Source organism: Panthera uncia, chromosome E1 (genome assembly GCF_023721935.1).
Source record: "Panthera uncia isolate 11264 chromosome E1, Puncia_PCG_1.0, whole genome shotgun sequence".
Classification (NCBI taxonomy): domain Eukaryota; kingdom Metazoa; phylum Chordata; class Mammalia; order Carnivora; family Felidae; genus Panthera; species Panthera uncia.
This window is the reverse complement of record NC_064814.1, coordinates 31,302,198-31,441,308: the sequence shown is the minus strand read 5'-3', so window position 1 is coordinate 31,441,308 and position 139,111 is coordinate 31,302,198. Positions and strand designations below refer to the sequence as shown.

Sequence of the window (139,111 nt, the reverse complement as noted above, 5' to 3'; positions counted from 1 at the left end):
AACCTTATTGGGCCACCACCATAAAATGGGACTTTTATTTTCTACCCCAGTGGTCGTTGTGAGGATGAAAATGATGTCTGTCAGCTACCAAATAGTGCCTGAGCTAAAATGCACAAAGGAACAAAAAGCCATTAGGGGTTTAGAAGAGGCACTTAAGCTGCTGCCCTAGGACCTGTTTTTCTTCCACAGCCTTTGTGGTCACTGCTCATGCTTCCTCCTCCTTCACTAGCTGCTCAGCTTCTCCATACCTGGCTTCTCCCCCACCTCGGTGGGACAGGATGGCTCTAGCCCCACATTCTCCAACTGGTCAGGTCAAGGCTTCCCTTGGGTTTCATCCTTTGACCTGACCAAGCAGCTCCTACCTGAGATCTGCTGGCTCAAAGGAGGTCTGTGAGGGTAGTAATGGAGGTCTTTGAGCTACTTCCAATGTTTCATAAGTCCCACAAGCTTAACTAAAATATTTGTTTGTTGCTTTTGGTTACAAGTTATCTCATAGGAAAATGAATTGTACATAATGAATTCAGTTAGTTTGGTAAAATGTTAAAAAAACATATGGTTCCCAGAAGCCAGAGGGGAAAGGTGGGTTTTAGTGATAAAAGTTTGAAAAATTCTAACCTCAATCAGCTCTGGAATATCCATCAGTAGTAGTGATGTCATCACCATCAACAGAGCTGGGGCTCTTGAGACCCAGACAGCCCTGGGTCTGAAGCCTGCCATCTCCACTGCTCCTCAGTGTGACCTAGACATTTTAGCTCACCTCTCTGGGCCCCTGTTTCCTCATCTGTAAAAGGGGAATAATAATGGGATTATATCATAAAGCAGTTATGAGGATTTAATGAGACAGTACAGATGGAAGCTCTTATGGAAGCTCCATAAGACAGTACAGATGGAAGCTCCCATGCTAAGCACATAGTAATCACTGAATAAATGATTACAATTACCACTGTTGTCGTCACTGGCATCATCATCCTATGCTTTTAACAAGATTGGGGTTTTTCTTTCATTCTTGCCTCTCTTGATCTTCTCTGAAACCCTCACCATAATTTTTCTGGACTCATCCATTCTTGTCACCACCACCGACTCCCTCCCCCGATCCAGTCATCCAACTTGGTTTCTGTTTCTCTATTAGCAACTCCACAGCCATCCTCGTGATTACCCAGGCCCTTATCACCTCATGCCTGGACTAGATCAGTGGTCTGATCAGCTGTGTGACCCTGGGGAAGTTGTCCAGTCTCTCTGAGCCTCAGTTTCCTCAACTCAAAACTGGATAATTGTCTTATAGAGTTTTTGTGAAGAGTGAATGAAATCACATACCCAAAGCATATAGTAACAGCTGATATAACAATAACTAATACTTAGGGGACACTTACTATGTGCTGGGTACTAGCATAAAGCTTTGCATGGATTAACTTATACAGCCCACAAAACAACCCTGTGAAGTAGGGCCTATTATAATCCCCAGTTTACAGAAAGGAAAACGGAGGCACACAGCAGTTAAGTACCATACCCAAAGTCTAACAGCTAATAGTTGGTGGCATATTCAGGACTCAAACCTGAGCAGTCTGGGCAGAGTGGGTCTCGGTAAAGGTTAGTATCCCTTCTACTTCCTCCTACCCTTGCTTTCAAGCCCAGATGAATTCCACATCTTCTAGTGAATCTTTCCTGACTGGCTCAGCCCAGCTAGCCTATTATGGAGGGATGCCTCTTTTCTGGCACACTGCCAGGGTCTCTGTCCATGCCAGGTTTCAGGGAGGTGCTTTGTGGGGAGGGGGAAACCAAGGCTCTTTCTTAACTCCACCCCCATCCTCAAACTCAGCTGAGTCTTATCTGTTTTGTGTATTGAAGATTTGCGTCAGATTGTGTGTGTGTGTGTGTGTGTGTGTGTGGTGGGGGATGGGCTTTCTGCAGTGAAAAAAGGTTTGAAAACTACTGGTCTATTTCATTCATTTGTACTCTGGAATGTTATCAGCATTATATTATGGATATGTCTTTGGATATATTATGGATATGTACATATGGATATGTACAACTAGATAATGAGCTGTTCTAGAGGGCTTGGCCTTCCCTGGCTTGGTGCCCTGGCCACAGTAGGTACTTAGCCAATCTTTGATGAGGAGATTACAGAGACTGTCACTGTGTCTGGAGAGGAAAACCTACAGCCCAGAGAGGTACAGAGGGTAGTGTATGAGTCCTAGAGTGTACTAGTCCTGGTTGCTAGAGGCCGTGGGCAGCTTTGCTTGCTGCCCCTAGAGAGATGGCTGACTCTTTGCAGCCCCAAAAGAGATCTCTGGGTAATTTTTCTAAAGCTGAGTCTTCCCATGCAGAGGGCCTTCCTATTGTCTCTGCCTTCCAGATTCCGGTCTCCCAAGAAGTGCTTTCTTTTCTCCCTCTCTCCCACTTTCTTGGGGGCAGGTGGACCAGAGGGAAGCATGGATAGCCCCAGTGTGGGCTGCCATCTGGCCCCAAATCGTGCTTTTTGGTTCCTAGAACTCTGAACACAGGTACCCACTGCCTGAAAGTCCTGTTTGTTTCCCCTGTTGGCCAGTACTCTCTCTTTGATCCCTTTTTACAACTTTGTAATTATGGGCTGTAATGGGCTGGGGTGTTTGAACATCAGGGTAATTACTTTCCACTGTTCCTACCCCAGTCCTTCAAAGAGAGAGGGGTTGGTAAGTAAGAAAATCTCTGGAGAAGGAAGTCTGTGCCCTTCTCTCATGCTCTTTCAGGCCAGGCTGGGTCTAGGGTCTCAATCTGGGCATGAGACACATGAGGCCCTGTCAGCATGTTGGATCCAGGAGTCTCAATTCATTGACTACTGAGGTGACCTCCCCATGCCTTGGCCAAGTTCTAGACTATGACATTAGCAGTGGGAGCCCCTCTCCTTTTCCTCTGGTGTGGCTCCCATACCCTGGCTTGGAGGGTTCAGAAGTTTCTCTTTGCCTGGGGTCACCTAGTTGGGCTGGACTTCTTGGGAGTAAATGAGCAGGAGGACAATGAAGGCTGTGACCTGTCAATTTCTTCAGCAATACCATTCTGGAGTCCTGTGAATTTCCAGTCAATTAGGCTGGTGAGCCTGGGCCTGGGCTGGGCCTGGGTGCTGGTAGAGGGCCCAGCCCAGCTCCTCAGCAGCTCAAGGAGGGAGGGAGAGAGGGAGGAAGGGGGAAAGTTACTCTTCTGACCAAAACAGGGCCCCACTCGAGTGTCTCCACCACCTTCTTCCTGGGCTCCCCTGCCTGTGGGCTGCCAGTTCTGAGGGGGCCCTCTGGCCCCTGCTGCCTCCTGGGGAGTAGGGAGCAGGGAGCTGGAGCAAGCTGCTCCCCTGGCCTGCCTGGCAGGAGACCTGCCCGGACAGGCTCTCTCCGGGAAGGAAAGCAGAGATCAAAGCCCTAAGAGTGTGAGTAAGCCCCAACCCTGGCTCCCCTTCCTGCCACCACTACTGGCAGAGGGATTAACTCCTTCAGTGCCTGCAGGAAGGCCACAAAGACTCAGCAGGGCCCTGGGGGCACGAGGTCCCAGCCTGATACCAAGGCAAGATGAGCCTGTGCTGTGGGGAGAAAGGCTGGAGAGTGGCTGTGCTGGGCAGGGAGGCTGTCACAAAGGCAAGGCAGGATCTGTCTGTGGCTCCTTTGCCCTTGCACCTCCACCCCACTCCTGGCTCTTATCTCAGTTCTCTTACCCCACACCCAGCTTCTAGATTCCTGCTTTTTTTTCTCTCTCTTTCTTTTTGGCTCTGCTCTGCTCTGCCTGGTTGGCTAGACCCTGCTCTTGGAGCCCTGGCAAGCGTGCATGTGCGTACCTGCACAGTTGTGTCCTTGTGGTAATAGCCCCTCAGTCCCTCCCCACCCAGCCTCCAGTGCCACCTTCAGGGAAGGGATGAGGGATAAAGCACTGGACAGAGACTCCATTAAGTCCTTGAATTGTAGCCAGGAAAAGTGTGGCGGGGAGAAAGAGATCAAGAGATGGGCTGAGGCTGGGCTCTGCCATAGAGACCTTGGGTGACGGCAGGGTCCCAGGCCCTTGAAACTCTGCCTGAGCTGAGGGGATGCCCTGTAGGCTCCTCTTGTCAGGCAGGGCTGGATCTTGGAAAGCCCAGTTCTATTCTGAAGGAGTTCTCCACCTGTCTTTTCTCCCTCCCTTTCCAGGGACTGGTCACCCTCCCCCCACTCCCTGGGGTGGGGGTTTGTGGTGGTTCTGGCCACTCCCTTCTGTTCTCACACTTCTTAGTGAAGGCAGACTTGTGGTACTTTGAGGGCCAGGCAATGTCTTATTTGTCCTTAGCTCTAGAGCCAGGTCCACTACCTGACTCCTACTAAACCCTTGTTATGGGTTTATTCCATGACAGAATGAAGGATTGAATGTCGTCCTTGAAGGCAGTGGGACCTGGGTGAGCTGAGGGCAGGACACGGATCGCACATGTTATATTTGAGTGTGCAAAGATGCAGTGTGTGCAACGTCCCAGGAAGGGACAGGCGTGTGAGGGGTGAGGCCGGGGCATGGATGGACAGATGGGCCGTGTCCTTCTCTGACCTCAGCTGGACCTCTGCTGTGTGTCCCTGCAGGCCCGGATGGCAGGGGAGCGAGGAGCTAGCGCGGTCCTCTTTGACATCACTGAGGATCGAGCTGCTGCTGAGCAGGTACCCAGGGACATTGGGGTGTCTGAGGGAGCTGGGTGGAGGGAGATAAAGTCACCTGGGAAAAGACAAGTCAGGACATAACAGCCCTCGTGGGCACTTTCCCTCCCACAGCTACAGCAACCCCTGGGGCTGACTTGGCCAGTGGTGTTAATCTGGGGTAAAGATGCCGAGAAGCTGATGGAGTTTGTGTACAAGAACCGAAAGGCTCATGTTAGGATTGAGCTGAAGGAGCCCCCAACCTGGGTAAGCACGCCAGATCTCCAGGCCTTGCCCTAGCGCCCGTTCTCACTGCCACTTTGTTCTGTGGCAACTCCCATCGAGAGCCCTTAGACTCCTGGAGCTAAAGAGAGTTTAGAAACCCTATAGTTCAACTTTATCCACCAGCTGTGTGCCTCAGGACAGGTTTCTTCCCCCTCTGGGATTCATCTGCAGAATGCATCAATTTGGCCAGCTGAGTTCTAAAGTTGTTTTCAGCTCTGTGGTTTCATGGCACAGAGGAGCAGAGCCAGAATGAAACCCTGACCCCCTAGCCCCTGACACCCTGGCTGGTGTTTCTCCACTAGCTAGAAACCTCACCCAGCTGTGCACTGGGTGGCTTCCACTTTGCAGAGGGTCCTTTTCCTCTTTTTCCCAAGCACACAGGTCTTCAGATAGTACCTCTCACAGCTGACACCTGGAGGACCCTCTCCTATGATTGACCTTGGGCAGACAGGGACCACCTAACCCCACCTGCAGGTTCCTCCTCACCTCATCCCCTCTGCTGGAAGACTCATGGGGATCTCTAGCCTTCACTCTCCTGAGCACCTGAATTTCTCCCAAATTGGCCCAACTCCTTCCAGAAATATGACTCTTTCCATCTCTGCTCACTCCTCCAGCCAGATTATGATGTGTGGATCCTCCTGACGGTGGTGGGCACCATCTTTGTGGTCATCCTGGCTTCAGTGCTGCGCATCCGATGCCGCCCCCACCACAACAGGCCGGTGAGCAGGGTGGGCTCCCTGATGGAGGTGGCACATTTATGCATATGGGAGGGTAAAGAGCAGGAAGGGAGAAGTGAGGAAAGAAGATGCCCTTATGCTCTTGAAATAGTTTACATCTAAACACCCTGGCATCTGACTTGTTGATCTCCAGCAGCCTCTCCACATCAGCTTGCCCATTCATTTATTTATTCAGCAAACATAGAGACCTCCTCGTATGGACCAGGCACTGTTTCAGGTATTGGGGATTGTGCAGTGAACAAAAAGATCCCTCAGGGAGGTTTCATTCTCATGGGAAGAGACAGACAATAAACAAAATAAGTAAGTAAAATATGTAGTATTTTAGATGGTGACATGTTCCCAGGAGAAAAATAAAATGGAAGAGGAAAAAGGGAATGTAAAAGGACAGAGTTAATTTTTATTAAAAAAATTTTTTTCAATGTTTATTTATTTATTTTTTTTTTAAATTTTTTTTTTCAACGTTTTTTATTTTTATTTTTGGGACAGAGAGAGACAGAGCATGAACGGGGGAGGGGCAGAGAGAGAGGGAGACACAGAATCGGAAACAGGCTCCAGGCTCCGAGCCATCAGCCCAGAGCCTGACGCGGGGCTCGAACTCACGGACCGGACCGCGAGATCGTGACCTGGCTGAAGTCGGACGCTTAACCGACTGCGCCACCCAGGCGCCCCTTCAATGTTTATTTTTGAGAGATAGAGAGAGACAGTGCGCGCAGGGGTGGAGGAGGGGCAGAGAGAGAGGGAGAGACACAGAACTCGAAGTGGTCTCCAGGCTCCATGCTGTCAGCACAGAGCCTGACGCGGGGCTTGAACTCACAAACTGTGAGACCATGACCTGAGCCAAAGTCGGATGCTTATTCAACTGAGCCACCCAGGCTCCCCGGACAGAGTTAATTTTTAAAAGCAAAGCCAGAGAAGGCCTTATTGAGAGGACGACATTTACAGGAAAGACCCTAAATGGGTGAGGGGGTGATATGTGCAGATATCTGGGGAGAGTATGATCGAGACAGAGAAAACAGTAAGGGCAAAGGCCTTGAGGCAAAAGCGTGTCCAGTATGTCTGAGCCACAGCAAGGGGGCCATGTGGCTGGAGTGCAGTGAGTGAGAGGACAGAGCAGGAGGCGAGGACAGAGGGTCCATGGGGGCCCCTTTTACTGGACTGTGTAGGCCATTGGCAGGACAGTGTTTTTTTACTCTGGGTGAAATGGGAGCTATTGGAGAGTTTTGAGCAGAAGTAGTACCATGATCTGACTTACATTTTAAGGCGGTAGGATGGATATGTGGTTCGGTGGTTAATGGGATTAGGAATTCAGTTTGATGGGCCTATTTGATATCCAAGCAAAGATGTCAAGCAGGCAGTTGGATGAAAATTTTCTCCCATGGGTCATCAAGGAAAAGAAAGCTTGATGGTATGAATGGGGGAGTGGGGTGGGCGGGGCTTAGCCTGCTTGGCAGAGCCACGTATGAGCTTGAAGACGACAAACTCCTAGGAGTAGTCAATCGGCCATATGATCTAACTGGGTGACTGGGAGCCAAGCACAAACTTGAGGTCCAGGGGTGAGGGAAGAGGAGCCCTTGCCCTATTCTGAGCCTCACCCCTCTTCTCAGGATCCCCTTCAACAGCGAACAGCCTGGGCCATCAGCCAGCTGGCCACCAGGAGGTACCAGGCCAGCTGCAGGAGGGCCCGGGCTGAGTGGCCGGACTCAAGTAGCAGCTGTAGCTCAGCCCCTGTGTGTGCCATTTGCCTGGAGGAGTTCTCTGAGGGCCAGGTAAGGCAGGGCTTGCGGGCGACCTCCATGACCAGGCTGGGGAGGGCAGCTGGACTTTGGGAGGCTGGAGGAGGCACTCGGGCAGGTGTGGGTGCCCTGGTTGCATCTGTGTCCCGTGTATCTTGCAATGAGGCAGAGGTAGGGGACAGCACTGAGGTCTGGTTATTTTCCTGGTCTTCCAGGGAAAGACAACTACTGTTCGTTGAGTGTGTACCACGTGCTAGGATCTGTAGTGGGTGCTTTAGATGTATTATCTCATTTTAGCCTCATGACAGTGCAGGGTGGGGGTTGGTTAGTTTTTCATACTCATTTTAGAGCGGAAAACTAGAGCATTTCTGTTAAGAAACTTGCCCAAGGTCATGCAGCTAAAGTGGCAAGATCCAGGTTTACCGGACACCAAAGCCCTTACTCTTTCTATTCTACCATGGGGTATTTTACAAGAAGCTGAGGGCAAAAAGGAGAGGCCAGAGGGAGTCAGGGAAATCCTGGTTACTCCTGAACCTACAGATAACTTCGGTTTGGACCCCCTTGTTTTCTCTAGGAGCTACGGGTCATTTCTTGCCTCCATGAGTTCCATCGTGTGTGTGTGGACCCCTGGCTACATCAGCATCGGACTTGCCCTCTCTGCATGTTCAACATCGTAGGTAGGAGGTGGGCCAAGTCCTCCCCTATGTGCAGGCAGATGGGTCTAGAACAAGGTTGCTCTCTGAGGGACGGTTTTTTCTTGAAGCTGAGGAGAAAGCAGGTCTGCCATAATAGTTCTTTAAGCTGTGTACTGCTCAAGAGTGCTTCCTGTGAAGGGCAGGGAGGGCCATTCATACATAATGAAGATGTAGACATCTTCATTACTTTAAACATTGTATCTTTATGACAACTTTGTTGATTCTAAATCTGGGTGGTTTGTATATTTATTATTCTGATTTTCTGGCAACAAAGTATCTTATTCTAACAAAACCAGGATATTATGAAAATTTTCTAAAAGATGAAAGTGAAGTATCTTGAGGAAGGAGAGCCTTTTTCCAATCTGCCCAAAGGTGCACTATGGACTGGTGGTGGCCCTGGGTCAAAGAGCCCCAGGTGGGCTGATGGGAGAAGCAGGGATGGACATACACAGTGGAACTTCCAGGGAGATAGATGGACTGGAAGGAGCCAGGGCGTCCCAGGGCACAGGCAGATTAGGAATGTCCTTGGTCCCTCAACTCTGACCGAACACACAGGCTATGTGGGCTCAAATAGGTGCTACAGCCACACTTTTCTGAATGCACGCTCCATAGGTTTGTGGGGTCAAACACCTACGCTCTTGGTTCTTTCTTCCAGAGGGTGATTCGTTTTCCCAGTCTCTGGGACACTCTCGATCTTATCAGGAACCAGGCCGGAGACTCCACCTCATTCGCCAGCATCCCGGCCATGCCCACTACCACCTACCTGCTGCATACCTGTTGGGCCCTTCCCGGAGTGCAGTGGCTCGGCCCCCGCAATCTGGTCCCTTCCCAACCTCGCAGGAGCCAGGCACAGGCCCCCGGCACCACCGTCTCCCCAGAGCCGCACATCCTCGGGCTCCGGGTGAGCAGCAGCGCCTGGCGGTGGCCCAGCATCCCTACGCGCAGGGCTGGGGGATAGGCCGTCTCCGATGCACCTCGCAGCACCTCTCCGCTTGCCCAGCACCCCCACGCCGGGCCAGGCCTCACGACAGCAGCGGTTCTGGAGAAAGCTACCGCACGGAACGCAGTGGCTACATGGCAGATGGGCCAGCCAGTGACTCCAGTTCGGGGCCCTGTCACGGCTCTTCAAGTGACTCAGTGGTCAACTGCACAGACATCAGTCTGCAGGGCATCCATGGCAGCAGTTCTACCTTCCGCAGCTCCCTGAGCAGTGACTTTGACCCCTTGGTGTACTGCAGCCCTGAAGGGGAGCCCCGGGGGGAGGAGACCCAGCCTAGTGTGACCTCTCGGCCCCGTTCTTTGGACTCAGTGGTACCCACAGGAGAAACCCAGGTTTCCAGCCACGTCCACTACCACCGGCACCGGCACCACCACTACAAAAAACGCTTCCAGTGGCATGGCCGGAAGCCTGGCCCAGAAACTGGGTTGCCCCAGTCCAGGCCTGCCATTCCTCGGACACAGCCCCAACCAGAGCCGCCTTCCCCTGATCAGCAAGCTGCCAGATCCAACCCAGCTGCCCCTTCAGGACAGCTCCCCAATCCACAACGGCCCAAGGCCCTCATCGAAGCAGCCCCAGGCCCAGCTGATGCCTCCAGCCCCAGTCCCAGCAGCCTCTTCCACTTGCAGAAATCCAGCCTCCCTGTTCGACATCCACAGAGGAAAAGGCGAGGGTGCCTCTCAGAGCCCACCTCAGCCTCTCGGCCCCAGGACTTGACTGCACACCCAACTTGCCAGGTTTTCCCCCATTATGCTACCAGCTTGGCATACCCTTGGTCCCCAGAGGCCCATCCATTGATCTTTGGACCTCCAGGCCTGGAGAGGAGGCTGCTACCAGAAACCCCAGGCCCTTGTTACCCAAGTTCACAGCCAGTGTGGTTGTGTCTGACTCCACGCCAGTCCCTGGAACCACACCCACCTGGGGAAGGGCCTTGTGAATGGAGGTGTGGCACCCTGGAGGGCAGGTCATGCCCTTACCCACACTGCCAGGTGCCGCCAGCCCAGCCTGGTGAGTTTTCAGGGGGAGAGGGGGTAGTGGGGAGAGGATACTAGGGGTTATTGCAGGATGGGTAAAGTCAGCCAACAAAGGATTGACAGAAGCTGAGAAGGGTGCAGTGGGGCGACATTCAAAATATTGAACAACAGGCATAGCATAGGATGCTGGCTGAAGCACTCTGACTCGGCCAGGTATTACTCCTTTAGTTGCCAGATCATAGGGCGGTCTCAGGGGAAATACAGTGTGGATGAAACATCAGAAATCTGGCACTTGTGGTTGTTTGGGACAACAGCTCCAATATAATTGTTTCAATACTTTAATAATTAGTAAAGCTGTACCAATGCACACAGTTCAATTACTAGCTTTAAATACAAAGAAGGCCAAAAAGGGTTCCTTGCTCTTGAGGAGAGCATGGAAAATTACTGATAGCCATAATCCTAGGCAATATGAGGTGTTATAGGAGAAATAATTGCAGATCCATAATCCTAGGCCATATGAGAAGAGCTATGTAAATGAGAAAAGGAAGGAAAGAAGGAAGGAAGGGAGGGAGGAAGGAAAGGAGGAGGGAAGGAAAGAAGGAAGGAAGGAAAAGGAAAGAAAAAGAAAAAAAGATCACAGATGGTTCTCAGCAACCCTGTGGGTCCTTAGGTTTTCTCCTCTCCCCCTGAGGGTAAAAGAACAACTAAGGCTTCCCTTCTAAGCACCCTTGTTAATAAGACTGACCTCATTTTCCTGGGGCCTCAGTACATCCCTGATACTGTATTACAACCAACGGTGATAATATAAATCCTCAACTTTAACTTGGTGTTTTTTTGCTCAAATCCTCCTCTTCTTCCTTCAGAGCCCCCTACCTCCCCATTTTCCCCATCTTCTCCCATAGTGTGGATGACACAGCTCTTTGCCTACAGCTATCACCAGCCACCCCAAAAGGGGACCCAAAGGTCCTGAAACGTAAGACCTCACAGTCCAGGAACCCAATAGTTAAGATCTAGAGCTGTTACCATTCATTCATTCACTTCTTCCCTCCTTTTTCCTTCCTGCACTGTATGTTTGCTCTATGCTAGGTTCCAGGCTAGGCTCTGAACACATGGAACTTGTCAACCAGGAGATCCAGGTCTGTGGGGTCATAGGCATGTAAACAGTTACAGTAGAGAAAATAATTGCTTCCATAGAACCAGGTAAAGTAAGCTTTGGCTATGTGTTTGATGATTCCCTTTGGACCCTGTCATGTGCTGCTGGTCCCAGACCACCACTTCCCCTCTCTCCCATACTCAGAACCTGTTTCAATGTCTCCCTCTTTCCTGCTCCTCGAATCCAATCAATGCCAGATTCTGTTAAATGTATCCTTGATGCATTTTTTACCTTCTTCAAAACGGATGGCCCCTGCCTGTGTCTTAGATGCAGCCTAAAGATGGAAGCAGGAGCCTCCTACCCTTCCTCCCCCTCTTACAGGTCCATGAAGGCTGGGCACTGTATATACAGTGTTGTGTCCTACAGAGTCATGCAGCACAGCTACCCTGCTCACGTACTGCTGCCAGGCTCATCACCCTCAAATAAACTGTCCAGAAATTTCCAAATGTTCTCTTTTGTCCACAGTGAAGAAAAACCCATCCTGGTTTGGCCTTCAAGGCTCTAGCACCAGCTAGCCCCCATCTTCCTTCCCAACCTTTTTTTTCCCTCTTCCCCTTCCTGTTCTTCCTGTTCTTCCCTGTTCCATCCTTTTGTCAAACCAAGTAAATACTTGTTCAGTTCCTATAGCCCAGAATATTCTCCTGCCTTCCTATTCCCATAAACTGAGTTCTTACGTATTTCTGCAGGACCAGCTCATTTATCTTCACCTTCAGGAGGCCCTTCCTGATTGTTCCACTGGAACATGATCTGTCCCCTTCCCAGGAAAGGTCTTAGGACCCAGTCCTGTCTGACTGGCAGAATTTCCCTTTGCATGCACACCTTCTCTTCTACAAGACTGTCAGGTTCCTGCTTTTTTTTTTTTTTTTTTTCTGGCCTTCTATTTGCTGTGTGGTAACAGGCCAGATTCATGAGTGCTTAATAAATATTAATTGGGTTAATGAATGAATAGGAAGTATTTGTAACACACTGGTTGCTATATATGTTTCTCTTTCTCTAGCTTTTCTTCCCCCCCTCTTCCCTGTGTCCCAACTGGGACCCCTCCCAGCTTTCGATCTAACTGCCCCTTCTGGACACATTCCCTGCTCCCCACCCTGTGTGGTTCCCTGCCAGCCATACTGTCTTGCAGGTGGAACAAGCAAGAGGCTGGCCTGACACTCAGTGACCAATTTCCTCTCCCTCTGTAAACGCAGGCTCGGAGGAGGAGGAGCTTGAGGAGCTGTGCGAACAGGCTGTGTGAGATGCGCAGACTTCGCTTCAACCAAGTGTGCTCCGGCTGACCTGGGGGCCCTGTCTGGCACAGAGTCATGCTCCTGAGAGAAGAAAGGACCTCGGAAAACACCCCTCTTTTTTGCTATACTTCCTGGAACCTCTGGAAGAGGGGTGGTGATGGGGGGGGGCAGGAAGTGTTCCCTGCTCCCAGCTCTGGACCCTGCGTGCAGAACGCATTTGCAGGGCAGCAAGTCTGTGTCCAGCCTGGCAACTAGCTACTGCCTATGTGGGCTGGCTCCTTAAGGGAGAGCAGGAAGCTAGGTGTGGGTAGTTAGGTGTTGAAAAGGTGCTGCTCCTTTCCCCAGACCCTGCAGGTCTTCCTCATCCCAAGTCTCATGTGCATACCTGCCAATGGGTCCTTCTTACCTCCTTTCTTGGGTGAGTCCTGCACACCAGCTTTGACTCCTCGGTAAAGCTGCTGCATCAGCAGCAACCTGGCTCTTATTTTCCTTCTTTGCAAAAGGATCAAGAACATAGGTGAGGCCTGAGCCCTAAAAAGGGAAGCTCTGCAGCTTCTCCAGGCGGTGCCTACCCTGGTGCATAAGGGAGAATGTTTTTCCCTTCTTGTTCTTAATTATCAGATCCACTCTATTAAGTCAGAGGGGAGACTGTGGGAAGCCAGGGTGTGGAGTCGTGTCCCAGCACCATGTTCTGGCACCATGAAGAACCTGGGATGGACCCTCTGACTTTCAAACTCCCTTCTCTCTCCAGCAACTCCCAGTTCCTCTGGGTATTGGGGGGGGGGTGGCAGTGGGGAGGGAATAATTCTTTTCTAGAGATTGCCTATCTCAAAGTCCCAAAGTAGATGGAAAGAAAAGGATTTCTGATGAACTTCGTCTAGAAAAGGGAGGATGGAATGAAGGTAGAAAAGGCAGAATTACAGCTGAACAAGGACAACGATGAATCTGGGGGTCTTCTCTCAGAGCAGGGATGGGAAACGGGAGAACAAAGGAAAAGCAAGGTGGGACATTTGGGTTTAGATGGCCCCAAGGCCCAGCTTCCCATTATAAGCCATATAGGCCAGGGATGCCCAGGAAGGTGTGCATGCAGGATATCTGGCCTGGGTAGCTGGTACTGAGTGGCAAGGGCTGAGGGGCCTCCTGACGGTGACATTCACCCCAGGGCAGCTTGACCATTGCTGGCTCCTCAGGCATTATCCCATTTGGAATGTGAATGTGGGAGCAAAGTGGGCACAGGACCCTACCTGGGAATCTTCTTCCCTCAAAGTCAGTGGGGAACTAGCACCTACCGAAGCACCCACATGGGTATTTATATCTGAACCAGACAGAAAGACGCTTGAATCAGGCACTATGTTGAGAAATGTATTTATTTGCTAATATATTTATCCATAAATGCGGTCTGGTCTTGTGGTTTTTGTTCTCTCATGACTGTCATTCAGGGTAACAAATTCATCTTCTCCATTGACAGAAATAAATTATTTCTGGTATCAGAGGCTAGGCTCTGATTTATGAAAGGACAGGACAGAGTGGTAGACTAGGTAACAAGAATTGATTTGTAAGCCCCTAAAAACGATTTGGTGAGATAAGGGAAGGGGGAAGCATGACAAGATTCTCACTGTGGTCCAGTCATTATCAGACTTACTGTACTTTTCACTTCACACATTCTTATGATGCTTCAGTGACTTTGTGACCTTGGGCAAATATTCTGTGCCTCACTTTTTTCCACCCATAAAATAGGCCTACTTCACAGAGTGGTTGCAGAGCTCCCATGAGATAAGCGTGAAAGTATGTTTGGAAAGTATCCAGTGACAGGGAACATTCTAACCCCAGTCACAGAACCCATCTGAACACACGCCCCCCCCCCCCCCCTTGAAAAAGCTGTTTCAGTTGGGACGCCTGGTTGGGAGGATAGAACAGTAGGGCCTGAAACTACTGAAACTATCCCAGAGCTCCAATTCTGATAAACACAAATGACTGTGCTCTGCCTCCCCAGGGGACTACGGTTGAGGATCAAGAGCTGGTGCTATGTTGGTATGAATTCCACAGAGCCTGGGGGCAGCCTCTGCTCTCATCCTCACAAAGCACATTTTCCCCTCTGCTTCTCCAGGACAGGTTTCCTAGGGGGTGGTCATTGTCTGTTGCCCAGTTTTGAACAGGAGAGCAAAGAAACATCCAGCTTGCTATAGGGTGAAATCAAATCAAAACAAAACAAAACACAATCTCCAATCCCCTACAGATATTCTGAAGTAAAGGACCTGTGTCTAAATGCTGCACGAAACAAATTATCAGCTGGAACAAGGAAAGTACGTAAAGAGTTTTAAAAAATAATGGGCCTGGTATCCGCCATGGGCTCACAAGCCAGCATTCCCGTGGACGGCGAATGGAAACCCTTCACTACTCTCAGGAAAGAAAGGGGCTGTCCCTGATTTTCCTCTCTGCAGAGATAATCCAGATGGAGACAGTGGACTCTGGCCCTGCGCTTTTAAAACGGGAAAACAAAAAAGAATCTCGGTTGACACCTGGGATCCTCCTAAGGGGACCGGCGGCCGGCTGCCAGCGGCCTAGATCAAACGGCCCGCCCCGCCGGGAGTTCTGGCCGGAGCCGCGGCGCGCTCCCGCGCAGGCGCCAGCCGCGCCACCCCTCCCCCACGGGCCCTACCCACAGGCGCAACCGCCTTCCCGGCCTCGCCCTCGCGCCAGCCCAGGTGGCGGGTGCGCGCGCCGGCCCAGGTGACTCCCGGCCGGCCCCGCCTCCAGGCGGGAGAAACCATCTCCTTGACCGGGGGGGGGGGGCGGGGGGGAGAGAGAGAGAGAGAGAGAGAGGCGTGAGTCCGCGGCTCCCCACACCGGAACAGGAAGTGCGGAAAACCGGAAGTGGGAGGCATTCTGGGTAAATCGCTGTTTACTTCCTGCGGCTGAGGAGGCCGTGGCCCAAATCTTTGCTGTTCATTTGTCGGAGAGGATGGCCCTGGAGACGGTGCCGAAGGACCTACGGCATCTACGGGCTTGTTTGCTGTGTTCTCTGGTCAAGGTGTCCTTCGGGGAGGCGGTTGTAGGGGCGATGGGGTATCAAGGTGGGGGAAAAGGTGGAACGGAGCTGGGGGATAGCGAAGAGAAAAGTAAGGTCCAGGACCCCGGGGGTTGGCAGGGGATGTGGGAAGCTGCTGGAGGCCGTTGTTTAAGTCGGGAGGAACGCAGGCAGTCTTACATGATTTTGAATCCTCAGCACACAGGTCTGATCCTTAACGACATTCAGTGAACTTCTGTTGAAGCCGAAGGCCGCTGGGATTCAGAGGAGGGTGGGGATCTGCAGCTGAGGGAGTAGTCGGAGAGGATGCCTGACCCTGAGGAGACTAGGGAAAGGAGTAGGTAAAACATAGCTGGTAATAAGAGAGGGAGGACTGTGAGGGTGGAACTTTAGCAATGGGGCTGTGGGAGTGGTGGGTGGGGAATCTGATGAGACAGAGCCAACATAGGGAGGCTTCTACTTGACCAGGTAGAAGTATGGAGGAAGCTACTTCCTTTTTTGGCCTTGTTTATGCTCACTCCTTCTCCCTCTTTTCCCTCTCCTAGACTATAGACCAGTTTGAATATGACGGATGTGACAATTGTGATGCATACCTTCAGATGAAGGGTAACCGGGAGATGGTATATGACTGCACCAGTTCTTCCTTTGATGGGTAAGCCCCTTTTGAGTCCTTTGTTACACCCACCCCCTCCCCACCCCACCCCACCAAGTAAATGTGAGGCAGACTTTTGAGACCATAATCCTAGTTGTTCTCCAAGTTATTTTGAGACATAGTAGTCCTGTGCTGTCCAGTACAGTGGCTACTAGCTATGTGTGGCATTGAGCACTTGAAATGTGGCTAGTCCAAACTGAGGTTTGCTCATACTGCAAAATATGCACTAGATTGACAAGACTTAGAACGAGAAAAAAGAATATAAAATATTTTAATTTTTCAAATATTAATTACATGCCAAAGTGATAATTCTTTGGATATACTGGGTTAAATGAGATATGGTATTGAAGTTCATTTCATCTTTTTGTCTTTACTCATAAACATGGCTACTAGAAAATTCAAAATGACTTGTGTGGTTTTCATTATATTTCTGCCGTACAGTTCTTCATTAAAGACGGTCAGCTCATTGTTGGTAGGGACTATGTTTATCTTGTGCACCATGATTTGGCACAGGGCCTGGAAGGTGGCAAATGGCTAATAAATGTTTGTTGAATGCATGAAGATCCTTTCTGAAGATGAAGGTCAGGTAGAGTAATGGTAAATTATTGCCCAAAAGCTGTTCCCTTTAGATATGTCTAAGAGAACCTGTAAGAAAAATTTTCCCTTAGTGAGATTGTCCAATGGGGAGAAAGGGAAGTGAGAGTAACATAAGTAGCCAGGTCTCCATTTTTCCCCCAAGGTAGGAGCCAAAGGGCAGTATTTTTGGGGGGTTCAGGAGATACTTTAAAGTGTCTCTTGGTCTCCAGGCCAGTTGAAGATTTACACACCGACTAGGCTCAAACCCAGTACTTGCTGAACCTTCAAGATGGGGCCAACTCCATCCCTTCTTTGATTTCCTTTAAGGAAGCATGAAGAATTGGTCAAAAAAGATGTTGTCATGGAATCTTACTTCCTACACATGCATGTGCATAGTCAGAATCTTCAGTCCCTTCGATTATTTGTTTGCACTGTAACAAAATTGCTAACAAATGAATAAAAGAACTCCCATTTACAGGTAACGTACTGTGTTGGCTGCTGTGAAGAATGTCAAGAGTCACACAGTGATGTATTAATAGTAAGAGACGCAGTGTAAAGTTTTGCATGTTAGAATTTTTTTTTTTAAGTTGTAAGATATGTGTGACAGAAAATTTACCATTTTTAAGTGTAGAATTCAGTGGCATTAAGTATATTCACACTGTTGTGCAGCCATCACTACCATCCATCTATAGAACTTTTTTCATCTCCTCATTTCCCCTCCGCACAGCCCCAGGCAACTACCATTCTACTTTCTGTATGAATTTGCACTTGATCTTAGCCAAAAGGCCGAGAAGCGATTGAATTTGAAGTATACTGTAGGTGCTTCATATAAGTGGAATCATACAATATTTGTCCTTTTGTAACTGGCTCATTTCACTTAGTGTAATGTCTTCAAGGTTTATCTATATTGTAGCATGTCAGAAGCATTTTTTAAGCTGAATAATACCATTTTTGTAATACCACATTTTATGTGTCGATAGACACTTGGGTTGCTTCTGTTTTTTGGCTGTTATGAATAATGCTGCTGTGAGCATGGCTTTACGAATATCTGATCAGGTCCCTGCCTTCACTTCTTTGGGGTATATATATCCAGAAGTGGAATTGCTGAGTTCTGTGTTTAGTATTTCGAGGAACCGTCAGACTGTTTTTCGTAGTGGCAGCACCATTTTACATTCCCACTACCAGTTTCTCTACACCCTACCCAACACTTGTTATTTTTTGTTTTATGTTTTGTTTTGGTTTTGATAGAAGCTACCCTGTTGGGTGTGGAGTGATATCTCTTTGTGGTTTTGATTGTCTTTCCCTAATCATTGGTGATGTCTTTCGCTAATCAGTTGTGATGTACTTATTGGCCATTTGTGTAGCTTCTTCAGAAAAAATGTCTGTTCAGGTCCTTTGCCCACTTTTGAATCAGGTTATTTGGCTTTTTATTGTTGAGTTGTTGGAGTTATTTGTGTATTCCCTGTGCATATTAGGTTTTGGAGAATGGGTATATCAAAGGCTAATGGAGATCAGAGGGAGGCCAGATGAACTCAGCCAGAAGCAGAGGAGATAGCATATGAATCAGGCTCTTAAAGAAGTGCAGGTTTTTTGAGGAGGTTGAGGTGAGACAGCATTTTAGAAAAAGCATTCTAAACAAGGGAATGACTTGAGCAAAATCAGGGGTGGGACAACTAGGGTATGTTTGGAGAATGGTGGGAATTCTGTTTAGATTGAATCATAAGGTTGGGTAACAGACACTCTAAGGCTAGAAAGATTGGTTGTGAAGGACAGAGGAGAATATAGTTTTGGTCAGGAGAATGGCCTGCATATGTGTCTGCTGCACATCAGTCTGCCAGGCCAGGGCAAGTATTACCCTACGTAACCACCCTGGAGAATGGGATCAGTTCCACTCAGTGAATGACTGAGAATGTAGGATTTGGATGGGGAGGAAGGCCCCCCCAAATAAGAATCCAAGATTCTTGCCAAGAGAAGAGGGAATGGTTATTGAGGAGGTAATCAACAAATGTCAGGTCTAGAACAGACCTGTCACAATAGGCAATCACTAAGCATTTGATTGAACCAACGAATGACAGAAATGACCTCTGTAAGCTTCTGAAAGTACCTGATATTTACATGTCAAGCCCAAAAGGCAGGCTTCTAGCTCTTCAGTAGCCTTTCTGTTGCCTGTGCTCTAGAATCAGAGGTATCCTAGGAAAAACTATTAGGATAATAAGGAGAGTCAATGTTTATTCAGCACCTATTCTGTGCTAGGTGCTTTTCATGTATTAGCTTGGTCTTTGAGTTTCATATGTGTGTTAGGCTGCACAGCTCATTAGAGGCAGATCTTGGCCCAGTCTAACTTACTTCTGGTAGGAGGACCCATTGTTTTCATTCACCCTCTGCCTTTGCATTAAGGCCAGCCCCCTAGTGGTCATGTTGGTTGTAATCAGAAGAGCTGGTTTCCCAGGGAGTCTGGGCTAAAGATGTTTTTGAGCCTGGTGAAGCTAGTCCTTTGGGGATGATGACTGACTTGTGATTGGCGGGCAAAGAAACTTTTTCAGTACTAACTTTGGGTCAGCTCCTTCGCAGCATTAGAAGTCACTTTCCCCTGCTTTCTAGCAGAGACTCAATACTTGGCTTTTTCCTGTGTTTCCTCTCCCAGAACTATTTTGCTGGCCTGTAGCAGAGTAACGTGGGCAGTCTCCTCCATCGCTCTTCTCTAGTGGGCAAGGCTCATCCTGACTTCTGTTTCTTTCCCTTTCCCAGAATCATTGCGATGATGAGTCCAGAGGACAGCTGGGTGTCTAAGTGGCAGCGAGTCAGTAAGTGTCTCCCTTCTCCTTTTCCTTCTCCTAGTTGTGTTGTTTCTGTCCCTTGGGTTCAGTGGGGGAGTCTTAAATCATTGGGTATGTGTCCTCAGAGTGAGAAAGACGAGAGTGTCCTGTCCCCTGTCATTTAACACTGTAGCCAAAAGAGGTGATTGCTCTTCTCGCGGCGCTGCAGCATTTCTTTCGTTTTGAGCTTAAACCTCCATTTGGTCTTTAGACTTAACTTACTCTCACTGCCATCTCTTTTCTTCTCTCTTAGGTAACTTTAAGCCGGGTGTGTATGCAGTGTCAGTCACTGGTCGCCTACCCCAAGGTAATAATAATCATAATAGCAGCTGATACTCATTTACTGTGCCAAGTTCTGAGGAAGTCCTTGTTGTGCTTGCACGCTAGTCCTCACACCTCTGTGAGGGAACTGAGACACAGAGAGGTTAAATAACTTGTCCAAGGTCACCTGCTAGTTAAGTAAGGAGGTAGAATTTGAACCCAGGCATTTCGGCTCCAGAACCCTTGGTTTCAATGACTACAATGTGTCTTCTGTTTTTCTCTCATTTTTACCAAGTCATTGCCAGACACTTGCCTGAATCTTCAGTGGTAACAAGCCAACCTGGCAGGATCATTGATGAGCTGTCTAGGAACTCCACTTTGCTTAGGAACACGTTTCTTCCCACAAAGTGGTAGTAGAGGGACTTTTCTTATCCTCTGGAATCTTCCTCCCTCACAGAGCTGTTTGTTTTCCTGCCACAGGAATCGTGCGAGAGCTGAAAAGTCGAGGAGTGGCCTACAAATCCAGAGACACAGCTATAAAGACCTAGCAAGATGCATGGCTGCCAGCGTCTTGCCTCTGCCCCACCTCCTGCCTCTGTTTATTTTTTGTTGTGGAACTAAGGGGGCGGAACTTCAGATACTCCCCACCATCCAGTTCTGAGACTCAGCAGACTGTTGAGAGCACAGCGTGTCCCTGGGCCATTTTACCTTTGGACTACTGGTGGGGGTGGTTTGGGTTGGTGGATTAACAGAGACTGAATTGAATGGGAGGTAGGATACTGGTCTTCCTACTCAGAGCCCAGGTCTATGCCCTTACCCATGGGCAAGACTCTGGGTCAAATGCCAATAAACACGAATCTCTAGGAAAGTTCTTAAGCCCATGACAGATGCCTTACCTCCTCCTTCCTTCCTTTTACTTGGGTGCAGTAAAACCCCCTTAACCCTGTAAGCACCTTCCCAGAGCAGCAGAAGCCCTCCTGCTCTCCATTACCCATCTTTCAGGCTCCAGAGTTGCAGCCTTTCTAGTGTGCTTCCTTGGGTCCTGTTGGAAGGTCTGCTGTCCTGAGTCTAGGGAACCCCATCGTGCAGACTTTTGCTCTCTAGACCTGACACAGCAGGTGTCCCCTGAAAGAAATCCTGAGACTTCATAAGTATTCTTTGCCCATTGATCATGTTTAATACACCCCTCCCCCCCCACACACACTTTTTGTTTTCTTTTTGCTGCTCTTCCTATACCTTAGGCCAGTCAGTGGTAACCCTGGCCCTCTCTCCCCCACCTACTCACGTTTGCTGCTTCCTGTAACTGGAGACTGGTGGCTGCTGGGTCTTGGTCTGGTTAGTTTATGCCTCTGTAGGAGTTGGGCCCGTCCCTCTCTCCTTTGGCCTAGTAGGGGGTTTTGTTATTGGTCAAGACAAGTTACTTGTTTTGGAATGAAAATTTACCATAAATTCTTATTTACTTAAATTTCCACAAAGAATCCTATCAATATCCCCATTTTGATACCCTAAGTTTCTTGTTCTCCATCTGTAAAACCATGATAACACTCTGCCTGTTTACCTCAGTATTGTGGTGATTATAAAAATGAAGCAATGTGAAAATTCTAGAACTTAGGTTTTATAAAAGGTAAAATTCACCTACTCTCTTTTTATTAGTTATTTTTTAATGTATACAGTGTGCACACAGTCAACCAAAATAGTGGGAGAAATGCCCAGAATCACCACTGCAGAATGAGCTCTTGACTCATAAGCAGAGGTGCCTACACTAGGGCTTTGTGTATCTTAGCCACCTGGTGTTTCTAGTGAGTCAGTGTCTCCTGTTACCTGTGGCCTGGAATGTGTGGGAAGGAGGGAGAGTTGCTGACTTGGTACCACTGTCCTTGTCCTCTCATGGGCCCATGGGAAGGAGGCTGGTTGTGGCCCTCGTGCCTCATGTCGCTCACAGATCCTCAAACCAGAACCATTTTTGCTGAGGCCTTCAAGCTCTGAAGGAATGGTCTGTCAACTCCAATTTCAACTGAGTTTTTAGAGGATTTTTCCAGCCCAGCAAACTGAAGGAGCTCAAGGGGTGGCGGTTTCTGTTCAGTTTCAATCTGAAAGGATCCTTGGGAAGTAGCCCCACGAGGCCAGCCTTACGTTCTGGAGGGAAGAAGTGGGTTTCAGCAAGAGTGCCTAAGCTGTGCAGCCAACACCCAACTTTCACTGGCTTTTCTCAAAAAGTCCCTTGGAAATCCCCGGCTGCTGTCCTGCGTGTCTGACCCGGACGTGGCTGCTTGGTGAGAATGGAAACAGTTGTGGGGAGGGGAGACAGGAGGAGCCATGCACAAATAACCACACTCAGGCTGCCTCAGCCCCACTCTGAGCTGAGGCCCTAACTGTTAGCCTCGCAGGAAGCGAAAGACACAGGCCCTGATGGTTGTGGGGGAGGGGTGGCCAGTTGCTGGAACCGGATCTCACAGACTCGGTGCCAAGTGGGCCCTGCCTGGGAGCTGCTTCTGAATTGGCTTTCTTGTTTTCTCTGGTCCTCGAACCTGCTGATGGTGCCACTTGGCAGCTCAGACAGGCACTAAGGTGTGAGAGTCCAATCCCCTGCAGGGAGCCCAAAGAAACTGAAAGAGACATCTCTGATCCTTCAAGGCTCCCTGGGAGAGAGCAGTGCTATGTGGGAGAGGTTCCAGGTGCTGGTGCCACTGCCCCTGTTGCACGTACCTGAGGGCTGGCTATGCCTGCTCGTTGTTCCTGTCAGAGGTTCACCCCATTCTGACTCCTGAGGTCTACTTATGGTCTTGGCCTCTCGCTCAGTAATTTGGCTTCTCTTTTCAGAAAGCAAGGCTCCTCCCCCCTAGTTCAACAAAGACAGATGCAGGTCAGACAAGAGTAGTGGCCAGGCTGCCTTCCTCCTTGTCTGCTCATTCCTCATTCTCTACTTCCTACCCACTATTGCCTGTGGGGTTAGGCTGGCTAAGTGGCAATGCATTGCTGAATGCAGCCTCTGGCCCTAGGCAGTGATTGGTGGCTGATAGAACAAGTCAGAAAATTCCGGTCAGAAGCCGTTTCCCCAAAAGTAATGGGGATGAGCTGGGGAGGGTTAAGCTCAGTCTGGGCTCTTTTGGTTTGGCCTCATTTTCTCTGGGTATGGCCACTACCTTCTTACTCCAAGCCTGTCCATAACTTGCCATTCACTTTTTAAAAAATGTTTTATATTTGAGAGAGAGTGAGAGACAGATCATAAGTGGTGGAGGGGCAGAGAGAGGGAGACAGAATCCAAAGCAGGCTCCAGGCTCTGAGCTGTCAGTACAGAGTCCAGATGCGGGGCTCAAACCCACAAGCAGTGATACCATGACCTGAGCTGAAGTTGGACGCTCAACTGAATGAGCCACCCAGGCACCCCTATAACCTGCCATTCAATCTTCATGCCCCCTCCCTGATACCTGATCCTGCGAGTACATATAAAAGAGACAGGTAAGGTTGAAGAACAGACTGATGTCTTACTTTGGAAGTCTGGTTCATGTTGATCAGTAAAGCCTTTCATTTAAATAACTTTTTACAGTTGACAAAAGGGATTTCATGTCCATTATCTGATCCTCACAAAACCTCTATGTCATAGTTAACATCCTTACCTAGTGATGAACAGACTGACAGTCAAAGTTAAAGTGACTTGGCCATGATCAAGAAGTAGGGCCTTAGCTCAAGAAATACATTGCCCACACCCAAGGTAGGGCTTCTAACTCCTTCCAGCATAGTTATACCCAGACTCCTAGGGCTTGCTCCCTTCATGAGTATTCCACAGAACCACCTATGAGGCATTAGCTTATTGTTGAGTGAAAGTTACATGTCCCTACACATTGATCCCCCAAACACCCTATGCCCACTACTTATATCTCTAGTCCCCAAATCTAAAATTACCCCCAGAGGGGCATCTGACTTGGTCAGTCGAGAGAGCATGTGACTCTTGATCTCGGGGTTGTGAGTTTGAGCCCCACATCAGGTGTAGCGATTACTTAAGTAAACTTAAAACAAAACAAAACAACAAAAATTAACCAAAGAGGCAGTCTGGGGAAATGGCCCAGGGAGGTGATCCTTGGGATTTACTCAAGGATCCCTACGTGGGACATTGGGAAACTGGTCCAGCCCTTCTCCAATTCCCTCCTGACTGCATCTTCTTTTCTACTCCAGCAGGTCTTAGGTATCTGTTGACCTGTGCCTCATAATCCCCAACCTCTTCTGCTTTTTTCCTACCAACCACCTTCATCTGCAGCCCAGTTATGGCACCTTCACCCTCCACTGGACACTGAAACTCGTGATGAAAACCTACATATATATCCAATTGGGGGTGTTGCTCCTGCCTCCCAGTCACTTCACTGCCTTAAGACAAAGTTTCCTCTCTATAAAATGCAGCTGACAAAACTCTGGTTTAGGTGGCAGGATAGTGATTACCTGTGAAAAGTGGGGGTGGAAGAAGGCACACCAGGGGGTCCTACGGTGTAGGTTATAGTGTCTCTTGATCTGGATGCTAGTTACATAGGTTTGTTCACTTTCTGAAAATTTATTGAGTTATATACTCATGGTTTGTTCACTTTTCTGTTTGTATGCTAACTTCAAGTAAAAAGTTCACTTAAAGACAACAGTCCTATCCTGGGATAGTTGTGAGAAATACATTAATTTATGTAAAAGCAATTTGAGAGCTGTAAACTATAAAATGATTCTAGGGAATCATCTTTATCCAAAGTTGTCCACCTCTAGATTAGTTCTAGGTAAGTGTGGCAAGAATGTTATCCCTGTAATATTGTTGGACAATGCGTGTTTCAATACATCTATCATACACAGACATATCACAACTGAAACATTTTCCTTTAAGCACCATGGCTTTTTATTTTAAAATAAAAAAAATGTGTGTGTGTGTGTGTGTGTGTGTGTTAAATATATACTTTCTTGCTATTTGGATACAGGATTCTGGATGTGATTTAAGCTCTACTTGGCACAAAGTCATTGTTATAAACCTCCATTTCTGTATCATGTGGTGAAATGGTTCTGGGACTGATTATTTTTCTACCTCTTGGATTCATGTCAGCCTGTCAGCTGTCACTTCTGCTGCCCATGTGTAGCTGTCCCTCTTCCAGTCTTGTTTGAACTAAGAGAACAGACAGCCACACTTGGTAAAAATTGCTATCGGTGAGCCAGTAGGCTTAGACTGAGGAAGAAAGCACATGGCTGCCTGCCTGGGCCTTTGGGGCTCAGAGGCCTTCCCCAGAGTGTTGGGGCTGTAGAGTTTCAGCAGATCAAACAGAGAAGGTGAAGGCTGGGAGAGTCCTGACTTAGGCCAGCTCCCCTCTCCCCAACACGCACTTTATGGGTGAGAAGACTGAGCACCAGAGACAGTGGTCAGTCTGACCCCAAAGGGGTCACTGCCACTTTATATGTCCTACACTGCCTGGCTTGGTGCCTTCTGCCTACAGATGTTTCTGTTTCTCTTTACTTTAAGATCCCAGAAAGCAGGAACTGAGTGCAGAGAAAACTGCCCTGTGCTGCTGGCACCAAGATGCCAGATCCTCTGAGAAATGTGACAGAAAACCTCTTTCCTCCAGACTTCTGGCACCCGTATTCCCTATACTCCTCCCGGAGTGGAGGGCAGGTGTCATGGGGTCATGGACAGAGGACATAAAGCCCAAGCTTTCCTTGGGGGGTCCATCCCACAGATGGAGGCCTGGGCCTGTAAGAAGTCAGGGGCCTGGCAGGCCCATTTTGAGAACTCCTATGTGCTGCTTCCTGCCTATGCACTCTTTCCTCCACACTGAGCTCTTGTGCTACAGAGAGAGCTTGCTTAACACCAGGGTGGAGGGACCCCAGCTTCTCTCCAAAATGGATTCCTCATTCTTCCCCAAACCTGACAACTGCCACTCTTTCAACCCTTCCCCCCATCCCGGAAAATACCTGGAAGGAAGTGAGTGCTCTGGGGCCACTAGCAGAGGAAGGGGTTTAACGGTCACCCTCTCCCTGGGGGCTTGAGTAGCAGAGGGCAGAGGGGGAAATGCAAATCCGTGCTTGGGAGAAAGAAGGACTCTACAGAGAGGAAGAGGGTGGTGGCCATCACCCAGCTTTCCTCCTGGGTGGTGGTCCCAACTGGGGCTGCAGAGGCCTGGGGCAAGGAGTGATCACAGGTCCTGGTAGAAGCCAGCAGCTGCCCCCACCCTGTGCCGACAGCTGAGACACTGGCACTTTCTCTAGGCAGCTGAATAGTCTCACTTCCTCAGCCCTGCATCCCAGGGGAGTAGGGAGATGGGGGCAGGGTGTGGAGCTCAGTGGGGCCAGGCAGGGAAGTTGGGGTGCAGGAGGTCAAGGTGGGCACATCACATTCCTGGTGAATGAGCCTGAGGAAAGAGTGTCTGTTCTCCTTCTGCAGCAGGAGGGACTAGGCTTAGATTAGAAGGACACCTCTGACCTCCACACCTCTCCTCCCCTGCTAGAGACATCAGAGGCCCAAACTGAGAACCACATGGTGTCCTTGCAAAGGGATCTTTCACAGCAATTGGGAGGTAAGAATCTGAGTGAGAAGCAGTTTTTGGGCTTCTAATAATCTACTGTATCAGCATGGCAATTACCAGGTTCAAAAGTGGCCACTTTCATTATTGCCTCTGATCCTCAGTACCACCTGTGAGGCATTATTCCCCTTTCACAGATGAGAAAACTGAGTTTCAGTTCTATCACTTGCCCAAGGTCAGTAGCCGGATAAGGCTACACTGGTGTGTCAGCCCAGCTGTCCTACGGCCTCTCTCGATTTCTGCTATGGCAGATGGGGACCTAGGGCCCATAACTGGGGCAGAGGTGAGGGGGTCCTCTTTGTCTTCCTTTTGCCCCCTTGAGCCCCAGCCTGCAGGTGGGGCTTTCAGTGGGCGGGGGTCTACTGACGTCAGTAGGGGATGGGGATGAGGGCCTCTCAACACCTTCTCAGGCTCACTCACCCTTGGACCCTTCCTGGTGAGCCTGGGCCCCCTGCCCCAGTCCCCAGCTCCCATTTTGCCCCAGGCCTCTCACCCCGCCCCTCCAGCCACAGCCCCATGACGTGGTTGCACGCGCCCCATTGGTCAGCCTGGGAGCATTTGCCCTTATTTGGCCAGGCCAGCTCCAGGCCGGGCCTCCACCCCCAGCCTGGCCCCCACAGGCTCTTCTCTCTCACTTCGTCTTTTTGAGGTTTGGCTCTGGGGCCCTGGCAGGCGTCGCTTCAAACGCACTTTCTGGTTGAGTCATTTTTTAACGGCTCCAGGGCTGTGAGCTGCTTGCTGTGGCTGCTGGGGGCCCCAGCCTTCGTGGCCAATTCTCCCTCATCTGACTGCCTAACAGGCTCCCAGGGAAGGGGCTGGGGGTGCCATTTGCTGTTGGAGAGATTCTGTAGACCACTCGGTCACCCATTTAGAGCCCTCTGCCTCCCCTCCCCCCCCCCCCCCCCACCGCAAGCCTGGGGAGCAGGGACGTCTGCCCGAGTTCCTCCCACCGCTTTTTCCAATCCCCTTTTCTGGCTGGGTAGGTGAGCAGATGTAGGCCACATCTCCCCTCTCTGTTGGGTAACCCTCTGGGGTCTGGTTCTTCTCAGAGGCACTTTGAATTGAAATCCTTTAGGGGAGAGAAACGGGATGCAGACTGTTGGTTGGTTTTCAGGAAGGTGAAACTTAACCTCGCTGAGTTTCCGGTTCTTCATCTCTAAGTTGGGGATACCATCATTTACATCACTGGCTCAGTGTGAGGATCAAATGAGATTCAGACTGAATGTGTTTTATAAAGTTCTTTAGAGGCCTTGGCTGCTGCCCTCCCCCTCAGCTCTGTGTGTGCAACGTGGGAGTGAAAGAAGAAAGTGAGCCCAGAGCAGTGCACAGTGCTGACCTCACCTTCTACCTTTCCAGCTGTCCCTGGGATATGAGGAATGCTGTGGGGGGGTGGGGGGCAGAATGCTGGCGGGAGGAGATAGATGGACTAAGGAACATCCCCCCCACCCACCCCCACCCCCCGCCCCAGCCCATTGTCCCTTGTTCCCAGCCAAGATAAGGGGAGGATTCTGCTCTAGATCCTTTCCCAGCCACCTGCCTTCTCTGAGTAATGGGAGCTCTTGCTCTTGAGCCAGCTGGGGAAATCCATCAGCTACCCAGTAGCTGGGCAGGTCTTGGAACACAGACCTTGCTGCTTCCTCCTCCAAGGTCCCTAGGGCCCCTTGCTTTTAAGAACTTTCCAGAGTACAAATAGGTCCTTGGTCAACCTCCTCCTCAGTTTTATAGGTGGATAAACAAAGTACTAGGGGTTGGGGGTCAGATTCTGTGACTGGTCCAAAGTTCTACTGTAAATAGCCACAGGGTGGGGCCTGGGCCCCTGGTAGGGGCCCCTGCCTCCTGGTTTTGCCTTCTGTTTAGTGGTCCTGGTGTTGGGGTAGGGAGTTAGGCTGATGAGAGATCATAGTGGGTTCCGGGCACTGACACCCTACCTGGTCCCAGCTCTTGGGACACACACACAAAACGAACACAGAGTTTATTGGTAGAGGTTAAATCTGGACCAGATGCAGCAAGTTAAACCAAGCACCTGTGTTGGAGAGAGCCAGGAGGGTGCTTTCTCTGCATGTGTCCCTGGGAGATCCCAGTGGCCATCTGGTTTCATGTCTCCTCCCACAGCAGTTGTCGGGGTGATTTTCTTCCTCACACCCACCCCCCATTTCCTACCCAGCCCATCCTGCCTCTTCCCAGATGCTGTGGAAGAAACCCAGAACTTGGCCTCAACTTGCTTTGTGACCTCAGGCTGCCGTCTGCCTCTCTCTGGGCTTGCAGATCAGTTTTCTGACTCAGGCTAGGTTACTACTCCCTGACCTTGCTGCTTAAAAGGCCTTGAATACTATGGTCTGGAGAGCTGAGCCAGAACCCTGTCCTAGAGCAGAGCTGGCCTCCCAGGGTGCAGTGCAGCTGCCTCTCACCCCAGTAGAGCAAGAGAGCATGAAGTTGACCCTGCAGGATGTCTGGGCAGTGCAGACAGGGCTGAGGGGGAAACGTGCCTACTCTCCTCGTCTGGAGGCCTCTCCGCACTACTGGTACTCCCCAAGGCTTTGAGATGAGTCAGGGGACCTTCTTAGGTGCTGAGTTGACCTCTGCAAGGGACAGGAGCTGTCTTAGGTTCTTGAGGCACTTCCTTTTCTCAGAATCTGCTTCCTTTAGCATCCCTTCCAGGGAGGGTGGTGAAAGGCCCCCACATTTGGGACTGCTGACTCCAATTTTCTTTAGTCCCATTTTGTAATGCTAGGGGCTCAGTTTCCATCCTTTGTAGCCAGGCGTGTCCCCCCATCCCCCCTGCCTGTGCTCCCTTGAGGGCGGGCCTGCTCTGCCTTCTGACTTCCTGTTTGTGAGTGGTTAGGTCCTGTGGCTTCTGTCTTGTTGTCTCCTCACAAGGCAGGTTATCTGGGCTGCCATCTCGGCCTGCCTGTCTTGCCAAGGCCCCAGACCTGAGCAGCTGCAGGGAAGACTTGGTTTTCCTCTCTGCCTTCGTGTGCAGACAATGCCCTCGTCATTTCTCCAGCTGCTGGGCCTGCTCTCCTCTGCAAGTGTTAGGCCTTCAAAAGACTAATTTCCCCCTGTTTCTCCCCCTTGGCCAGTCAGCTTCTGCCCTATCCCCTCTCTTTCCAAAGCTCTTTCATCTGTGCGTGCCTTCTCCAGGAAGCCTTATCTGATGGGCCCCCTGTGACTCTGAGGTCGCCACTGTGGCATCGGTCAGGGCAGCCCTGTGGACCCCTCAACCCTCCCCCCTCCAGGACGAATTTGCCCCCGTTGCCATAATTTTGAAAGATGTAGGTACGTGTGGAGGTGTGGAGGTGTGTTCTCCTTCACCTCTCAAATTCAGTGCTTGCTCAGGTAGGAGCTCTGAAGCTCTGTGCCTGCTTTGGTACAAACTGCTCTCACACCGACACATAAAACTCACATATCCTTCATATGTATCTGTGTCTTGTCTCAGACTGAGAGTCCCTGAAAACAGGTCCCATCCCCTTTTCTCCTCAGGCCCACGTTTACCTACTCGCAGCCTCAGCTTGGCACACAAAGATGGCTGCACCCTAGGTCAGCGAGGTTGGTGTAGGAGTGAGGGGTCGAGAGCCTGGAGTCCTCCAGGATCCCAGACCGCGGTGGCCTCAGCCCCGTCACCCGGTGAAAGGCTGTCCGCTTTCTTTTTTTCTGCCCCACCTCTACACCTTTTATCCTGGTCCCTACTTCCTCCTCCCCTGTTGTTACCTCTGAGCAGGAACATGATCCCTGGTCTAAGAGTGTCAGGACTGGGGAGGACTGTGGAGGACACTTCCTAGCAGAGTCCAAACGCGAGGCTGCCCAGTGAGTGTCTGGAGGAGCCCTGACTACTGCCACGGGGCGGAGTTTGAAGACTCAGCTTCAGCCCCTCTCCTCCACAAAGAGAGGCATCCTTTCTCAACCACCTCTTCTCTCAGCCTCTGGCCGTCGTCTCTCATCCCAGTGGACTGAGGCGACAGGCAGCCTTGGGGGCAGGAGCGGGAGTCCCACCTCGCACACAGAGGTGCCTGTGTTCTGAAGCCATCCCCAGGTCCCTCCAGTCACCCTGCCAAGTGCTGGCCTCAGATTCCCAAGTGAACCTTCCTGAGTGTTTCCGGGGAGGAGACAGGTGTCCCGGATGTGCCGCAGGGCTTCCTCCAGGTGTGTGTGTAGGCCTGAGCTGGGCTGTTACCCACAGCATGTCTGTGCGGCTCTGGGCCCGCTGTGTTTCTCTGGAAAGGAGACTGTGAATCTTTTGGGCCCTTTGGGCCCTGTGTGTCCGTGTCCGTGTGTGTGTGTGTGTGTGTGTGTGTGTCTGCGCAGGCACCCACTGTTCTTCCCTCAGGTGCCTGTTGCTCAGTCATGCAGGACAAACATGGGTTGTACCAGCCTGGAGCACACTTCCAGTCCAGTGCTCCTGTTCCAGTCACCTGGGTGGTTCCTGTGGTCTGTGTGTCCTTATTTCAGACCCGGCCCCTTCTGGTCCTTGATTTTGTCTTGGGCCCTGTCCTGTTTCTCCTGGTTTGGGGCCCATCAGTGCTGGAAGCCATTGCTGGGCTGGGAGAGAAGTTCAGTGTGCAGCGACACTGAGCCCCACCTCTGTTCCACCTCTCTTCAACCCCAGCCTCAGGATCAAGATGGGAACCAGCAAAAGCCCAGCCCTCCAGAAACCTCCTGACTCCAGAAGCTCTGGGGTAGACAGGCTGGGTCTCAGTCTCTCTCCTACAAAAAAAAAAAACAAAAAACAAAAAAACAAATCAGTGGTGGTCTTTGGCCTTGAGCAGTGAGGACATATAAAAGAAAAGCAGCCTCTGTTGTCACAGGGAGCAGGCATCAGGGACACCTTCACCCTGCTCAGGACAGGAAAGGGGCTGGACTGGGAGACTGTTGAGGGACGTGTGGGTCCCTGGGAGGGAACCTCAGGTCTGACTTGCTGCAGGTCACATGTGGAAGGAGTCTATGGCAGGTCTGAGCCCTGAAGCCATGCCCCTGGATTCCAGTCTGTGACTCTGGTCTGCTGGGACAACATGCCTCTGAGGTGATAGCTCCAGGGGCACTCTAGGCACAGGGTGGTGGTGGGAGGGCAAGATGCTCCAGGAGGAGGGGCCCTGACGGGTGGGGGTCCAGGAACTCAGGTTACTGCACAACTTTGATATTCTTATCCTCTTATCGTCAAGGGCAGCCACTTCCCCTCCACCCAGGGTCTGAAGCAGTGGTGGTCTGTTAAAGGAGCACTGTCCCATTTCTGGCCAGCTTGCCCTTCTCACCACTGTCTCTTCAGATCCCAGTGGATGCAGGGCCCTGTTCTCCTTTTCTCCATCCCATTTAGGGGCCTGGGATGGATAATAATTCTCCAGGTTGAGGATCGCCTTTCCTGAAGGAAAGAATGAGAGGCCATCTATCTCCCCACTGGTCCCTACTCCATGTCAATCCTCTTTTGGCCCTTGAATCTAAGAGTTCCCTGAAGTTTGTGTGGGCCTGACCTTGAATGGGGGTCCCAGAGAAGAGGCCCATGGCCTTCTGAGAAGGAGTCACTGGGTGATTCTTGTCCACACCTACCACCCTCCCATTCCCCTAATCTATTCCTCCTGATTCCAGAAACAAGCCCACTGAGAGGCTTGGAGAACCTTGGGGAAAATGCGTGCTCCAGCCCCCCACCCTGCTCCCCACCCCCAGCCAGGGGCCCTGGGATGGGCAGTTTCCTGCCTTCCCCATGGGGAAAGCGGGGGTGGCACGCAGGTGGGCGGGCCCCGTGCCCACATCCGGTGGCTGCCAGAACCTCCCCTCGGAGTCTCTTTCCCTTCACTCCTCCAAGCCCAATGACACCTATGCCCTGTCCTAGACCCTGGTCCTCACCACTGCTCTGCCCTGCCCTCCTATCCCTGTAGGCCTTCCAGGACCCCAAGGAAGCATAAACATCCAGTTTAGTGCCAACAGGTCCACCTGACCCGAGTGTGACCTCTGTGTCGTGCCGAGGGCACAGGCCTGGTCTTCCAGAGGCTGGGTCTGGGGGAGGGGTCACTTTGTGGGGTGCTGAAGCCTCTGACTATGTGAAGGATATTGTGATGTGCTGGCCTGGACCTCCCTTCATGCATCTATACCTTTGTGGCCTCTCTAGACAATACATACAGAGGAGCCGTGGCTTGGTCTGAATGTCACTGCTGTCCCAAAGGGAAGGGAGTTTTCTGGGCTAGGGTCATGGGGGTGGAGCTCAAAAAAAAGGTCCTTTTTTCTTATGCTGCATTCAGGACCCTGTGTTTTTGGCACTCACCAAAGGCTCTGACAGGGAGTCCTTATCTCCTAGGGTCGCCCCCAGTACCCTGAGTCAGTCCCAGGCTCTTGAACCATCCCCTGGACTCGGTGCCATGGGGGAAGGGCAGGCCCGGGGTCCCGGAAGCCACCTGTCCAGGGTGTGTGAGATGGTCTCTTCAGCCCCCCTCCCGCCAATACCCAGGCTTGTCTCTGGTTTCCTGTCAGTCTGTCCTCCCCAGGGAGGGGAGGGGCACGCTAATCTCCGCTGCGGTGTGGGGGCGGGCTCCAAGACCGTTGGGCGCCCTGAGATCTGGCCCACGTGGCCTCGGGGTTATAAGCCCTGCCCGCCCTGAAGGGAACCCCACTTGAGAGCCTGGAGCACAGGGCTTGCTCCGCTGGGCCTTGCAGCATCAGGTAAGGATCTGAACCTTCACTTCAGCCCCAACCAGGGGCTCCTCAACTCTTGGCTTCAAGGGGTGATGAGGGTTTTGGGTTGCAGGCTCTGGGTGGAGACACTTAGGGGAAGGACTTTGAGAAATTGGGTGCCAGGGTTTACTAGGGAAGCTCTAGGCAAAGAGGTGCAATAACCCTCAGGTCTGTTGGCCTTCGTGGTGGGACAGCTGCTCAAAATCCTGGGTCTTGACTTCCCTCTAGACAAGGAAGGTAAAATGGCTCCTGGCCCCAGATGACGAAAGGAAGTGTCCAGGGCTTCAACGGATAAGGGCCGGAGAGTAGGGTGGGGATAGCAGGGGGTGTCTGGAGGCTGAAAAGTGGGACTCGGTGTCATTGAGAGGCACTCAGTGTCTCCCTCCCCCCAACATGGCCACCACCTCTGCTGTGATCGCCTTGGGCTTCTGCCTAGGGAGCTGTTGGATGATGAGGGAGTCAGGGCCTTGGGCTGGTGAGGAGGCTGGGGACAGAGGCCTTGGTGGGAGGAAGCTGTGGCTGCCTCAGTTGGACTCTGGAGGGTGGGTAGTGTGGCTGGAAGGGGTCACCCAGGGCGTCAGAACCGGGGGTCAGAACCAGAGTAGCTATGGCCTCTACCTGAGTGTTTCCAAAAGTGGGGGGATGGGGTGGAGCTCTAGGGGGAAGGGAAGAGGGAGCCAAAGAGGAAGTGGGGGGAGGGAGGTGGAGGAGGCAAGGTCTGGCGCCATGCTGAGTCACCGCCCACAAGGCCCAGAGAAGGCCCTCTGGGGGCCATAGGGCAGGGTGGCAGGGTCTTAGGAAGACACAGGGAGGGCTGGGGGCTCTCGAAGCAGGAGTCAGGAGGAGGAGCGGGCGGCCTGAAGAGTACTCGCAGACGGACAGACAGACAGTGCAGTCACCCATAAAGTAGAAAGCACTACTAACAGCACTGGAGGGTGTAGTGTTTCCTACTTTATGGATGAGTGTACTGTGGGCTTCGGAGACCACGCCGCCGCCGCCCGCCGCCGACTTTCTCCACGCTCAGGATCGTGTGTGTGACAGGTGAGCCCCTCAGGCACCTTCCCGACCCAGCCCAGATCTCTGAAAGGCCTCCACTGCCCCCCACGGCATTGTCCCTCCTGGTTCTGGCCAACCAGGAAAATTCCACATCAGCTCCTCTGCCGCCCAGAGGTCTGGGCGGGCTGCACATTTGGACTTGTCGCAGCTATGGAGAGGCCCCCCGCGCAGGGGTCCAGCCACAAGTGGACAGAATGCCAGGACGAGGAAGAGGCTGAAAAGGAGAGTAGATGGAGGGGAATGAGGGGGGTGCCGGGGATCCCAACACTAATAAAGAATGGACTCTTCTTCTGTTTTGTCTGAGACTCTATTGCTGGGTGGCACGGGGCCGGGAAAGGGGGGGGGGAGGAGGTTGCTGAGTGGGCTTAGCAGGCACATGGATGGGGTGGGGACACAGAGGGGTTGGGAAGGAGAATCACCCACTCCCTTGAGAGAAATGGTCTTGGCCCTGCCTGTGAGACCAGAAGAGACCTCTGGCCTGGCCTGGCCTGGCCAGCCTGGGGGGGGAAGGAAGGGTCAGGGGTGGGGTGGGGTGGGGTGGGGTGGTGAGACCTCCCTGCAAACCCAGGAAAGGGGGCAGGACATGGAGGGGAGGGGTTATGAGGGGCCCTCCTACTTTTTTCCTTTGCTCTGGCCCTGCCCTGACCTCTACTTGCTTTCTACACCCCTAAACTGAAGGCGGCCAACCTCCAGTTCCAATCCAGGGAAGTCCAGTGGGTCCTTGGTGGTGTAAGAATTGGGTATAAACACACTGCGGCACACACACAAAGCATCTTGTAGATAAGCAAGGGCACAGATACTCATATACAAAGCATACACAATCATGCATGTGCATTTCCACATAAGGACCCCACACACAGTGGCATAACACACGTGACATGGCTGGCATGTCAAATAATGACCCACAGATATAGTCACACTCAGGACACATACATATTCAATAGTATACACACATGCAATGATATAAACACGTACGATGTGTGCTACGCATAGAAGAGCAGACAAACACATAGTGATATTCGTGTAACAAACACATTTGCTCCATACACACTCACTTATACTGACACATTCATACGTGATTATAAATATACAATAGATACATGGTGGCCCGTATATCTAGATACACAGATCTAAATAAAGCCATGTCATTGTCGTTACATATACTTACATGACTATATGAGAGTGTGTCATTATGTGTTGTGTAATGTCATGTAACGGCACGCATATACATGTATTGTGACATACGTGTTGTAATTTCTACACTCGAAGTCCTCCCTCAAATACACAGAATAGCACGCCCTGTGGCGAGCAGACATGTATGCAATGGGACACACGTAGAAACATGCACGCATGTATACCCAATGAGACCCACAGAAACATAAGAGCACGCATACACACATACATGCTTCTGTGTACACACATAAACTAATACAACGGCCCCCTCCCACACACACTGACATAAATATATGCCTATTCTATACGCATACCTGCAAATAATGGCATGCATATGTCCCCTGACATAAACACCAGCGACATGCGTGTAGTGGTGCACATGCTGATCTACACACTACTTTAGGGAAGTGAGGATGTCACCTCATCCCCATGAACTCCTCGGCTGTTCCGTCAGCCTGGGTGGAGCCCACACGCAGGGGCCCTGTGGTTCAGTGCTGCTGCCGCTATTCCCCAAGGGTGCCACAAGAGGGCCCCCAACCTCGGCAGAGACTGGCTTGTGTGCGGTTGGACTGAGTCCCACGTTCAGAGGGGAAAGGGGCTGCCTCTCTGAGGCCCCTCCCAACACCCCTGTCTCTGGGGACCCCATCTAGGCCCCCGCCCCCACATACAAGTTGACTTGTGGGTAGGAGAGTTCCCATGTCCTTGTCCCCCAAAGCCATTTTCCCATAGCACAAAGGCCTAAGGTTAGACGGAAGATGAACTTCCTTGCCGTTTGGGGCAAAGCCAGCCCAACAGCCTGTGTTGTCCCCCCTGTTGGTGCAAGAAGGCCAGATTGCCCCCGAAATGAAGTCTGCCAGGAGGAAGCTGAAGCAATTCTCTCAGTCAGTTTCTATCACTGTCTCTGCTTCTATCTTCCTGTTTTCATTCTTTTGATTTCTCTGTCTCTCTCTCTCTCTCTCTCTTTGTTTCATCTCAAATCCCATTTTTTCTCTACCTGCCCCTCTTCATGGCTGGCTCTGTCTATCTGTCATACCGCCTCCTGTCTCTGTCTCTACTGGTCTTGGGCTGGGGCCGATGTGGGGAGCACCATCTGCAGCCCCCTCGCCTCAGTACAAGGAAGGCGTAGGGGCGTGTGGGGAAGAGGGGCGGGAGGCCACATGTAGCGGGTACTGGGCTGGGATCCCGTGAGGAACCTGCTCTTCCCTCTGTCCCGACCCTGCCTGCTGGTCCAGCCCACCAGTCCAGCGCCATCACCATGGAAACCAGCAGCCGACTTCCTATTGGTGGGCGGGAGAAGACAGGGAGGGGGAGGGGAGGGCTGGCTCTCCCCTGCTCATCACCCCCATTCTGAGGCTCAGCCCTCCTCTGCGCCCACCATCTCGGGGCTCCGGGACTGTAGGGGACCCTTGCAGTCCCCAGAGCTGAGGCCAGCAGGGACAGAGACTATGAGGCAAGCAGCCCACCGACCCAGGCCTCCTTAGGACCAGCCGACTGCCCAGCAAGCGGGAGAGCAGCAGCAGAGAGAGGGGCAGGAGATAAAGGACCACAGCGGACGGTCGAGGATCACCCCCAGCAGCTCCCGCACACCCTAGCCAGGCTGAGGGTCGTGATGGATAGCCAGACTCACAGACGCTGACGGACACACAATGACACCGATGCACACGGCTGCACAACACTGAGCTGCTCAGACACAACCAGTGACAGCATCACACACTGCCACAGCCCTGCAATCCAGACACCCACACACATACAGAAACAACTGGTAACTCCGAAACCGGCAGACGGTGACACACAGAGCCACTACCCCCAGCACACACGAGTGGGGGCACCTGTCCTCCAAACACACACAAGACAGCGCTGACCTGAACAGACAGGGCTGGAGACACACGCAAACCCTCAGCCAGGCGCTGCTGTTGGTGGCCTCTGCACATCCTCCCTGCCCCCACGGGGACACCCTCGCTCCTCCACACACCCGCGCACACACATAGCCACGAGCAAACATAGCTCGCATACCCCTAGCTTCAGCTCTGGAAGCTCGGACTCCTGCAGCCTCCTTTGTGGGTGAGGAAGAACAGCCAACCTCGGATGGAGCCTCGGTGAAGCCAAGAGCTCAGAGAGGAAAGGGTCTGGCCTGGCATGACCCTCGCCAGCCCCTCCATTTGGCTGGGTGATGTCCCCCGGCCTGGGTCCTGGGGCCCCTTGGCAGTATCATGGAGCAACTGACACCTCTCCCACAGCTGGGGGACCCCAGAGCCATGGAGCCGTGGGCCCTGCCCGCCTGGCAGAACTGGACTCCAGGCCAGGGGAGCGAACCCGGAGGCGCAGCCCCAAGCATTGCTGAGATTCCGGCAGCTGGGCAGGTTGGAGAGCTGAGGCCCGGGGAGAGCTCCGAGCCGGAGCCTGAGGGAGCCCAGAGCCCCGGGGCTATGGGGGGCATTGACCCTGAAGGAACCAAAACCGGGCTGAGCAGCCTGGGGCACCAAGCAGCAAGCTCCAGACCCAGCTGCCCGAGGCTGGAGGACGAGGAGGTGGAGGCTCTCCCTAAGGTAAGGGAGCTGGGGAGGGCTGGGGTCTCCAAGCTGGGGCCTCTACTGGCGCCCTCCAGCCTGGGCACGATATGTAACCCCGCTGCCCACTCCTCCTCTCCTGGCCTGTCTCTGTCTGTGGGTCCTTCTCTGTGACTGTGTGTCATCCCTTCTCTGGGCAGGAATCTCAGTGGCTCCATTTTTTGCCATATGTCTGTCCTTCTGACTCTCTGCCTGTCTGTCTACATCTGGCCCTGCCCCTGCCCCTTCCCTCCGTGAGTCTTTCTTTAACAGTCTGTCTGTCTGTGTCTCCTCCTCTGAGAGTCTCTGTCCTTGGGGGCTGGAGGATCCTGGGGGAGGTGGGGGTGGTGGGGGTGTATGGTGGAATCAGAGACCAGAGGAAGCAGATTCAAGGGAGGGGGCTCAGTGCTGGGTTGAGCCAGGAAGGACAAGGTTTGGGGTAGGTGTGAGCAGCCTCCTATAGAAGATGGAGGGACCAGGGCTTTGGGGGAAGCAAGGGGCCAGAGCAGCCAGAAGGAGCCTGGAGGGGTGGGGCTGGGAGCTTGAGCTGGCATTTCCCAGGGAGAAATGGGCAGAGATGGAAAGAACTGGGGACTAGCAGAGAGGGTCTCAGGGCTAGGGGAGGCCGGTGGGGGCCCCTTCTAGGCCTCCCATGCTCCCCTCTGAAGGCCTAGGACATGGGGGAGAACCTTCTCGTCTCCATGTCTCCTTAGACCATTGGGGGGCAGGATGCTTCCATAGGAGGGCTTTGACTAGGCAGGGTGTGTTTCTGAGGTGCCGTGTCCTGTCCTTTCCCATGCCAGGGCAAGCTGAGCATGGGCTTTGGGGACAGGCCCAATCCGGAGCTGCTGAGGGCCCTGGGGGAGCTGCAGCAGCGCTGTGCCATCCTTAAGGAGGAAAATCAGATGCTGGTGAGGCTTGGAAAGAGAGTCCTGGGTCCTGGTTGGGGCTGGGAGAAGGCAGACTCAGACACCCCAGCCCTCTGCCTCAGTGCCCTCCTCATCCCATAAAGCATCCCTCCAAGTGGGGGCTGCATGGAGGTGATATGATCCCAAGATGCAGAGAGGGTGAACCCCCACTTAGCATACCCAAGGACTCCACTGTGAGCCCAGGGCTCCAATTCAAGTCCTGGACAGTTAGGATTGGGTTTGTGGGGTGCTCTCCGCACACCCCAATTCTGGCTGACCCGTTGTCAGAGGAAGAGCAGCTTCCCTGAGACAGAGGAGAAGGTGCGGAGGCTGAAGCGGAAGAATGCCGAGCTGGCGGTCATTGCCAAGCGTCTGGAGGAGAGGGCCCGGAAGCTGCAGGAGACTAACCTGAAGGTGGTGAGGATGGGAGGCTGCTGGATGGAGGCTGGGTGACCAGGGAGAGGGGAGCCAGGCTGGGCCTGAGGGAGTGGGGTTCGGGAGTCATGGACTCCTGGCACCCAGGAAAGCGGGAACGCAGGGGCCACGGTGTAGAAAGGGCAAATGCTGGCTGGGCTAGGAGGCTGAGGGTTTCTGGAGTTACAGGAGGGAGGGAAGGGTTGGGAGTTCCTGAACAGGCGGGGAGCAGGTTTCTGGATTACCACGTGCTGGTGCTGGCTGCAGCCTCCCGCTGAGCTCATCTTTGGGTGAAGGGCTGGTGGGGGCAGGGATGAAGACCCATGACAGTGGCAGCCCTCAATTAGCAGCAGCCTTTGGGCTTAAACTAGGATGTGGAGTTAACCCTTCCAGTCCTGTCTGAGAATTGCTGGGATGGGGTCAAGTGAGGCTAGTGGTCCCCTAAAGCCCCAGATACAGGGTAGAAGTAGGAGGCCAACTTCTAGGTTTTCATCCGAATCCCTCCATTGGGCGGAGCTGAGGAGTGGGGAGAAGTGCCCCAGCCCTCAGATGACCGTTGGCCTTACTCCTCCTCTGGCCAGGTGAGTGCCCCTGTGCCCCGTCCTGGGGCCAGCTTGGAGTTGTGCCGGAAGGCCCTGGCCCATCAGCGAGCCCGGGACCTCAGTGAGACAGCCAGTGCCCTGCTGGCGAAGGACAAGCAGATTGCTGCCTTGCAGCGGGAGTGCAGGGAGCTGCAGGCCAGGCTCACCCTGGTTGGCAAGGTGCGAGGAGGCTCTGGTCACCCCTTCCAGTTCAGCCCTCCGCAGGGCCACCTGCCTGACTGGTGGGATGTGGACGAGATGTTGATGAGATGCAAATGAAGCGGGAAGGTAGAAGCTGCTGGGGAGTAGGTTCCCCTGGCAACGGCCCAGGTGGGAGCGGGGAGAAGGAGCCTAAACTGAAGGGGGTGGAGCTATGAATCCCAGACCTGGGAATTTCTGTGCTCCAGGCTTCAGGCTGTATGCCAGCGGGTTTGGCTGTACGAATCCACGCATACCTCACACTTGTGTGGAGCGATGTTCACAAGGCATTTTAGCACAGTGCCGGGCACACCGTGAGTGCCCAGTAAATGAGTTACTCTGACGGTCTGCACACGGGCTCGCGGAAGCATGTGGCTGTGCACGCGTGCACCTATGGCCAGGCATGTATGCATGGGAGGCTGTGCACGTTCCCGCGCATCGGAGCCGCTCCGGCACCGAGGAGCGCGGGCTCCGCCGGGGATGGTGGGGGGCGGGCGAGGGTTAGGCCTGACTCCTCTCCGTGTCCCCCAACCAGGAGGGCCCCCAGTGGCTCCACGTGAGGGACTTCGACCGGCTGCTCCGCGAGTCCCAGCGGGAGGTGCTGCGGCTGCAGAGGCAGATCGCCCTGCGCAACCAGCAGGAGCCACCCCCGCCGCCCCGGCCCCCGGGCCCCGCTGCCCCGGCCAGAGCAGGGGCGCCCGCCCCCGGCGCCCCGGGAGAGGTGAGCTCTGGCGCCAGGGCAGGTGTGTGGGCGTCCGGAGATGGGGTGGGGGAGGCTCTGGTATCTCTCCCTGCACAGCGCTCGGAGCCCCGAGGACTCGGTGGTGGCGTGCGCGCTCCAAGGGCTGGGAGCTTTCCCGACCCCAGGGGGCAGGGTCGCCCGTACCTGCGCCGAGCCGGACCCGGGCGACTCGGGGTCCGCCCTCCGCAGGCCTGCGCCCCACGGGGCCCGCCCCGTCGCCCCTGCCGCGCCGCCAGTGGTACGGCCCGGCCGCAAATCCGCGGTTGCCCTGGCAGCCGCCCGGGGCCCAGCCCGCGCCGCCGCCTCCCGCCGCCGCCGCCGCCGCCAAAGCGCGGGGACGCCCCCTTCAGCTCCCGCCTGGTCCTCCAGGCCCGGCCCCGGCTCCCCGGGGGTGGCGGTGCGTCCCCCTCGGCTCCAGGTACGAGCGATCTTCGCTGGGTGCTGGGCGTAGGCGGCCTCTGTCGCGAGGGCTTGGGAGCCCACTCCGGACCCCCAGAAGTTATAGGTCTGGCTCCTCTCCATCCTCTCTACTGGGTCGGCACCTAGGTTCACCTCGTTCTGGAAACAGGGGTGGGAGAAGGTGGATTCCATAGGGACCGAGGCCTCGGTGCGGGGTGGGGGTGGGGGTCCTTCTTGCTCAGATTTTGCCCCTCTGCTTGGCCCAGGGAGGGAGATGCGGCTCCCATCAAGGCCTGTCCTCCCCTAGAGTTTGCACAGATAAATCTGAAGCGCGACAGGGTGGGCTTGGGGGAAGCTAGGAGGAGGGTCTGGCCAGGCTTGCACTGCTCTAGGCAAAGCCCAGGTTCGGATGATCCAGAATTCCTAGCTCTGGGAGCACCGCATCCCTGGGGGGCTCAGGCAGCCTCCTAGTTCTCTGCCAGTCACTGAAGGACACCCAGGACAGTTATTGAGTGCAGAGCAGGGCTGCTGTTGGAAGCTAAAAAGGGAAAGCTTTGGCCTGGATAAGGGACCCATCTCCCAGGGCACACATGGGTCTCAGGATCTCAAAGCAGTATGTCTGGAGGACACAGGGGCACAGCCTCTGCACTCCCACATCAGCTGGAGGCATGGGCAGGCAGCACCCCCTTCCCTACAGCCCCCATTCCTGGGCAGGGATCTCTTTGCTGACCGTGAGATGGCATGGGAGCCTGCCACAGACAGCCTGGGCAGAGGGGCAGGCTGCCCTGAGGCCCTGTTCTTGGGTGCCAGCCTCCCCACTGCCCCCTGCGTTTGCAGGCCAGGCCCCAAGAGGATGTGGAAAACCCACCCACGGGCCTAGGGGAGCCAGAGAAACAGCAGAGGGTGCAGCAGCTGGTAAGTCCCAGGTCAAGGGCTGGAGGCAACCAGTTGTGGGCAGGTCTGCCTTCTCACGTGAGGAGCCCTTGGTTCCGACCCCACAGGAGTCAGAGCTCAGCAAGAAGCGAAAGAAATGCGAGAGCCTGGAGCAGGAAGCCCGGAAAAAGCAGAGGCGATGTGAGGAGCTGGTGAGCTCCCGAGGGCCTCCCCGAGGCCAGCCAGGTGGTGGGCTCCCTCTCAGCTCTGCTTTCACCCTTCTTGTCCTTTGGGGCTCTCCTGTCCTGTTTGGCGCAGGGTCCAGGTGGGGGAGGAAGACCTTGTCTGGGAGGGCAGGGTCCTCTGTGTGGGGAGAGGAGGGGTGTAGGTGCCAGACCCCCGCCCAGAGCTCCCTTGGTCTCTCAGGAACTTCAGCTGAGAGAAGCCCAGAATGAGAATGCCCGCCTCGTGGAGGAGAATTCTCGGCTCAGTGGGAGAGCCACGGAAAAAGAGCAGGTAGCAGTTCTGCCCACGGGCTGTGGGGCTGGGCTTCACTGGGGCCCTGGTCCCTGGGCAGGGGGCTGTCTTCTGTGCCCCCTGAACTGGGACAGAGTATGAAGGGTACTATTCCCCCTGGTGAGGGAGCTGCTGGGACAAGGCTCACACACCCAGCTCCCTGCCACTCCCCCCTCTCCAGGTGGAGTGGGAGAATGCAGAGCTGAGGGGCCAGCTCCTGGGGGTGACACAGGAGAGGGACTCGGCCCTTCGCAAGAGCCAGGGCCTGCAGAGCAAGCTGGAGAGCCTGGAGCAGGTGCTGAAGGTGAGGAGATTGCATAGGTGGGGGGGAGGGTCTTGGTCCCTGATGCAAGGAGAAAGTGGGACGGTAGAACGTGCCCTATGTGGGGCACTGGGGTCTGAGCCCCAGTCCTGGCACCACCAGCCTTGCCCTTCTCTGGCCTCGGTTTCCTTCTTAACAGAAGGCATCTGGAACACATGGTGTCCAGAGCTCCCACATCTTAGATCTACAGAAATGGTGGAGCCGGGCTCTGGCCTTGACCCAAGGTCTTGTGTTTTAGCACATGCGGGAGGTGGCCCAGAGGAGGCAGCAGCTCGAGGTGGAGCATGAGCAGGCTCGGATCAGCCTGCAGGAGAAGCAGGAGGAGGTCCGGAGGCTGCAGCAGGTGGGGGCAGGGGTGAGGGAAGGGTGGTAGGCTGCTGGACTCCTCAGTCAGCTGCTCATCCAGTGAGCATTTACTGAGCACCCACTGAGTGCTAGGCTTTGTGCTAGGCACTGGGGACAGCGGTGGGGAAAGATCAGGTCCCAGGCCAACCAGCAAATAAGCAGATATGCAAGTGAGGCAACCCCAGTCACTGACGGGCCCTGGTGGGGGGAAGTGAGCAGGGTGGTGTGACGGAGTGACTAGGGTGGGGCCAGGGGCCACTTTAGAGAGGTGGGCAGGGAAGGCCTCTAATACGTTAAGGGTGTGAAGGAGCCGGCTGAAGAGCACTCCAGGTAGGAGAATCGAAGCACAAATGCCCTGTGGCAGGAAAGAGCACGGGGGTCCAGCCCAGCTGGCTAGATTATAATAGGTTAGAACAGCAGGAATAGGCAAGAGCCAGATCTTGTCGGGCCTTAAAGAAGAGTGGGTATTTTGTTCTCTGAGGGGTTGGAAACTGTTGGCAGGTCCCAAGCAGGGGAGTAGCATGATCTGATTAATCATTTTAGAAGATCACATGAGCAGCACTGCGGAGGGTGGATTGGGGGAGTGGGTGAGGAGGCAGGTGGTCAGGTGTTGGGGCTGCTGCAGTTCAGGCGGGAGATGACGGCCGTCTGGATGAGGGTGCAGGCGATGCAGGTGGAAACAAGTGGAAGGATTTGAAGTATATTTTAGAGATGGAATTGACAAAACTCCATAGGATTCTAGTTGAGCTCCTGCTTCTTTTAGCCATTTGCTGAGTAAACCCTAATGGAGTGTGGGGCTCTTCACTCTCTAGGAGGTGATGGATGAAGGGCCAACAGGTGTGAGAGTTAGGGAGTCCTGAGTTCTGAGTCCTGTCTTGGCTAAGTTTGGGTTATGTGTTAAACATACAAGTGGACACTTCAAAGACAGTTGGATCTATGGGTTTGGAGTCATGGGGAAGTTGGTCATGGAGATAGGGTTCGGAGTCATCAGTGTGTCCAGTCGTGTGACTAGATGGGACTCCTTGGGAGAGCGAAGAGTGTGAAGTGCCCTGTGCCCATCCCTGTGCCCTGTAGCACCCTAACACTCAAAAGGGGCAAAAGAAAGGGAGCAGGTGAAGGAGGCTGAGAAGGAGCGTCCCAAGAGGTAGGAGGGAAACCCAGAGGGTGGATGTCCCAGAAAGAGAGAAACAGTATCAGACGTGCCTCTCCTTGACACCGTTACCTTCTGACCTAAGGTATGGTTCTGGGGTGGGAATCTGGGAGGGAGGAGCCCTCAGCCTCCCCCTTCCCAGCTCCCCTTTCCTTTTCTTCCCTCGCTTTGCCCTTACGGCTCCCCCCTCCCATCCATCTCCCTCTCTCTCCTCCCCTGTTACTCACCTTTCCTCTCCAACTTTTGCCTCCTCCTACCTGTAGGCCCAGGCAGAAGCCAAGAGGGAACATGAAGGGGCTGTGCAGCTGCTGGAGGTAGGGTCCTTGGAAGTGGCCACCAGCAACACCAGTTTGGGGAGAAGGCAGGGACGTTCAGAGAGGGCTGGAATGGACTCTGTGGGTGTGGAGGGTGTGGGGTTAAGGACGGGCCCTTAGGTGCTCCAGAGCCTCGGGAATCCCTTCCACTAGTGGCCTACTTCTTAGGCAGGGACACAGCTGGGCAGGGGCTCCCGGGTCTGGTGGCATCAGCCCCCACTACCCCCCACCCCCAGAGTCTGCCTTCACCTGAAATACCCTTCCATTTAGGAACTGCTCAGTCAGTCCAGGGAGCCGACCAGGCGGTGTCCACTTGGACCCTTGCTCCCTCTCTCCCTCTCTGCGCAGTGACCCGCAGGGTGAAGGGTTCTAACCTGTCCTCTTTGCTTTCCTTTCCTGCCACAGTCGACCCTGGATTCCATGCAGGTACAGCCTCCTGACCCCCCACCTCCCTGGGTTGTCCCCTCCCATGCACCTGTCCAGGCTGCCTGAGCTGGGTCTCCTGCCTCAGGGCCCAGTGGTCCCAGCTCTCATGTGGAACAGAGGAGGGTGTAGCAGACCCGAGAACCTGTAGAAGGACTGGCATTCTTGCGGGACGTGTGGGCCACCTCCTCGGCCCAGAGCTGCCACAGTGCCTGGCAGATGCGGGGCTGACCCTCCTCTAAAACATAGCCGCTCGGACCATGAGGAAGTTCCTCACCAGTCTAACCCGTGACCCTCTTGATATTGGCCAGGAGAGAGTCCCAAATGTTGGGACTTTTCTGATGCTTGAGAAAAATTCTTGAGAATTGGCTCCTTCCTGCCACAAAGATGTCCCTAGCTCCTGTGCAGGATCTCTCTTGAGGGTGGGGATTTGGGTCACTGACTGAGAGGGTGATAAGCAGCAGAGCCAAAGAAACTCCTGAGGAGATACTGGCAGTGGAGCTGGGAGTGGGAGCCATTCCTTTTGGCCCGGGAGCAACAGGAAGGAGCGAGTGCCACTGCCTGGGTTGTGAGGGTGTGCTGAGTGGGGGGTGGGTTTAGCCCTTCTGGGGGAGGGTTGGGAGTGAAGGCCGCCCACAGCTCTGGTGTTTCACCCCCAGCTCAGACACTGTTAAGGCAGTGGGGCAGCCAGGTGAGGGCTGGTGCCCAGGCTTAGGGCTGGGTGGGTGGAAGCTGAAGCCTGGTGTGGGGGCTCAGGATGGACTGGGCAGCTTTGCTGGGCCTGGTGGCTTATGGGAGGTCTTGGCCCAGGTCCGGGTTCGAGAGCTGGAAGAGCAGTGCCGCAGCCAAACAGAGCGCTTCAGCCTCCTGGCACAGGAGCTCCAGGCCTTCCGCCTGCACCCTGGCCCCTTGGATCTACTCACCTCTGCCTTGGGCTACAGTACCCTTGGGGACCACCCACCACCCCCCTGCTGCTGCTCTACCCCCCACCCCTGCCGTGGGTCTGGCCCCAAAGGTAAGTGGACCCCAGTGACATTTTGTCTGGAATGCTTTTGTATAGAGCAGAGACTTCAGGGTCAGAGAAAGCGCACAACTCACCCAAAGTCACACGGCAAGTTAGGGCCAGGCTGGAATAAGGCTCTGATGGGGGAGAAATGAGATCACAAGAGTGGCTCTCCTGGAGTCTGGCCAGGCATCTCAACCACTGCTCCCCTCCTTCAGCAAGACCTCTGTGGTTATGGCTGGGAATTGGGCACTAGGAATCAGCAGCCGGCAGTAAGGGTTTGTAAAGAGCTGGGCTGGGCATCAGTCAGATCTGGAATCTCCAGCCCCTCTCACTTAACAGCCCATGTGATTTTGAGTGTGCTGCTAAACCCGTGAGCTCTGGTTTCCTAAGCTGTAAGATGGGAATAATTCAGTGCACTTCATTGACCTGCTCTGAGGATCATGCGAAATAATGTATGTAAATCACTTCCACCTCTACTTAGTAAGTTTTCCTCAAATATTTCCCTCTTGTAAGGAAACATGGCTATGGAGGGCCTGACCCCATATCCAAGCAGCCACCCCCGCCCTTGCTCCCTAGTCCCTCCTCAGGTCACAGATCCCATGTGCCATCTTCTCTTTAGATCTTGACCTCCCTCCGGGCTCTCCTGGGCGCTGCACCCCAAAGTCTTCTGAGCCTGCCCCTGCAACCGTTGTCGGGGTCCCTCGAAGGACGGCCAAGAAGGCAGAGTCCCTCTCCAACTCCTCTCGCTCTGAATCCGTCCACAACAGCCCCAAGTCATGCCCCACACCCGAGGTCAGTGCTGGGGAGGGGCCTGAGGTTGGCCCTATTCTCCTCTGGGGTCCCCAGGGGTTGGGTGGCTGCTGGGCCTTGTGGGGGCCCAAGTTGGGAAGTGGAGCCAGGCCCTGGGAGAGAAGGGCCTGCAGATTCCTCTTTATGGGCCAGGAGCTCGGGTGGAGGCTGCCCTGCTCTCCAGGGCTCACCTGCCAGCCCTACTCTGGGCCGCCCAGCCCCACCCCTCTGGGGCTCACAGAGGCCCTGGAGTCCTGAGCCGGATGGAGGGAGACGCTTGGGCGCCAGGATCCATATAATGAGACTGTTCATGTGAGTGTCTGTAGCAGAAGCAGATGGTTGTGTGAGAAAGAACACGGGTTCTGGGTTTCAGATCCCAGCTCTGTTTTAGGCAAGTGTCTGACTCTTTCTGGGCTTTGGCTTCCTTGTCTGGATTTTGGAGCTAATTGGACCTGCCTTGAAATGTCGTGAGGGTTACATGAAAAGATAAAAGGAAGAGCACTACTGCAGGACGCGCAGTAGGTGCTTAACGTGTGGCCGCTATTATTATTACCAAGTGCTTGATCACCTTGTCCCTCTCTCTACTTCTTCCTAAACCTCAGAAATCCGAGGGGGCAAGGCAGGAGCAGCCCTGCCGACCGGGGCTGGGGAAAGCGGTGGAACCCAGCCCCAACCTCTGCTGCCCCCTTGTGGGATGGAACGAGGGTGCGGGCTTTGGCCGTGCGGTGGAGGGGCTGCGCTGTCTGCCCCCTGGGTGCCCCCCTTACGGGGGCTTCTCAGGACCTTCTGCCTCCTGACTTCCAGCTCTTCACAGTCGGACTGCTTTGCCGTGTTTTTCCCTTAAAGAGACAAACTGCCGTTGGACACCCACTGTGCATCAGAGTGGTTGGCTTCCTCTTCAGTGGGGAACGTGGTCATATTTACTGGGATGGTACAGTAGAGGCCAGGGCTCAGGAGAGATCCAGGTTATACTCACTCCCCTTTGCCAGGGCAGCTTGGCTCTGCCAGGATCTGCTGGCCTGGGTGCTGCTTTAGAAAACACGGAGGCTCATTGCTGCTGGCCTTGTCCAGCATGTGCTGTCTTTCCCTTCTCAAAGTAGTAGGTCCTCTGGCTCATTCTGGAAACCTGTCTGCTTTGCCGTTGGCCCTTGAGCCTGGAGAGGACTGGCCCTTTCTGTTTGCCTGCAGGTGGACACAGCCAGTGAGGTGGAGGAGCTGGAGGCAGACAGTGTCTCCCTGCTCCCAGCAGCACCGGAGGGCAGCCGCGGAGGAGCCAGGATCCAGGTGTTCCTAGCACGCTATAGGTGGGACCCTCCCCTCGGCCCCCCATTTCCCTAGCGTTTGGGGTGTATGGGAGGAGGGGCTGGGTGAAGATAGAGGCTTCTGGAGGTGGCGGGCGTCGTTCAGGGATCCCAGTTGGACACGTCCTCTTTGCCCAGTTGGGCCAGGTGGGCACAGTTAGCGCTCTACTTGGCTGACGGTGAACAACCAAGTCTCCATAAAGGCCTAGTACAGCGGGAGAGAGGAGACGGGATGTGGAGGTAAGATGTGGGTCGCTGTCCTCTTCCTCCTCTGCACCTCCTTCAACAGCTACAACCCCTTCGAGGGCCCCAATGAGAACCCAGAGGCAGAGCTTCCGCTTACTGCTGGCGAGTACATCTACATCTATGGCAACATGGACGAGGATGGCTTTTTTGAAGGTAGGAAGGTGGCAGGGTTATTCTGTCCATCCCCCTGCTTTTGAGCTTTTGTGACCTCTTCACAAAGACCTCCACCCACCCACACGGTCTCCCTGGCATGCTCAGGCCACCAGGACGTTTCAGACTCAGCAAAAAGGCATACAGAGACCTGGCAGCCCACACAGAAGGGGTCTAGAAAAGGGAGCCACTGTCTGACTGCAGACCTACCCCAAGCAGGGCAGGGCAGTGCCTACCACAGTCCAGATGATGAATGGGGTCACGGGGAATTTTGGCTGAATTTGCTTTTGTGCTTCCAGACAGGGCATGGCAGTGCTTAACACTAGTGACCTTGAAGTTGGGCATGTAGCAAAGATCTGAAGCTGGACTCCAGCTGGGCGTGGGGGAGGGAGAACTAGGGTCCAGAGCCCAGGAAAGGGTGTCAGTGAGTAGTCAGCAGGTGTCAGGGCCCAGGCAGGGCGTGGGCTTCAGGGCAGTGCTCCAGGGTCTGTGGGAAGCTCAGACACCTGAACAGAAGCCCCATTACTGAGACTGGGCAATAGGGTGGGGCCTGCCGAAGAAATGGTCTTGGGAGACCCAGGTTGGCCCTGGCCAGATAGCGGAGAGAACGGCCCTGGGCTGAGACTGGGTTGCGGTGTAGGCAGGGCAGGGTGAGGGCCATAACCAGGGGCGGGGATTTAGGAAAGAGGTTAGATCTGAATCCGTAACACCCAAAGCTTTGGGTTTGTAAGGCCAGGTTTTCAGTGCCCACTCAGCATGCCTTCCCCGGGCCCTGCATCTGTTCTTTGAGTAGCTGCCGTGAACTGCGGGGGAAGAGCTAAACTCCTCAGAGGGATGGGTGACTGAAAGTGGGATTAAATATTTCCCAGAAAACGACTTTTTAAATGAAAAAAAAAAACAAAAACAAAAACCCAGAAGCCAACAACTTTTCTTGGAAGGGGGCAGCAGGAACACAAATGTTCACTAAGCACAAAGGATTAGAATTTGAACTATACGATCTGGGATAGGTTTAAAGGCATGGAGACAACAGGGGCTGGGATGCCATGTTCGTCATCACACTTAGCTAAGCAACTGCTTCTTCTATGTCTGGTCCTGCCTGGACTGCTGTCGGTGGTTCGAGCTTCGGGAATGTGTGCCTGCCTCTGACTAGGGCTTTAGCGCCAGCCCATCAGGGCGGTAGATGTGCTTAGCGTGGAGGCTCCTACCTTCTTAAGTGTTAGTGCTGACATTAATATTCTCAGGCTCCCATGACAAATTACCAATAGAAATGTATTCTGTGACACCTCTGGAGGCCAGAAGTTTGAAATCAAGGTGTCGGGAGGGCCACACTCCCTCAGGAGGCCCTAGGGGAGATTCTGTTCCCTGTCCCTTTCAGCTCCTGGTGGTTCCAGGTGCTTCTTGGCTTGTGACCACGTCACTGCAGTCTCTGCCTCTGTAGTTACGTTACCTCCTCCTTCTCTTCTCTCAGTGTCTCTCCCTGTGTGACTCTTATAAGGACACTTGTCATTTGATTTAGGACCCATCCATATAATCTGGGGTGATCTCATCTCAGGCCCCTTAACTTCATTACATCCGCAAAGATGCTTTTTCCAAATAAGGCCACATTCACAGGATCCATGGGTTAGGATGTGGACATACTTTTGGGAGGTCACCGTTTGATTCACTACAAGTGCTTATATTCTCTAATGTATTGAAAATCACTATTGTTTCTTCAAGTTTCCATGCTTTCCCCCCACTCCTAGCATAAGCAGAGAGCGAGGGTGTTGGGGAAGCTGGAAGTCCCCCCACTGCAGCTCAGACCTGTCTTCCTCTTCAGCACCCTCTTTCTTAAACCCTGGCCTCTGCTTTCCCTTCCTCCTAATAAGGCATAGCAGCCATTGGCTCATCTGTCCCCTGGGAATCCTTTCCCTTCTCCCAAATTAGCAGTGACAGGGCATGCTGTGTGCCCACTTTCTTCCTTCCTTGACATCCCTCTGTTGTCATGTGTTCAGGGGAACTGGAACTTACCTTTGGTCAGCGCCTGGACTGACCACCAGTCATGTTCCTAGACACAGGCTCGCTATGGGTCCTCCTCCCTTCTAGAACCATATGGGAATCTGTTCTCTGGCACTTAGGCCTTTTGTGGCTAAAGAGTCCTTCCCTTACCCTGATCAGGTGGTGCTTTCCTCTCCCTTTGAGGATGTCTGTTTTCCACAAAGGGAAGTTCAAGGGCGCCCCTGTCCCTACTACTCAGGCCCTTGGAGTTTGAAAGTTTTCAAATGTACAGAAAAATGAAAGAGTAATACAGCGAATACCTATATACTCACCACCTACGTTCAACAGTTGTTAACATTCTGCCATATTTGCTTTTTCCATCTGTAGGTTAAAAATGAAAAGTGATGTAAAAGAGAGTTGTAGACATCATGACATTTCGCCTAGCCCTTCTTCAGCATGCATCTCCTCAGAACATGGTTCTCGGAGAGCCTTGTGGTGCTAGCACCTGGGAGCTTGTTAGAAATGCAGACTCGCAGCCCCACCCAGACCTAACTAAATTAGAATCTGCATTTTAACAAATCTTGAGGCGATTCATATGCACATTAACATTTAAGAAGCGCTGTCCTAGATCACCACAGTGCTGTTATTACACCTACGAATATTAGCAATGACTCCTCTACTGCAGATGTTGAGTGTTCTTGCCTTTTAAAAGTGCTCACAGATAAATGTTGGTTTGGATCAAATGCTTAAGATCACCCACTAACCGTTGCTAAAATGCATTTATTGGACTGGTTTTTCTCTACCTCCTCTCTGTCTTCCCCTTCCCTGCCCTCCCTCTGCCAGGGGAGCTCATGGATGGCCGAAGGGGCCTGGTCCCTTCCAATTTTGTAGAGCGTGTGTCCGACGATGACCTCCTGACCTCCCTCCCTCCGGAGCTGGCCGATTTGTCCCACAGCTCAGGCCCCGAACTCAGTTTCCTGAGTGCAGGCGGGGGTGGCAGCAGTAGCGGGGGCCAGAGCAGCGGGGGACGCAGCCAGCCCAGACCTGAGGACGAGGCTGCGGGGGACGAGCTCAGTCTGAGCCCCCAGCCTGAGGGCCTGGGCGGGCCCCCTGCTGTGCCTTACCCACGGGGTCTGGTGGTCCTCAGGCAGCTGGCCCACAGTGTGGTGCTGGCCTGGGAGCCGCCTCCTGAGCGAGTGGAGTTACGCGGCTACCATATCTGCGTGAACGGGGAGCTGCGTCAGGCCCTGGGGCCGGGGGTGCCCCCCAAGGCTGTGCTCGAGAACCTGGACCTGCGGGCCGGGCCCCTCCGTGTTTCTGTGCAGGCCCTGACCAGCCAGGGCAGCTCCGACCCTCTGCGCTGTTGCTTGGTGGTGGGTACCCGGGCCGGGGTGGTACCTAGCCAGCTGCGGGTCCATCGACTGACAGCCACGTCTGCTGAGATCACCTGGGTGCCCGGCAATAGCAACTTGGCCCATGCCGTCTACCTCAATGGGGAAGAGTGCCCCCCTGCCCGCCCCAGCACCTACTGGGCCACCTTCTGTCACCTGCGGCCTGGTACTCTCTATCAGGCCCGAGTGGAGGCTCAGCTCCCACCTCGAGAGTCCTGGGAACCAGGCTGGGAAAGGCCGGAGCAGCGGGCTGCCACCCTGCAGTTCACCACACTCCCAGCAGGTATGCAGGCTTGCTTGGGCTTTGACGCTCCGTAATACTCAGAAGGCCAGACCAGGGGAAGTGCATTTTCAGGGAAGTGGGAAACGAGGCTGGTGCCTCTGCAGGTGAGTGTCCTGCATACCTGGGTCTGGTACCGTCCCCCCCTCAGGCCCACCTGATGCCCCCCTGGATGTGCAGATTGAGCCGGGACCCTCCCCTGGAATCTTGATCATCAGCTGGCTCCCAGTAACAATTGATGCTTCTGGCACTTCCAATGGCGTCCGGGTCACGGGCTATGCCATCTATGCTGATGGGCAAAAGGTATGGCCTGGGGACTCTGGGTCTCTCCTTGGGATATGGGTCTCTCCTTGCCGTGCTCAGAGACCTCATCTCCCCAACCTGGCACAGAGATGCCCTGCCGCTGGCATTTGGGCACTGGGTGCCCATTTGGGCAAGCAGATCGGTCGAGGGCATGGGCTTTGAGAGCAGACGACTGTGATTCAAACACCAGGCCACCGCTGAAGCCCTGTGGCCAGGAGGATTAAGTGAGATAAGACATGCCAAGGCCTTAGTGTGCTGCCTGGCATAATGCTGACTGCCGTTGCTAACCATCATCGTGTCTTCGACTCAGCCACCTCCACCTCTACCCTCTACCTGCAGATCATGGAAGTGGCGTCACCCACGGCAGGCAGCGTGCTGGTGGAGCTGTCCCAGCTGCAGCTGATGCAAGTGTGCCGTGAGGTGGCTGTGCGCACCATGTCACCCCACGGCGAGTCAGCTGACTCCATTCCAGCTCCTGTCCCCCCAGCCCTAGTGGCGGCCTGCCTACCAGCCACGGTCTCTTGCCCCTCACCGCGGCCGGGCTCGGAAGCCAGACCACCCCTCGCTCCAGCCTCCCCGGGGCCTGGAGACCCCAGCTCTCCCCTCCGGCGCCCTGACCCCCACGGAACTCGAGAGCCCTCTGGGGCCCCCCCAGCAAGCCCTCCCAGAGAGGCAGCAAAAGGATCCCCCGAGGAGCCCCCAGCACCTTGCTCCCAGGTACCCTGCTGGGGAGAGGGGGAACAGGTGGAGGCTGGGACAGAGGCCGAGGGCTTGGGCCCTTCCTCAGTACCCACCATTCCAGGAGGAGGCTGGGGCAGCTGTGCTGGGCACCTCAGAGGACGGGAGGGCCGGCGAGCCAGCTGTGGGAGAGAGAGCTCCTGACCCTGCAGCTTCACCGCTGGCCCAGGAAGAGGCCCTTCTGGCACCCTGCTCCACCCAAGGAGCTCTCGCCCAGCGGGTGCCCTGTGCTGAGGCCTGCCGCGGAGGAGAGGCAGGGTCTGGGCTGAGGCCCAGGACTGAGGTACGGAGCTGGGGACACACTGGGCCACCCAGAGAATTGGGGCCTGCCTCCCTGCCTCTGCCAGCCAAAATCTGGGTGTCCTCTCCATCTAGTTTCTGTTCTGGTGTGTGCTCCGTGTCTGCTTCTTTGCCACTTTGTCTTCCCAGATTCCTCTTTTCCTTTTGGCTACTATCCTCTTCCCCCCACCCCCACCCTTGTGCACACCCCCCATTTGGGACATGACTCTCTCTCCCTCTGCCAAGGGACCCCTGTCATTCCAGCTAGGGCTGATCCTTCTGGAGCCCCCTATGCCTCCTCAAACCCTTTCCTCTGTCTTCCTTTGTCTCACCTCTTGCAGAGGGAGGACACGGCAGAGCTCGGGGTCCGTCTGGTGAACTCCCTTGTGGACCATGGCCGCAATTCCGATCTCTCAGACATCCAAGAGGAGGAGGAGGAGGAGGAGGAGGAGGAGGAAGAGGACCTGAGTTCCAGGACTTGCTCTTTCCAGAAGCAGGTTGTTGGCAACAGCATCGGGGAGAATGGGGCCAAGGTAACGGGGTGAGGATGGGCTCGTGGGCCCTAGACCTCTGGTTCTCGGGTCTCTGTCCTTCGTGTCAGGAGCTGCTCCAACCGCCACTGAGTGCCAGCAACATTCTAGGTGTGTGGCCTGGGCCCTGTCCTGAGCAGTAGATAGGAAGTTACTCAGGATTCTGCCCTCCTGGGAAGAAAGGAGAGGCTGAGGAGCCCTCTTCTGCCCCTTCTCCCGCTCCAGCCTGCCACATGCAGCACCCTGGTCTCCTGAGATCCTTTCTGGGAGCCTCTGGGGAGGGGTGGGGAGGCCTCCCTGCTGTCACAGGTGTGGTCTGCTCCCTGCGGCTCCTGTCCCTCGGGCCCCAACATCTGTGCAGCCTGTTCCTGAGGTGTGTTCTCTAATTCCTCCTCTGGCTGTGCTCTGGACTTGCTGTGTGGCTTTGGGCCAGCCCCCTCTCTGGTCTTTCCTCTTGTAGGAAGCTGAGGGAGGGCTGTGGGGTTGCATGGAACCCCTCCCCTCATTTGAGGACAAAGGTCACAGCTGTCTCCTCTTCCCACGGACCTCTCTTCCCCACTGCCCTTCCCCCCAGCCCCAGCCCCAGCCTGACCCCTTCTGTGAGACCGACAGCGACGAGGAGATCTTGGAGCAGATCCTGGAGCTGCCTCTCCAGCAGTTCTGCAGCAAGAAGCTTTTTAGCATCCCCGAAGAGGAAGAAGAGGAGGACGAGGAAGATGAGGGGGAGGATGAGGAAGACGAGGAGAGGCCAGGGGCAGGCTGTTCTTCTCGAGACCCCGGCCCACCCGAGTCTGCATTGCTGGGGCTGGGCTGTGACAGTGGTCAGCCTCGAGGACCTGGCCTGTGTCCCTTGTCTCCAGAGCCCTGCAGGGGTGGGGACCGCCTGGAAGACATACCCGGACTAGTTGGTGGAAGCATCCGGAGGAAAGGAAGTGGCTCCCCTGAGAAGCCCCCAAACCGCAGGCGGTCCCCAGATCCCCGTGAACACTGCAGCCGACTTCTCAGCAACGGCGGGCCCCAGGCCTCCGGACGACCGGGCCCCACACGGGAGAGGGGCAGCCCCCCTGTGGGCGAGGGGACCAAGGGTGTGCCAGAGGCTGGTGGGAGAGGGCGGCCGGCCCCTTCCCGGAGATGCTCCCGTGGCCGGGCTCCAGAATCTAGCCTGGCCAGCTGCTTCTCCCCCAAGTGCTTGGAAATCAGCATCGAATATGATTCTGAGGACGAGCAGGAGGCGGGCAGCGGTGGCATCAGCATCACCAGCTCCTGCTACCCTGGAGATGGGGAGGCCTGGGGCACGGCCCCCATAGGAAGGTCCAGGGGGCCTCTGAAGGCCAATTCGGGCCCCACCCCCTACCCACGCCTTTCGGCCTGGGAGAAGGGGGAGCCAGAGCGGAGAGGCCGCGGTGCGACTGGCAGAGCCAAGGAGCCACCCTCCCGGGTCCGTGCCCACTGCCCACCCTGGCAGCCCCCTGCCTGCTGCCGCCTGGTGGCTCTGCTTGCTGCCCACCAGCCACTCCCATTCCACGCTGCCGCCTCCATCCGCGGAGGTGGGGCTGGGCCTCTGGGCTCCCTCACCCGCCTCCTCCCACCCGCATTCCACTGCTTTGCTGCTTCTGCCTGTCGGAACTGGGATGCACAATATTCTGTTACCGCTAGTCGCCAATTGCCGCCAGCCAGCCCCCTGCCTCTGGGCAGGGTGGCCCTGTGCTTAGCTTAGTTACGTCTTCAGGACACTGACGGTGATGTCCAGCATCACCCGACCCCGATGCTGAGAAGAGGCCCTCCTCTCCCATGCTCCTCGGCCAGCTCTGAGACCCTCCCTCTTCTGCACTCACCAACGAGGGTGGCCGGAGCCGGGGTCTCCCCCTCTACCCTTCCTCCCCCCGTGGGGGTGTCTGATGTCTCCGAGAGATTGGGCCCAGGCTCCAGGAGAGGAATGTTGTGTCCCGGCTCTGCTGTGCTGCTTATGCTGACGGGGCAGAGCTGGGGAGCGCGCGTGGGGTCCTGCCCCTGCTGATGCCCCACCAGCGGCTGTTGTGTCACTTCTGCTCTCTGCTGCGCTCTCTTTGCAGGCAACAGAGACTGGGGAGCCCAGAGGGCAGGACAGCTCTGGGCGGAGGGGCCCCCTGCGGAGAGGGGCCCAGGCCCCCAGGACGGGCGGTACCGAGTTGGGTGAGCACCCGAGGGGGGCTGGGTGAGGCCGAAGGGGCCTTTCCTAACCTAACCCTTTGGCGAGACCTTACTGTCATCGTTCTTTCCACAGCCTCTCTGAGGAGCCCCCCGGCAGAAGCGCCGGTTTACCAGGACCTACCTGTCCGGGCCTTTGTGGCTCTGTTTGACTATGACCCGGTGTCAATGTCACCCAACCCTGACGCTGGGGAAGAGGAGCTCCCCTTCCGGGAGGGCCAGATCCTGAAGGTGACTGACTGATTGTCCAGGTCCCCCACCCTCTCTCCTCTCCTGTACTGGAGGTGTCCTAGCCTTCACCGGGGAGACCGCAGCTTCCAGAGCCAGAGTCCTGACTCTGACACTTGTAGCTGTGTAACCTTGAGTAGATGCGCTAGCTGCTTTGGACCTTAGTTTCCTCATTGGTAAAATGGGGCTGATGTTCATGTCCACCTCCCAGAGGTGGTTGAGGATTAGGTTCAGGGCATGTGGGTTACTTTGCTGGCCCGGGCACACCGCACAGTGCGACTGCTCCTGGTAACGTTACAGTTTTCGCTGAGTCTCCAAGTATTTACTCCAGGCTTTTTGCTGCTGTTCAGAGGTTACAGAGATCTAGCCTGGGGTGGGCTGGGGGGATGGATGTGCAGGCAGTGAGTGATGCTGTATGAATCCTTATTCTTGGCTGTTTCCCCCTGTTTCCTGTTTCACGACCCACAGAAGGTAGAGCATTCTTCTTCAATTCTGAGTGTGGTGCTGTGGGGCTCAGGGCCTTGGAGCCAGGGAGCAAGCCATATTGGCCTCTTGAGATGACTGGTCTTTGCCTTCAGGTGTTTGGGGACAAGGATGCCGATGGCTTCTACCGCGGTGAAGGTGGGGGTCGGACAGGCTACATCCCCTGCAACATGGTGGCTGAGGTGGCTGTGGACAGTCCCACAGAGAGACAGCAGCTGCTCCAGCGGGGTTATTTGTCCCCAGATATTCTCACTGAAGGCTCAGGTATGTCCTGCTGCTGTCCCTTACCTACCTCCCACCACCCCAGCTCCAACTCAGTCCCTCGTGAGCCATCTGTATGTCCAGGGAACATCATTTATCCGGAGTCTAGCAGAACCTGTAGAGCCTTGTAGAGACCAGTGTGGCCAGTGTGGCCACAGCAGTTAGCTTGCCACGTGGAACGGGGGTCTGTTGCAGAGGGGATGGGCCATGAAGTTTGGGTCCTTGAGGTCTAGGATGGGAGAGGAAAGCCCTTTAGAAACTTGAGCACAAGAACCCTGGCACAGTCCAAAGAGGAGACTCCAGAGACACTATTCTGTCCCCCTCCCTTGCCTCAGTTTCTCTCTTACATATATTTTCCTTTCTGGATCAGGGAATGGTCCCTTTGTGTACTCTACAGCCCGCACAGCTGGGCCTCCCCCCAAGCCCCGCCGCTCCAAGAAAGGTGGGTGAGACCCCCTTCTCCCTCGGGGCCTGTGAGGATGAGTGGGGGTGGGGAGCACTGCTTGGCTTTCTGGGGAGACATGAGTGGGGTTTTGAGCAGGTAAAGGGAATTAGGGAAGACCTTCATCCACATCCATTCCCTCCACTGGGGAGTGTCCTTTTAATGGGGACGGGGAGTGATTTGCCGGGGCCTCTGCTCCAAAAAGCACCTGACTGTAAATTCTGTGCAGCCTGGAGCAAGTCCTTGACCTTTTTCTGGGTCTTAGTTTACTACCAAATCCAAAGGGCTGGGCTCTGTTCCCTGAACATCTTTTCTCCTGTATCCCCTGCGTGAGACCGAGCATCCTGCCTGCCCTGCACCACCCCCAGCCTGGGATGAGGAGGGAAGTGAGGGGCAGGGCTCACCTGCACATTCTCTCCACAGCTGAGGCAGAAGGCTCTGCCCAACTCTGTGCAGGTAGGGGCCATTCCTGTGCAGGGGAGACTGGGGAGAGGTGGGGTTGGGTGGCCCCTCTGGGCTCTCCTCAAGGGCTGCAGCTAGTGGAGAGGTAGTGAATAGGGGCTCAGCAGTGTGCAGGATGGTATGGTGTAGGGGGTCCAGAGAGTCCCCAGTCCTCTCCCCCTTCTCCTGCAGGCCACCCCCAGCAGGTCTCCTCTGCCAGCTTGAAATCCTCCCGTTCCATGGTGGCTGCATTTGACTACAACCCTCGGGAGAGCTCCCCCAACATGGATGTGGAGGTGAGGACCCCCACAGACAGCCCAGCCAAGGGGGTGGTGCAGGGCCTCCCCAGGGCTGACGTCGGCCTCTTGGGCTTTCCACAGGCAGAGCTGCCCTTCCGGGCAGGCGACATCATTACTGTGTTCGGTGACATGGACGATGATGGTTTCTACTATGTGAGAACATGGGGGGGGGGGGGGGGGGGGGAGTTGCTATATATACCCCCTTCACCAGCCCTTCCAGGGAGGGCTCTACCAGAGCCAGGGACAGGGATGAGCAAGGGTTCCTGAAGGAAACCTGGAGGAATGGACCAGGCATTGACATGGACCAGGCCATGACAGTGACGTTGACCTCAGGCTGTTCCCCCAGGGGCTCCAGGGCTGAGGGGGTGGGGCTGAGGCCTCTTTCCTAATCTGAGCCTCATCAGCATCTCTTCCCCAGGGGGAGCTCAATGGACAGAGGGGCTTGGTTCCATCCAACTTCCTGGAGGGCCCTGGACCTGAGGCGGGCAGCTCAGACAGGGAGCCTGGGACATCCCAGGCCGAGAGTCAGGTCAGTGAAGAGCTGGGCTCCCAGCTCAGGAGTTGGGGCTGTACCCTGCCAGAGTGGTGGTGGTGGCTCAGACAGTGTTGTGGGAGGGGAGCAGTTGGCTATAATCTGGGGGAGCACTGTGCAGAGTGAGGCTTCGAGGGAGAGCCCTGCCAGGGCCAGCTCCCTCCCAGTATGTGCCGCTCTCTGCAGAGGAATGACGGCTGTGACCCTGATCCCAGGCCCATCTCTCCCAGCTACCCGCGCCCCGCGGGCTGATGTTGGTGAGGGGCCTTGTGAAAAAGGACCCCTCTAGCCCTTACACCTGTAACTAGTCACAGCCCGGGTTTCAGGGAACCTCCTACCCTGTCTCCCAGGCGTCTTTTAAAGCCAGTTGCCCAGCAAGGCCCAGCAAGCTTCCTGGGTCCTTGTTCTTAGAGCTTGCTTCTCCTTGGGGTGGGTGGAATACAGCTGAGTTAACAGCCTGACGGCGTAGGGAGAGGGGATGGGTCCTGGCCCCAGTGGGAAACCCTGGGCATCTGTCTGCAATATTTACAGAAGCAAAGGCTGTGCAAAGCAGGACCAGGTCCTGTGAGCTGAGTGACCTGGTGACTGGGCAGGGAGTATGTGAGTCAGTCCATAACCCAACTCCTCTCTTTGTTCCCTGTTCTTCAGAGAATGAGGAGGAGACGAGTCCAGTGCTAGATGGAGATAGATATATATAGAGAGAGCAACATGTAAGTGGGGGACTGGCCCCCTCTGTTCATGTGACTCCCCACTCCTTACGTCACCATAATCAGATAGCACTCCTTTGTCCTGAATACTGGAGCTGACCTGGCTTCTCTGCTTTCTCCTAGGGATTGGGGGAGGGAGATCTTGCTGTGGAGCCAGATCTGGGTGCAGGATCATCCTCTCCTTTTGTTTTTACCTTGGGCAGTGCCAGCTGCTATAGGAATACATGTCATTTTAGTATCTAATGCCCCATATTAGCTGACTCCTCATATTCTATAGCTCATGCGGCTTATAGAATGTGGTGTAACATCCATATTGTGACTCATCTGTGTATTATGATACCATATGACTATGGTATTATAATATTGTGATTATTATTGGTGACAGAAGGATGATATGGTAATTCCACCAGTAATAATAGTCTCCCCACCTTTGTCCTCTGCATCATGACCTGTTAGGGGATCAGATGCATGATTTTACTTCCAATTCTCAATCTTCTCTGCCAGAGAGAATAAAAGGGGGGCTTAAACGATTGAAATCCATAGATAACCCCAAACCATTCATCTCTGGGGCTCAGAGGCCCCTTCGTTTGTTTCCCCAGCAACCCCTCCCTCCTGGGATGCTATGGAAGGAGCCCTGGGAAGGCGTGGCTGGTTAGTGGTAGACACCTTGGCCTCTAGGTGCCGGCAAACCTCTTTGAGGGCAGGCCCTGCCATGTCACCAGGGCCTTGGGTTGGGGGGTCCTAGGCTGGGCACCCAGCTCTCCTGCCTCTGGTCTGGGCTTTATGGCTGGCTCTGGCCAGGAGACTGCCAGGCTGTGGTGGTGAGTCGGGGGCAGGCATTGAGGAAGGGACTGGAGGGCAGGGGTGGGGAATTCGTTGGCGGGCAAGATCTGATTGGGCTGTGCCAGGGACAGGAGGTCGAGGTAAGGATGTGGGAATGGGGAATAGGGGTAGGGAGGCTTCCCGGTGGCTCTCCTGTTCACCCAATCCCTGGCCTTTAGGCCACTAATGGCACTGGCTGGGCCTGTGGCAAGGGGAGCCATTCATGGTTGCCAGTGGAGCTAGGAGGAGGTTCAGCAGGGGACATATGCTGACAGAGGCAGCAGGGCAGCCTCCAGAGCTAGTGGTGGGGCTGAGTGGTGCGGCTCTGGCCCTGGCTCCCCACAGCCCTCGGAGAGGTCATTTAAGGAAGAGTCCCAATCTCCTCCTCATGGGACTGGAGCACTGCATCTGCTGGACTGGCTGAGCGTGCTGCTTCTGTCTGTGAGGCGGTGCAGGAACTGCTTTCCCTAGTGGGGCAGGGGGGCGGCGGTGGCTGCTTCTAAGTGGTCCTGGTCTTCCTTGCTGTGAGGGGGTGACATGGGGGAATTGGGGGCACCCATCCCGAGGGGTAGGTCCGAGGACTCCTGAGCTCTGTCAGCCCAGTACCCTTTAGGAAGACCCAGAGAAGGGGAGCGGCTTGCCCAGGTTCTGGAAGCAGAACTGGACTCTATGTCTGTCCCTCTGACTCCCAGCTTAGTGTTCCCTCAGCATCATCATACACATTCACCTCTCTGAGCTCTGTGTGTTGGGGGAAGTGAGGGGGGGCAGTGGGGCTCTGGTTCTTGACCATGGGTCTGTGACATGGAGGGCTGTAAGTACCTGAGATTGTAGGGCGAAGGTGTCAGGTTGGGGCAGGGAGCCAGGCCCTGACCTTGTCCCTTTTCTCTCACATTTCAGGACTGGGCCAGCTCAGCACAAGGGCCCCTACTGCCCAGAGTCTGGTCCTGTGCCCCTGGCCCTGGCAGCTTCCCCACAATTGAACTGGGGGGGCCACAGGGCACAAGCGAGAAGGTGTGGGGTCTCCTCTCCAAGGGAAAGCAGCTCCTAAGGAAACTGGGCTCTGGGAAGAAGGAGTGATGCTGTGGCCCATCCTGCAGGCAGAAGTGGCCCGCTGAGGCCCCTGGGGTCACGGGGTGGGGAAGGCCTTGGACGCCCATTCTTCTGAGTTAACACTGTGGCACTTGGATGGGAATCAGAGACTCTTTGAAGGTCAGAGCTAGATGAGTCCTCAAGGATGAATCCTCTGGAGGGGCACCTTCCTCTTATAGGAGGGGAAACTGAGCCGCAGAATGAGGAAATCACTCAGTCAAGGTTGCTGAGCACCTCAGTCACAGAGCCAGGACCTGTGACTCCCCGTCCATCCACCTATGCCTACTTTCCCGCCACACGATGCTAGTCCCTTCTTTGATCCTCCCCGCTCCGATGGCGCAGGCTATCCTGACATGTCTTCCTTTCCCTGAAGGCAAGTTTGCACTGGATCCCCTGGAGCCCCCTCCCCATGGGGCAGGCGGGCGGAACCCTGTATATATGTACATACTCAGTGCCTCAGTCCAGCCTCCTCCACCTTGCTTCCACCGCACAGGCCCAGGAAGGAGACAGGCCATGCCAAAGCGGGCCTAACCCCGCTCCATAGTGCTCCACCCCTCCCTGCCAGCCCGGCCTCCTGGCCCCTGTGTGTCCCACCCCCAAAGGCCCTGGGGCCAGCGGGCAGAAAGCAGGAGTTGGGTTTGCCTTATTTTGCTCATTGGATTCAACTTCTCGTTTGCATCATTTTCCTCTGGCCCCTGTTGGAGTCTGGGGGCTGAGGAAGAGGACAGATTTATGCAGCTATTTTCATACATTCCCTGTCCAGAATGGGGTAGAGAGCTCTCCACCCTTACCCTCACCACCCCCTCTAACCCTGCGGCTGGGTGAGTGTCTCTGCATGTTTCCTTCACTGTGGTGGGAGATCGTTCGACTGAACCCCCACCCCCGGCCTTGGTCTCCAGGGGTGTGGAATGGTGGGGGTATTTGTTTAAAAAGACATTTTATTATAATAAAGTCTATTTTCACAAAATGCATGCTGGGCTCTAACTGGGGCAAAGGGCTCCTCGAGGGGCGGGTCGTGCTGGGTTTTGCACTTGACTTAGGAATTCAGAAGTTACATCCGAGGGTGACTGGGGCAAAACCAATGGACAAGAACACCAAGCAGCTCTTGAGTTTCTTTTCCACAGAAGACGGTGTGGCAGCTTCCCGAGCCCCTGGTGGCAGGGCCGGGTGTTTGGAGTTGCGGCGGGGTTCTGGTGGGAGAAAGAGACCTGGCGAGGGGACGGGAAACCCCAGAGAAGGCACCAGTTTCAGGGCGGCAGACTGAACACCTCCTGCAATGTTGACTTTCCCATACTAAGTGCATAGAAACAACAGATGTAAGAAAAATGCAAGGAAACTATATAGTTCCACTTGAAAGCAGGAGGGCGGTGGGGGGGGGGGGACTCTTAGTAGACTAGAACAGCAGAGAGAGGACAGAAAAACAGATGGGAGAACGTCCTCAGAAACCTCAAAGCAGGGTGTGTGTGTGAGCCCCGTGTGCTGCTCCATGCCTAGAGGTGGCACAGACAGAGCAGAAGAAACCCTGGGGGCTACTGGCAGCTTGCTTAGTCCAGATTCTGTGTGGGGAGCAACCAGGTCAACTGACTGTTGCACATTCTCCTCCCCAGGGGCCCAGGGGCAAAGGTGAGGGTGTCTGTCTTTATTTTTTATTTATTTATTTTTTTTTGAGAGAGAGAGAGAGGGAGCAAGTGAGCAAGGGGCAGAGAGAGAGAGAGAGAGAGAGAGAGAATCCCATGAAGGGCAGAGATAGAGAAGTGGGCTTACCCAAAGTGGGGCTCGAGCTCGAGGGCGTCTGCCTTTAGATACAACAGCGGGAGTGGCAGCGTAGGTCAGAGACCAGGTGGTACTCTAGGGGGTTGGTGACACCCAGGAGAAACCAGAAGTATCACTGCCCAGGCGAGGAGCCACCAAAGTGCCCCCTCCCTCTCTCACCGAATCCCTGCAGGTCAGCAGCCTTGCTCGCCCTGTCTTGCAGGGGCTCTCAACTACTAAGGCCAAGGCAAACTCAACATTGAGACTCGACAAACATCAGTTGGGACAATGTGAACAATGTTGAGCCTTCTGACCTATGAACGCAGTACACCTGTCCATTTCTTTAGGTCTTTAATTTCTCTTGGTAATTCGATCTTGTCCATCTTCTGTCCAATTTATCCCTAATTATTTCATTTTTAACGATTTTATTTACTTTTTAAGTTTATTTATTCATCTTAAGAGAGTGCGAATCAGGGAGGGACAAAGAGAGAGAGAGAGAGAGACAGAGAGAGAGGGAGGGAGGGAGGGAGAGAGAGAGAATCCCAAGCAGGCTCCACACTGTCAGCAAAGAGCCCGACAAGGGGCTCAAACCCATGAATCATGAGATTGTGGCCTGAGCTGAAGTGGGATGCTCAACTGAGCCACCAGCTGCCCTAAGGTTTTATTTTTAAATAATCTCTACACCCAGGGGTACCTGGGTGGCTCAGTGGGTTAAGCGTCCGACTTCAGCTCAGGTTGTGATCTCACAGTCCGTGAGTTTGTTCGAGCCTTGCGTCAGGCTCTGTGCTGATAGCTCAGAGCCTGGAGCCTCTTTTGGATTCTGTGTCTCCCTTTCTCTCTGACCCTCTCCTTCTCACGCTCTGCCTCTCTCTGTCTCTCATATATATAAAGGTTAACAAAAATTAAAAAAGAAAATCTCTATACCCAACGTGGGGCTCGAACTCACATCCCCAAGATCAAGAGTCACAGGCTCCACTGAGCCAGCCAGGCACTCCCCTAATTATTTCATATTTTTGATGCTATTATAAATGGTATTGTTATTTAAAATTTCAGATTCTTTGTTCTTAGTATATAGAAATACAACTGATTTTTATATTTTGGCTTTGTATGCTGCAGCCTTACCAAACTCACTTATTAGTTCTAGTAGTTTTTGTAGGTTCTTAAGAATTTTCTACATATGTGATCATACTGTATATAAACAAAGAGTTTTACTTCGTCCTTTCAAATTTTGATGCCTTTTCTTTCTTTCTTTCTGTCTCGGTCTGTCTTTCTTTCTTTCTCCCTTCCTCCCTCCATTCCTTCCTTTCTTCCTTCCTCCCTCCCTTCTTTCCTTCCTTCCTTCCTTCCTTCCTCCACTGCATTGGATGGAACCTCTAGTACAGTGCTAAATAGAAATTATAGGAGTGGACACACTTGCCTTGTTCCTGGTCTTAGGGAAAAAGAAAAGCATTTAGTCTTTAACTATGAATAATGATGTTAGTGACATATATTTTTGTAGATACCCTTCATCAGATTCAAGGAAGTTCTCTTCTACTCCTAGTTTGCAGAGTTGGGCTTTTTGATTTGTTTTTTTTTAAATAGTCAGTAATGGATGTTGGACTTTGTCAAACGATCTTTCTGCATCTAATGGGAGGTTATATGGTTTTCTGTCTTAGTTGTGGTAAATTTCAGTGATTTTTCAGCGTTAAACCAACCTGAGTTTCCTGGGATAAATTTCACTTGGTCATGACCTGGGAGAAGGATAGAGGATGAAAGCCTACGAGCTGGTATGTCCCCCTCCTGTTGAGTTTGAAGAGCGTGTACAAGGCACAGATAAGGGCGTTGGTGGGAGACTCACAGCTTAGAGAGACTCTGTGGTTATAATTTGGGCTCATCCACTGTTTCCACCCTGCACTTACCCGGGGGATCTTACTCATTAGGGATTCTCCATGTACTTGTGCCCAAGTGAGAACTTCCCATTAGGTCATAATAGTCTAGTCGTCAGGGTAGAGGAAAGGAGCTGTGTTTCCACTTCCCAGCCCAGCCAGGGTCCAGCATCACCATGTAACGTCCCCTTTCACAAACTTTTGCTGGCCTTGAGGGGCTGTTTCCCCGCCTTGCTGTCTCTACATGGTGGGCACTGATCTGATGAGGGCTAGAACGTGCAGAGAGGAGGGGGACTGGGTAGCTCCTTCTAGCCCCATCCCGTGCTGGAGAAACCTGGCCCCTCTCCCTCTTAGTCTGTGTTCCCCTTACCAGCTCTTTTTATTTTCTCTTCTCCAACAATTTCACTTTTGTGTCTCATTTCCGTGACATCTCCATAGTCAGATTTGGCCGATGGATCCTGTAGCTCATGTTAATTCTGCTTTGCCTGAAATAGGGCTTAATTGAGTCTACTTGTAACAGAGAACTTAATTGTAGTACTGGATGTGTAAAGATAATGGAGCAATGTCTTTCAAGTGCTGAAGAGAAAGAAATTTGAACTTGAGTTTTATACTTAGCCACATTATCAGTCATGCTACTGAAGTCTCCCACAGGCAAAATGCTTACCCCATATGCCGATGCTATCATTTCAATCTTTGGTAGTGTTTGACTTCATATTAAGTAAACCAAAGCAAAAGTAATCCAAAACCACTGATTATGTAAAAAAAAAAAAATCAAAATTTGCTACTTTGGGAAGGTTAGGTGGAGGGAGATGTTACTAGTTTTGTTTTGTCTTGCCTTTTTTTTTTTTTTTTTTTGGTAATGAAGTTATTTTATTTTTTTTGTGAAACTATCAGAGGAGCATTGGTTTTAAAATAACCACCCTCCACCCAACCCTTTCAGTTCCATTCCCCAAATGGTAACCATACTTAATAGGCTTCTGTGCCTGTTTCCAGGATTTTCTATGCATATTTAAATGTATATATATATGCCCATAGCATGCATGTGTGTCTGTGTGTTTTGCATGAATTGTATCATGTGGTATATGCTTTGTAACTAGCTCTTTTCTTTTGGCAACATATCTTTCTGTATTCCTGTGTATAGGCCTCCTTCATTAGTTTTTATTTTTTTTTATGAAGGCCCTAACGTGGGACCTGAACTCACAACCCTGAAATTACGATTCACATGCTCTTCCAGCTGAGCCACCCAGGAGCGCCCCCCCCCCCACCTTCATTAGTTTTAAAGGTTGCATAAAACACCATTATATGAATGACCAGTGTGTCAAACATTTTTTTGATGGACATATGGCTTGTTTCTGGTCTTTTGGTTGTTGGAAATGAGACCGAAATGAACACTCTTGGGCAGGTATCTTTATGATTTCCTAACAAAGCATCTGAAGGATACATTTCTTCTTGAAAGTAGAATTGTTGAGTCAGAACAAATGTACAGTTTGGATTCTGACTGACATTGTCAAATTGCCATCCCGTGTCGTGGGGGCCAATCTGCACTTATATTTTCACATACTGACTGGTGCTGGCTTTATTAGCTTTTTACGATTTTAACTAATCTGATTGGTAGAGTTGCTGTTGCATTCTTTTACTTTGAGTTTAGTGCTTCATGTTTTTAGTGTTTTTTTTTTTTAACTTTGTCTCATGGACACTTACCCTACCCCCACTACCAATAACCACAGGTATAAAGGGGTTTAATTGAATATCCATTCAACATTTGTATAATCATATCATTTGACTTGTCTTTATCTCTACAATACTACCTGAGACAAATTTGGGAACTATTTTTTGCAACTAACAATAGCTTGAATAGTCACTTAAAATTTTTTTGTTTAAACCTTGTTCATTAGAGAACACAACCTTTCTAGGATGGGGGTGGGGGTTAAAAATGTCCAGTGTTTTTCAGATCTATGTCTCTGCCTTCTAGAGAACTAAAAGAAGCATACTAAAACTTTTAAAGAAAGAAAACACTTATATGATTTTACAAGTTCTGTGGAGAAACTTAATGACAAAATTTATATACCTATTTCAAAAAGGGAGTACTTAGGAACAAACCTAACAAGAAGGTAAAACAATAACATTTCAATGAAGAATATAAAGGTAGACAAATAAAATGATGTACTGTGTTACGCAAGAATGTAAATTCTAGGAGAGTAAGTGATTTGGTAATTGCTCTGTTCCTAGTTCCCAGAACAGTGCTGGACCACAGGTACTCGGGAAACATATGTTGAATGAATGGATGTATATGAATAGGAAGACGATATCTTAAAGATACCAATTGTCACCAGATTTATGTATAAATTGAATACAATATCAATGAAAATATCCATACGATTTCTCATGGAACTAGATATTGAAATATTCATAAGAGTAAATATGTTAGAATGTTGAAGATTCCTTTGAAAAGAAGAATGAGGAAGAAGAATTTATCTTAATGGAAATAAAAAATATTAAAAAGTTAGGGAAATTGCAATGATATTGACATAGGAATCAACAGACTAGTAGATCAGTAGAATAGAATATTCCAGAAAAACACACACATTTATGTTAAGTGAGAAAAGGCAGTATCTCATTTCAGTTGGGGAAAAAACAGAAGGCATTGGGACAACTGGTTACCCATTTGGAAATGAATATAGTCCACTCTTGCACTGTGCACTTACACTTTTCACACTCAAAAATTCCAGATGCTTTAGTGATCTAAATGTGGAAAATCGAATATCTAGGAGAGTATGTTTATGTTCTTGAAAAAGGAAAGATCATTTTATACAAGTCTGAAAAGGAAAATCCGTAAAGGAAAAGATTGATCAATCTGACCACTTCGTAAAAAATGGCCCTATAGAGGTGCCTGGGTGGCTGGTCGTTAAGCGTCCAACTTCCGCTCGGGTCATGATCTCTCAGTTCGTGAATTTGAGCCCTGTGTCAGTCCCTGGGCTGACAGCTCAGAGCCTGGAGCCTGCTTCGGATTCTGTGTGTGTGCGTCTGTCTCTGTCCCTCTCCCATTCGTGCTCTGTCTCTCTCGAAAATAAACATTAAAAAAAATTTTTTTAATGACCCTATAAAAAACAAGTGAAAAGTTACAGGCTGGAAAATATTAACAATATACAAAACAGCTAACAGATTAGTATTATTCAGAATATATGGTAACTTTTACAAATAAATAAAACAATGACAATCCGATAGAAAAACGGACAACGCCAAACACAGGACATTTACAGAACAGCTAATTCAAATAAAAAGATGCTGGCTATTATCGAAAGAAATAAAAATTGAACGAATAATGTGATTCCAGTCTTTGCCCTTGAGAATTTTGATAAATCTGGCGGACAGTTTGGTATTACGGATTTATTAAAAATTTTAAATGCACAAACCTGTGGCTCACTTCTCAATCTTTACCCTGGAGGACAAGGTGTGTGGGTGTGTGTTTGTGTGTACAGAGGCTTCTTGCTGCATTGTTTTTAATAGTGAAAAAATGGGAAAATGTCAGTTCCCATCAAGAGAGGAATGGTCGCATGATGGAGGTATAACTTCACAGAAGAATGTACGAGAGGTTTTTAAAACAGTGAGATTGTTTTCTAAGTAGTATATGATAGATCTGCAAGATGTCCTGTTGAATGACAGAAGCACATTGCCCAACAAAATGTTTAATGTACTATCATTTGTGGGAAAACAAAGGAAGACAAATGTTTCCCACAGATCCATATGTATAAATGAATGTAAAGTAAAAGGCTTGGAGGGACAAACACAAAAATGGCAACAGGGTGTGGGTCTGAGGAGTGGAGGAAGGAGACTGGAATTAGGGATGGTGCAATAACCTAATCTAAAGAGAGCTTTCACGGGATTTGTGACATTTTAGTTTTATTCACAATGTATCCACGTATTACCTGTACGATTCAAAATTAATTTTAAAAAATTTAAAGAGCAAGAAAAGAAGGTCTTTGGGCCAGGTGCAATTGCTGTGTCTGAGGGGTCATTGACCCTGCCTCCGCCCAGCTTCCATAGCCTCCTTCTCTCCAACCACACACACACACACACACACACAGGAAATCTGGCGGTAATCCCAACTGAACTGTTTCCTAAACAGCATTAAGAAAGAGCGCACTGTTTTGCAAGCAGTAGCAGAGGGCCCGTTATCCCACAGGCAGTTGGACTTTACCCTGGGGTGGGGGTGTTTGGGAAGGTAAGTGGGGAGAAGGGAAGGCGCCCGCGCGGGGAGGGTTTGGGGGGGGGCGGACTTCCTCCCAGGACTGTAGTCTTGAGATGGAGTAGTTGCAGCGCCCTCCAGAGGCCACCCCTGGGATGGGAACTGGGGGTAATTTAAGGGACTAGGCTTGTTTGGAATATTTCCTCCCACAGACATGGTCTCCTTCTGGTTACTCTGCACGCTGAGAAGCCCTTTGGGCCTCAAATAAACACGGCCTACATGAGGGGTCAGCAGAGGTACACACTGGACAGCATTGCGGTCAGCCCAGTTGATTCATTATTAAGTGGTTGGAAACATTGTAAAAGTCAAGGAGCATCTCAAGTCTCTGCAGGTAAATGCAAGCCCACTGCTCCAGCCCTGAGCCAAAGGCAGGTGGTTTGGGATTGTACATCCTAAGAATTCTCCCACCTGCACAGCAGCAGAGAGTGAAGGGTATTTTAACATCATTCGTTGAAAAGGCTTTAGTTTTTCTTTTTTCTTTTTCTTTTTTTTTTCTTCAATGTTTATTTTTGAGAGACAGAAACAGAGCGTGAGCAGGGGAGATGCAGAAAGAGGGAGACAGAATCTGAAGCAGGCTCCAGGCTCCGAGCTGTCAGCACAGAGCCCAATACAGGTCTGGAACTCACGAACTGCGAGATTATGACCTGAGCCGAAGACGGACACTTAACTCTGAGCCACCCAGGTGCCCCCCCGTTTTAATTTTTTTTTTCAATGTTTATTTATTTTTGAGAGACAGAGCTGGAACGTGAGTGGGGGAGGGCAGAGAGAGAGGGAGGCACAGAATCCCAAGCAGGCTCCAGGCTCTGAGCTGTCAGCACAGAGCCCAACATGGGACTCGAACCCACGGACCGCGAGATCACTACCTGAGCTGAAGTTGGGTGCTTAACCAACTGAGCCACCTAAGTGCCCCTACTTGGTCAACTTCTAAACATTCTTCAAGATTGTCTCAAGCACCAACTCCTCAAGAAATCTTTCCTAAGTACCTCCAGTTGGTCCACGTGCTACTCTTTGATGCCCCCAAAGAACACCGCACAAGGCTCTCATGTGCCATCAGTTTGCCTTTCCGTATTCTCCTGTGTGCTCCTTGAGGACAAAGCCCGCACTGTGCTCAGCGGGGTACGCCCAGTGGCCAGCACAGTGCAAGCGGCCCCTGCAAGGGCTCAGTACTTGAATAAATGCCCGAAAGAAAGGTCAGGAGTGAGGATGCAGAGGCCACCGGGTGAAGAGTGCTGGTGTGGAAGTCAGGAGACCTGACAGCTAGATCATTCTGAGCTGTGCCACACTGCTGCGTTTGACACAGTCGTTTCCCTCACTGAGCTCCGTCTCTCTCATATGAGCTGCAAGGGGCTTATCTCTGTCCTCTTGAGCCTTGACAATTCCCCTGAAAGGGTAAGAGGACGCTAATTGTCAGAGCTGATGAGGGCAACGGGGAACAGGTGCGCTCAGGCATGGCTAATGGAAGGGTGAGGTGCAATCTTCGTGAGGCCATTTGACAATTTTTTTTTAAAAAGCCTTAAAAATGTTGCTACCCAAATATGCATCAATTTTACATCTAGAACTTCTTGCCTGAGGGAATAACTGAAGATAGGACTACAGATTTAACCCCACAGATGTTGACCCTAGTACTGCTTATAACACTGGAAATGGGAAACAACCCAAGTATCTAACAAGAGGGAATTAGTGAATAATACTGGTACTTCATATACTAGTACATAGTACTTCATACAAAATATTATGCAGATATACAAATGGACTGAGTCTATATTTATTGACATAGAGAGATGTCCAGGCTAAATTGTTAGGTACTAAAACTAGGTTGTAAGACAAAATTTAGAGTATGCTCTTATCACATTTTAAAATACATATTATATCTAGGAGCAGCTGGTTAGCTCAGTCGATTGAGTGTCTGCCTCTTGATTTCAGCTCAGGTTATGATCCCAGGGTCGTGAGATCAAGCCCTGTGTCAGGGTCCATGATAAATGTGGAAACTGCTTAAGATTCTCTCTCTCAGGGTGCCCGGGTGGCTCAGTCAGTTGAGTGTCCAACTTTGGCTCAGGTCATGAGTTTGACTCAGGCTGGTGAGTTTGAGCCCCGCATTGGGCTCTGGGCTGGCAGCTCGGAGCCTGGAGCCTGCTTTGGATTCTGTGTCTCCCTCTCTGCTCCTCCCCCATTCATGCTCTGTCTCTCTCTCTCTCTCTCTCTCTCTTTCTCTCAAAAATAAATAAACATTTAAAAAAAAGAAGATTCTCTCTCTCTCCCTCTGCCCTTCTTCCCTGCTCTCTCTCTCCAAAAAAAAAAAAAAAAAAAATACATATTATATCTACATATAGGATATCAAATTGTTAAATGGGGTTATTTACGAGTAGTGGGATTATGAGGAATTATTTTCTTCCTGCTTATTTGTATGAAAAATGACAAGCCTGGAAAGAAAAAATTTACCCATAACCTCACTTGATTATAAGTGATTTTGACTTATTTTTATTTTTGCTTGTGTTCTCTAAATTCTCATGAGTGGAAATATATTACTTGTAGGATTAAAAAAGTATTTTCAGGGGGCGCCTGGGTGGCTCAGTCGGTTAAGCGTCCGACTTTGGCTCAGGTCACGATCTCGCGGCCCGCGGGTTCGAGCCCCGCGTCGGGCTCTGGGCTGATGGCTCGGAGCCTGGAGCTTGCTTCCGATTCTGTGTCTCCCTCTCTCTCTGCCCCTCCCCCGTTCATGCTGTGTCTCTCTCTGTCTCAAAAATAAATAAACATTAAAAAAAATTTAAAAAAAAAAAAAGTATTTTCGGGGCACCTGGGTGGCTCAGTCGGTTGGCATCTGACTTCAGCTCAGGTCATGATCTCACGGTTCCTGAGTTCGAGCCCCGCGTCGGGCTCTGTGCTGACAGCTCAGAGCCTGGAGCCTGCTTCGGATTCTGTGTCTCCCTCTCTCTCTGCCCCTCCCCCACTTGTGCTCTCTTTCTCTCTCTCTCTCTCTCTCTCTCAATAATAAATAAACATTAAAAAAGTATTTTCAAAAGTATAAAATTCTAGAATCTGATTCACAAGGAGCCACTTGTCCAAGTTCACACATAACAAGTTGTTGGCAGAGCCAGGCTGGAAGAATGGCCTCCTCCTTCATGGGCTCCACTGGGCTCCACTTCCCTCAAGTGACAGGATCTGTGGGCATACCAGGAGGGTGTTCTGGATGTGTTGCTGTCCTTTGTTCCTCGGTCAAGATGTGGTCTGAGCATAGATGACAAGAGTGAGGGCAGGAAGGTGGCCAGGGTAGGAGGTGTGGCTAGACCAAATAACAGGGGAGCCTAACAAGGGCCCAAGGAGATGGACAAACAGCCATTAGTCACGGGGTACTTGTCCTGCCTGAGAATGGCAGCTGCATTGCCAGCGTTCTTCAGGGGAAGCACTATCTCATTCTATTCCAGAGCTATCCTACAGTTTAGCCCCAGTCCTCTTAACTGCACTGACCTGATCCCAGAGAGGCCCTGGGCTGTGTCACCTAACTGACCATTAACCACATCCAGCTCTGCTGTTTCCTGGTTCCTGAAATCCAGGAGCAGGTGGCAGGAGTGCTGAAGATAGCCGGCTACCCAGAGCCCAGAAGAAAGGGGAGGAGGAGAGGGATAGAGGAAGTTACCTTGGTCCTGAGCCTGTAGCCCCCAGGCTTTCCTGTGAAATCCAACGGTCTTCAGCCAGATTTCCTGTCCCTTTAGCCTTCGCCAAGAATGGGGGGGCTGCCAAGGGCCAGCGTACTGTTGGGGGTGGGGGACAACCCCCCGAGGCTGATCAGATTGTTACTCCAAGAGTCCCCTACACCTTCCCTCCTCCTCTGGGGTCACTCTATTTCCCATAGTTCCTTAGGCTCTTGGTTCCTGACTTTTGTCCCTTTCCAAGGATCCCTGGACACTAAATTTAAACAGAACTTTGGGGGCACCTGGGTGGCTCAGTCGGTTGAGCGTCCGACTTCAGCTCAGGTCACGATCTCACGGTTTGTGAGTTCGATCCCCGCGTCGGGCTCTGGGCTGATGGCTCAGAGCCTGGAGCCTGCTTCCGATTCTGTGTCTCCCTCTCTCTCTACCCCTCCCCCGTTCATGCTCTGTCTCTCTCTGTCTCAAAAATAAATAAACATTAAAAAAATAAATAAATAAACAGAATTTTGGAGGGGGGTTAGTTGCCTATACACCTGGGGACAACAATTGTCCAGGCACACAATGGGAGCTGAGAAACTCGGGTGGAATGCTAAGTTCAAAGGCTGGGCACAGTTCTGGTCTCTCCTTTCCTGTCCCTCTCTCCCATAGAAGCGATCACCTTCTGGGCACCCCAACCCCAGTGGGGGAGGAGAGAGCGTTTAGTCTCCAGGGGCGGGTTTTGTCTGCCCCCCCACTCCCCCACCCCCCACCCCCCCACTGAGCCTAGAGGACATAAAGGTCTGGATTCAGCTGAACCGCATGGCCAATGCCAGGTGAACTTCAGAGGTGAGGTCCTGAGGGGCTGAGAGACTGAAGCTGGTGAAAGAGGCGTGCTGTGAACCCCTCCGTCCAGGAGGTAGGCAGGACCCATGGAGGTTGGACAGGGGTATGAAGGTGGGAGTGAAGGGCCAGAAGGAGAGGGATGGTGGGGCTCTCTTCTCCCGAATGCACTGTGGGCTTTGGACTTACTGGGCTTGGGGTCTTGTTGCAGAGATGAAGCTGCTGCTGGCGCTTGCAGGGCTCCTCCTGGCCATTCTGGCGGTGCCCCAGCCCTCTGAGGGTGCCGGTCCAGGTAACAGGGCAGAAAGAAGGGGAAAAGGTGGTGTGTTGGGGGTGGTTGTGAGTCCCAAGGATCCCTTTCCTCAGCGCAGGCCACCCCGGCTCTGGGGCCCATTCCTGACTTATGTGACTCCTGTTCTGGACAGCTGTCCCGGAGGCGGTGGAGACCTCTGTGGTGCTGACCTGCATGGAGGAGGCCAAGCGGCTAGTGGACACGGCCTACAAGGAACAGCGGGAGAGGTGGGTTACTGGGCACTTCCCAGCTCTGGGCAAGGCTGCCCCAGGTCTTTCGGAGAAGGAACTTGATGCAGGGACTTCGTGGGTACGGATGGGACCCTCTGTCTGCCTGTCAGTCTTTGTGTCTTTGGGTTTGAGAACATCACTCCCCATGGCCTTGCCTCTGTCTGGATACCCAGGTCCGTAGTCCGTTTATAAACAGAAACCTGCTTCCTGTCCGTGGGTCTGTCTCCACTGTCCTGCGGGCTCTGCTGAGTGTCTCTGCCCCCACCTTCTGTGGCCTCACTCCTCCCTTCTGCAAACAGCATCAAGCAGCAGCTTCGCAGTGGCTTGGCCAGCCCCATGGATCTCCTGTCCTACTTCAAGCAGCCGGTGGCAGCCACCAGGACAGCCGTGAGGGCTGCTGACTATCTGCATGTGGCCCTAAGCCTGCTGGAGAGGAAGCTGCGGCCTCTGCGGCCAGGGCCCCTCAACATCACCGGTACCGTTGCCCCTACAACCTCAGTCTCCTGCTCTACTCGGGACCTCAGGCATCTCCCAGTGCCCCCCTCCGTCCCCCCCCCACCCCGTCTTTCCGGGGGGAGGCTCAGGCACATCGGAGTCTCCTCTCTGTGCCCCCAAATCAAGGCTCCCCAGCTTAGGATAGGAAATGGGGGGGAGGGACTCAATTCCCACATCCCTCTTTCCCCGGCCTCAGACGTGCTGACACCCGCGCAGCTGAATCTGCTGTCCAAGTCCAGCGGCTGCGCCTACCAGGACGTGGGGGTGACGTGCCCCGAGAACGACAAGTACCGCACCATCACCGGGCAGTGCAACAACAGGTGCTGCTGGCTGGGGGCGGCCCCGGGGCGGGCGGCGGACGCGGGGTCGCGTCCGGGTCCCCCACCGGCCCGTGGCGCTATGTCGTGTCAGCGCCCCGTCCGATCCCTGCAGACGCAGTCCCACGCTGGGGGCCTCCAACCGCGCCTTCGCGCGCTGGCTGCCGGCCGAGTACGAGGACGGCTTCTCGCTGCCCTTCGGCTGGACGCGCGGGGTCAAGCGCGGCGGCTTCCCGGTCCCCCTGGTGAGCACCGGCCGACAGAGGGGGCGAGGCCGGGCCCAGAGGCGCGCGGGGCCCCAGGCGGCCCCTGACGCCCCGTGTCCCGCAGGCGCGCGCCGTCTCCAACGCCATCGTGCGCTTCCCCACGGAGCAGCTGACCCCGGACCAGGAGCGCTCGCTGCTGTTCGTGCAGTGGGGCCAGCTGATCGACCACGACCTCGACTTGAGCCCGGATCCCGGCGCCCTGGCGTCCTTCATCACTAGTGTCGACTGCAAGACCAGCTGCGAGCAGGAGCCTCCCTGCTTCCCGCTCAAGGTGCTTCCTCCTTCCTGCCCCGCCGCTGCCTGCCCGGTGGGGATAGGGGCCATGATTCCTGCAAGCGGCCATCTCCCTCTGTGCTGAACCCCTTCCCCAGCTCCTGAGTAAGGTTCACCCTGCTCACCCACTCCCCTCCACCTCCCTGGCGCAGGACCTTCCTGCCTCCCTCCAACCTCCGCGTGTAGGTGCCGCGTGTTCAGTCCCCCTTTCCTCTGACCAGAGAGGGGCACCTTCCCGCATCCGGGCACATTGCACAGAGCCTGGGCTGTCCATTGCTGGAGGGCTGGAGGGCTGGAGGGGAGTGGGAGAGGAGAGAAAGGAAGGAGAATGGCAGAGAGAGAGAGAGAGAGAGAGAGAAGAGGAGAGATAGGCAGGGGCCAGAGTGAAAGACAGGAAAAGGACCACGGGGAAGGGTGGGGGGGGCAGGAAAAGAAAAGGAAGAAAAAGCCAACTGCGAGTGTAGGGACTGCATCCAGAGAACAGGGGAGGGAGGGGCAGACTGGGGGAGAGAAAGAGGGAGAGAAAGTTAAGGTGAGGACTGGCTGGCTCTTCTTCCGGGGGTGCACATCCCCCATTCCAGAGTCCTGGTCATCACCCCTTAGCTCAGAAGCACTCTGCAGGTGCAACCGCAGACGGGGATCGTCCGTGGGACTTGAGAGGCCTCCCTGCCGGCTGAGGGCGGCCAGAAGTCCTGAGGAACCCGTTGTGGTGTCTGGGTCTCCCTGTCTGGTCCTGGGTTCCAGGCTGCTTTGGAGGTGGGATCAAGGCCTTGGGGTGGGGGGTGGACCGGGGGAGAGCCACTCTGTCCCTGCCCTTGGTGAGCGGGGCTTGTCTATGTGTCACAGATCCCACCAGATGACCCCCGCATCAGGAACCAGCGTGACTGCCTCCCCTTCTTCCGCTCCTCCCCAGCCTGCACAGAGAGCAACATCACCATCCGCAACCAGATCAATGCGCTCACCTCTTTCATGGATGCCAGCATGGTGTATGGCAGTGAGGACCCTTTGGCCACTAAGCTTCGAAACCTGACCAACCAGCTGGGGCTGCTGGCCGTCAACACCCGCTTCAGTGACAATGGTCGGGCCCTGCTGCCCTTTGACAACCTGCATGATGACCCCTGCCTCCTCACCAACCGCTCTGCGCGCATCCCCTGCTTCCTGGCAGGTCAGCAACGAGTAGGAACTTGGGCTGGTGCATGGGCACACCCTGCTGGGGGCGGGGGTGCTGTTTGTGACTCTGTCCTCATCAACTTCATGATACTAATCCAGTTGCCTTGGTAACAAGTTGGGTGGAGCAAAAACCAAAACCAAAAAGCAGACCAACCCCCACCCCCAAACCAAAACCAACAAAAAACAAAAACAAAAACAGAACAAACCTAAGAAGGAGACCCAGGGATAGCCAAGGAGCTTCTTTTCCATCTGTCCATCCCTTTCTACATCTCTCCCTTTCCCTCTGGACTCTGCCAGAGAGTTGAGTCCCCAGGGACAGGCAACTAAGGAGACATGGCACCCTCACTCTCTAGAACTGCATCATCCACTATGGTAGCCACTGGCCACACATGGCTATTTGTATTTACATTTAAGTTAATTAAAATGAACTTAAGTTAAATTAACTTAAAAGTAAAATTCAGTTCCTCTGCTGTACTAGCCACATTTCAAGCATTCAATAACTTCATAGGCTAGTGGCTCCCATATAGGGCAGCACAGATGTAGAACATTTTCATCAATTCAGAAAGTTCTATGGGACAGTGCTGCTCCAGAATATCACCTCCTGCCATCTTGATTCCCTGTAATTAGAGAAGGTGAGATTTTAAATTTAAATACCTGGAAGCCCTGGGGATATGGTTGGAGCAATAATGGTGCCCATGCCCAGAAACTTCCAATGTTTTTTAATGTAAATCCAATAGTGGATCAAAAAAGGTCCTGAGGCCCTTCCCTCTGGCCTCCCAACTTCTTCTCCTGATGGCTGGCTCCCCGTGGCCTCTCCCCCACTGGTCCTGGGCAGGAGGATCCAGGTCGGCTCCTGTGAGACTTTTCTGGGCTAGTGAAGGAAGAGCAGCACTCCTCAGCAACCTATGGCTGCCTCCATCCTGGTGTTGAGCCACATGTCCTGGGTCTGGATCATCGTGCCCTCTGGCAGCTCATGGGATGGTAAAGCTGCTCCCAGAGTTTCTTTCCCACCAGCCTCTAGAACTTATAAAGACTGAACCCAGTGTCCTGCTAAACGGGCCTGGTCCTAACTCTGGCCCTTCCAGAGAAGGCTTGGGGAGGACTGGAGGGATTAGGGGTCTCACTTGGTTTTCTTTTTTTTTTTTTCTAACAGTCTCAGATGTGGACTGTAAAAATCTACCCTCCACCCCGTTCTCTGGAGCCCGAGCAGGCTGCAAATTAGCATGTAGTAAGGGCGAGGATGGCAACTCTGATCAGGTGGCTAGTGGCTTTCTAGAGTCCTGTGTTAAGAAGGATTCTGAGGTTGCTTCCAATTTTAGCAGGAGAGAGTGCTGTGATCATTAGCTATGTCTGACATGGGCATGGAAGTAAGGAGTGCTAACATGCATGCTACTTTTTGGTCTGGCCTGAAGCAAGAGAATAAGTCAACCAAGCAATGTTTACGGATCTCCTGCTTTGTAGAAGGCACTGTGTTAAACTCCATGTGTCTGTGTGTGAGTTGGGTGGAGGGTCAGATACAAAAAGGGACAAGCCATGGTCTTCGTCTTCAAGGAGCTCCCAGTCTCAGGCATTAGAAGGTGGCAAGTCATGAGGCAGATCTGATGCCTATTGAATGAGCATCTCCAAGCAGCAGTGCCCCTAAACAGAGGAAGAATTTATCATGGTGGACCAGGGCATCAAGGGGGAACCTCCTGGAGGAGGTGTAAACTGAACATGGTGTGGAAAGATGGATGGAACAAAGTCTGGGTTTCAGATCTTGGCTGGGGAGGGGGTCTTTGTGGAGCAAGTCCTTTCTGATGGGGTCTTAGGAATGACAGTAGCTTTTGCTTCCCCAAGGGGACCCCCGCTCAAGTGAGATGCCCGAGCTCGCCTCCATGCACACACTCTTTTTGCGGGAGCACAACCGGCTGGCCACACAACTCAAGCGCCTGAACCCAGGCTGGGATGGAGAGAGGCTCTACCAAGAAGCTCGCAAGATCGTGGGAGCCATGGTCCAGGTATGCCGTCCTGAGTATTGATGATGCCAGGGATGTGGCAGGCTTGGGATGCAGATGTGCCTCTGCCACATCCTAGCTGTGTGACTTTGGGCCAGTGTTTTGAGCCTCAACATATTCATCCACGACACTGTAAAGATTAAATGATATATATGAAAACACCTGGCAATACTGAGTGCCTGATGAAGGTTACTTGCCTTCCATCCTCTCTCTCCTAGGCTTGCTCCTATTTCTTCTTTCCTGTCCATTGGGATGGTTTTGGGAGAATTAAAGGGGTGGGTCTGAAGTGCCTGGTGTGTAGCAGCTGGTCAATAAATGCCTCTCCTTTTCTCTCCGTGCCCCCCCCCCCCCGTCTCCTGGCTCCTTCACCCACTCACCTCTTCATTTGGCTCTATCATAGCTCACCCAATCTCCTCACCTTTATTTACCCCTGCAAAATGTTCCTGGTTCTCTCTCCCAACTTTTGATACTTCAATACCCCCATCCTCTCCCCAAGACGTAAACACACACACACACACACACACACACCTGTGTGCATGCACGCACACACCTTTTCAATACTCTCAGACTCCAGAGAGGGAGAGAGTTGCAGGTGCTGAGGGTAAGTTTTTGCTTTGCACCAAGAACTTAAGTGAGATTCATTCAAGCCTCACAGAAAATTCCAGACTCTAGAATCAAGAGTGAGACTGTTCCATATCTTCTCTTTTCACTGAGGAAATCATCTAGGGTGGCCCTTTTCTTTTTTGCCTCCCCCACCTCCACAAACGTATGGAACCTTACTGTGAGCCAAGTGCTTGCTGGGCACTGAGTAATTTCCAGAGAAATGAGCTACAACCCTTGTCCTCAGGTGCTTATAAATTAGGAGAAGCAAAACATTAATAACTCAAGGGCAAAGGAGCTATTGACTAAGAAAGCCCTTTGTTATTTAATCCTTTAAGTCAGAGGGCAGCATAATTATCCTTAATTTACATTTGAGTAACAGTGGCTCACAGAGGTTAATAACAGGCCCAAGGTCACACAGAAGGTAAGCAGTAGAGCTCTGTTTATAAGCCACCACTCAGAAGCCACTCTGTTGGACCCAGGTCCAGTGCTGTGGGAGACAACCCTGGCCATAGTCAATGGAGGGGCTCCCCAAGCCAGGAGTGCAGGTGGAGACTCTGTAGAGAAGGTGGCGTGGAGAGGCCACTCTGAGCGTGACTTTTCTTTAGATCATCACTTACCGGGACTACCTGCCCCTGGTGCTGGGACCACAGGCCCTGAGGAAGTACCTGCCGCGCTACAAATGCTACAATGACTCGGTGGACCCTCGAATCTCCAATGTCTTCACCAATGCCTTCCGCTATGGCCACACCCTCATCCAACCTTTCATGTTCCGCCTGAATAATCAGTACCAGCCCATGGGGCCCAACCCCCTCGTTCCACTCAGCAAGGTCTTTTTTGCTACCTGGAGAGTAGTGCTGGAAGGTGAGCAGGACCTAGGCCAGGAGACAGTGGGCTGGCAGCCGAGGATGTGGTGGGGTGGGCTTGGCTGCAGGAAGCTAGGACAGGAGAAATACTTTGCCTTCCATCCTTGGGGATCCTATCTGACTTTCCAGCCTCGGTTCACCTGACTGCTTCTGTATATAACAACAAAGGGTGGGGTGGCTTGTAGGGAACTGGCTTCTTCTCGGGGACCCAGGAGACCAGGGCCTGAGTGCATCCCAACTTGCAAGTCTGAATGGCATTATACCTTGAGACCTTGATTCCCTGGTGAAGACCTGCCCACTGGGGTGACCTTGGCACCAGGAGCTGCATGTGCCCAGCCCTCTTCTGCCATCCCCCAACTGCACCCGGGACTTAACCCTGAGTCCAGTCTGAGCTCTGGATATGGAGCCAGATCCTTCCTCAAGTCTTGCTCCTCTTGTCCCAGGTGGTATTGATCCCATCCTTCGGGGCCTCATGGCCACCCCTGCCAAGCTGAATCGCCAGAACCAAATCGCGGTGGATGAGATCCGGGACCGGTTGTTTGAGCAGGTCATGAGGATCGGGCTGGACCTGCCTGCCCTGAACATGCAGCGCAGCCGGGACCACGGCCTCCCAGGTGAGGGGGCTGCAGGAGCCTCCCTGCCCCCCACCACTCTCTAGCCCTGCCCTCTCCAGTGCCCCGCAGCTGCCCAAGCTTCCCCACTGGCTGGAAAACGGTCTACATCACATTTCATTTTGCTTCATTTTACATGAACTTTGAGGGGAAGAGGTTATCATCACTTCCATTTTACTGATGAGCGAACTGAGGCTTGGAGAGCTTCAGAACCTGCCCAGGCTCTTCTCCAGCCAAATCAGGGATAGAGCTTGAATTTGAACCCAGGTCAGCCTAACCCCAAAGCCTGTGCCTACATTATGGGACAGCTAGTGTGGCTGAACCTTCTAGACACACTTCAAGCCTCAGATCTGAGATCTTCAGAGGGGGACAATGAGATATCCCTATTCTTGGACCTCGCGGGAGTTCCGGGCAGTTTTGGGTTTTCCTCACAGTGGGAGGGCAAGGGAAAGAGAAGAGTCTTGGCCCCTCAGTTCAGGGTTCTCTCGGGGCTTAGAGCCTGGGAGAAGCCCCTCCGTGGCCTCTCCCTCACGTCCCTCTGTATGTGGCCACGGCGTGTTGGGGAGGTGAGTTTTGCGGAACCCACCCACAGCCCCCGCTCCCCGCCCCCGCAGGGTACAATGCCTGGCGGCGCTTCTGTGGGCTTCCGCAGCCCGGCTCGGTGGGCGAGCTGGCCACAGTGCTGAAGAACCTGGGCCTGGCCGAGAAGCTGATGCAGCAGTACGGCACCCCCGACAACATTGACATCTGGCTGGGTGGTGTGGCCGAGCCTCTGGAGCCCAACGGCCGCGTGGGCCCGCTCCTTGCCTGCCTCATTGGGACCCAGTTCAGGAAGCTCCGAGACGGTGACCGGTGAGGCATGGCGAGCAGTTCAGGCCCGCCATGTGGTTGCAGGCCTATTCCCCAACCTCTTGGGGCCCTGACTTTCTCCTGTGAAGTGAGGGGCAGGAAGGAATCCGTGACTTTCCAGTGTGTTCCGGGGCCTCCAGGTCATCCCTAAATGCGCCCTGAACTTGCTGGGGTACAGCAAGGAGGGGCCTGGAGCCATGGGTGTGAAGGGAGACATAGAAACTGCAAGTCTTACCGATGCCTTCCCTGGTTTCAGGGTGCCACCATACAGCAGTCACTCACTGCTGAACGGTCTCCAAGCCTCTCCTACTAGTGTCGTTTCATCGTGGCCCTGACATGTGTCATACCCGGTTCTTACCTAGCCTGTATTGTGCCCTTGGGAAGATTAGAGAAAGGTGTCCCTCTCTGGGTGGACACATTATAAACCAACCCCAAGATTCTTTCCACCCCCACGGTCACAGCCCTGGGCCAGGGCACAGGGGTCCGTGAGTGTGGGCCCAGCTCCCTGTGTAGCGGGGGGGCCTCCGAGGCCACGGGGTGGGGGGTGGAGGCAGAGGGGAGGCAGCCGGGCAGCTGTGCTTTGTACTGTGAGGAGGGCACCACTCCTTTGAAAACCCCTGGGCTGCCTGAGGGCCTGGAGCCATCTCCTGCTGTGGAGCGGGTGTGTGTGCTGGTCCTCTTCCATCCAGGGAGCAGCTCAAGCCCGCTGATGCCTTCCCAGCCAAGGACAGCCTCGGGTGCAATGTCCCTGGGTATCACCATGCAGGTTTTGGTGGGAGAACCAGGGCGTGTTCACCAGGCAGCAGCAGCAGGCGCTGGCCAAGATCTCCTTGTCCCGCATCATCTGTGACAACACGGGCATCACCACCGTGTCCAGGAACAACATCTTCATGTCCAACACGTTCCCCCGGGACTTTGTCAGCTGCAATACGCTCCCTGCATTGGACCTGACTCCCTGGAGGCAGAGTGACTAGAGGCTGAGTAAGGGGGTATGGTGGTGAGGTGAAGCTTGGGCGTCCCTGGGCTGGCCCACTGGGACCACAGGGATTTCCCTTCCCTAGGTGAGCCCGTCCCTGTTCTGACCAAGAACATGAATGACTAGACATTCATTCGTGTGTGTGTGTGTGCGCATGCATATGCAACGTATATAAATTGCATTTCATATGTGTGTGTTTCCTGTGAATGTGGGTAGTGTTTTGTGTGCTGCGTATATGTGTCATTTATGTGAGTGTGTGTTTGCTGTTTATGTATTAAGTATAGAGAAGATACTAGAATGGATACAAGCTCAGGAGCCAGATTGCTTACATGAAAATCCTGACTTCGCAGCTCTCCACTGTGTGACTTGAACAAATTACTCGACCTCGCTAAGCTTGAGTTTTCTTCTTTGCTAATAAAAGCTGTCTTGGCTCGTTAGTGGCCCCACTTACATCCTCTAGTTGTTTACCAAACACTTACTGACGGGCACTGTGTAGGCCTGAGAAACATTCAGGGAAAGTCGGACACTTTCTGTCCTCGGGGAGCTTACACTTGACAGTGAACCAGTGACCCCTGGAGGAACGGCCATTAGCAGTTAGGGTGTGCGTGGTGGGTGAGGTGTGGGCCCAGGTGAGCAGGACTCGGTGGCTCCCCGTTTGCTTCCTCACACTGTTCTCTTGCTTATTCACAGGAGCCCACCTGGAGAGGAACTGGGACGCACTGGCCCTTTTGTGCCATTTGTTTGTACCTGACGTCTATGATAATAAAACACCACTGATGGGAACCTTTACTCTGTCCATGTCTGCTGTGGGGCTGGAGCCTCAGCATGAGGCTTGCTCCGGGATCTCAGTTTGAACCAGTGTGGTCTGTGCCTGTAAACTGGGGGTGAGGTATCGAGGAGCTGTCCTTTGACCCACACATGGAAGGCAGTCAATTCTCAGAAGCCTCCGGGCCAGGTCAGACCATCCTGCCTCTCACCTTCCACCCACGCCACCCCGGAGAACAGAAACAGTGGTCCCCAGGCCCTTATGTTCATTTATTGCTCTGGCAAATACTTGCTACGTGCTCACTCTGTGTCAGGAACAAAACACTGTGTCCCGCGGGAGAGAAAGAACAGAGGTGTCATGGGAAAGGAGGTCCTTCCCAGATGATGGGGCGCCTCTGGATCCTGCACCCCTGCAGCCTGGCACGGTGGTTCAGAGGCCCTCAAGACAGTAGACTCCCTCTCAGTCTTGGCTTCATGTAGCCAGTTTCCAAGAGCAGAGACATCAGATGGCTGGGCCCAGGAGGACAGGGCCAGAGCTGAGGGAAGGGAAGGAGCGTATTTCTCAAATAATCTTGCCTGGAACTTGAGCCCTATGTCTGAGACTGGTTGATTCTCCCCTGCCTCTCTGGCTCCCTTTCCCTGGCAGCTGGGAGCCTGAAGGTGTGCAGGATGCTGAGGCTTATGTACCCATAGGAGCCCCAGGCCACAATAGGACCTCCCATAGCAGGAGAAATACTTCTCTCCATTTCACTGATGATGAGAGGGGTGCTCAGAGAAGAAAGAGACTCATCCAAAGGCTTGAAGAAGTGGGTGCCAGAGCCAGGACTGCAGCCAAGTCTTCGGGGTCCTGGGCTCCTCCCACAGGGTGGCTCCATCCACTCCACCAGTCAGGGGATCTGGAGGTGCTGACTGGGCTGACCTTACCCGGAGGGTCATTTTAAAAGAACACATGAATATGTATTGGGCAGCAGTACAAGGAACATTCTGGCCATGCCCCTTCAGAGATCTCACAGGCTCCAAGGACTGCCCTAGAAGAAGGAGGTATTTCCCAGAAGGATTTCTGGAAGAAAAATCAACTTTAGCTGTAGGATTATCCAGGCTGGGACAACCTTTCTGTTTGACCCCTTGATGGCACTTCAAACCCTCTCCCTCAATCTACGGCCATTGTTTCTTTCCCCAGGAGCCCCTTGCCTTCCACTTTTCTTAGAGAACTCTGAAATTTCACCAAACCATGCCTTCTTGCCCCACAGACCCATGCACACATCTTAGTGGTAAGACGTGTCTGCACTGTAAACATCTAGTTACTTATTTGGCAGTGGTCCCAAGGCCTGCTTTTGGAAGGGAACAGTGTCACTGCCACCATCATCAGTCAATCATCAGATGTTTATTGAGCCCTTGCTGTGTGCTGAGCATCATGCTTGATGGCACGGGGGACACTGGGAAGCAGACAGAAGTCTCTGGCTCAAGGAGCTCACAATCTAGTTTGAAAGGAGAGGAAGAAAGTTAAGAGTGCAAAGACCATGGCCTCAGTCAAGACTTGCCGCAGGGAGAGGATGGGTGACATCCCACAGACAGAGCAGATGGCATGGAAACAGTGGGATTCAGGTGGAATAGCTGGAAAGGCAGAGGTGCTGGCCTTGGGTTTGAGCGAGGTGTGCATCTGGTGAGTGTCAAGAAACCCAGTTGAATAGAAGGCCCTGGATGGGGTGTGCAGCTCTAAGGGACGGGGTCACTGAACTTGCCTGAAATGGCATCATGGACCAAAGGGAGCAAAACTGCACAGTGTGGGAGGCTGGGAAATCTGGGCCCCTAATTCTCTACTGAGGCCCAGGGTGAAAGGTCCAGCTTGTCAATGGCTGAGCAATCCACAAAGCCTTGAGGGTAGTTGTTGGCCTGGAATGGGTGCCGTGGGACCTTGGTGATGTGGGTGTTGTCACAAACAAGGCGTGAGAAGGACATTTTCTGTAGAGAGTCCTGCTGCTTCTCAGTGAAGACCCCAGGGTTCTCCCACCAGAATCTGCAGAGACAGAAGCAGGGTCTGTCCACACAGCTCAGGCGGTGGCCCCTCCCTCCCCACTGTGCCAAAGGGGAAGGAAGGAGGTCACTGGGAACACTCTGAGGTCTGGACTAGTCCTCACACAGGACTTGTCCACATCGCAGAAGGGTCTGCTCACCCCTGCCTTCCTCACAAGGTTTCACTTGCCTGTCTCCATCACGAATCTGCTGGAACTGCTTCCCCAGGAGGCAGGCCAGGAGAGACCCCACTCGGCCCCTCTTTACCAGGGGCTCAGCAATTGCCCCAACCCAGATGTCGATGTTGGCAGGGGTCCCGTAGAGATCCAGTAACTTCTTAGCCAGCCTCTTGTTCTTCAGCACAGCATCCAGCTCCTTGAGTGTCCGGGGCTGTGAGAGGTCACAGAAGCCTCTCCAGGAATTGTACCCTAGGCAGAGGGGCTGCCGCTGTCTCATCCCAGGAGCTTCTCACCACAGCCCCCCTTGGGGACATACCTGCCCCAGCTCCATCAGCCCCAGAAAGTCTGGACTCCTAGCCTTTGGGACGGGGTGAGCAGGGATCCATTGTTTTACACTCGCGGTACTTCAGGCATGAGACGGCTAGCAGGTTATGTGGTGCTTACTATGGGTCCAGGCACTATTCTAAGCGCCATAAAAATATGTAAATTGAAGAACAGAGATGTTCAGTAACTTGCCTAAGGTCACATAACTAGAAATGGCACAGCTGGGACTTGAACCCAGGCAGTTTGGCTCTTAATTACTACATTAAATTGCCTTTCATGGGTATAAAAGAAAGGTCCGATAGTCATTGGTTTCTCTCTATTGTCCTCTCTCTCTCTCTTTCTCCGTCTCTCTTTTTTAAGTTTATTTATTTTGAGAGAGAGAGCTAGCATGAATGGGGGAGGGGCAGAGAGAGAGAATCCCAAGCAGGCTCCACACTGCCAGCATAGAGCCCAATGCGGAAGTTGAACCCATGAAGCCATGAAATCATGACCTCAGCCAAAACTGCAAGTTGGATGCTGAACCGACTGAACTACCCAGGAGCCCCTCTATTCTCCTCTCCTGATTCATCTCAACACAGGCCCTACTGATCAGTCATCTGAATCGGCACTAGACATATACTATCTTTATCATCGCTGCTCTAGGTCTGTGACTTTTCTGGGATTTTAAACTGGTTTTACAAGTCAGTTGTTGATCTCTTTTTCATTTGAGGAGCTCCAAGATGGTATCAGATATGTTCTCTTGTCTCCACATTAGGGAAGATGGAAGATGCCATTTCACAGATGAACAAAATGAATTTTAAAAACTGGTATCTCTGCCTTACGTTTTAGAATTGGTCAGATCCTTAGGGTTAATGGAAGGGAGTCCCCAGGAACCCCAGAAAGAAGCTAAAAGTTCCCTGGGCCAGACAGGACCTCAGGCCCACTCACCGGGCATCCCGTGGTCTCGACAGCGCTGTATGTTGATGGCGGCCAGGTCGAAGCCGTGGATCTTGTGAGTGGGCTGGAAAAGCTTGCTGCGCAGTTCTTCTGTTATCATTTTATTCTGATTCATCAGCTTGGACTTCTTGGCCAGCAGGCCCCTGACCAGAGGGTCAATTCCACCTGCAAAGGAGAGCCAGAGGCTGTCCTGGGATGTGGGTAGCGTGAAGCTATCTTCCACTGCTGGCCCCTCCCCCTCCACTAGACATTTCTTCTCAGGTAAAAGTAGGGCCAGCTGAACATCAGCTTGGAGGCCGGGAGAGAAGAGCAAGGTGCAGCCTGCAGGGTATGCTGGGGTTGGAGGGCAGTCCAGACTGCCTGCCTGGGGCCTGGGGTGGGGAAGACAGAGGCATTACTGGGGCAATGGCCTGCCTATAAGCTTCAGAAGTTTTCTGGAGCTCTAGCTCAGAAAGCTTGCTCCTTCTCCTTCCATATGTTCCCCCCAGGAACTTGGAAGTATGAGAAGAGGTGGCGGAAGCCTACAGAGAATGGCCCTGACTTGTGAGGCCTGAAGCAAAGCCAGTTGCGACACAGCCCAACTCAAGGTAAAGGGGAGCTGGGGCCAACCTTTGGCACGTGATGGAGGTAGGAAGACCTAGAGGAGAGCAGGAAAGAGCAATTTATTTCCCAAGCCCATGAATTCTTTGTACAGGGGTCAGAGAAGCCTGAGGCAGGGAAAGCCCAGGCACCTTCGAGGCCAGAGGAGGAGAGAAAGAATAATAACTGATATATATCGACCACTCCCTGTGTGTCAGGAACCATTGTGGGGTGCTCTCACATTTATGCCACTTAATTTTTTGTATATCCTAGTGAGATAGGTACCATCGTCCCCATTTTACAAATGAGGCTCAATGAGGTGAATTCACTTGCCCAAGGTCACGGGGGAAGTGCCTGGAGTCTGGCTTCTACGCCAGGCTTCCCTAGAAGCAGGCCGCAGAGTGAGACTGCCCGGTGACAGTGCTTCCCCAAAAGGACGTACCCTCTTTGACCATCCTCCAGGTGTTGAAAAAGAGGGTGTGCAGGGGGAGCTCTGCTTCTGGACCCCAAGGCTGATAATTCTCATCCAGGCGGGACATGGTGGAGGGGACCTCTGAGTGGCCAAAGCGGAAGGCAAAGGTGAAGACATTGGAGATTCGGGGGTCAGCAGATTGGTTGTAGCCTCTGTATGGAGGGAGCCACTTCTGCATCTCATCACCGAGCACAATGGGTAGATAGTCCCTGAAGGTGATAATCTGGAGGGGGTGGGGATACATATCATGAGGAAAGGGTAAGAGAACACTTAAATCTCCGCAGAGTGAGGCTGGAGGAAGCTGCAGCTGAGAGGGATGAGTGTTCAAAAATCTAGGAGGGCAAATGGATAGCATATGTGCCCATTTCCCTTCCTGTGACCATAGCAGACATTGCTAATTGATCATGACACTCTTTCTGCTGGCCGCTCGTGTTATAGATGGAATTGTGTCCCTTCCAAAGTCATGTTGAAGTCCTAATGTGACTGTATTTGGAGATAGGGCCTATAAAGAGGTAATTAAGGTTAAATGAGATCATAAGAGTGGGGCCCTCATCCAGTTAGGACTGGTGTCCTTATCAGAAGAGAGAGAGAGAGAGAGACTAGGGAGGTACACATACAGAGGAAAGACCATGTGAGGACACAGAGGGAAGGCGGCCATCTGCAAGCCAAGGACAGAGGCCTCAGGAGAAGCAAAACCTGCTGATACCGTGGTCTTGCAGCCTCCAGAACTGTGAGAAAATAAGTTTCTGTTGTTTAAGCCTGTTGTTAATCAGTCTATGATATTTTACTATGGCAGCCCAAACAAACCAATATAAAACCTTAACTCAAATCATCTTTAGGTAGATACTTTTCATTCCTTGGATGATTTCCTACCAACATCTCCAGCAGCAAGATTTCTGGATCCAATTTAAAAATTAATATTGAATTATGGAGATTTTTGAGAAGAAATAAAGGGGGATATCTCTCTTTAATGGTTAAAACTAAGTGCATGGGGCTTCTGGTCCCAGAACAAGATGGAGGAGACTCATTTCCCCCTAATCTTCCACACTAAATATATGTAAACACTCTGGAAATTATTCCATAGACAACATAAATAGACTTTCAAAGCTGGAAAGAAGGTGGACTGACTGACGACCTCAGGACTTGAGGAATGACAGCACAGTGAGTTCCTGTATGCCCCCAGACTGAGTGCAGGAGAGCCTGGCAACCTGGAACCCCCAATAGGAATACACAAAAGGAGCCAAAGGGAGCCTGCTCTTTCTCTCCAAAGGACTGGGACGGGGGAACCCAGCAGAAACCTAGTGGAGAGCCCCCAGACCTACTTCACAACCCAAGCTCTGAGCCGTCCACAACTCAGGCTGGTGGATGGTCTGGTATGCCTGCAATGGTGGCAGCAGTGAAACCCCATATCTCTCTGTTCTTCACACAACAGCCATAAAGAGACCAGGTGCAGTGGCTGCTGCTCCCCTAGAAGGTTGCTGGGCAACAGAAGGCAGCCAGGAAAGGGCCTTCCTGCCTTGCAGACTGCATCAGTAGGCACTGAATGTGAACCCCAGAGTCACCAGAAGAATGAAGCAGACCAGAATAGCACTGCAAAGGCTCAGGAAACAACTGTCACTTGGGGTGGGGGCGCCTGAGTGGTTGAGTCAGTTGGGTGTCCGATTTTGGCTCATGTCATGATCTAGCAGGTTTGTGAGTTGAAGCCCTGTGTTGGGCTATTTGCTATCAGCAGACAACCTGCTTCAGATCCTCTGTCCCTCTGCCTGCCCCTCCCCTTCTCTTTCTCAAAGATAAATTTAAAAAAACTTAAAAAAAACCTGTCATATGAACTAAAGCCCACAAAAGTATGCCAGACATACATGTTAAACCCAAACAGACTTAAATAGGATCCTGAGTCTCCTAACATAATAACTAAAGTATCTAGGATACCATTTAAAAAATCACTCATGATGCCAAGAACCAGAAAAGCCACAGTTTGAATGGAAAGATAATCAATTGATGCCAATACCTACGTGAATCAGGTACTGAGACGATCTGATAAAGATTTTAAAACCGTTGTCATAAAAACGCTTCAACAATCAATTACAAGTTACCTTGAAACACAAAACAGACCATCTCAGCAAAGAAGTAGAATTTATAAAAAAAATATTGAAACTGTAGAATACAGTTGAAAAATACTGTTAGTATTGAAAAATACTAACTAAAATTAAAACTTGTTAGGAAGACCCAGTAGTAGAGTGGAGATGACAGGGTAGAACTAAAGACAGATCAGTAGAATTAACTCAATCTAAGCAACAGAGAGAAAATAAACAAAACAAACACACAAACACCTCAAACAAACCAGAACCTCAGGGCTCTGTGGGACAATAACAAAAGAGCTAACACTCCTATTAATGGAGTCCCAGACATAGAGAAGAAAGGGGTGGCTAAAAAAGAATTTGAAGAAATAATGTCTAGAAACGTCCCCAAATTGGTGAAAGACATACACTTACAGATTCAAGAGGCTGAATGAATACCAAACATTATAAACCCAAAGAAATGTACTCCAAGATGCATTACAATTAAACTTCTGAAAACTAAACACAAAGTCTTAAATATCGCCAAAGAGAAGTGACACACTATCTACAAATGAACACCAATGTGAAACCATGGAGCCCAGAAGGAAGGGGTATAGCATTTTCCAAGTGCTGAAAGAAACCAGAAGGAAGAGTAAAATAAACCTGAAGCAAACAGAATAGGCTAAAGAAGAAAAGTCTTATTAATGAAGAAAGACCTTAGATAGAATTCAACATCTGTTCATGATAAAAACTCTCCATACACTAGGAATGGAGCGGAACTTCCTCAACCTCATCAAGAGCATCCACAGAAGATTTACAACAAACATTACACTTTTTTAAAGTTCATTTATTTTGAGAGAGAGAGGAAGAGAGAGAGAGTGACCACAAGCAGGGGAGGAACAGAGAGAGAATCCCAAGCAGGCTCTGCACTGTCAGCACAGAGCCTGATGCGGGGCTCGAACCCATGAACCATGAGATCATAACCTGAGCTGAAATCCAGAGTCAGATACTTAACCAACTGGGACACCCAACCAACTGAGGCACCCCAACAAACATTATACTTAATGGTGAAAGATTGAATGTTTTCCCTCTAGGATTAGGAAGACAAGGATGCCAGTTCTCACCACTCTTATTCAACACAGTACTGGAAATTATAGCCACCGATATAGGACAAGAGAAAAAAATGTTTAAAAACATAGATTACAAAAAGAGAGATACAACGGTCTTTATTTGCAGATGACATGATTGCATAGAAAATCTTTTTTTTTTTTTTTTTTTTTTGAAAATCTTAAGGATTCTACAAGAAGAACTCCCCAAACTGAGCTCAGCAAGGCCAGGGTCAACATATAAAAATCAGTTACATTTTTATGCACTGATAAAGAGCAAGTGGCAGGTCAGAAAAAATGTAATACCATTTATGACTTACCCAAAGAAAATGAAATATTCAGGTACAAATATAACAAAACATGTACAGGATCTGTATGATAAAAATTACCAAATGCTGATGAAGTACAGCAAAGAAAACCTAAACACTTAGGCACACTGCATTTACAGATTAGAAAACTCAATATTGTAAAGATGTCAATTCTTCCTATATTAATCTATAGTTTTGATACAATTCCTATCAGAATCTCAGCAAGGTTTTTTTTTTTTTTTGTAGATGTAGATAAGCTTATTTAAAAATATATAGGAAAGGGACAGACCTGGAACAGCCAAAACAATTTGGAAAAAGAATACAGTGGGAAGAATCATGGTTCCCCATAGTAAGTCTTGCTGTGTAGCCAGAGTAAACACTGTGGTGCTGGTATAGGAATAGACACATAGATTAACAGAATAGAATAGATAATTCTGAGATAAATTCATATTAACATGCCCAAAAAATTTTTGATAAGGAACAAAAGCAATTCACTAGAGGAGGGATAGCCTTTTCAGTAAGTGGTGCTGAACAGTTGGACACCCTGTGGCCAAAGAAAATGAGCCTCACCCTAACCTTCACACATTATACAAAAATTAACCCCCAGTGGATCATGGCCTTAAGTGGAAAACATAAAAGTATAAAGCCTTTAGGAAAAACCCAATAAAAATCTTGGAGATCTAGGACTACAGAGAGTTCTGAGATTTGACACAAAAGCCCAACCCATGAGAGAAAAAAAAAAAAATGTGTCCTGATTGGACCTCATTAAAATTAAAAACTCTTACTCTGCAACAGATTCTGTTAAGAAAATGAGAGATTGGGAGAAAATATAAGTCACATATCTGATGGAAGATTTGTATCTAGAATACATAAAGAACCCTCAAAACTTAACATTAAAAGATAATCCATCTGAAAATGGGCAAAATATATGAACAGGTATTTTACTGCAGAGGATATACAGGTGGCAGATAAGCACAGGAGAAGATGTTCAACATGATTAGCCATTAGGGAAGTGCAAATTCAAACCACAATGAAATAACACTACATACCTATCAGAAAGAGTAAAATAAAAAACAATGACAACAAATCACAACCAGGATGCAGAGAAACTGGATGTTTCATACACTGCTGGTGGGAACATAAAATAGTACAGCTACTCCGGAAAATAGTTTGGCAGTTCCTTTTAAATTTTTTTTTTCAACGTTTTTAATTTATTTTTGGGACAGAGAGAGACAGAGCATGAACGGGGGAGGGGCAGAGAGAGAGGGAAACACAGAATCGGAAACAGGCTCCAGGCTCCGAGCCATCAGCCCAGAGCCTGACGCGGGGCTCGAACTCACGGACCTCGAGATCGTGACCTGGCTGAAGTCGGACGCTTAACCGACTGCGCCACCCAGGCGCCCCAGGCAGTTCCTTTTAAAACGTGAAATGGACTTGCGATATGACCCACTGCACTTGGGCAGAGTTTTCCCAGAGAAAGGAAAACTTACTTGCATGAAGAAATGTATATACGAATGTCTATAGCAGCTTCATTCATAATAGCTCCAAACTGGAAACTCTCCAGATGTCCTTCACTGGGTAAATGGTTAAACAAACCAGGGAATACTACTCAGCAACAAAAAGGAAGGGACTGTACACATACAACAGCCTGGATGAACCTCAGGGCAATTATGCTGAATGTAAAGAGCCAGCCTCAAAAGGATACATACTGCATGGTTTTATCTAGGTAACATTCACCAAACAGTACAGATGAAGAGCAGATTAGTGATTGTCAGGGGATAGGGACCTGGGAAGGGGGAGGGTGGATGTGGCTATCAGACGGGGGCAGGAGGGAGTCCTGAGGTGATGGGAGAGTGAAGTATCTTTATTGTGGTGGTGGTTACATGAAACTACACATGTGATAAAATTGCACAGAGCTACACACACACACACACACACACACACACACGCACGCACACATGATTGCATTTAAATCTGGTGAAATCTGAATAAGACCTTTGGTTGGTGTCAATGTTAATGTCCTGCTTTTGATGTTGTACCGTAGTTATGCAAAAACATTAGCACTGAGGAGGCTGGGTATGTGTACTGTTTTTTTTTTTTTTAACAACTTCCTGAGAACCTATAATAATTTCAAAATAAAATGCTTAAAAAATATGTGCACAGTTAATTCTAGTTAGTCAATCAGCCAATCTACAATAGCAATGGACTCTGCCTGTGACATGTGGCTTAGGTGCGGAGAATTGAAAAAGAAGACAATCCAACTGAAATAACTCAAAGAGCTCTGCAACAGTCAGTCCCAGGAGAGACGGAGCCTTTGGTCCCAGTGATGGTGGCATCTGGGCAGGCACACTGAGTGACCAACAGACAAATGACTCTCCAACACTCTGAGTTCAGGGATTCATTTTGGGGCAGAGAAGCTAAAGAAACAAGAAGGAGGGCTGAAATAATGAGGCAGTGGGAAGGAAGCAGCGGAGGAGAAGGGAAGAGGAGGTGCGGAACACAGAGGAGGTAGCTGGAGGGTGGCTGTGGGCAGAGCAGGGGTGGTGGGGCGGGGGGGCAGAAGCTAGGTGGGTGAGGGAGGTAGTGCTCCTGGGCTTCTGTACCTGCATGAAGGCTCCCAGGATTTTCCGGGCTTCCTGGTAGAGCTTCTCTCCATCCCAGTGAGGGTTGAGTCTCTTTAGTTCTTTGGCCAGCCGGTTGTGCTCTCGCAGAAAAAGGGTGTGGGAAGCGGCCAGCAAGGTGTGCTCGGAAGCTCGGAAATCTCCTTAAAGTCCAGAAGGCAGGAAGGTTGGTTCCCCCTGAGTAGCCCCAAAACCCAGTAACTTGCACAAAGAAACACACGATAGTGCCCCCAAGGGACCCTCTCCTAAGCCCCTCCTTCCAGTTAACCTAAGGGAAGTCAAGTGGAATGGGATGGGGGTTGGGATTCAGAGGTTTGAATCTCAGCTCCACACACATGATTTTTAGCTGGGTCACTTTGGACAAGTTACTTGGCATTTCTAAGCCTCAGTCCCTGTATCTGTGAAAACGGGGATAAGAAGGCTGACTGCACAAGACTGTGCTCAAAACTACAGATGACATGAAAAAGGAAAATTTTGCTAATTACAATCCCAACTCCTTCTAAGATGGGGCAGTACAAACAGATAAGGGCTTTTGGTGGAGAGAAACTTTGAAAAGTTTTATGAATGGGAGTTTGAGGACAGGTTCCTAGGTAGGGTCGAATTTGTCCATGTAACAATGGGAGGAGTATCTAGAGATGGGGGCCTTTGGAAGAAAGGAAAGAAGAGAGTGACAGGATAGGAGGTCAACTAACTGGCAAAAGACCAGGTGTTCACAAGGGGATTTCTTGTGTCCTCTAATCTTTAGGAAAAGTCTATTAAATTCCCAAATGCTTGGTCTTACCGGATATTTTTGTGGAAAACAGGAAAGGGCTCAGTTTTGTATCTGGATTGATGTGAGATATGTGTGAACACAGAATTGAAGAGATCTACCCAAGAGATCTGGGCCTATGGACTGGCTTTCTGCCATGTCCAGGTGGGTGGGGCGGGGGCAGGGGTTATCCTGACAGAGTAGATTTTTGGAAGAGGAAAGGCCTCCAGGAGCCCAAGGCAAAGAGGACCAGGAGGACATGAGGCCCCCAGAATGAACAGAATTGGGGGGCTTTGGTTGTGCACAGGTTGTATGGAGCAGGGGCCTTGTACCAAGTTTATAAAAAGCCTTAAAAATATGCATTCCTCTTAATCTAAAATTTCTTCTTCTAACAAATTATCTTAATAAAATTATTAAAAATGAGTCCAGGGGCTCCTAGGTGGCTCAGTCGGTTAAGCATCCGACTTCAGCTCAGGTCATGATCTCGCAGTTCCTGAGTTCGAGCCCTACATAGGGCTCCGTGCTGACAGTTCAGAGACTGGAGCCTGCTTCCGATCTGTGTCTCCCTCTCTCTTCTCTTCCCCCCTCCCCTGCTCGTGCTCTCTCTCAAAAATTAACAAACATTAAAAAAATGTTTTTAAATGAGTGCAAAGATTCATCAACAAGGATATTCATTACCTAAAAACAATAAAGTAAAAATTAAAATTAAAATAAAAAAATAAAACATAAAAATTAAAAAAAACAGGAAAACTAGAAATGATTTAAGTGTTTCTAAATAGGATTGAGAAAATAAATCATGATAATGTATGTCAGGGAATATCAGGCAGCCAGTAAAAATCATGCTGGAGAATATTTAATGATGTGACATATTAAGTGAACACATCAGGTTATAGAACATAACTGATAGTATAACCCCAATTATGTAAAACAATGTAGAACTATATCTATGATTTAAAAAAACCTGGAAAGGTGGGCATTAAAAATGTTAACAATGATCATTTGTGGGTGGTAGGTTTTTCTTATTTGTGCTTCTCTGGATTTAATTGTTTTGTTTGTTTGTTTGATGGTGAACACATGTTCTTAGATTCTGTATTCATCCGGGCCCTTCTACCAGTCCTGGACCAGTGCCAGAGGCAATGGGGCTTGGTGTGCATTTTTCCAGAAAGCATGCGAGAAGCAGCAGCAGTAAAGCCTCTCTGGAAGCTACCTAGCAGCCTCCTGAAGTTTTTCTGGTCTCTCTCTGCTCCCAGTCCTTGGGCCCCTCTGTTCCCAGCCTGGACTCACCTGCCAGGAAGCAGGGCACTTGGGTGGTGGTGTTGATGAACTCACAGGGGCTTGGCTTCTTGATGTCAAAGGGCAAGTAAGCCAGTCCGTGGTCCCAGATCTCCTGGTTCACAGCCATGAGGCCCAGCGGGCTGCTGAGGTTTCGAAGGCGGCTGGCCAGGCTGGGCTCAGGACCGTATACAAGGCTGGCATCCAGGAAGGAGGTCAGAGCGTTAATCTGATCTCGAGCCAGGGACTGATAAGGTGGAGTGGGGCAGACGAACCCAGCTCGGAAGAAAGGCATGCACTTCCCTTGAGTCTTCACCTTGGGGTCATTGGGAGGGAACTGCAGAGAGATTGGGGGGTGGGTGACTGGGCAGAGGTGGCACAGCTGGGATCTGGCAACCTCTCCCCAGGGTGGGTCTGGATGCGGCTGGCAAAGATGCTGATGGAGCCCTCCTGGGACCCTGGGACCAGACACTGATTCCAGATGCCTCCTGCTGACACTATACATCCTGAGCCACAATGCCCTGAAGTTCATTACATCCCACTGTGTAAAAAGTCTGAGGGGAATCATTCACTCTTTTATAGCAGAGGTTCCAAACTTTTGGTGGGGAGGGAGTCCTGAGATCCCTGGACAGGGAAGCAGGACAAGAAATAGGAAAGGCTTTGTTAATAACTACTATGAACGGAGTACTTGGGGGGGTTCAGTCGGTTGAGCGACCGACTCTTGATTTTGGCTCAGGGCATGATCTCGTGGTTCATGGGTTCGAGTCCAGCGTTGAGCCCTTCCTGCACGAGTCCTCCCTCACGAACTCCCTCCTCCCATTAAGCCTCCCCCCAGTGAACACTGTGATGAGCCCCTGAGTCCAAGTCTGCTTGGTATTCTCTATCTCCCTCTCTCTTGACCCCTCCCCCATTTGCTTGTATGCACTCTCTCAAAAGAAATAAACAATAACAAAATTACTAAAAACAGCTACCATTTATTTATTTTGGATCTAACATGTGCTATGCATTATGCATACTTTATCTCACTTTGGTCCTCAAAAAATGTAAGGTAGATAATTCAGTTCCATTTTACAGGTGAGAAAATCGAGGCTCAGAAAGGTTAAGTAATTTGTTCCAGAACTTGTAAACAGGAAGGGAAATATATGGGATTCAGATCTAGACTGACTTCTCTCCACAGTCCATGTTCTTTACACCACAGCACAGAGCCTTGATTTGTTTGAGTGAATAAATCACTCTCTAACTGTAAAATAAGAAAAAAATGGGGCACCATTGCAAGTGCCTCTCTCTTCCTGCTGCCCACAAATCCCTGCTCTCACTGATTCATCCATCAAATTGCAGCTCTTTCTGGGAGCAGCCGTCCCAGACCCCGATGACTTACAGCAGCGTTCTACAAACTTCACTGTGTATAGAACGAATCCTGGTATAATGTAGATTTTGTTTCCCAATGTCTGGGATGAGGCTTGAGATCTTACATTTCTAAGAAGTCCCCAAGTGATGCCAATGCTGCTGGGCCAGGAACATAGATGACCCGCCCCTCCCCAGAGCTTCCCAATTTCACCATTAGTGGTTACTTGTCCATTTCCCACACAGGCTCTCTGTCCTTGAGGAAAGGAACAGTGTCTTATTCACCTTTGAATCCCCAGTGCTTAGTGCCGTGCCTGGCACGGAGTAGATGATTAATGTCTATTTATTGAATAAATGGATGAGTGAATGAATGGATGTGTGAGGCTTGGGAAGCTGTCAAGTCAGCATTCGAGATCTACCATGAGGTACCCTGCTAGTCAGGGAGGCAGGGGTTTTGTCACCAACAGCTGCAGGGGCCTACCATGATGGGGAAGCAGTTGTCTCCCTGGATACAGTACTTGTCACACTGGGCTTTGGAGTACTCGCTGCTCCCCAGCTCGGTGTCGGGGGCAAAATCCAGGTCATGGTCCACAATTTGACCCCACTGCATGAACAGCAAGGACGTGTTTTGGTCCAGAACACCCTCCTCACTCAGGTAGCCTGCAATCTTGTTGGAAACCTCCCGGGCCTACAGATGGAGACAGAAGGGGAGGAAGGATTGGAGGAAAAAGTGATTTGAGGAGTCAGATTCAACTGCAGTTTTATTGAACACCCAGGGTATAACAGGTACATTTAATCCCCATGACAAGTTTGTGAGGTGGGTGGCATTACACCTTTTCTGAAGGTGAGGACACTGGAGAGGTGAGGCCAATTTCCAACGGTCCTGCAGCTACAAAAGGGGATAGTAGGGATGGGACTGAACACACGTCTGCAGGAATTGATGGCTTGCAAGGCCAGTGCCCTTTCCACTATGGAAATGGGAAAACAAAGACAGGCAGCTTGTGAAGCCACAGGGAGGTGCCAGGTGTCTGGGAGGAGGAGAGGGGCTCTGGGGGAGGGGCTGCCAACTCAGAAGAGGCCAACAGATAGGACCTCCGGGCAAACAACAGCTGATGCACCCCAGGGGCCGGGGCGGGGTAAGCGCGGGCAGGATGGGGCAGGGAGGCCATCTGCCTGGGAGACCCCAGGGTATCTGGCCTGTGGGCAGCTGGGACGTGACCACCACGTGCCTGGGCTCCGGGCTCCGCTGCCCTCTAGTGGCACTTAGGGGAGCACGGCCCGAGCCCGTCCAAGTCTCCACCTCTCCCCGGCTGCGGGCCCCACCTCGCACCTCCGCCCTCCCACCTATTTCTTCTTCCGTTCCGTGCGCGTTTGGGGGCGCTTCCCGTCCTCTCTGGGCTCTCCCCCTGCACCCTCCCGCTCGGGGCTCGCGCGCACCCCGGGCCCGCCCTCACCGGCGGGAGCGGGAAGCCGTTCCGCGTCCTCCCCGGCGTCCACCCGAAGGGCAGGGAGAGCCCGTCCTCGTACTCGGCGGGCAGCCAGCGCGCCAGCGCCCTGTTGGCGGCGCCCAGAGCGGGGTTCCTCCTGAAATCGAGCAAGACGCGCCCTCAGCCTCGGCCCGCGCTCCGGGCTCCGCTTCTCCAAAGCCCTGGGGGACCCGTAGGGAAGGGGCGGGACTCCGCCCGAGGGAAAGGGGGTGCGGGGGAGGCGCCTCTCAGACGGGGAGGGGGGTCGCTGAACTGCGTCCGCTCTGAAGGCGCGGCACTACGGCGGCCCCTTTGGAAGACGGGGAAGCTCGGGAAGGTTCCAATATGAACGGGTTCCGGTGGGCCGCAGGCCCGGGAGGGGGAGGCAGCGGGGGTTCTGCCGGGAATGGCCAAGCGGCAAAGCCCCTAGCTGGGCCGCCCCGGACAACTGCCCGTGCCCCCTCACCTGTTGTTACAATCTCCTGTAATGGTTCGGTAAGGATTGTCCTTGTCACATTTCACCACAGGAACGGGGGCACCACAGCCCACCTCCCAAGACAGTGCAGTCAAGTCCAGGCCAGGTTCTGAAACAGAAGGGACGCCAGAGGGGCTGAGTTCTTTCTCCATTCTGAGGCACGGCGGGGAGGCAGGAAACCGAAAGCAGAGGGGAACTTACTTTTCTGGGAATGCATTTGTCTGTTTTAGGTAAGCATTTCTCAGGTGGTTTCTTGTTTAATCCTGACAACTCATTGAGGTAAGAGGTTTAATTCCCATTTTACAGATGACAAACTGAGACCACAGAGCTCAAGGGACTTGCCCAAGGCCACACAGGTAGTAACTGTGAAAATGCTAGCATTGTTAGTGATTTTTTTTTTTTTTAATCAGGGCATTCGAATCAACAGATCTTTATTTTAGAACGAAAATACCCCTGAGAGGTTAAGCACATGTTAGTAGGAGTTAGTCTGATAAGACTGCTTTTCTTCTTCTAAAGCTTCACTGACATCTAAAGTACCAAGCAAGCGGGAACCTAGATAGGAAGATGTTGGGAAGATACAGGTAATTTTTAAAAACTGTTTATTATTGAGAGACGGCAAGTGGGGGAAGGGCAGAGGATCTGAAGAGGTGGCTCTGTGCTGACAGGCTGACAGCAGCGAGCCCGATGTGGGGCTCGAACTCCCGAACCACGAGATCATGACCTGAGCCAAAGTCAGATGCTCAACCGACTAAGCCACCCAGGTGCCCCGGGACAGGTAATTTTTAAGTGAGGGGTGCTGTGGTCCTGGGAGGAGTAACATAGTGGGGCTTTACGCAGCAGAGGCTCCCGTGCTGGCACAGAAAGGAGAGAACTGCTAACCTCCTAAAGCAGTCTGTGATCCATCCTGGTGCCTGCATGAAAGAGAAGCAAGGGAATCTTGCTCTATGGGGGCTTCTTCAGGGGACCATCTGTGAAGGTTGGCAGGGGCAGGGGTTCAACCCTCTGTACCTTTTGAGTCTCAGAGTCTAAAGTGATCCCTGTTTCTCCCTACCTCATCCCAGTTTCCTTCTTTTGGAACTTTGGAATTTGCTCAAGTCCTAAGCCTGCTATCTTCCTGGACCTGCTGTTTTCCCAGGAAGAACTTGCAGCCCCTTCCTCTGGTTGGGACCAAGCCCCTTCCTCCCTGACCCTCCAGAAGCTGTGACATTTGGTAGGGGTGGGAGTGGACGGGTTGGAGATCACAATCAATCCGTCACCTCATTGTTTCAGCTCCATATTATGCAAGACAAGATGGAAATCTCATTTCCTGTGACATAATCCCAGTAAATCCCCCTGGTACAGGTGGCTTACATGTCTCCTTTATGGAGACATAAAGCAGAGTAGTGGTGACACTGGTTTGGGACAGGGAGCCCATGTTTGTTGACTTTAGTACTTCCTCTGGACAGAGGCTTTACAGATGGCATTACACAAAGAGCATGAATGTCCCCTTATTTGGAGTTGGCAGTGTGACCTTGCTGGGCTTGAGTTCCTTTCTCTGCAAACAAAACAAAACAAAATAAAACAAAACCATACTGGCACAGCTGTCCCCTCAGCCCCTCCTTGCTCTGCAAGCCCACGAACCTGAGCAGGGAGAGCCAAGGAGGTGCTCCTAATAGGGGATACAGCTTTTGGTGACTCCTGTTCTCTCCTGCAGGGTCATGGCCCCTTCCCGCCATCAGAGGGTCAGTGGGTTTTCTGTACCTGTGGCATTGGTCAAGGCCACTTTCTGCCTCAGTCTCTTTAAGGATTCCTCCCACACCTGCCCGTTGCGGATGGCTGTGCGCGCCTGGCCTTTGGCATGCTTGAGGTACTCCGAGAGCTGTCGAGTGGTGGGTGCCTCTGAGCTCATGGCGGCCTTTAGCCTACAATGGAGAGCGATAGGAGAGTCAAGACTGGGCCCTCCAGCTCTGAAGCTTTAGAAGGGGTGTGAAGGGATGTGTGTATGGGGAGGAGCCACAGGGGGTGGCGGCAGCACGGCCAGGAGACAAGCACTCCCGCGCTCTCAGAATCTTTCTCATTTCCTTTCTGATGCCTCTGGAAAATCTCTTCTGGGAGGAGGAAGCTACAGTGTGTCTTTAAGCTTTGTTGGGTCTGGTTCTGAGAAAGGGCAGGCAGATGGAGGTGAGCGCTTCCTGAATTAGAATCAGAGGGTTGTAGCTGTGCTGGCTGGGTCAGAATTAATTAGAGAAACTTAAAAACACCTAAGCCCAGGATGTCCTGACTCAGACTGAGGAACTCCTGTCATGTAGGAGTTTAGAAATAACAAGAGAATTCTAGAGATAACAAACCTAGGGGCCTTCAGTTCTTCCCATGGAAACATCCTTAACTGCAGCTAGCCCTGGAGTTAGCGTGGAGTTTGCTTCGATGTGGGCTGTAGCATCCAGCCTCTTGCTGACCATTTTTGGGGCAAGATGTTCAGCCTTTTTATTCTTAATTTCCCATGTGTAAAGGGAGAAGCCCGAATCCCTGCTACTAAGAAGTTTGGGACAAACACAGAGATGACTGAGTGCAAGGTGGTGTTAGAAAAGTGCCTCCATGAGAATCCACCACCCCTTCCCCGTGCCTCAGTCTCCACACATGTGGGAGGAAGGGTTCCGTGGGATGAAATCTATGGCTCTGAGACTCTGAAACATTGGAAGTTGCTCAGCTTCTCACAAAAGACAGCTCTGCTTTTGGGGTACAGTTCGCTGGCTGCAACAGCTGGCCTGATCTATAGGTTAGGTCCTTAACTATTTCCAGGGTGAGGGGGCATGGTGTCTCAGTCTGAGGGACTTCCTGGGCAGGTGGGACAGGGACAAGGATGACTGGGATGATTGCGCTCTACTTGGCAGGCCTACCCCCGACCAGCCTCCCCCAACCTCAATTAAAAAGACCCAAGACAGTAAGCCAGACTGTCTTTTTGCTGCTGTTGCAAGAGACTGCGTGGCCCAGTGGCCAGGAGGGCTACTCTGTCCAGTATGGTAACTGCCAGCCACAAGTGGCTATTTAAATGGAACTTCATTAAAATTAAATTAAATTCAGTTCCTCACTGGTACTAGCCACATTTTAAGTGCTCAACGGCCACATGTAGTTACTGGCTCCTGTATTGGATGGCCCCGACACAGAAAACCATCACGGAAAGTTCTGTGGGCCCGCACTCACCTGGAGTTGGGGCTTAGGAAGCAAGATTTGAACATTGGCTGGTTTGACTTGTGACTGCCACTTACTAGTTATGTGCCCTTGGGCAAGTTACTTAACCTCTCTGTACCCAGCTTCCTTATCCATAAAATGAAATAACGACATTTCGTTGAGCCATGCTATTTGATCATTTTGACCTCAAAAACAAGCTATTTCATGTAGTTCAATTTAGCATTTCATACGGTTTGGGGGAGGAAGGGCTGTAAAGCTCCTTGAGCTGTATCTGGCGTGGAATACACACGTGTTAGCCTCAGCGCCACCGTCCTCATGGGCCAGGGCCCAAAGGGTCCCCCACCCAATAAACAAGGTGCGCTGCTGGGCCTTCCAGGGCTCCACCTGGAAGGTCCCACGCAAGGTTCTGCACACTCCTTCCTTCCTCCTGTGCCCTGGGCTCTGCGTGCTTCTCCCGCCTGAATGCGGGATCCCTCCTGCTTTGCTCAGGGCTGGGCTCCGTGGGATCAGCCAGGGTTTGGGAAGAAGTCTTTACCCATCTCCAGGCCTCCACCCTCATCCTAGTTACCGTCGCCTTCATCTGGACGGCTGTAGCGGCCTCCTGACCAGGGCCCCGCCCCACTCCCTGTCTCTCTCCACCCCCTGCTGTCTGTTCCCCACACGGCTGCTGGAGCGCACTTAGAGTCAAAAGCAGACCGTGGCACTCTGCTTACCCTGGGACATGGATGAATCCATCTGCTTATTGCACACACACTCCTATTGTGGTGCCATCACTGCCTGTACCTAGTTCCAAAACATTTTCATCACCCCCCAAGGAGACCCTATACCCATTAAGCAGTCTCTTCCAATTCCTCCCCTGCCCTCCTCCGCCAGCAACCTCTAATCTGCTTTCTGACTCTATGGCCCTTAGCGTCCACCTCTCTGGCCTACCTGCACGGTGTGCTCCTCCCTGTCTACCACCTCCACCAGCATTGGGCTTCTTTCTGTTTCCCGAGCACCCTAAGCTCTTTCCCGCCTCAGCACCCTTGCCTTTGTCCTTCCCAGTCCCTGGGATGCTATCCTCCCGGCTCTCTACATGGCTGGCTGCTTCTCATCCTCCATCAGGCTTCCCTGATCCCTGGGCCTAGAGTAGCAACCATCGCTTTGTTTATTTCCTTCATTGGATTGTTTGTGTAACAAGATGGTTATGTGTGATTCTTTATGTCTCCATGAGGCCCCTAAGTCCAAGAACTAACCAGTACGAATGAAGTCCAAAGCATGGCTGGTCAGTGCACAGCTTGCAAAGGAGGTGATGAACACTGATTTTGTGGCCTTTACTGTATCCTTACCTTGGGCCTATAAAAGGATTGAAGTTAAGGAGGGAGAGAGAATTTTTGTTTGGAGATAGTTACTGAAATACCAAGTACTTCCCTACTGCCACCATGGGGCTTCATCTGTGCTTTAATTCTAGTGATAAGGGACTTAAGAGGTGGGCTAGAGTCATGGCCAGTGGCTGATACCTGCCCAAAGAGCCTACAGGAGTGGAGGCTGGCACCACGCACTTAATAGAGTAAGCCAGACAGGGCCACACTGCATGGGATCTGTATATCCTCCAGCAGCAGGGTGAAGCTTGTAGTCTTCTGGAGCCTGCTTAAAAGGCACCTGGCTCAAGAGGGTGTGGGGAGGTGAGAAAGTGAGCCAGATGCTTCTGTACTGAAGGTTGGAGCTGTCAGCTACTGGCCAGAAACTTCTCTGGGTCAGGGAGCTGGCAGCAGAATCTCTGAGACAGCCAACAAGTGCCCAAGGTGGGGAAGACCTTCTGACCCCTTCAGGGCACTAAGTTGTGAGGTGACTTAGACCTTGCCCTTTGCTATCTCTCCTCCACCGCCCCCCCACCCCCAGCTTAACCCTGAGGAGTCAGAAACCTGTGTTGGGGGATTGGGAAGAGCCCAGGAAGGAGGAACTAGCAGACTGTGTTCCATTTCTCATTATAAACCTAATAAAGCAGCTCTGAGCCCAGGGATGTAGGAAGCTCTAGGCTTTGTCTTCTTACGCTGACATTTAAATTCCTGAAAGGATACTGTTCTTGGGACTACAAGTGGCTGGAGTACCTCTTGTCTTCTAAAAGTAAAAAAAACAGTATGGAACTGCTTAAAAGTCATTCAAGGGCCAAGGAGGAAGGAAGCCCCAATTCTAGTGCAAAGAGACAGCAAGAGGAAGGAATAAGGTTGTTTTCTGCTCAACACAGTGGTTATTCTTGTCTGTATGCCTGCCTCTAGCTTGATGGGCATCCTGAGAGCTGGGACCCAGTCTTCATTGCTTATTTCAAAGATCCCAGCCCCTAACATGTGGTTCGAGGGTGGCTGACTCTGCTGGTGGGCTGTGGGATCTCCAAGTGCCCTTGGATCATTTTATGGCATTGGGGTGCTGCGCCCCCTAGCTGCTTTGGGTGTAGTTGCTGACGGCTCACACCTGTACCCTTGTGTGATTACTGAGCCAATCCTTGCTTAACTTCCTTCTTTGACCTTTCCAGCTTTGCCCTCTCACTTCATTTACAGCTCTCCCAAGAGTAATTCTTAATTAGTCACCTGCCCGTGAATCCATGTCTCAGGTTCTGCTTCTAGGGAACCGGGCTTATGTCAGTCAATATTAGTTGAATGAATGGAGAAATTCTACCAACAGGCTTTCTGAGACTCTGTAATGCATGACCCAAGGAAACATCCGGCCATGTGGAAGAAAGTGCTTCCAGGATTAGATTAAACATCCTCTTAAAGGTAATTTACAGGCTAAGGATTTTAAGACTCCTATTTGTCACACACTCAGAGTTGGGGGGTGGTGGTAGCACAGTCTGGATGATTGCTTTCTCACTGGCTTGTCAGGGCTGGCCTAGATGTGCTCGTCATTAACTGGAAGCCTAGCAAGGGGAGTACGCTGTGTCTGTGTCTCACGTACCTGGTCCTGGAATCCAGGAAGGCCTTGTTGACTTGGATCTTGACCTGATTCACAGCATCAGAGATGGCAGCAGTCGTGGTGGCCCGTGCTTGGAGGAGGAGGGACAAGGAGCAGAGTATCTGACACCATTCCTTTGAGATACCCTCTGCTTCTGTCTCCCTCTTTCTCAGCCATTACCCTCACCCCTCAAATCCAAGCAGGCAGAAGATTGAGATTAGGAAACATTCACAAGAATCCTCAAGGAGAAAAAGAATAGAATGGGAAGAATGCTCTCTGATCCTTGATAAGATGTCGGAATTGCTCTTCAGAGGTCCACTAGAATACCCAGGGATGGGATTAAGGTGTGTGACCATCCAGGTTGGCTTGGGCTACTGGGCTGTGGGGATTTTTCTGGGTTTTGGTGAGGTAGACACGTAAGTGTCCATCAAAGGACTTAGCTGATCACCAGGGCCCTGAGGTAGAGAAGGAGCGTTAGGAATTCTTGTTCTCACTTGTATTGGGGTCTGGAGCATGGGAGGTGGGGTGTGGTGAGTTAAATGGTGTCCCCCCAAAATACATGTCTCAGAATGTGACCCTATTTGGAAATAGGATCTTTGCAGATGTAATTAATTCAGATAAGGTCATAAAGGTATAGGATTAGGGTGGGCTCTAGATCCAATGACTGGTGGTCTTATAGCAAAAGAACACACAGGATACACACAGAGAAGTATGTGAAGAGAGGCAGAGATTAAACTGATGTAGCTATAAGCCAAGGAGTACCAAGAATTGCTGGAGCCACCAGAAGCTAGGAAGAGGCAAGGAAGGATTCCCTTCTAGAGACTTTAGGACCCTGCTGACACCTTGACCTTGGACTTCTAGCCTCCTGAACTGTAGAATACATTTCTGTTGTCTTCAGCCACCCAGTTGTGATCCTTTGTCACAGCAGCCCCACGAATTCAATATGGAGACACTTACCATTTGTGGCCAATGCTGCCGCCTGAAGCAAGGTCAGGAAAGCTAAGAGGACTGAGAGATGGAGGGCTTGCATTGCTGAAACGAGACCCAGGATCAGATATGAGCCTTGTAGAGCCCCCATGGGAGGGACGGAGTCACAGAAAGGGATGGTAAAGCATAAAAAGCCCAGGGAACAGCAGATGCCCTAATATTGGAGTAGAGGTGGGGAAGCTACAATAACTTAAGTTAGCATCAATCATCTGTGCAGACCCATGCCTGCTATTGGGAGACATGGAAAGAAGCAGGGCTGGAAGGGAAAGAACTCAGGCTTCAGGGTCAGGAGATCTGGAGTTAAAGTTCTGCATTTGCTACAACTAGCTCTGTGACATTGGGCAGGTTACTTAACGTCTCTGGGCCCCTGTCCTGGCAAGTGAGGGCCAAGTGATACAGGATGTCTGATTCTGCCCTGATAGCCTGTGACCTGAGATCCTGTACCTGTCTTGTCACAAGTGTGAGAAATGCTGTTACCACACCTGGAACAGGTCTTTGGAGTTCCCCTCCTTCCTTCCCCTGGGGATGTATTGCATTTGGGGAGCATGCCTGAGAAGCACGCACTCAGCTCCTCCCTTCAGAAACCAGCAAGGGCTTCTACCCTTCCTCAAAGAGCCAATTTGATGGGAGCACATGAATGAAAGTTGTGACAAAGCTCAGGGCTCCCCTGGGCCCACAGCTGTGCCCCAGGCTGCCTGGAGAGATTCCAGATCTTAGATTAACCCCTTCATTGTGAGCTTTAACCCTGAATGTAAATCATCAGACAAAAATACCTGCAGCTTTGTTGGCTGATGAGGGGCTTTGGGGGGTAGAGTGTTCATGAGATTTGGTGGTATAGAACCAAAATTAAAAAAAAAACGTTTATTTATTTATTTTGAGAGAGAGAGTGAACATAGGAGCAGGGGAGCAGCAGAGAGAGACAGGGAGACAGAATCCCAAGCCGACTTTGCACGGTCAGCGCAGAGCCTGATGTGGGGCTCGAACTCACCAACTGTGAGATCATGATCTGAGCTGAAATCAAGAATTGGATGCTTAATTGACTGAGCCATCCAGGTGCCCCTGAACCAAAATATGGGTTTTAAAAAAAATTTTTTTTAATGTTTATTTATTTTTGAGACAGGGATTGACAGAGTATGAACGGGGGAGGGTCAGAGACAGAGGGAGACACAGAATCCGAAACAGGCTCCAGGCTCTGAGCTGTCAGTACAGAGCCTGACGTGGGGCTCGAACTCACAGACTGCGAGATCATGACCTGAGCCGAAGTCGGACGCTCAACCGACTGAGCCACCCAGGCGCCCCCTGAACCAAAATATGTTTTGAGGAGATTCTGGCTCCAGCCCCAGGAAGCACCCACGGCATGAGATGGAATGATCATTTGTTTCTATCATGTTCTCGACAGGTCCCTCAGATTTCACAGGTGGGCATGGGTTCTTCCCTCAGTGTGCATTCACTGGTTGGATTCCAGAAACACACCAGGGAGAACATCTCAGATTGGCTGCTCCCTCCATATCTACTTGAAGCTTCCTAAGAGAAATTGTGGTTCTGGAGCTTTGCCTGAGAGGCCACCTAGGTGGTCTTATGGACACCCTCTTAGATACTCTCCCCTTGAATTCGGCCAGTCCAGAAGAGGACTATATCTGGACCAGGTAATTTTGGTCTCCGCCACACTTCCCCAGTCTTTCCCTCTGTCCTTTTATGATTCCTCTGACAATTTTTATCTTGTTGAGTGTACTTTTTGTAAGCTAACTCTAGAAAAAAAGGCAAGGTATGAATAAGTACCTCTCTGGCCAAGATTCTCCTGGGCACTTCCATTTATTTCCAAGAGGAGTTCTCAAATGGCTTAACCCTCGATGGGATCTTGTTTTTACACTTCTATGATCCCGAGTAGAACCATAGTCTTCCTCTTTGTAATTCGAGGAGAACATTGAGCCAGCCAGAAATCTGCCCTTTCAGGCATATAAAGTGCATGATGGGTTTGGAGTAAAATGTATCACTGATATATATATATATATATACATATATATACATATATATGTATATATATATATATATATATATATGTGTGTGTGTGTGTTTAATTCTGGTAAAAACATGTAGTATAATATTTATTATCTTAACCATTTTTTAAAAGTTTTTATCTATTTATTTTGAGAGACAGAGAGAACAGGGGAGGGACAGGGAGAGCAGGGGAGGGGCAGAGAGAGCGGGGGAGGGGCAGAAAGAGAGGGAGAGAGAGAATCCCAAGCAGGCTCTGCACTGACAGCCCCAACTTGGGGGCTTGAACTCAAGAAACATGAGATCATGACCTGAGCCAAAATTAAGAATAGGACAATTATGGGTGGCTCAGTTGGCTAACATCTGCTCAGGTCATAATCTTCTGGCTCAGAAGTTTGAGCCCCACATCAGGCTCTGTGCTGACAGCTTCAGATTCTGTGTCTCTCTCTCTCTCTGCTCCTCCTTTGCACACGCTTTGTCTCTCTCTCTTCCTCAAAAATAAATAGGATTTATTTATTTATTATTTATTTATTCATTACAAAATACATTAAAAAAAAGAGTAGGACACTTAACCAACTGAGCCACCCACGCACCCCTGTTTTAAACCATTTTTAACCATACAGTACATAGTAGTGACAAGTATATTCATATTGTTGTACAGCAGATCTCTAGAACTATTTCATCTTGCAAAACTAAAAATCTATACCCACTAAAGACCAACTCCCTTTTCCTTCTTCCCCTAGCAACAACCATATCATTGATTTTTAAAGAGGGCTGATGGGCACACAAGTATTCATTATACTGCTCTTTCAATGACTAATGTATTTTGTAATAAATTAAAAACAAAAGTAAAAGGTTAGTCTATGAAAAAAGACATCATCTGAGATAGAGGAAGAGAAATATCGTAGTTGAAGACATGACAGTTGAGAAATCTAAACAGGAAAATCAACTTCCATGCTCATTTCTCTTCTCCCTTCCTTGGACCCCCTTCCCCCTCATACTCCTCTCACTTGGAAGGCAGGGAGAGACCTCAAGGCCAAAGCCAAATTATTTTCCATGTCTTGGCCAACTTCCCTGGTGTGTGTGAAGGAAGGATGTGGGACAGAAAGCAGAGCCAGGCAAATGAAAGGTTATGCCACTGTGCTGGAAAAAAAGGTATGCTAAAAGATCCTGAAGGGACACTGTCTGCAGCCAGAGCCAAGCAGGGTGGAGGGTGGAAGACATAGGGCTTCAGGTGTAAGAGGTCACCAAGAGGCTTCTGTGATGTTTGGATATTTATCCACATTCTTATCATCATGCTCAGTGCAGAAATTATTTCCCAAGCCCTTTGGTTTGCAGCAAAGCCTGGGGCCTTCTCTGGGACATGAAGCAATATCCTGAGACAGAGTCATAGCCTCTGCCCCTCTAATGGCAGGGCTGGTCCACAATTCCTTGCCTCTATTCACATCCTCTTATGCAGTGCTCTCTCTGCCTGATGAACTATTCATTCTTCAACAGCCAGGCCAAATTTTGCTTTCTCTGTGAAGTGTAGCAGATTTCTCCACGCAAAGTTAGGTCATTCATTTTTCTGTCCTCCCGTTGGACTCCACTCATATCACATATCACTGTTTTCATGTCTGTTTCCCCTATCAGACCATGAGCTCCTCAAGGGCTATATCTTATTTTTGTTTTTTCCCATGCCAAGCCTAGTGTTGGTACATAATAGGTGTTGGGTTCATGCTGAATAAATGAAACTCCAAGGGCAGAGAAGTTCAGCATCTGGAAGGTACAGAGAGTCATGATGGTGACAGTCCCTTAGCCCACACCTTAATGTGCCTACTAATCACCTGGGGACCTGATTGAATGCAAATTCTAACTCAGAAGGAAACAGAAGGGCCTGAGAGCCTATATTTCCAACAGGCTCCCAGGAGATGCTCCTGCTTCTGCTGGTCTGCAGTCCACACTCTGAGCACCAAGGCCTTCCAGAGTCTGGCTCTCAAACTTGCTGAGAAGTCACCAAGAGGGGCTTCAGGAAAGCCTGAGAAGGGAAGGAATCAGTGGGATTCTTTTCCATGAGTGGCAAGAGCTCTGTTGAGGGTGGTAGAATGAGCCATAGGAAAACTAACAAACACGCCGTCACCCCCGAAAAGGTTCTATTTGATCTTTTGAGTAATTCCAGGATCAAGAGGAAAATGGTCAAGAGGAGAAAGTTCTTATCAAGATCTCTTATTTTTTTAGTTAAAAAAATTTTTTTATACTAGGCTTCATGACCTATGTGGGGCTTGAACTCAACCCTGAGATCAAGAGTTGCACACTCTACCAACTGAGCCAGCCAGATGCCCCTATCAAGATCTTCTTAGAAGAAACAATCCCCTACTTCAGCCACAGGGTTTGGGACACCCAATCACATAAAACACAATATGATTCAACCACTCCATTCTTCCAAAATGAAGGCCATCTCATATTCATATATCTGCAATTCATATATCTGATTGAGATTCAGGTGTCCACAAGAGCATTGAAGACATATGGGACTAGGCATTCAGGGCTAACTAGATGTTCAGATATGCTATAAATACCAGGCATAAGATGCTGGAAACAAGATAAAGATCTGAGAGCCCTATCTTAGGAAACTCTTAAAACACTGTAAATTTTCACTCTAGTTTAGAGGTTACATGATAGCAATCTTAAGAACACCACTTGGAGCATCATTCTGTTATTATTTATCCCCAACTCTGTGTGTTATCTCTTGGGCCTCAGTTCCTAAAAATGGTGGATGAGAGGTCTTATGGTACCTTCCAGCCCTAAGAGTTTATGATTCTGTGACTGTTTTCAGACTTGGAAAATCTGCCTTGCCCCACATGGATTTAATTACATTCTCCTTACACCAAACAGGAATGATCTGCCATTGTGGCAGCCAAATCTGGCACCAGAAAATGCCCACTGAAGACAAGTCCAAATGCAGTACCAAGCTTTCTGAGAAGCCTTTAGGAAATTTCATCATCAACTTTGCAGAAATCATGAAAGATTAAAATTAATGAGTCTTACCTGCCAAGTGCCTGGGCCTCTGGTGGCAGCCAGTGGAGTTATTCTGCTAGGAAGAACTGGTGTTTTATAGCTTCCACCAAGAATTTATTTCTGGGAAAGGCCAAGAAGGGAGATTTTGAGGGACTGAGGTGGCTTGGAGGTTCAGCAGGAAACACCCTGTGACTCCAGGCAGATGCATGAGGAAACTGCAGGGATTGGTTGATGCAATATCACTGATTGGGTGGAAACAGAACCTCTTCTTCCCATTTTCAAGGTTAAATACATGGTCCTGCTGTAGTTGTGGAAGGCAAAACTCCAAATTCTGAGCACGCTTGTCCCTCTTAAGCCCTTTATGGCATCTGAAAAACTCTTAAATTGGGAACAATTGAATGGCCCTCTTCTCCACTCATTTATTCACTGCCTTTTGATCCCTCCCTTACCTTTCACCTGATTCTTTGTAGAAGGAGATAGATTTGTCCTGGATTTAAAGCAATAAAAAAAAACTGACTTTTTTTTTTTCTGTGAATACTGCCCCTTCTTTTGGCCACCAGAGAGGTCACAAGAACCCTGAACTTGTCAGGGTGGTAGGTTAAGTCCCCATTTCTGTCATTTATATGGCTCTGGGAAAGTCATTTCACCTTTTGGTATATCACATTCTCTAGTTAGAAAATTGATAGTTTAAATGATTACTAGGAGTCTGTAACTTCATGCCTTCTATAGGATGGCCATTAAAAAACACCAATATCTGGGAACTTATATGTAATATACCACCCTTACCTCAATGACTTTGAAATTTCAAGTTAACTCCACAAAGGAAGGAAACAGGAAGTTTCCTGAAATTTCAGGGAAATGAAATTTCATTGAAATGTATTTTACAGACAGACAGATAAAAACATAAGTTCTTGGGTGCCCAAGTGGTTCAGTCGGTTAAGCGTTTGACTTCGGCTCAGGTCACAATCTCACAGTTTGTGAGTTTGAGCCTTGCATTGGGCTCTCTGCTATCAGCACAGAGTCTGCTTCAGATCCTCCACGCCCCCCTGACCCTCCCCCACTTTCTCTCTCTCTCTCTCTCAAAAATAAACACTTTTAAAAATAAAAAAAAAAACCCATATGCTCTTCATGAAATGCCTTGGGTTGAAAATACTCTGAGAGACTGTCAGAAATTCAACAACCATGTACCAAATCCCTGGGTTTACCTTCCAAAAAGTGATATCCCTTTTCTTCAGCTTATGGAAGGTAGTTAAAAGCTGCTTCTCTTGTGATTTGCCCAGGCAAATGAGCTGGGCATCCCAGAAAAAGGCAGCCGTCCAGGAAAGGGGAGTGAGGGACTTTAGGCTCTTGTTTTCTTTGAAAGACATTTCTGTTCCTCAGCCAAGCATTGTTTTTCTTTGTGTGACCATTCCTTGAACTTTGGAACATGCTTCTCCAGGCTCTCACCTCTGGGTTTCATGCTTTATGGGTTAACAGAGCTACATCATTAGATGAATCTGACCTAGTTGGTTTCAATTGATTTCAAGATGGAATTTCCTTCTAGAAGATCTATGAGATAACACCACTTTCCCATGTGCAATATATAGTGAACTGCTGGAGTCAGGGTAACAGCAAAAGGCAGGTCTGACTGTTCTTGGGTCTTGATCATGTTATAATAAGATGTGATATGTCCTAGGTCTGACCTTTTTGTAATGGGCAAGGATGGGGCAGTGTCTGCTCCAGACCAGTGTGGCCCTTGCTTTGTTCTTAGCGTGAAGTATACCTGGAGGCAGTCACAGCGGACATATAACTGTCCTGTGGCTAATTTGTGTTTTCAGAACTTTGTTGACATGCAATGACATGTTATCATGGACTTATCTCAGGATAGTTAAATCTGTTTAGCACAGTTATTTGTCTTCCAATTAGGGAATGGCAAACTGGCCTGAGAAATGGAGACAGGAAGACAGAAAGTCCAGTAGAAGGCTAAAAAGGCCAATAGATTCTCATATAAGAGCACAGAGATTTCAAGATATTTTAGTAATAGAGCATCAGCAGCTGGGAGTACTCAATGAATATAAAGTCCATTCGACCTCAGACATGGTTGCTTTTTTCTATTGCCTTCCAAAATTAGAATTCTGAATGCTACACACAAAACCTTTGGCTGATCAAAGGGACACTCATGGTCAGTGCCAAAGTGGCCACTGTTTCTATGAGGTGATTGTAGCTCTCACCCTGTCTCATGGCCTCCCCACCATCTCCACCATTTCAGGTGCCATCTTCCTTGGAAGCATTGCCAGTCCCTTCCTCAGATGTCTGTTTGCAGTGATCTCCCAGTGGCTTGGCTGCCATTCAGAGCTGGGTAGTTTATTTTTTTCTTTCCTGGTTAAAATGCATTTCCCCTTCTTGTTTCCCAGAACACCAAACAAACAGACTTCTTGTCCCCAGCATGGCTCCATATACCAATGTTTACCCTGTCTGGGCATTGTCCATTTGTTCTACCCCAGGGAAGGAAGGAACCTTAAGGAAGGTGCTCTGGCTTGAGCCATCCTGGCCTCTGGAGTGGGGTAGAGATGATTAAGCTTCTCTGAATCTGGTCTCTGGGCAGCACAGGCCCTTGAGAGGCATGGCACATTGCCAGGCGGAACCCATCAGAGCAAGGAGGGATTTGCAGAAGATAAAAATGTCTGGGATAATTTGTGTGCCTCCCTCAACAGACAGGAAGGGGCTCCATTGTCTTTTCAAAGTATTTTGTAGTGGGAAGATTCGCCAAATGTTTGGTGGTTTCTGAGATTGGCATAACATAAGGATTCTGAGTGACAAACTTCATATCAATGAGTTTTTCCAATTAGCCACAGTATGCTGGGAACTAAAGTGCTGGGTCTTGTTAAGGCCTCCTCAGGAACCTTGGTGGAGTGGGTAGAATGTTACCCCTTCCTTCTCTTCATTCAGTGAAAATCCTTTTTTTGGTCAAGACCATTCTCCCTTTTCCCCCAATGTCCTGTCCTTCCTTCCTCTTATTCTCTGCCCTCTTGGATATTCATTGAGCACCTGGCCTTATGTGTGTCCTGTTTTGTTTTGTTTCTTACTCTCAATTCTTTCTCTTCTTAGCTTACATATTATAAATTTTTGTAAGTTTATTTCAACTGAAAAAGGCATCAGATCAGTTCTGTGCCTTGGGAGGGTAATGTAGGGATAGGACTGGAAGAAGCACAGACCTCAGAGTTCAGCCAAGACAAGTTGGCCCAAAATAAATCCAGAAACAGTTGAGGTAGAGATGGGGAGATAAGCTAACTATCATATATGTCATGAATAAACTCAGAATTTTCAACAAAAGCAACCTTAAATTATTATTGTTACTATGTGAGGAGTCTAATGAGGTATACCTTGGGGGTAAATACACAAGAAAATATCATTCCAATAAAATTCCCGTTGCTCAAGCAAGGCTGCGTGTGCACATGCGAACACATAGATGAAACATTAAGCAATAAGTGGAAGAGCAAGGAGTGCTGGAGTAAGACTCAGAAAGTCAGGTCCTAGTCGTAGCTTGCTTCACACTGGCTGTGTGACCTTGGGGAAGTCACTCTTTATTTGCAGGTCTCAGTTTCCTTATCTGAAAAGAGAAGTGGATCCACTAAATAAGTGTGATGCTTCCCCTAGGCTCTGATGTTTAGGATTCTGTCATCAGATCCAGTAGGTCCCAGTACCAGTCTGCCCCTGCCCCCTTGTACAATCCTGTGCAAGTCACATACCCTCACCTACCCTCTTTACACAAATAGGGGGCCAGAATCCTATGTTATTCACTTTCAGGACCAGCTGAGATGGGGTTTTCTTTAGTTCTGGGGGACAACTGAAATAAAAGATGAGAGGAATCTTGTTGAGAAAGAGGAAGAAAAATTCTGCAGGGATGTGATCATTCTCTCAGTCACTCAAGTTGGAAACCAGGGAGTCCCCCTGGATGCTCTTACTACTTCTACTTTTCTCCTTCTATTCCTCCTCCTCCTTCCTCTCCCTTTTCTCCTCCTCTTTCTCTTCCTCCCCCCTCTTCCTTCTTCCCCTACTTCTCCTTTTTCTTTTCCTCCTCCTTCTTTTCTTTCTCTTTTTCTTCCTTCTGTCTCACATCTCAGTCACCAACTCCTGTACAATTGTCCTCCATAAATCCCTTCCTATGTCTCCAAGCCCATCACACATCACCCCTCTACCCAAACTCTCCATTCCAGTCAAATTCACCTGCTCCTTTTTTCCAACATGCTAAGCACATCCTGCTCCTGTGCCTTTCCTTCTGCCATCCTCCATACCTGGCTTGTTCTCTCCCTTCTTTTCCAAGTCCAGTGTTCAGCTCAAGCCCTATCTTCTTTATGAAGCCTTCCCTATCTGCCAAGCTCCAGAGAGCACTGTCCATTGGTTTATTTTCTCTCCCTTTTGCTTTTCCTATTTATTATCTCTTTATGCATCTTTTCTGTTGCCAAAATCAGATTCTCAATATCTTAAGAGCTCTAAGTTATATTAGGTAATCAATAATATATTTTTTTTTTATTATAAAGATGACGACAGTGGTGTAAAAATCACTTGACTTAACTTAGTCATTGAAGTCCAAGTTCTTGACTGTCAGTTCTAAAGCTGTTTCTAGAAACCATTTCCTAGACTGATTAAAATTCTGTGACTATTTAAGGTGTAGCTAGAGGAAATAATTTCTGGATTTTTCTCTTTTCTCCTTTACTTTCCCCAACTTACAGCCCCACTGCCCATCCTAAGCTGCACAAAAATAGGGCCAAGTGATCATAAGGAACATCTGAGTCTTGGTCCTTTTATAGTTGGGAGAAAAGAGTAGCTTAAATACCCTTCTCAAACTTAAGGTAGAACTTCAATGTCTATTTCCCAGATGGCTGAAGAATCTTTCAGAAGCAGCAGGACCCATGTGACCCCAGTCTTGTAAAGTTGCTTAGGTCTCTGTGCTGGACGGAGGCTGGAGTACTGAATGGACATCCCTGAGAAGGCACCCTGCTCCCCTGATGACTAGCCCACCACTGGTGGGTGGTGCACGCTGGGTGCCAAGATGTGTGCTTCCCAGACTTACTATAAGTGGATGAGTTCTCACTACTTCTTGATGGCGCTCCATCCAGATTTGGGGGTGTGCAAGAATAACATGCTCTGGAAGATTGTTGTGGAGGCTAGAATATGGTGAGGTGCTTCAGCTAACTCTATAATAGAATCCCTTCCACTCTGGTGGGAACCTGGGGAGGGCTAAGTGGTTATTTGCCTCTTATTCTTCTTGGGGTGCTAAGAAGGGACAGAGGCCCAGGGAGGGCAGTGAAAGAATATTTACTATTCTGCCTTCTTGTTCTTCCCTTAAGAAATAAGAATTCTGTATAATGTCCTTCTACTCTGCAAACAATAGGGCATGGGCAAGCTTTTGAAACATTGCCTCTGTGTACCTCTAACAAAAGAGTACTATGAGCGTGTGTCCCTGGAAGAACCTGAGATTCTACAATTTCTTTAATATCTCATACTTTTTAATAGAACTTTTACTTCAGAACACTTTTGGATTTCCAATATTATTGCAGAGGTAGTACAGAGTTCCCTATACCTATATGCAGTTTCCACTGTGATTAACATCTTATGTCACTGCAGTACATTTATCTCAATTAATGAACCAACATTGTTACCTTATTATCAACTAAAAGTTTGATATCTCACATTTTAACTTTAAAAAGATTTGCTTTCATGTCCCGCAGAAGTGATCTGTGTTTGTTTTTATATAAACATTTTAAATTTACTTACCATTGGGGCACCTGGGTGGCTCGGTTGGTTAAGTGTCCGACTTCGGCTCAGGTCATGATCTCACAGTTTGTGAGTTCAAGCCCCACGTCGGGCTCTGTGCAGACAGCTCAGAGCCTGCAGCCTGCTTCAGATTCGGTGTCTCCCTCTCTCTGCTCCTCCCCTGCTCATGCTCTGTCTCTCTCTGTCTCTCAACAATAAATAAACGTTAAAAAAATTTAAATTTACTTACTATTTAGCTAAAGCAGACACCCCAGTATGAGGCGCATTTAGCCTGTGTTCTGGTTCGTTGGGCTATTCCTGCTCCCCTGGAGAGGTGTCCAGCTAGCTTGGGCAGAGAGGGAACTTGGAGTGGGGCCAGCAGATCTCACTGGATCCTAACAACCCTGCTCAGTAGCTGCCACTTGGTCACTTGATCTCTGAACCTTGGCTTCCTCCTCTGGCAAAAGGGAGCAGTAGCACCAGCATATGTCGTAACCTGAGATTGTGTGTGCAGACACATAAAGCATGATTCACATGTCATACCTAGTTATCAAGAAGAGTTCTTAGTCATGGGGGGGAGCAGCTACTGCAGCGTGCCCTTGTTCTTGAATCATCAGGTTCCATGTTCTCATAGTCTCTTCTGGCTCTCAAGTTATAGTCCCAAGGAGGGTCCAAAGCTGAAACTAAGAAAGGAAACTGCTTAAATCCTACGTTCTCATTGCTGGGTTGCATGTCACAGATGTGAAAGAGGGAAATGGAAAAAAAAAATTTTGGCTTCTGCTGCTGGACTTCCTGTTTGCCTTGGTGACTGTAGAACCCCCCTGTGGCCTACTTGGTGTCTGATGAGAAAGACAGAAGTAATGAGGACCATGGAGACCACCCTGTTCCCCAAGGGGCCAGCTCTCGGTTTTCCTTTTGAGGGGATGTGGATGTTCACAGCCTAGGGGATAGCAGCTGGCCCAGACGGGATTTCTGCTCTCGAACCCAGCAACCCAGGCTAGCTGCTCCCATCTCTCAGAAGTCCCTGTGGGCCGACTACTGCGCAGGTGGTGATGCTTGTCTCCTGGAAAGCAGCCTAGCAGGGTTTCCTAGCCTTACACTTCAAACCAATCTGCAGTGCTGATAGCAACCTGTGTTTTCTCTTTTCTCTTCTGGCTGCAGACCTTAGAAGGCCCACCTTCATCTAAATACCTGGGCCTCTGAGTAGATGGCCTCACTGTTACCCTCTCCTGTCCAAACCCTGGAACTTCCTCCTAAACTCTAGCCAAGTCCCTGGGGCACTGCTCCTCCTGATAGTTGAATTCAGTTCAGTACAAGCCAAATAATTATGCATTGAGCAATTGTTTGGGTTATCTGAGGATACAAAGATAAATTGAATTTGGGTTCTTCCTCTTATAAAGCTCACTGGTTAGTGGAGCAGAAAGACATATAAAAAGATAATTGTTCATTTATTGAGCAAGTGCCTACTATGTGCTGGGCTCTTAAGTTCTGGGAATGCTTTGGAACTCAAGATAGACATGATTTCTGCCTTCATGGAACTTAGAGTTGATAGTAATTTTTTTAAAATCACACTTTTAATTGTGCAACTTCAGCTGTATGAATAGTAGGAAATAAGGGTACATATGATCTGAATGCACATGGCAGGGGCCTAATATAGTTGAGGGCGAAGGAGGCTGCCCTGAGCAAGGGGAGGTGTGAGGCAAGTATGAAGGGAAGTGGGCTTAAGTAGGGAAGTAGAGGAATAGATATCAGACAGATATCTATCAGATATCAGACAGATATCAGACAGAAGGGGCACACTGTATTTATGCTGACTGAGAACTTCTTGTGTGTTGGGAGGACACTAGCCCTGCAGCCCAGAAATACATCCCACTTGATCATGGTGAATAATTCTTTTACTGTTCTGTTGGATTAGATTTGCTAATATCTTTTTGAGAAATTTTGCATCCGTGTTCACCAGGGATATTGTCCTACAATTGTCTGCTTTTGGAATCAAGGTAATGCTGGCTTTGTAGAATGAGTTTGGAAGTTTTCCTTCTATTTCTATTTTTTGGGGAAGAGTTTGAGAAGAATAGGTATGAACTCTGTTGGTTTTTTAAAATGTTTATTTATTTATTTTGAGAGAGCAAGAGAGAGAGAGCATGCAAGGGGCAGAGAGAGAGAGGCAGAGAGAGAGAGATTCCACACTTTCAGTTCAGAGCCCGATGCGAGGCTCAATCTCATGAACTGTGAGATCATGACCCGAGACAAAATCAAGAGTCGGACACTTAACTGACTGAGCCACCCAGGTGCCCCTTGACTCTTCTTTAAGTGGCTGGTAGAATTCCCCTGGGAAGCCATCTGCCCCAGGACTCTTGTTTCTTGGGAGATTTTTAATTACTGATTCAATTTCTTTGCTGATTATGTGTCCGAGCAGCTTTTTCTTATGGTGAGTTCACTTATTCACCATTCACTTGTATTTTCTATAAATATGGAGATACTCTAAAAAGTTGACCAAGATAAACATAATTGCATTATCAGAATTCCAGCCATTTCTTTATTGTAGTTCACAGACTGAGAACCTGTGTTAACAGAGATGTATTTTCTTCTTTCTCTGTTTGCACACAGGCCAGTGTGAGGCTAAGCATGTCTCTTGTAAAATCTTACCCGGGGTTATAAGTTGCTAACACATTCCAATACCCTGAATTTTGCCCACTATCCTCCTGATGCAACAGCCCGCATGATATAAGGTCCCTCTTTCAGGGTACATGAGTTTAATTCCTTGTTATTCAAAGTGTGTTCCAACATTGGCATCACCTGGGAGCTTGTTAGAAATGCAGACTCTCTAGGGGTGCCTGGGTGGCTCCGTTGGTTAAGCGTGCAACTTCAGCTCAGGTTGTGATCTCACAGTTTGTGGGTTTGAGTCCCACATCAGGCTCTGTACTGACAGCTTAGAGCCTGGAGCCTGCTTCCGATTCTGTCTCTCTCTCTCTGCCCCTCCCCCTCTTGCTCTCTGCCTCTCTCTCTCTTTCTCTCAAAAATAAATAAACATTAGAAAAAAGAAAGAAAGAAATGCAGACTCTTGGGGCACCTGGGTGGCTCAGTCGGTTGAGTGTCTGACTTAGGCTCAGGTTATGATCTCAGGGTTCATGAGTTTGAGCCTTGTGTCAGGCTCTGTACTGACATCTCAGAGTCTGGAGCCTGCTTTGGGTTGTGTTTCTCCCTCTCTGCCCCTCCCCTCTTGCACTCTGCCTCTCTCTCTCTCAAAAATAAATAAACATTAAAGTAACCTTAAAAAAAAAAGGAAATGCAGACTCTTGGTCCCCACCCTAGACCTATTGAACTGGAGTTATTTGAACGAGACCCCTAAATTATTATTTTTTTTTTTTGCCCATTAAATTTCAAGAGGCAGATAAACCAAGTATATCACAATCACCTAAAAAAGGATTGCTGACTTTCCGGCCCATGATCAACCCCTATCTCTTCAGTTCAGCCAATTCCATCAGGCTTATGATCTGTTTGTTCATTTAAACATTCCTACTTATTGCTACCAAATTCTGCATTACTTATCATGCATTTGCTGGGTCCACGTCACCAAAAAGCCAACTCAAGTTGGCCTAATTAATAGGGAAATTTTTAAGTTGGATGCTAGATACACAAGTAGTCATTAATACTATTTGTTCCATATTTCTATCATTGTAACTTTTTAAAAATTGTGGTAAAATATACTTAACATAAAAGTTACCATTTTAATCATTTCAAGTGCACAGTTCAGTATTAAATGTATTCACGTCATTGTGCAACCAATGTCTGTTCCACATTTTTGATCATCTAAAATACACATTAAAAAAAGAAAAAAATCTAACCAGAAGTCTAGAGATAAGGCGGACTTCAGGATTGACTTAATTCAGTGGTTCTGGCTTCCTTTACTCTACAGTTCTCCTGGCTTTGCCTTCTCCAAGCTTCTAGCCATCCTTCCTTTGGAAGCAAGATGGCACACAACCACATTCAGAGACAGGCGGAGAATCTCACAGAAGAGAGAGAATAGCTTTCCCAGTAATGTTGGCAAGTTTTTTCTCACATCTCGTTGGCCTGAATTGGATCACATGCTGGTTTCTTAATTGGCAAGGAGATTTTAAACCTCATCAGATTATTGCCTTAGAGAGGTCACTCTGGTTTCAGTATGGAGAAGAGTTGGATGGGGAAAGACTATAGACAGAGAGGTCAGGTGGGAACCTATTGCTGTCATCTAGGCAAGAGCTAGTGGTAACTTGAAATAAGATAGTGATTGGTTGTCCTGGAGGTGGGGAGCCAAAACAAGATTCCAGAGATATTTATGCGGTAGATTAACCTGATTGAGGCCTTAACTCTATCTTCTTCTGTTGAAAGAATAAAAATACTTTCCCCTCAACCCTTCCTCAAGAAAGCAATTAAAGTTTTGTGTCTTGGTGGATTGCATTTTCCTTGCCTCCTGGGAAATTAATAAGCGTTTGTTTTACCTAAACAAGCAAATAAATTAACCACCCCTGCACCACCACCACCACCACCACCTCCACCGCCAACAACAACAACAACAACAACAACAACAACAACAACAACATAACTGACAAACGTAGCTCACAAAGGTTAGGGAGCTCCGTCGAGGTACTCAGGGGAGGAGGGAAAGTAGAAAGGAGACAGCTTGGTTTCTGAAGGCTGAAGGGATGGAGGGATTGCTAGTTATGTTAGAGATGCAGGGCCAAGAAACAGGGAACTTCAGCTCCTTTTCAGCTTTCCTAGATGGGGCAGGACCTCTAATGGGGTGGCACATGGATATCTGTGGCTAATCCCTAAGGCTGGGGAATAGTTAGTCATGAGGAAGTTAGTCATGAGGAAGATGGACATGAGTTAGTCATGAGGAAGATGGACATGATGATCAGAAAGTAGCTGCTCCTCGGAGAGTGCAGACCATGACCATCCCAGTAATGACCATGATGGAGTGGATGTCTTTCCAAGGCAGGGGGACACTACTCCAGGGAGTGGAAAAGGCTGCTAATATTGACTGACACTGGATTTCCATCAGCTTTGCTGAGTGGAAGCTTGGAACCAGATCTAATTTAACAATGTATACTATTATAATTATTCACATAATACAGTTGAGAATAAATACAATGCATACCCATGCTCCATCACCCAGATTTGCATTGTTTTCTCTGCTTGGAATGCTTATTCTCCAGATATCCATGTGGCTTGCTTCATCACCATCTTCAGGTATTTACTTGAATATCACAGTTCCAGTGAATGTTTTCCTGATTTCCCTTAAAAAACATTTCAAACTCCTCCCACAATTCTTATCATCCTTCCTTGCTTTATTTTTCTTCATGGAACTGACTACTATATATTGTACCATGTTTTACTTTTTTGTTTACTTTCTATTTACCTGGACCATAATGTAGATTCCATGAGGTCAGAGACTGTACATCCCCAGGGCTTAACACAGTGCCCCACACATAAAGGCTAGCAATAAATATTTGTTAAATGAATAAATGAAGTGAATTAATTGATGAATGGTGGAACAAACTCATAACCACCACATCTTGGGCTTGGACAGAATTGCCGAGAATCCTTACTCAAAGTAATTTCATCACCGTCTACTTTCAATACCAATAACTGTAGCCAAGTAATTTTTTTTGAGAGAATAGCCAAAACTTTGAATCAAACTTATTGTGTAGATATGAATATAGACTGTCAAAAGGTCATTTCTGATTTGGGAAAAGTCAGTAGACTTTAACAAGATTAAACTTGAAAGAGTCCTGCAGCTGGCAGAAAGTTCTGCCACTTATTAGAATTTATTGAAAACTTTACTTTCTTTGTATTTCCAGGAGGAAATACAAGAAAGGGAGGAGCGTGAAAGGTGAATTTTAAAGTCTCTGTATTTCTAAAAATTGAAGCATCTTGGAAGGGGAGGGACCATAGAAGCCAATGTCATCAGAGTCCTACTATTTAGAACACTCCTACTGATAGGAGTGAACAGTCACTGAAGACCTGGGCTAGCCTGTTGGGACACACTGTAGGGAAAATGAGGCTGCTCAAGATAAAAGCAGTTAATTACCAGAAACTGAGTATATTTCTTGTGAAAAGGCATTTGAGATCTGACTGGGGCATATGAGTGAACTGATTCAGAAACTGAGCTTCTAGGGGCGCCTGGGTGGCTCAGTTGGTTAGGCATCCAACTTTAGCTCAGGTCATGATCTCACGGTTCATGAGTTCAAGTCCCACATTGGCTGTCTGCTCTCAGCACAGAGCCTGCTTTGGATCCTCTGTCTCCCTCCTTCTCTGCCCCTCTCCCACTTGTGTTTCTCTCTCTCTCTCTCTCTCTCTCTCTCTCTCTCTCTCTCTCTCTCAAAAATAAAACATTTTTAAAAAGAAGAAGCTGAACTTCTGGGTACCACTGACGTATTTTCTTCTCCTACCAACTCTGGTAATGTCAGTGTGGAAATACCCATGTAGTCTTCCCTATTCCACCTGTTGGTACACTGTCTGAGTGGGGATGCCCTGAGCAAGTTGGCCTGGGTTTAATGCCACTCCCATACCAGTGTTTCCTAGGATCACATCCCTCAAATATACTTGTAACAGATGCTGTTGGTGCCCTGCCCAGGTCCACTTGATTAGCTGCTGAGCATGTTGTCTGTCAACAGCTAATACATGCACATGTCTCAGGATTGCTCTTGGCTGATGGGCTCCCTAGCCTAGAGCTGCCTAAGAGGTTCTATTCTGCTTCTTTCAGGGAGTCAATCAATTCTTCAATGAACCCTGATTGCTTTGTAATGGAGTGGTATGGTAGTTAGAAACCAAGGTTTGGGTATGGGAGGGCTTATTTCTACTGGGGAGTCATTACGTCTAGGCTCTCTCAGTGGGCAGAGCTAAGAATGCTATGTATGGATGCCAACTCATGCATACATATGTACCTACATTCATTTCTGACCCAGTTTTTATACATATTTTTACATACCCATGAGTTTTTATTGCTAACTCCAACTCTAATTCAGCACCACAGGGTTCATTCTTGCCTTCACCCTTCCCCTTATTTGTAATTTCTATCTCAGGCAGGGAGAAATATGTCTCTCATTATTTACAATATATTTACGTATTAGTTCAAACTTAGTATACACATAAATTAGTTTCAGAATTGCTAACCCACACCCCCCTGAGAAAGAAATTTACCAACTATAGTACAGCATTTGTGTACAGTTCTTTTTACTTTAGCCTTGGGTTTCTAATCAAAATACTGTTTTCTGAGGTTATTTAGGTTGGCTGTCTTTTCCTTCAGTGTGATTAAGTGAATAACTTATAACACAATTCAATTTCTTTGTCATACTCTGCGTTACAGTTTAGGTACCTGTCACAATCTGGTAAAGAGTTTACATACAATAAAATGCACTCATTGTCACACATGGTTCTATAGGTTTTAATAGTTCCATTACTTCTCAAATTCCCTCCACTGCCCCTTTATGCTCAATGTCTTTCCAACCCCAACCCCAGGCAACCACAGATCTGTGTTCCATCTTTATAGTTTTTATTTTTTTTTAGAATGCCATATAAAAGAAACCACACAGAATATATCACTTTGTGTCCAGCTTCCTTCACTTAGCCTAATGACTTTCGAAGATTCATCCATGTAGTTTTATGTATCAGTAGTTACTTTGTTTTTAATGTGTAATATTACATTGTATAAATACTATACAATTTATTTAAATATACACATGCTGGTGGACATCTGGGCTGTTTCCCATTTTTACTATTAGGAATAAAGTTGCTATGCATATTCACATATAAATCTTTGTGTGGACATATGTTGACATTGCTTTTGAGTAAATAATTAGGAATGGGATTGCTGGATCATATGGTAGGTAAATGTTTCCCTTTGTAAGAAATGTCTAGTTTTTCCAAAATGTCTATACTATTTTGTGTTCTGACCAGCAATATCGTGAGTTCTAGTTGCTAAACATCCTTACCAGAATTTGTTATTTTCTACTCATTAAACTTTAGCATTCTAATAGGTAGAATAAATGTGCCGTAATGTCTTATCTTGGTTTTAAAATGCATTTCCTTGATAACTAATGATGTTGAACATCTCTTCATGGACATATTGCCATTCATATATCTTCACTGGTGAAATATCTGTTCAAATATTTTGGCCATTAAAATATAAGATTGTCCTATGATAACTGAGCTGTGAGAGTACTTTATTTTTCTGGATATAAAGTCCTTTATCACATATGCATTTACAATTTTTTTCCAATATGTTTCTCATCTTTTTGTTTCTTAACAGGTGTTTTCTAAGAACGGTTTTTCATTTTGATAAAGACCAATTCATTAGCTTTTTTCTTTTGTAGTTTGTACATCTTGAGTATTAGCTAAAAAATATTTTTACCTGTCAACTATAATTTTTTTAAAAAGAGAGATACAATAAAAAGATGTTAAGAAAAAAATTTTACCCAACTCAGGATCTCACAGATTTTCTCTTGTGTTTTTGTCTACAAGTTTTGTAGTTGTAGCTCTTACTTCAGGTCTATGATCCACGTTGCTTTAACTTGTTAAATTCTATGAGGTAAGGAATTGATTTTGTTTTGTTTTGGGGTGGTTTTTTTTTTTTTTTTCATATAGATATCCAGTTGTTCTGCATTGTTTATTGAAAATATTGTTTTTCTCCATAGAATTACTTTGGGACCTTTGTCAAAAATCTAAAACCTATTGATTGTAGGGGCACCTGGGTGGCTCAGTTGGTTGAGCGACCAACTTTGGCTCAGGTCATGATCGCATAGTTTGTGAGTTTGAGCCCCGTGTCTGGCTCTGTGCTGACAGCTTGGAGCCTGGAGCCTGCTTCGATTCTGTGTCTGCCCCTCTCTCTGCCCCTCCCCTGCTCATTCTCTCTCTCTCTCTCTCTCTCTCTCTGTCTCTCTCTCTCTGTCTCTCTCTATATAATAAATAAACGTTAAAAAAATTTTAAATCTATTGATTGTATATGTATGGATCTATTTTGGACTCTATCCTGTCCCATTGATCCATATGTCTACCTTTATGCCAATGGGACACTGTAGTAATTACTGTATTTTATATTGTCTACAAACCAAATATTGTAAACTCTCAACTGTTTTTCCTTGTCAGATTGTTTTTGGCTAAGCTTTTGCATTTCCATGTAAATTTTAGAATCAGTTTGTCAGTTCTCCAAAAAACCTGGTAGGATTTTTATTGAGACTTAGATCATTTTGGGGAGAGGATTTTTTTGAGAGAGAGAGAGAGAGAGAGAGAGAGAGAGAGAGAGAGAGAGAGAGAAAGCATGAGTGAGCATGAGCGGGAAAGGGGCAGAGAGAGAGAGAGGGAGAGAGAAACTTTCAAGCAGACTCCATGCTGTCGGTGAAGAGCCCCACTTGGGGTTTGATCTCACAAACCATGAGATCATGACCTGAGCTGAAATCAAGAGTTGGATGCTTAATCGACTGAGCCACCCAGGTGCCCCAGGAGACTATCTTAATATTAATTTTTCCAATCCATAAACCTGTTACCTCATTCAATATACTAGGTCTTTGTTTTATCTTACCAATATTTTGAAGTTTTATAAGTCTTGCACATGTTTTGTTAATTTTTGTTTCTTTTTTTTTATGTTATTGCAGATGGCTTTAATATTTAAAATTCAATTTCAAATTGTTCCTAGTATATGGAAATGCAATTGATTTTTGTATATTGACCTTATATTCTGTGACTTTGCTAACCTTGTTAGTTCCAGTGGTATTTTTGTAGATTATTTAGGATTGTTTACATACATGATCATGTTGTGTATAGTTGGTGAAAGCAAATATTCTTCTTGGTTTCCAGTCTTAGGGATAGTGTTCAGTATTTCACCACTAAGTATGATGTTAGCTGCTTTTTGTGTGAACGTATGTTTTTAATTCTCCAAGGTAAATATCATAAGAGTAGAATTGCTGCATTATATGCTAACTTTATTTTTAACCTTTTGAGGAAATGCCAGGCTGAATTTCAAAGCAGCTGCACCAATTTGTATTCCCTCCAACAGTGTATGAGAGTTCCAATTTCTTGACATCATCACCAACACTTATTATCTATCCTTTTATTATAACCATCCTAGTGGGAGTGAAGTGTATATCACTGTGGTTTTACTTTGCACTTTCTTAATGATCAGTGATGTTGAACATCTTTTCATGTACTCTTTGGTCATTTGTATATCTTCTTTGGAGAAATGTATGCTCAAATCCTTTGTTCATATTTTTACTTGAATTATGTATCTTTTTATTATTGATTTGTAGGACTTCTTTGTATATTCTAGATACAGGTACCTTGTCAGATACATTATTTGAAACTGTTTTCTCTCATTTTATGAGTTGTATTTTCATTTTCTTAATATTTCATTGTCCTTTGAAGTGCAGAAATTTTGAATTTTGATGATGTCCAATTTATTTTTTTAAATCATTTCTATTTAGGTGTCATGTCTAAGAAGGCTTTGCCTACTGTAGTCATAAAGGTTTATGCCTGTTTTCTTCTAAAAGTGTTATAGTTTAACTCTTACATTTATGTCTTTGATCTATTTTGAATCTTTTATAAATGCCCTGAGGTAGGAATCTAACTTCATTCTTTTGCATGTGCATATCCAATTGTCTTGGCACCATTTATTGAAAAGACTACTCTTTGCTGTTAAATTGTCTTGGCATAGTTGTCAAAAATCAATTGACCCTAAAGGTAAAGGTTTATTTCTGGAGTCTCATTTTATTCCATCAATCTATATGTTTATCTTCATGTCAGTACCACACCATCTTCCTTTAGCTTTGTAAATTTTGAAATCAGAAAGTGTGAGTCCTCCAGCTTTGATTATCCATATAAATTTTATTTTATTTATTTTATTTAAATATTTTCTAAATGTTTATTTATTTATTTATTTATTTTGGTTTTTTTCTTTTTTTCTTTTATTATTTTTTTGTTGTTGTTTATTTATTTTTGAGAGAGAGACAGAGCATGAGCAGAGGAAGGGCAGAGAGAGAGAGGGAGACACAGAATCTGAACCAGGCTCCAGGCTCTGAGCTGTCAGCACAGAGCCCAATGTGGGGCTTGAACCCACAAGCCATGAGATCATGACCTGAGCTGAAGTCAGGCGCTTAACTGACAAAGCCACCCAGGTGCCCCAGAGTATCCATATAAATTTTAAAATAAGCTTGTCACTTTCTGGAAAAAAAAGTGAAGCTGGGATTTGGGTATGGATCATGTTGAGTCTGTACATCAGTTTAAGAAGAATTGTCATTTTTTAAAATTTTGTTTTATTTTTTATTTGAGAGAGAGAGAGACTAAGAGCAGGAAAGAGGGGCAAAGGGAGGGAGGAAGGGGGAGAGAGAGAGAGGAAGGGAGGGAGGAGAGAGAGAGAGAGAGAGAGAGAGAGAGAGAATCTCAAGCAGGCTCCATGCTGTCAGTGAAGAGCCCCCTCAGGGTTTGATCTCACGAACAATGAGGTCATGACCTGAGCTGAAATCAAGAGTTGGATGCTCCAACTGAGCCACCCAGGCTCCCCAGAAGTATTGTCATCTTAACAGTATTAAGTCTTGGGATATCTTCCATTTATTTAAGTCTTTTTTCATTTTTTGCAATGATATTTTGAAGTTTGCAGTGTTTAAAGTCTTGTGCTTCTTTTAATACATTTATTCCTACATATTTTGTTTTCTGTGATGCCATTGTAAGTGGAATGTTTAATTTAATTTTCAGATTGTGCATTGCTAGTGTATAGAAATATAATTGAATTTTTATACTGAGCTCATATTCTACAACCTTGATGAACTCATTGATTAGTTCTGATAGTTATTTTGTGAATTTCTTAAGATTTCCTGTAAGTATGATCATGTCTTCTGTAGAAATAGGTTTACTCCTTCTTTCCCAATCTGGATGCTTTTTATTTATTTTTCTTGCTTAAATGCCCTGGCTAGACCCTCAAGAACAATGTTGAATAGAAATGATGAGAGACATCCTTATCTTGTTCCAAATCTTGTAGTGTTTCATTATCGATCATGTTAGGTATGGTTGGTTTTTTGTTTTTGCTTTTGTTTTAGGTGTCCTTTATCAGGTTGAGGGAGGTTCTTTATATTCCTAATTTGTTGAGTGTTTTTCCCATGAAAGAGTGTTGGATTTTGTCAAAAGCTTTTCCTGCAACTATTGAGATGACCATATGGTTTTATCCTTTATTCTATTAATATGGTGTATCACACTGATTGATTTTTGTATGTTGAGTCTTACATTCCTGGGATAAATCCTACTTGGTCATGAGGTATTAGCCACTTTATATATTGCTAGATTCACATTACTAGTAGTTTTTGAGGATTTTTGGATCTATATTTATAAGGGATATTGGTATACATTTTTCTTTCCCTGTTTTGTCTTTTGTCTGGTTGTTATCTTGGTAATACTGGCTTCATGGAGTGAATTGAGAAGTGTTCCCTTTTCTGTTTCTTGGAAAAGTTTGTGAAGGATTGGCATTAATTATTTAAATGTTTGGAAGAATTCACCAACAAAGTTATGTGGCCTGAGTTTTCCTTTCATGGGAAGATTTTTTAAATTAGGAATGCAATTTATTCATTATAGGTCTATTCAGAGTTTTAATTGATTCTTTGGTCATATTTGGTAGTTTTTTTTCCTTTCTAGGAATTTGTCCATTTCATTGAGGTTATTGGCATACAATTGTTCATAGTAATCTCTTATAATCCTTTTTATTTCTGTAAGGTCTGTAGTAATGCCCCTATTTAATTCTTGAATTTAGGAATTATGTCTTCTTGATGGATTGACCTTTTTATGATCATAAAATATCCTTTGTCTTGATAACAATTTTTGTCTAAAGGTTTATTTTTTCTGATATTACTAGTAGAGTCATTCTCTCTCTCTTTTGGTTACTGTTTGCTTGGTATACCTTCTCCCATCCATTTACTTTCAACCTATTTCTCTTTGAAACAAATGTTTGTCTATTGTAGACAGCATATAGTTGGATCATGTTTTTCCAAATCATTCTGCCAATCTCTGCCTTTTGATTGGTGTATGTAATCCATTCACATTTAATATAGTTATTGATAAGGTGAGGATTTACATCCGCCATTTTTTTTTTATTTTTTATTTATTTATTTATTTATTTTTTAATATATGAAATTTATTGTCAAATTGGTTTCCATACAACACCCACTGCTCATCCCAAAAGGTGCCCTCCTCAATACCCATCACCCACCCTCCCCTCCCTCCCACCCCCCATCAACCCTCAGTTTGTTCTCAGTTTTTAACAGTCTCTTATGCTTTGGCTCTCTCCCACTCTAACCTCTTTTTTTTTTTTTTTTCCTTCCCCTCCCCCATGGGTTTCTGTTAAGTTTCTCAGGATCCACATAAGAGTGAAACCATATGGTATCTGTCTTTCTCTGTATGGCTTATTTCACTTAGCATCACACTCTCCAGTTCCATCCATGTTGCTACAAAAGGCCATATTTCATTCTTTCTCATTGCCATGTAGTATTCCATTGTGTATATAAACCACAATTTCTTTATCCATTCATCAGTTGATGGACATTTAGGCTCTTTCCATAATTTGGCTATTGTTGAGAGTGCTGCTATAAACATTGGGGTACAAGTGCCCCTATGCATCAGTACTCCTGTATCCCTTGGATAAATTCCTAGCAGTGCTATTGCTGGGTCATAGGGTAGGTCTATTTTTAATTTTCTGAGGAACCTCCACACTGCTTTCCAGAGCGCATCTGCCATTTTTTAAATTTGTTTTCTATATGTATTCTTTTTGTTCTTCTGATCCTTTATTACTGCCTTATTTTGTGTTAGATATTTTCTAGTGTACCATTTAAGTTCCATTACTGTCTTTTTTACTATGTTAAAAAATTTTTGGAGTTATTTTATCAGTGATTTCTCTAGGGATTATAATTAATATATTAATTAATTAATTAATTTAATGTTTATTTATTTTTGAGAGAGATGGAGTGTGAGTGGAGGAGGGGCAGAGAGAGAGGGAGACACAGAATCTAAAGCAGGTTCCAGGCTCCATGCTGTCAGCACAGAGCCCAATGCAGGGCTCAAACCTACAAACCATGAGATCATGACCTGAGCCAAAGTTAGATGCTTAACCAGCCACCCAGGTGCCCCTATAATTAATATCTTAACTTATAACAACCCAGTTTAGATTAATTCCATTATTATTTCAATAACATACAAAAGCTTTGCTCCTGTATAGCTCTGTTCCCTTCCTCTTCCTTTATTGTCCTACAAATTACATCTTTATTCCTGATAAGTTCATCAACACAGTTTTAAATTCTTCCTTTATGCAATTGTCTTTCAAATCTGATAGAAAGAAAAAAGATAGTACAAGAAAAAATTGTACTTTTTTTCAGCTTTATTGAGAAATAATTGGCATACATCACTGTATAAGTTTAAGGTGTAAAGCATGGTGGTTTGATTTACATATATTGTGAAATGATTACCACAACAGGTTTAGTTAACATCCATCATCTCATATAGATACAATAAAAAGGAAAGAAAAAGAAATTTTACTTTGTGATGAGAACTCTTAGGATTTACTCTCCTAACAACTTCCCTATATAATATATAGCAGTGTTAACTATAGTCATCATGTCATACATTACATCCCTAGTACTTACTCTTCTTATAACTGGAAGTTTCTCATTTGTCCACCTTCCTGCAAGTAAGTAATTAATTAACTTACTTATGAGAGAGAGAGAGAGAGAGCGCCGGGAGAGGGGCAGAGGGGCAGAAGGGGGAGAGACAGAAATATATATATATATATGTATATATATATATAGAGAGAGAGAGAGAGAGAGAGAGAGAGAAAGAGAGAGAGAGAGAGAGAATCTTAAGGTCTTTCCTAATTTCCAATATGACTTCTTTCTTGAAAAATTATTTAGAAGTTAAATATCAAATACTTGGAATTTTCTGGATCTCTTTCTGCTTTTGATTCTATTTTGGTCTTGGAATGTATTTCGTATGATTTCAATCTTTTAAAATTTACTAGGACTTGTTTTATAGCCCAGAAATGGTCTTAGTCAATGTTCCATGTGCATTTGAAAAGAATATACATTCTGCTGTAGACTGAAATGTTCTACAAATGTCAATTAAGTCAAATTGGTTGATGATGTTGTTTAGGCCTTCTATAAGCTTACTGATTTTCTCCCCACATATTTTATCATCTACTAAGAAAATATGTTATACCTCTAACTGTAATTGTGGATTTTCCTATTTCTCCTTTCATTTCTATTAATTTCTTGCTTTATGTACTTTGAAGTTCTGTTATTAAGTATATAAACATTTAGGTTTATGTCTTCTTGATGAATTGCATTTATCAATATATAATTAAATTTATAAAATACACCTCTTTATCTCTGCTAATATTCCTCATTTTTAAGTCTATTTGCCTGTTACTAATATAGCCATTCCAGCTTTCTTTTAATATTTGTATGGTATATCTTTTTCCATCCTTTAACTTTTAAACTATCTTTTTATTTAAAGTGGGTTCCTTGTAGGCAGCATATAGTTGGATTTTACTTTTTATCTAATCTGAAAATCTCTGATTTATAATTGGCATGTTTAGGGGCACCTGGGTGGCTCAGAAGGTTGAGTGTCCACTTTCGGCTCAGGTCACAATCTCGTGGTTTGTGGGTTCAAGCCCTGCATTGGGCTCTGTGCTGACGGCATAGAGCCTGGAGCCTGCTTCGGATTCTGTGTCTCCCTCTCTCTCTCTGCCCATCCCCTGCTCATGCTCTGTCTCTCTTAAAAATAAAATAAACATTAAAACAATTTTATAATTGGCATGTCTACATTTCATGGCCCCTTCCTCCATCTTCAAAGTTGGAGAAAAAGAGAATAAAGCAGAAATCAATCCTATTATGCCTCCTAAGGTTGTTTCATTCAGGAGGATCTCTTCCTGGGACTGGTGAGTTTGAGGGATATTTATTAGGCACACAGCATGGACACTGGGGGACTGAGACAAGTTTTTGAAGAACTATAATAATGTTCTTCCTTTCATGCTTTCCTAAAGTCTTATTAAGTAAGGAGTAAGGAGAGCCCAAGTAAGCTATAAAGTACAAGTTGGGGAGGGGAAAGGGACAGTGTTGGACTGTTCTGATGTGGCTCACTGGTTTTGTAATGAAAAAATTAGGGAAGGGGTTGGGGCAGGAGTAGATATAAGGAAACAGCACAATTCAAAGGAGAGCCCAAACTCCGTGCTGACGGCTCAGAGCCTGCAGCCTGCTTTGGATTCTGTGTCTCCCTCTCTCTCTGCCTCTCTCTCTCTCTCTCTCTCTCTCTCAAAAATAAACATTAAAAAAATCAAAATGCAAAGAAAAGCCCACAGACTGGAGTCAGAACACCTTTAATATAAGCCCAGGTTCTGTGCTTCCTTGTCATAAGAATGTGAGAAATTTAATTAATGTCTTGGTTTATAAATATGTGATATGAAGGCAATATTTGCCCTTCATGATGGTTTGTACAAATGCTTTCTAAACCAGTTTCTCCACATGATGGTGTTATTTTAGGGAAAACACAGTAAATGTCAACTCTGAGCCATCCAGATGAGGGTGGTAGGGTTGCTGGTGATGGTTCAAGAGATTTTGTCCTTTATCCGATACAACCCAAACTTTTGACTCTTAACAAGATGTCAGTATATATGTGTAGTGGGAAGCACACCATTCCTGATATCACAGTACAAACTCCTTTCAGAATCTGATAAAAGCCATGAACTTGTTCCAGAAAATGCATGCCACAAAATTCTAGGGAAAGACTTAATAGACCCATTGAGCCTCAGTCATAGACCCCAGGTTTAAGAATCCTGATATATAGATACCAGTAAACAAAGAGAAAATACAAAAATCTCGTTTACCAGTATAAAAATAATTCATTTATAGTTACTTATACAATAACTTATGTTTCCATACCATGTGGTACAGTTCCTATTTTGCTTATAATTATGTCAGATTGACTTGGCTATAAGTTTGATTTGGTTGCAAACTAAACTTTTTTTTTTTTTTTTAACGTTTGTTTTTGAGAGAGAGAGAGAGAGCACACACAGGCAGGGCAGGAGGCGCACACACACACACACACACACACACAGAATCCAAAGCAGGCTCCAGGCTCTGAGCTGTCAGTGCAGAGCCTGATACAGGTCTCAAACTCACAAATTGTGAGATCACGACCTGAGCCAAAGTCAGGCACTTAACCAACTGAGCCACCCAGGTGCCCCAATAAACTAAACTCTTGATGCATCCTCTACCTTTATCATTTGTTGTTCATGTGGCATAGTGTTGTCTATTTACAACTTTAAAAGGAAAAATTAGACCATTTCTTACGAGCTAGAATTCTGCCTCCAGTTTCATCTGTTGAAATAATTATTTCTCACATTGGAAACTGTGTGCTCTTTTGAAATAAAATGGTGGGTGAGAGGCTGCAAGGCAGACTGGAAGGTGTTCAGGCTTCAAAAGACAGACCTGGGCTGGAATCCCAGCTCCTTCACCATTTACTAGAGTTCAATCTTAATAAGCCTTTTAAACCCTGGCCTTCCCTAATGTCATCCTTTAAATGGGAGTAACCCTACTTAAGGGGTTTCTATGAGGATTAGGGACAATGCAAACAAAGCACCCAGGCTGTACTGGATGCTAAATAAATGGTGCTATTATTATGGTTAAGTCCTCGGTGTTACACAACAGCAGCTAGGTTGCCCAGGGCTCCCAAAGCCATATAATCAAACTGGCAAGAGATTGCTGAGTTCAGGGGACAATTGCTTACTCTGTTGGGGGAGTAGCAAATGTCAGAGTTCGGTAACTGTTGATATACCTCAAGGTGCCAGAGAGCCATACTCCATATAATGGTGTGTCTTGCTTTGATGGCCAATGAAACATGACTTTCGATAGCACTTTGTTGGCTTTTCAGGAGGCTAGTGCAATTTCTTAAGATGGTTTAAATATCCGGAACCAACACATTCAGGGGAAAAAACAGTTCAATAATAACAAATATTCCTTCCTTACTGTTAGCTTCCTTGTTCCTTCTTTCTCCGGCTCAGGGAATACCAATTCAAGGACTAATAACTCTTCTGACACTTTTTTTGTTTTCTTCCAAGAATATATTTTCATGTCTGAATAAGTGCCAACGCCTTCTCTGAAAGAATGGGTGCATTCTGAATCACGTTCACCGATTTTCAGGTCAAAGTTTTTGAGCATCAGTGGAAGGCAGTGTGGCGTGATAAGACAAGTCGAGTCGAGGACTCAGGTCACCTGGGTCTGAATCTCCATCACCATTTCGGAATCACCATTTCACCATTGTGAAAGGAGTCGATGGTGCTGCTTTAGTTTTCTCACTTGTAAAGGGCACCAAATCCGGTCCTGGGTGTGAACGAGCTTTGTCGCACGTACATGCGATAAGGTCGCACGCACATGATCCAGAGGTACCACAACCTGACCGCACCCAATAGGTCCGGCAGAGTCCCGCCAGCTCCGGTCGCTCGCCTGCAGCGCCGTGCCAGGAACCGTAGGTTGCGCGCGCAGCACCTCCATCGCCTCCCAAACCCCGCGTCTCCGTTGCCAGGGGAACTGGGGGCTATGCGCTTTCCGGCGCTGTCGCGACGAGTCGCAGCTGTCATGGCGGAGACAGTTTGGAGCACTGACACCGGGGAGGCTGTGTATCGCTCCCGGGACCCCGTGCGCAACTTGCGTCTCCGGTAGTCGCATCGTCCCAGAGCCCTGTGCTTTTATACTCTCAAATAATTCGAGCCTGAACCTCACTTGTTTGCTGAGTGCCCACTTCCGCTTTCAATCCTGATCTCTGCCTTTCTGGTCTCCTCGCGTCTCCCTCACTACCCTCAACCCTCTCCACTCACAACTTCCAGACCTGTCCAAGCCCTCTCAAGTCTCTGCCCTTCTCAAATTCCTCGGAGCTCTGTGTACCCAATACACTCTCTAATCGGCACCCTTTCCCTTAGGATCCCGGGCCGCGCTCAGGTGCACCAGGCCCACCTTGGTAGCCCCGCCCTCTTCTTTCTTTTGGTTCCCCCACCCCCACCCCCCCATCTTTGCTCTTTGTTCGTCTCCAGGTTGTATGTCTTGTAATCAGTATTTCGGGCTTTTCTTTTCCTGACAGAGTCCACCTGCAAAGAATCACATCAAGCAACTTCCTCCGTTACCATCCTGCTGCCCAGCCTGGGAAGGACCTCATAGACTTGGCCACTTTTAGGCCTCACCCAACTGCCAGTGGGTGTTTGGTGGTGATGCGACCCTTTGGGGATCTGGGGAAGGGCCTGGGGCGGTAGTAACCTTTTAAGACCTAGTAGACCCGGTTCTGTAGTCTAAGAAAAGACATAGAGAGGTTGAGTTCCTTGCCCACGGTCACACGGTCACACGGCTGGTAAATGTTGAAGCAAGGATTTGATCCCAAGCAGTTTTAATTGCTCCATTATGTTGTGTATGGAAATTGAGTAAGACCTGATTCTTGCCATCAGGAGTTGATCCGAATTGTGGTCAAATGTAGTAAAATAACAAAGATTATACCTTAGATATGTTATAAATCTGGCTAGAAACCTAAATACTGCTTGTGGCATTTTTTTCTAAGAGAAAATATGCCCCAAATTCCTAATATATGTGTATATTATATATACACACGCTTTTAAAAACAACTTAAAAAAATTTTTTTAATGTTTATTTATTTTTGAGACAGAATGAGAGTGGGTTAGGGGCAGAGAGAGAGGGAGACACAGAATCTGAAGCAGGTCCAGCTCCAAGCTGTCAGCACAGAATCTGATGCGGGGCTCAAACTCACGAGCTGTGACATCATGACCTGAGCCGAAGTCAGATGCTCAACTGATTGAGCCACCCAGGCGCCCCTAAAAATAACTTGAAGTTTTACATATATCTATACCTATATCTATATCACACACACATACACACTATTTAAAAATAATTCTTAATTGGCATCTGCTTGAAAAGGGAACATATTAACATCAACTGGTATCTTGCAGTTTACCTTATCTTGGAAGCCAGAAGAGTGAGGAAGAGAGGACAGTGTGTTTGTGTTAAATCACTAATCTCTCTGCTTTTGTTGTTTCTGTTCAGATATATTCTTGGGCAAGGGTGGGCTGGTGGGTTGTGAAGCATGTGTCTCTGAAAAAGGCATACTCAGCTAAGAGTGTATTCAATTTGGTTCTTTAAATACTCACCTTTCCTCCTCTCTTCTGGCACTTGGTCTAAAGGTTATAGGGCTTGTGGTTCTAGATATATGGTTTCAGGAACAGTAAAGGTAAAAACACCAGGGTTCCTATCTAGCAAATGTAGACAATTGGGATTGAGAAAGAGGTATTCAGCCCATATCTAAATTTGACTCCTGACACTGAATTAGATTAAGTAATTCCTGGGAGCCACGACTTCCTTTTATTCAAATTGAAGTAGTAATTAAAACTTCTTGGGTCCTAATCCTGGCTTCTACATATATCCACAGCCTCTCTAACCTTTGTTTAGAGTGAGTGCTTAATAAATCCCCAAACTCCAGCTGGTTTTGTGGCAAATATTAGAGCAGGGACTTCAGTAATAACCAATCACAGAGCAAGAAGTGGTGCTGATTTGACTCAGACGTTTGACTCACTCTGTGGTCTTTGGAGGTGGACACCGCTCAGAGGAAGAGGAAGAGGAAGAGGTCGTGATTGGGTGGCAGGAGAAGCTCTTTAGCCAGGTAAGCCAGTGTCACTTACCTACCTCTACCTGGTCTACCTCCACCTGGCTGGTAGCAGGGAAAGGTTCTTGACACATATTGTCTAATTTCCAGAAAGTTATAGCAGTTTATACATTCCCCTGATGTGTTTAAAGGGCAGTATAACATAGTGACCAACGCTACCCTGTTTTATGATCCTGGGTAAGGCACTTTTCACCTCTGGGTGAAATCTGCCATCTGTAACAGCAAAGTTGGATTAGACCATCACTCTGGTTCCTTTTAGATCTAACATTCTTGGATCCCTTGCCCTGCATTCATTCAGATAAATGGAAATTGGCTATGAAAACATGTCAAATAGCATTAACTCTATAATTAAATTTCTTTTTAATGTTTATTTAGTTTTTGAGGGAGAGAGAGAGACAGAGTGTGAGTGGGGGAGGGGCAGAGAGAGCGGGAGACACAAAATCTGAAGCAGGCTCCAGGTTCTGAGCTGTCAGCACAGAGCCTGATGCGGGGCTTGAACCCACGATCCGCGAGATCATGACCTGAGCTCAAGTCGGTCGCTTAACCGACTGAGCCACCCACGCGCCCCAAATAGCATTAACTCTATAGAACTGATTTGACTAAACAGTTACAGGGACAAAAGTTTGACATATTCTCAGTACATCTCTGTGTCCTTGTTACCTCAGTTTGAAGTGGATCTGTACCGAAATGAAGCGGCCTGTCAGAACCCTTTGGATCATCAGTACCGTCAAGAGATCCTGAAGCTGGAGGCTTCGGGTGGCAGGAAGAACCGACGGATTTTTACCTACACTGACTCTGATAGATACACCAATGTGGAGGAGGTATTGGTTTTTTCTGGGGTCCCATGGCTTCCTTCTCCTTTTCCTCCCCTAGCTTCTGGTCTCACCGGGTTCTGTATGTTAAGCCAGAAGCCTGTTAAGGGGCAACAGACAGCCTATGTAGGAACTGCCTCGTGCTGCTGGCAGCCAAGCTGGACAGTGGGCACAGTTTTCGGGTGGTGTGGCTGCTCCTTCTCCACCTGCTAGAGGGCCCGGGGAAGCTGGTAGTGTGTCTAATGATAGGCTTGCAGACTACGGACCCGAGGGAAGCAGCCCCTGGGCTGGACTTCCTCCGTTCATCATGAGATGACACAGGTGGGTGGAGTCCTGAACCATCTAGATAAAACTCATCAGGGGATGCAGCCACAACTCTGAGTCTGTGGGTTTGAAGAGGGATTCAGTACAGCCCCCGGGAGCGGCTCACGTACCCTTGTGGACTTGCTTTACGTGTTCG

The 139,111-nt window shown here is 49.6% G+C and overlaps 6 protein-coding genes and 2 long non-coding RNA genes across 9 annotated transcripts in view; 5 read left to right on the top strand and 3 right to left on the bottom strand.

Moving 5' to 3' along the window:
• Positions 1-12,421, top strand: part of RNF43 (ring finger protein 43) — a 63,351-nt gene extending 50,930 nt beyond the window's left edge. Inside the window, exons 3-9 of the mRNA XM_049635334.1 lie at positions 4,560-4,634; positions 4,746-4,877; positions 5,510-5,614; positions 7,237-7,398; positions 7,940-8,042; positions 8,716-10,065; positions 12,375-12,421. Coding sequence (XP_049491291.1) covers positions 4,560-4,634; positions 4,746-4,877; positions 5,510-5,614; positions 7,237-7,398; positions 7,940-8,042; positions 8,716-10,065; positions 12,375-12,421 — 1,974 coding nt within the window. The remainder of the gene's footprint in view (positions 1-4,559; positions 4,635-4,745; positions 4,878-5,509; positions 5,615-7,236; positions 7,399-7,939; positions 8,043-8,715; positions 10,066-12,374) is intronic.
• Positions 12,422-15,297: 2,876 nt separating this feature from the next.
• On the bottom strand, positions 15,298-15,998 carry LOC125927448 (uncharacterized). The gene is made up of 2 exons (XR_007459342.1): positions 15,622-15,998; positions 15,298-15,510 (listed from the first exon to the last, which is right to left on the bottom strand). It is a non-coding gene; the product is annotated as an uncharacterized LOC125927448 (long non-coding RNA).
• Positions 15,315-21,380, top strand: SUPT4H1 (SPT4 homolog, DSIF elongation factor subunit). The gene is made up of 5 exons (XM_049637812.1): positions 15,315-15,444; positions 15,987-16,093; positions 19,418-19,473; positions 19,739-19,792; positions 20,227-21,380. The coding sequence occupies exons 1-5, from the start codon at positions 15,376-15,378 to the stop codon at positions 20,292-20,294; spliced, it is 354 nt and encodes a 117-aa protein (XP_049493769.1). The 5' UTR covers positions 15,315-15,375; the 3' UTR covers positions 20,295-21,380.
• An 11,447-nt stretch (positions 21,381-32,827) lies between these two features.
• On the top strand, positions 32,828-62,407 carry TSPOAP1 (TSPO associated protein 1). Its single transcript, XM_049637813.1, has 31 exons — positions 32,828-37,714; positions 38,518-38,625; positions 38,911-39,039; positions 39,618-39,797; positions 40,351-40,536; positions 41,794-41,871; positions 41,958-42,041; positions 42,256-42,345; positions 42,527-42,649; positions 42,906-43,010; positions 44,426-44,476; positions 44,882-44,902; positions 45,710-45,914; positions 46,525-46,697; positions 47,883-47,998; positions 48,285-48,394; positions 51,209-52,039; positions 52,188-52,339; positions 52,679-53,056; positions 53,142-53,360; positions 53,698-53,889; positions 54,461-55,324; positions 55,959-56,058; positions 56,150-56,304; positions 56,880-57,048; positions 57,416-57,487; positions 57,911-57,943; positions 58,121-58,224; positions 58,309-58,380; positions 58,646-58,756; positions 61,186-62,407. Exons 1-31 carry the CDS (start codon positions 37,379-37,381, stop codon positions 61,363-61,365), a joined length of 5,727 nt encoding a protein of 1,908 aa, XP_049493770.1. The 5' UTR covers positions 32,828-37,378; the 3' UTR covers positions 61,366-62,407.
• A 78-nt stretch (positions 62,408-62,485) lies between these two features.
• On the bottom strand, positions 62,486-72,961 carry LOC125927449 (uncharacterized). The gene is made up of 3 exons (XR_007459343.1): positions 72,875-72,961; positions 65,365-65,479; positions 62,486-62,567 (listed from the first exon to the last, which is right to left on the bottom strand). It is a non-coding gene; the product is annotated as an uncharacterized LOC125927449 (long non-coding RNA).
• Positions 72,962-73,919: 958 nt separating this feature from the next.
• MPO (myeloperoxidase) lies at positions 73,920-83,434 on the top strand. The gene is made up of 13 exons (XM_049637814.1): positions 73,920-73,998; positions 74,132-74,225; positions 74,528-74,703; positions 74,920-75,043; positions 75,156-75,285; positions 75,371-75,577; positions 76,426-76,744; positions 78,586-78,746; positions 79,952-80,207; positions 80,653-80,823; positions 81,435-81,672; positions 82,436-82,650; positions 83,336-83,434. The coding sequence occupies exons 1-12, from the start codon at positions 73,920-73,922 to the stop codon at positions 82,641-82,643; spliced, it is 2,163 nt and encodes a 720-aa protein (XP_049493771.1). The 3' UTR covers positions 82,644-82,650; positions 83,336-83,434.
• Positions 83,435-84,779: 1,345 nt separating this feature from the next.
• Positions 84,780-106,520, bottom strand: LPO (lactoperoxidase). Its single transcript, XM_049637815.1, has 12 exons — positions 106,364-106,520; positions 105,410-105,497; positions 101,051-101,211; positions 99,302-99,419; positions 98,824-98,953; positions 97,851-98,057; positions 96,038-96,362; positions 93,988-94,148; positions 87,884-88,136; positions 86,854-87,027; positions 85,614-85,851; positions 84,780-85,427 (listed from the first exon to the last, which is right to left on the bottom strand). Exons 1-12 carry the CDS (start codon positions 106,482-106,484, stop codon positions 85,220-85,222), a joined length of 2,184 nt encoding a protein of 727 aa, XP_049493772.1. The 5' UTR covers positions 106,485-106,520; the 3' UTR covers positions 84,780-85,219.
• Positions 106,521-135,709: 29,189 nt separating this feature from the next.
• Positions 135,710-139,111, top strand: part of MKS1 (MKS transition zone complex subunit 1) — a 12,474-nt gene continuing 9,072 nt past the window's right edge. The window contains exons 1-4 of one of the 2 annotated variants that reach the window (XM_049636518.1): positions 135,710-135,836; positions 136,256-136,365; positions 137,766-137,836; positions 138,505-138,660. In XM_049636518.1, coding sequence (XP_049492475.1) covers positions 135,718-135,836; positions 136,256-136,365; positions 137,766-137,836; positions 138,505-138,660 — 456 coding nt within the window. In that variant the 5' untranslated portion in view covers positions 135,710-135,717. Of the gene's footprint in view, positions 135,837-136,255; positions 136,366-137,765; positions 137,837-138,504; positions 138,661-139,111 lie in introns of those variants that run through there. The other variant, XM_049636517.1, reaches the window with a different exon arrangement.

Bases quoted from the DNA above. Each gene is read 5' to 3' on its own strand.
- SUPT4H1 (XM_049637812.1), top strand. From the start codon at position 15,376: ATGGCCCTGGAGACGGTGCCGAAGGACCTACGGCATCTACGGGCTTGT. The intron at 15,445-15,986 runs GTGTCCTTCGGG...TCCCTCTCCTAG, and splicing joins TGCTGTGTTCTCTGGTCAAG to ACTATAGACCAGTTTGAATA. The intron at 19,474-19,738 runs GTAAGTGTCTCC...CTTCTCTCTTAG, and splicing joins GTCTAAGTGGCAGCGAGTCA to GTAACTTTAAGCCGGGTGTG.
- TSPOAP1 (XM_049637813.1), top strand. From the start codon at position 37,379: ATGGAGCAACTGACACCTCTCCCACAGCTGGGGGACCCCAGAGCCATG. The intron at 41,872-41,957 runs GTAAGTCCCAGG...CCGACCCCACAG, and splicing joins AGCAGAGGGTGCAGCAGCTG to GAGTCAGAGCTCAGCAAGAA. The intron at 58,381-58,645 runs GTGAGAACATGG...TCTCTTCCCCAG, and splicing joins ACGATGATGGTTTCTACTAT to GGGGAGCTCAATGGACAGAG.
- MPO (XM_049637814.1), top strand. From the start codon at position 73,920: ATGAAGCTGCTGCTGGCGCTTGCAGGGCTCCTCCTGGCCATTCTGGCG. The intron at 74,226-74,527 runs GTGGGTTACTGG...TTCTGCAAACAG, and splicing joins TACAAGGAACAGCGGGAGAG to CATCAAGCAGCAGCTTCGCA. The intron at 76,745-78,585 runs GTCAGCAACGAG...TGCTTCCCCAAG, and splicing joins CATCCCCTGCTTCCTGGCAG to GGGACCCCCGCTCAAGTGAG.
- LPO (XM_049637815.1), bottom strand. From the start codon at position 106,484: ATGGGGGCTCTACAAGGCTCATATCTGATCCTGGGTCTCGTTTCAGCA. The intron at 105,498-106,363 runs GTAAGTGTCTCC...TCCTCCTCCAAG, and splicing joins GGCAGCATTGGCCACAAATG to CACGGGCCACCACGACTGCT. The intron at 87,028-87,883 runs GTACGTCCTTTT...TCTCCTTTGCAG, and splicing joins CTGGAGGATGGTCAAAGAGG to GTGGAATTGACCCTCTGGTC.